This window comes from Lepisma saccharinum, chromosome 30 (genome assembly GCF_977018435.1).
Source record: "Lepisma saccharinum chromosome 30, izLepSacc3.1, whole genome shotgun sequence".
In the NCBI taxonomy this organism is placed as follows: Eukaryota; Metazoa; Arthropoda; class Insecta; order Zygentoma; family Lepismatidae; genus Lepisma; species Lepisma saccharinum.
The window spans coordinates 8,497,159-8,616,132 of record NC_139258.1 but is presented as its reverse complement, the minus strand read 5'-3'; the positions used below and the strand labels follow the sequence as shown (position 1 = coordinate 8,616,132).

General features: G+C 37.2%; 3 protein-coding genes across 5 annotated transcripts; 1 reads left to right on the top strand and 2 right to left on the bottom strand.

The window, feature by feature from the left end:
- The first annotated feature begins 1,819 nt into the window (after positions 1-1,819).
- On the top strand, positions 1,820-78,456 carry LOC145981782 (lysosomal acid phosphatase-like). 3 transcript variants are annotated; one of them, XM_083115197.1, is made up of 7 exons: positions 1,820-1,959; positions 24,867-24,965; positions 27,268-27,507; positions 41,447-41,632; positions 57,498-57,621; positions 60,827-61,041; positions 78,286-78,456. In XM_083115197.1, the coding sequence occupies exons 1-7, from the start codon at positions 1,843-1,845 to the stop codon at positions 78,433-78,435; spliced, it is 1,131 nt and encodes a 376-aa protein (XP_082971323.1). In that variant the 5' UTR covers positions 1,820-1,842; the 3' UTR covers positions 78,436-78,456. The 3 variants fall into 3 exon arrangements, with proteins under 3 accessions (XP_082971323.1, XP_082971325.1, XP_082971324.1); XM_083115199.1 differs by lacking the exon at positions 78,286-78,456 and adding an exon at positions 62,622-62,705; XM_083115198.1 differs by lacking the exon at positions 24,867-24,965.
- Positions 78,457-79,042: 586 nt separating this feature from the next.
- On the bottom strand, positions 79,043-80,887 carry LOC145981728 (glutamate receptor ionotropic, delta-2-like). Its single transcript, XM_083115137.1, has one exon. It carries the CDS (start codon positions 80,885-80,887, stop codon positions 79,043-79,045), a length of 1,845 nt encoding a protein of 614 aa, XP_082971263.1.
- Positions 80,888-104,169: 23,282 nt separating this feature from the next.
- LOC145981727 (uncharacterized) lies at positions 104,170-105,939 on the bottom strand. Its single transcript, XM_083115136.1, has one exon. It carries the CDS (start codon positions 105,937-105,939, stop codon positions 104,170-104,172), a length of 1,770 nt encoding a protein of 589 aa, XP_082971262.1.
- Between the last annotated feature and the right edge of the window lie 13,035 nt (positions 105,940-118,974).

Sequence of the window (118,974 nt, the reverse complement as noted above, 5' to 3'; positions counted from 1 at the left end):
TCGCTCTCTGTGGTACATATTTCACAAACAAATCATGGCATTAAAAAAGCCCACATTTGTTTTGTGTACCGGTAATATCATAACCTATACAAAGCAGATGAGAATTGAGAAAACGCTGAGTTAAAACATACCTGCAAAAAGTTTTCGGAGGTCGCAATTCTATAACAGCGTCCAAGGCCGAAACTAACCACCACTTTCTGTTGCGAATTGGCGCCGCAACCTTTATCCTTGACAAGAAACCAGTTGTAATAGCCTCTGCCAGGCTGCAGCACCCGCGAGCGCTGATAACTCCAAAACCCATATTTAAACCTTCGTCCATATTTAGACCTTCTCCTCTATTCTTGAGCAAAGAAAAAAATGTTCAAATTAACCACACAGCTTACACATGTGCTGTGATAAATCTACTTTTCTTCTACTACTAAGATTACAGCAAGAGAGGAGAAGGGCAATACGTTTGTAGCATGTTAAGGGGTCGATTCACAATCTTGCCATCGAACGTGACGTGTTCGAGTCCTAACGTGGGTGTGGATATTCTTTGAGTTTCCCTTATTCAACCAATCAAGGGCCCGTGAATTAGAACTTTGAAAATCATAATACAGTAAAACCTCGTTAAACCGGACTTCGCTTTATCCGGACAGGCAAGAGGAACGAAAAAAAAAGCAGAATGCAAGGTTTTAAATGTGGCCAGAAGTCAACAATCACATTCGTCATATTGCTCCGTAACATCCAAGAATACGTACATCCAACGTCCAAGGGAGAACTTCCCAAAGTAATGGCAGTCAACCACTGAAGAAATTCTGCTTCCCTCGGCATATTCTCGTAAAACTCTGGTCACTATAATACGCGGCCGTACAAACCTATGCTCTTTAAATACACCATAATAAACGTGTTTTGTTGCTATACACGGAGTTTTAATGCACTTTCTACTATTCTTTTAGGATATTTTAGTTAATCCGGACTTTCGTTAAACCGGTCAACTTATCTCCCCATTAGCCCGGATTAACGAGGTTTTACTGTATATCCTCTGACACAATTTGATAATGAAATCAACATGAGTTACATGGGCAGATCGTGTAGCATGTATGTAAAATAATAAAATATGTAGTGTGTTAGTATGAAGTATACTGGTGGTAGTATATTTGTGAAAAGAAAAAGCGAGGCTATGCAAAATCTTAGACTTGTGTTGTTCCTCTGATGAACTTTCGAATTTCTTAAGGAGGGAGAGAGAGAGAGAGAGAGAGAGAGAGAGAGAGAGAGAGAGAGAGAGAGAGATGGTGGGGGCGAGAATGTACTATGCATTTGTATTTTGCTTATTTTCTGTCTCATTTAGACCAATTGCTACTATGAAGATAAATGATGCTTAAATTGGATGAAGGGACACTAAGAAAGAGACATCTGTTCTCACGCCTGCATCAAGACAAGAAATCCATAAATAGATTCATCAAAATATATTTTCCCAATTTTCTGTCTGATTTCGTAGGATATTCATGCGTCCTTGCCAATGACTAATAACTCATTTCCGATTGAAAGAAAATGCTTAAAATGTGCTTTTACTGAGTAAGGTAGTTCTCACAGACCAAAGTCTGTTTCATTCAAAGTTTGAGGACGATTAGATAGATATCAACACAATATTCCTTCCACTGTTAGAGATAAGCGTGTTTTTTGATATTCAATTGTTTGCTTTATTGTCTGGCATCACTGAACTTGAGTGTTGCGTCATCTTATAACCTACCCTAAGCGATAAGATTCAATAGCACAATATTGAAACTAGAGATAACTTTTTGAAGAGGGGGATCTTTAGTACAAGTGACTCGCTGTAATTCCTACTCCGGTTCTGTGAAGATGGACAAATTGCTTTCTTTCCTAACGCTATTAGTTACACTACACTTGAGTGTTCAGTATGATATATTGGAAACTGATTTCACGAGCAGGGTGACACGGGTTCTACTAACTAACGTGGTAAGTTATTTACTTTCGACAAGTAAATGATGTGTGATAATTTCCGTGTGGTTTATTTATGTCCAGTGTGTGAATTACGTTTCTTTGCTTTTGGGGGGATGCCCACTCAGCGACATATTTGTGATTTCATTTCCGGGGGGGGGGGGAGGAATAGGTCTCCAAATTTGTATATGTTATCAGTAGGGCCAGGGACGTTATGTTATAACATTTCAATTGGTTTCGGATCTATTATCGGGGCGAGATCTTTACATATCTGATGTTACGCCACTTTTAAACTTCCTACACCACTCGTATACTTGCTGCAGGGACAAACACGAATCACCATACTTGCTGCCATCCTGCGGTGAATTTCAATTGGTTTCACACCTTCACTACTCAAAACCCGGATCACCGAACGCTGTTCTAATGCGGTGCATGTGGACAGTGGGGCGGCCATCTTGAAACTGCTCCTGTGCTGGCGCTTGTTTGACTAGACTCTTCTGCCACCTACTGAAGAAAGAGAATACTGTTAGAAACAATATTGCCAACTTTCATAGCAATACCACAACATTTGAAATTTATAATAAACTTTTAAGATTTTCATTTGATCCTCCCTCGTATATAATTTCGTAATTCTCTCGCACATAATCGGTTATTTCATATATTTTTTTGTTCGTAGCTTTAGCACAACGGATAGTTCATATTGTCGATGGCAGGATATGGAAATTACGGAGGAAGAAAAGTGCCGTCTTTTCTTAGTACAGAAAAAATAATACCCCATTTTTTTTATCCCGGACAATTGATAGCCATGCAAACATTATTGAGGCAAAATGTTCTCCCTCATTGTTGCACGGGAAGTAAAGAAGTTTCGTTCTCATTTCTTTGCCTTTTTCGCTTTTCACAAAAATCAGTCAAAAGTGAAAATAACATTCGGTACATTACAGCCCCTACTCTACTCCATCGGGTATTGGAGAAATTCGAGAGTACTGTTGTCCATATTTTTGGCTTTACTGGGAATATTTCTGCATTTTTCTGACATATTTGTAATTTTTCATGACATAATTACATACACATTTTACAGTTTTATAGGACATAAAGTCCCGGGCCCTACAGATAGCAAACTCTACTATTGGCTTCCAGTTCTAAGTACTTAGGACATTAAATCTTATAACATTTAGACGTAAATAAGAAACAGTATATTTAAAATCTAAGAAAACTCATACACAAAAATAGCTATTAAACTAGTAACACCGAGAAAGCTTGACCAAATATCTATCGCGCGTTCAACTCAATGGTTGTGTCCTAATTGCGAACAGTCCGAATTGCGAACATAAAAGTGAGGAAATACTTGCATGTGCTAATTGCGAACACATGTAACTCAGAAACCTGTTTTCAAAAACTATACTAATGTCCAAAATTAAAGCAACAAACGGAAATTCTTTCCCATGTGTCCATTTGACCACATAACACGATCAGGTGATAGTAATATTTATGATGTCATAGACAACTGGCTTAAGGTAGAAAATAAACTAACCTTAATGTGCCAGGATTGAGGGGTGCCCATTCCCCCCAAGGCCAATGACACATCCCCCCCAAAATCATGTCATGCCTTTTCCCCAAATCATATCATTCGCGCCCTTAAACCATATCTTAATCCCCACAAAATATTTCATTACGACAGTGTGTCTACCGAAAGTAAGTTTTTTTCCTTAGCTTTACTGAACATTATAATTGATCTGCCCCTCCTCCCTAAACAGGGGTGCCATCACTCAAGACCACCCCTAAAATCGTTCATCATAATCGAGGATATCGCGTGGATCCCACTTTAAACTGTCGGTTCAGTCCCGATTAGCCTTAGAGTGCATAAAGTAAACTTAAAACACCAAATCAATAAATCAATCAGTACCCTTAACATTGAAGAATATTAATTTAATTGGGTGTCAATACTTTCTTAAGATCCCGAGATATTTAGTCCTTTCCAGGTTTTCCTTTGGCACATTCGGGGTCGAAAACGTGTGGATGTCTTATCGCTAAATACAATCTCCAAAATGTAATGTTCGAACTCTCTCTCCACTACAGAAATCCCTTCACAATCTAAGATTTAACACTTTATCAAGAGCTTTCTATCTCCCCCTTTAAATTTCATACTCAATTCAACCACCAAAATTTCCATGCCAAATTTAGACTTACGTTAATATTGAAGAGTAGATATTGCCTTCTCCAAAAAATTAATTCTCAGTCTCCACACCAGAATTTCCGCAACAGTCTAAGACAATAGTAATACACAAGAATTGGATACCCCCTCAATTTAATGCTCAATCCCCCTCTAACTAAAGTACTCGCCATAATCTAAGACTTAGAGGTTGGATACTCCCCCCCCCAAACGTTTAATTCAGAATCCCCCTCCGAACCCACGTGTCAATTAAGGCCTCATATATAGGAGTTCGATACCCGCCCCCCTTCGATAATGCCCTAAACTCTTTCATTTTTTCATCTCATGGATTAAATATGGTGCATTTAAGGTGTAAAATTTTTACATATATTTTGGAAAAGATATAAATATTGAATTTTATATTATTTGAAGGGAAAAAATCCCACCCCCAAATCTCGATGGCGTAACCTGCGCCATAAACCCTCCCCTGTGGACACCCCTGACAGGGTTTATCAACAAAAAATCACGATACCAACAGGTTAAACTTGGCAAATTTATCAAGGAAAAAAAATCACACGAGGAAAGGATTTCTGTGTGTTGCTTTAATTTTGGACGCTAGTGTAGTAAGGGTAGTGACTCAGAGAGACAGTTGGTTTGACTAGCAACAATAGCCAACCTGATTGACTCATCATGATGAATGATTTTTTCTTTTTTTTTTTTTACGAAAAAGTGGCTAGGAGCACTAACAGGTATGAGGGGATTGATGGTATACATACATTTTTAAGTACAGTGCCATATGTTTAGAAATTTGAATTTAAAATTAATAATTATATTATTAAATGACGAAGCTCTTTTCAGTTAAGAAGTGTGCAGTATATTTATTTATTTATTTACTTGAGAAATCCTGAATACAGAGAGAATCCATTTTATATCAGGATATGAACAGAAAGAAAAATAGAAATTAACAAATGAGAAGCACGCACACATATGTAACAAGAATAAAATAATAAAAAAATAATAAAACAATAACTAGGGTATAACAAATATTAATTTCTCTTCAGCTGCTTGATGCACACCTTTTTGAAAGTCTGCTTAGATAGATGGAAGCCTGGAGGATCATTTAGTGTATTGTACCTTGTTTGTAGCCTATAGAGATATGACCTTTGTTCTAGGGATAGCCTTGAGGCTTTTGTGTAAAAGAAGTTGTTACATTTGCTACACTTATATTATTAAGTCATATATACTTCGCCAACGACTTTGATCATTTCGAATTTATATGTTAGTCCCTTAAAAAATTCGTTAAAAACACACAGGAAGTGGGAGAGAAAGTTGTAGTTCCAAAAACAGAAATTGTGTTCGCAATTAGGACACTGCCCTTCGAGGTTAATCCTGTTTAAGTAGCAAGCGCTCGCAATTAGGACGATACCAACTCAATGGCTGCGTGCGGTTAGAAATGTGATCTACATAACTCCAACGAATAAAGCTGACGGAATCAACCTTACTTGCCATGATGCTAGGTTTTCGTAGTTTATTTTGACAATGGAAACAGAGCAACAGCGTTACTCTGAGCTTTTTTTGTAAAAACCTCTGCACCCGACGACAATAAACAATTAAACAATGAGCTATGAAAAAAAAATAGAACTTCAGACACGAAGTAGGATGCAATTGTTTTAATGGTTGATTTTTCAGTGGTCTTTCCATGGTTAAGAAATTGTATACTACATAATTTCCTTTGGCGGGGGTAAAAAATGTGGGGTTAATATCTGGCATCCCCCCCGTTAATTCGCCCACTGTTTGTCTCAGAAATGTATTTGCAAACTACGTATATTGTTTTCATAGTTGCCGTCTTGAGGAGGCAATACACACACACCCACGCAATAAAAAATAGTTTAAGTTAATCTTACTTCCCAATATTTATATTGTAATGACCTGAACAATACATTGTAATTGTTTGTTACGTAGTTAAAATATTGTGTTTGTTTGTTTCCTAAGTTTGCAAATATTTATGATGTCATAGACAACTAGTGTCAGATAGAGAATAAACTAACCTTGACGTGTCAGGACCTGGCAACATTTAACAAACTGTTAGATTTATCAACAAGCGAAAAATACCATTGGAATGGGAGAATAGTGGTATAAAATGTCGAGAATAATGGTAATATGTGGTTTAAAGTTTTGCTGTTAAGAGATTTCATCTAAATATTAAACTGTTTGTAAAGGTGAAATAGTAAGTTTTGTTTTCCACGCCTCGTGATTACAAGGGGTCTTTTGGCAACGACAAGAGGAGCGAAGGGTAATTTCCTGAGGTGACTGAAAGGTACGTAACAATATGAAATAACTTTTGTCCTGAGATTGGCCAGGGTATGGGACCAGTGGCCACCCACCATCGTGAGGAAGTGCGGAAACTACGAATGAATAGTACAGCGTGTATCAAAAAGAATATACGTATTTCGCATGCATATATTTATTAAACTTTAAGACATATGAAGATGAAACTTGACACAGATACTTACGAACCTCTCAAGTTAAGATTACAGATGTTCAATATGTCCTCCAGCAGTGACACGAACAATATCACATCGATACTCAAATTCCTACCATACTCGGGCAAGCATGTCCTTCGTCACTGATGTTACGGCAGTACGGATCCGGTTCTTCAACTCTTCCAGGTTCTGTGGGAGTGGTGCTACATAAACATTGTCTTTAATGAAACCCCACAGGAAGAAGTCACAGGGTGTCAAATCCGGTGACCGTGGAGCCCAGCTGATACATGCTAAGTCGCCAGCTCCTTGACGACCAATCCAACGGTTCGGTAGAGTTTCATTCAGATAATCACGCACTTAGCGACTCCAGTGAGGGGTGCCCCGTCTTGTTTAAAAATGAAGTTGTCTTCGTGCAGCCTCGGAAACAACCAGTTTTGTAACATAGAGAGATACTGCTGACCGTTAACCGTGTTTCCATCAAAGAAGAATGGGCCGTAAACAGATGATCGGGATATCGCGCAAAACACATTCACTTTGGGCGAATCTCGTACATGTTCAATGAATGCATGTGGGTTCTGTAGGCCCCAAATGCGAACATTATGTTTGTTTACCTGACCACTGACATGAAACGCAGCTTCATCACTAAACACGATGCGTTGTGCGAAAGTGTTGTCATTGTTAATAGCATCAAGAATCTCGTTACAAAATACCACACGTTTGCGTTTGTCATCAGGACGCAGAGATTGTAACAGCTGTACCTTGTACGGCTTCATAACCAGCCGACGTCTCAAAACACGCCAAATTGTTGTTGTAGGAAGTTGTAACTCTCGACTGGCACGACGAGTTGATTTTGAAGGGCTACGTTGGAAAGCAATTTGAATTCGTGCAACATTTTGTTCAGGAACACGAGGGCGGCCAGGACTCTTTCCTTTACATACACATCCTGTATCTACAAACTGTCGATACCATCTGCGAATGTTCCACCCATTCGGAGGATCAATTTGGTACCTCAACCTGAAACGTCTTTGCACTGTAATCACAGAATTGCACTTCGCAAACTCGAGAACACAAAATGATTTCTGCTGCGGAGTAGCCATTTCAAACAACTGACGGTTACCAAGCAAAACAGAACACAACTGACATCTAGCGGCTATTATATAAACTAGACTATGTATTCGTTTCTCTAATAGCCGAGCCGGGGTGCAGCGATCGATGGTTTGGACAAAATAATACTTTGTAATACGTATATTCTTTTTGAAACACGCTGTATAACCCGATCATGGAAAACCTACAACTCAGAGGCGTCTCGTGAACGCATGCGGTGCATTCTGCGCATTGGTCAATTGTGGGAAAAGGACAGATTGCTCTGCGACGACATTCATGAGCATTTCTACATTCTAATTTCTTCATGTAGGAGAAGTATTTATTTTACACGAGAGCGCTGAACTAAGCTTATATTACATTTCTTGGATCTGAAGTGACGCATGCTTCAATTATGGGGAAAGCATTATTACCTTATTTCACTTCAGATACAAGAAATGTAATATAAGCTTAGTTCAGCGCTCTCGTGTAAAATAAATACTTCTCCTATATGAAGAAATTAGAATGTAGAAATGCCCATGAATGTCGTCGCAGAGCAATCTGTCCTTTTTCCCACAATTAACGCATGCGCAGCATGCGTTCACGAGATGCCTCTGCTACAACTACTACTAGAGGTTCGTCGTGCTGATCACATGTCACCGTAAGTGATTGGATGATCTCTCACCTCTCCTGAGGCATTTGAGGCTGAGACAAGAAGTCGGCAGGTACGGCATGGCTCTCAATGGCTGTTCCGTCACGAGTCAAGTCAAAGAAATTTGCCATTTGTAGTTTGAGTGATTTGTGAAATGCCATTATGTTAAAATTGCTGAATATTTCTTATTTGAGCCCATAAATAGTCACTCAGATGAATCTAAATTACTTAAATCGTTTAAAAGCTCTATTGATTGATTTAGGTTATTTCACTCTTCTGCCACTTTTGTCTAATCGCGAAGATGAGGATGAATGGTAATAAGATGGAATGGATGAAGGGACAATCACAAACATATGCAGACGACTCAACATGAGCCCTTCAAAGGATTACACGCCAAATCATCGCGAGTCTGTAATATTCAGTCTAGCGTGTACTGCATGGAAGGGAGGTTGACATTTGTGTGTCTTCGGAAAGGGTAAATGAGTATCTGAGATTTATATAGTTAAAGTTGAAGTCCTGATTCGAACGTCACTTTACTTCAAAGAAAATTGCGAAAGATCAGTTTCAATCTGACAACCATATGTCCAGTCCACGTGGAGCCCAGTATATCCTCCCCTCAAACCAGGGTTGTTAAATGTACAGGAATTTTAAATAAATTCAATTCCGGTCCAGGAGAGAAAAGCAGCAAGCGTTAATGTGTTCTGGACCGTAAAGAACGTTTATATCTGTAAAGTATTTCAATTCGGTCCAGGAACCTTTTCCCCGGATCAAATTAAATACGATCCAGGAATTTTTTTACAATGAAACAAAACGCAACTTGGACCGAATTTAAATTGCGCCAGAAAAATGTTCCGGTCCTGCAGCGGAACCCTATAGAACCCATTATAATTTATGGGTTCCAGACTTTTAACAACCCTAACTTGAAACTTTCCCGCCAATGGCGTCCTTTTAAGCAACTAACAGTACTTGTCAAGTCCACGTGGAGTAAATGCAATGTTGCCAATTCAGTTTCTTTAGAGATTTCATAACGTAAGGCTGCGGTTATCTTTGCTAGGTTGTGTTATTGTACACAATCAGGAGACTTTGGGAGTGTATCGTCATTGCAGTTCGTGTTGGATGTTTAAACACAGCAGGCAAAATAACAACGTGTCCGGTCGGCTTCCTCTTGTCAAAAATGCCGAACTGGCTTTCTAATCAGGACTTCAACTATACGCAATACAACACACAGTTGGCGCGTAAGGATGCATCTTAGGCTGGCTAGTATGAAGAAAAAATTGGATTGCAGTAGAGAGGCAGCACTTCGTTCCTACGCGTCAGCAAAAATTCGATGCGACTGGTGTTATGTTACATCCTGTCGAAGCGGGGTACGAGCGATTTTATTGTTGAGTCAGTAGAACGTGTCTGATCACGTTGAAGACATCGGAAGCGGTGGGGGAGGGGGGTCAATGGATTTGTCACGTTGTTTCTTGATGTATGCTAACCTAACACGTGCGTATGTTTGTGTGTGTGTGTGTGTGTGTGTGTGTGTGTGTGTGTGTGTGTGTGTGTGTGTGTGTGTGTGTGTGTGTGTGTGTGTGTGTGTGTGTGTGTCTGTGGAGGAAATGCGCGCGCAACCATTGCGTATGATGCAAACACATGAAGAAATGATTTAAAGATGGCGCCGAATTTTGCTGTAAATAACCTTAGCCGAAAGCTTAGCGGCTAAGATTATTGCTCTGTAAAACAAGAGGCGTCGAGGGTTCGATTCCTGATAGAGTAAATATTGATTGATTGATAGATTGAATTAGGTTTTTTTAAGTCCATTTTATGCACGGTAAAACAAATCAGGATTGGACCTACAGTTTAAAAGTGGTGATTCGGACCACTATGTCCCTCCACCGAGTATCGAACCTGGGACCCTTTGATTACAAGGCGACGATGTCAATATTGAATGGTCTCGATTAGCCTGTGTGTACATAAAGCCAACAAAATGGTTGAGTTCGAAAATCGAGTTGGGTTAGTGGTTAATGTTGTCACCTATCAATGAAGAGGTCGCGGGTTCGATTCTCTAGGTAGTTAAATTAGGCCAATTGTTTAGTCTCGCCATTATAGGTCCCCGATTAGTCCATCTGTGCATAAATAGTGTTTGAATAAAATCAATATGGCGGCCTTGGGTTAGTGGTTAATGTTGTCGCCTGGTAATGAAGAGGTCGCGGGTTCGATTTTCTAGGTAGTTAAATGAGGACAATTGTTTTGTCCCGCCATTATAGGTCCCGATTAGTCCATCTGTGCATAAATAGTATTTGAATAAAATCAATATGGCGGCCGCGTTTTGTGTTTAGCGGCGGCGGCGCGGCGCGGGGCGGAGCGGGGCGGCGCGGCGCGGGGGGTGTTTTTTATTCCGCGAGATGTTTTAACCAAGTGCTTGAGGGTTCGATTCCCAATGTTGGTGAAAATTGGATATTCAATTGTATTTGTTTAAAAGTTCCGATTAGCTTTTTGTGCACAAAGAGAAAATGAATTAATTGGAAATAGGATGTTTATGCTGTAATGAAAAGGTCCCCGGGTTCGATTCACAATGTCAAATTGGCTGATAATGACGTTGTTTTTAAAATAAAAAAAGAAGTGTGTTGAGTCCCCATTAGTATTTATGCAGGAACAGATATTAAAAACCAAAACAAAATGCCTTTTGATTACAACGCAAAGAATTTACCGCTAATGTATAAAGATAAATTAGAATCTGTTGTTTGCCGTGTGGGGCCCCAGTACCGATTAGCTTAAATGCATAAAGAGTAGGTAAAATAAGCAAGATGGCCGTCACTATTGTTTTGTGATCAAAGAGGAGTCACAGGTTCGATTCAATCAAAGGAGGCAACATTCTATGTTTCAATTCCATGTAAAAGTCTAAAGTTACGTTTCGATTAACCTCAATGCATAAAGAGGAATTAAACAAAAACAAGCAAAATGGCGACAGATGTGATAAAATAAAAATTGATTTAGTTTTTTTATAGTGACAAGAAAAAATAGCGAATCACTGTTAGAAATAGAATGAAAATAAAGATACTTGCCTTTGCGTGTCCAGCGCTGTGCAGAAAAGCTCTCATGCTTTATCTCCGACAAGTCCACAATACACATTTTTTTTATTGTATAGTTAATTATTAATGTTGTTATTAACACAGATTCTTACCAGTGTGAAGAAAAGCTCTCATGCTTTATCTCCGACAAGTCCACAATACACACTTTTTCATTATATAGTTAATTATTAATGTTGTTATTAACACCGATTTTTACCAGTGTGAAGAAAAGCTCTCATGCTTTATCTTCGACAAGTCCACAATAAACAATTTTTCATTATATAGTTAATTATTAATGTTGTTATTAACGATTGTTACCAGTAAAAATATAAACCATGAAAAAAAAGTAAAGTGTTCCCCTGTGCATAGCACCATGCCATGAAGGCATATAGGGGGTGTGGGGGTAACGCCCCACACTTTCTTGATCCGGTCGTGAGTAGGGGTGATGTGATCAGCATCACGCCCCTGACCGCCTTTACCCCCCAGGGTTTCCCCCAGGTACCCATGCTATTCGACGCTGGGTAGGCGCCGGGGCCGCTTCCACCGTTAGAAAAGTTCCCGGATTTGAACCGGCCGGGGATCGAACCCGGGACCTTGAGCATGGTAGTCAGACGCGTTACCGACTGAGCCACCGCGGCCACAAAAATATAAACCATGAGGATTTTTAAAGGGGTGATAAGTGAAAACAAGAGCCAAGACATATATTTTATCCCTGTTTATTACCAATATTTACAAAATTCAAAAGAGCCGCACACACACACATACATATGTAAAATGTTTATATTGTGTCACCAGTTTATCAGCATGTTATTTAACAAGTTTTTATTCTTCAAGTTTGTTCACTCACCCACATAAGGAATTGTGTCACTATCATATCCATTTTCTGCTGCAACCACTGAATTAAAGTGTTTCACTATTTTTTTCCACAAGCATGTTCTCGCAAAAAACAAACACTTCTTTGGAAAGTCTTTTTCCGTCGATGTTTTGTATAGACAAAGGCTCAGGTTTTGTACATCCATGTAGATGGGAAAGCACAAACTTCTCCTTATTACATGCATGGACAGGGGAAATATCTGTGCAACCAAAACATTGTTCGCGAAGGTCGAGAATGCAAGATTCCACACAGTTTCCAAAATATGATTTCAGATACGGCGACACTGTTTCACACATAACTTTCGCATGCTCGATGCACACAAATATTTTCATAAAATTCCGCCACGAACTTTCTGCGATGAACACTATCTCCAGGGAACCGTAAGCTGGTTTCTTCCTTATAATGATCTGACGGCGATTGTACAGTGTGGTTATCAGCAATTCATGTTGATCACTTAGTGGGTAGGAAACACGAGGCTGCTCACCTGGAATAGCGATGTAATTGTCGATTACTGGAAACAATTCCTGAAGAGCGTGCCACTCCTGCAACTGTAGTTCAACACCGGCCGCCCCGCTTCTGTGTAGCCTGACCACAGGTTGGAAATCCAGATGAGAGGAAAGTCCGATTGAGATAACCTTTGTTTTCGAAGCATTCAAATAGCAGACGTGATCAAATAATATCGACTGGCGTATAAGACTAGTTACTTGTTTTTGTTCTTCAGGTAAATGCTCATCGCTCTTTTTCTGAAGAACCCACTTGAAATTAGTGTACGGTTGAAATCTTTTTTTCAGCGGCATCGAAATAGAGGATTCTATGACTAAGAACTGCGAGATACTGCATGTCGCAGCGTGCAGGTATACATTTGAAGAAATGCGTGGGTGTGTTTTTGAGACGCATGCGCGCGTAGCAAACCAAGCATGTGCTAAACAAAAAAGGTGTAGGGGGCGGGGCGTTACAAAGATCAATGGTGAGAGAAAAATCAGCAGAATATCATAAACGTCATATTGAGGAAATATTGGATAACAAATATTAATTAATTTAATTAAAGCATCAACCGCATTGTCGATCTGAAATTAGGTTTATAGACAGGGGGCAAAATGGAAAATATCGACGATGTTCTAGTATTGGATTGTTTCTGTATTTCCATCGGTATAATCTTCCACCACATTTGAAGCATACTGTTTTATCCTCTTTTTGAATGTAAAATAATCCTGCTTCGGACAGAGCTTCTACAAACGGGAATTCTTTTGATTGCCAGTTTCTGAAAGAGGACAATCTAGCATTGAAAGATCCCATCTCTGGATATTGCGTCATTGTTCTGTAAAGACACAAAACAAGATAAATATTATAAGTAAGCTGTTGTAAACTGTAACGCTACAAAATTATTAATATACTATTAGGACTATATGTAACTTGTATAAAATTTCAAACAGTATTTACTGTCAATATTTTCTAGTATACGTACCAAGTATTATAAATTTAATTTACGAGTCAGCAAATAAGTTGTTATAATATTGTCGTTTTTTATCGGTACTGGGAATAAAATTTGAAATTTATGCATGGGTTTACCAGAGGCTCTATGGAATAAATACAGAAAACAGTAATGCCCACAGTACACAGACCCGTAACTTTGTATCTGATGAGTGTTGTACGTATAGAATTTGGAGTTACTTTCCAAAAATCGCAAATGGTTATGCACATGTGGAGGTTTTCCGTAACTATCAAAAAATTCCCCCCGGGAGTTACTGTCTATGTAAATTGCTACCCATTGCTTCCCGGGGCTATCTTTGGGATCTGTATTTACAATCAACGCTGCTGGTAGTTCCACATGTACAGGTAATTAATTAGCTGCGAAAACCCCAACATGATGATTGTCAAAGGCTCTATTTGATATTAACCCGTGAAGTAAATTTAAAGTCGACAGCATTGCTGGACACTAAATAGTAATATTGTGCAACTCACCTTTATATACTTCAAAGTAGACGGTACACGTCACAGTAGATTCCAGAACCAATTTGATCTGGACCACGAAGCTGTTTATCGTTGTTGAAACAATGGAGAGCTAGCTAACACAACGCTGATGCTCGGAATATGTAGGCGGGTTTTACAAACGCGCATGCGTACAGTGTTGATGCTACCTGGCATTTGATGTGCTGTTGTAAAGTGAATTTTGTACTATAACAAAATTGTCTGTATGTGTGTGTGTGTGTGTGTGTGTGTGTATATATATATATATATATATATATATATATATATATATATATATATACACACACACACACACATATTTATTTATTGATGAAGTATATATATATATATATATATATATATATATATAATACAATACAATATAATATATATATGTGTAATTTGAAGATACAACATATCAGTAAAATCTAACAACTAGAAAAATATTCATAACATTCGTCTTTTATATTATATGTAATTTAAAACATTCTTCACAGTTTGATAAATGGAGTGCTTGTGGAAACACCCGTTCTCTGCAATATTGGCTGGTCCATCAGGATGCGGAAAGTCATACTTTGTGAAGCATTTTCTCCAGTGTTTACCCCAAATGGTAAATGTAAAATTCAACAATATCTAACAGCCCCTTGCCGTTGAAGACTGCAGTGGGATATGACACTTGCAGCTGCGTCTGGTGTTATATCGAAAACAAGTAATGCGTATCCCTGGGGGTATTCCTCACGCGATATATTGTTTCCTTCATCCATATAGTGTATCCCTGTTCCAGAGAATAATGTGTGATATGCTGTTATGTACTTGTTGTTTTCAAAGTCTGGTTGAAGTGGTTTGCCGGGAATTTGGACTCCATCAACATATAAAGTAAAGAAGTTGTAATTGAAATGTTGAAAATTGAATGGGTTTGTAGACAGAGTGCCGTTGAATGCATCGTTGGTAACAAACCCCACAACTAATCGTTTCGGAAGACATCCAAGTATCACATTGTCAATTGTTTTTGAAACAATATCTTTTGGAATAGTTACAGCTTTAAGTTGTACTCTTGTTAGAGGGTATTTTGCTGTATTTTTTTGCAATATGCGATTGTGACTAAGTTTGATGGATGAACTGACCGATACTTTTCTCACATATAGTGTAGCATCCAGAATTTTCACTTTGCCTTCACTGTCATCTAATCCCATCAAGCAGAAAGTGTTTTTCGAAGGAATCAGTTTTATTCGCATTTCCACTCCATTGATCAAAAATTTCTCTTGATTGAAAATATCAGAATGCAAGTAACCAAACATATCAAATGTTGTACTCTGTTTTGTTAGTTGGTTACGTTTTGTAAAGCCTTTGTTGTCTTCCGAAACGTTATCAAAAGCGCCTGCTGTATCCTTGTACCACAATGCACTTTGGAGATGAGATGATTTTGCAGATATGTCATAGTTCAGTGCTTTTTCAAAATAAGACCTGTATGGGTGCATGTGAGATGGAAACGAGATGAGTTTGTTATTTAAGTAGATTTGTACTTCGCTGAACATTGCATTGAGAAAATCATTGACAGGCCCAATTGTTTTATCTGTGGGTAGCTATAACTGACCATTCGCTTTTACAATTCTGGCATCTATATTCAACATTGTGTGTGCTAAATCCATATAATCATCACCATGTCCAGGTATTACAAACTCGGTGGGGGCATTATCTGCCAGAGAACTAACAGGTTTGTATCCGATGGTGTGGTGTTCTAAGATGCTTGTCTGAGTAGGTTATACCGATAAAATATCCAATTCACTTTTAAAACACTCACATGATTTCTCCCTAATTAGCGCCATATCTAATCAAAAATATCTGATGTTATTTGAATTTTCTTACGGTTGCGTTTGGTTGTTTTCTTGGTGTTTGTATTGGCACTGGATCTCTTCTTTCTCTGAGCGGTTCTTCCATTTCGCTGTCCCGAAGCAGAGTGATTCCTTTTGAAATGTTTATGCCCATGATAACCTGAACCAATCATTTCCTTTAGCTTTATTTCAGCTTTTCTTTTAAGATTTGATCTGGCATCCGAAATTCTGGATTGTAGTGACTGTTTTAGGGGTGTTTTGTCTACAACATCACCTAACACATTTACCCCTGTTTTTAACATTTCTTTCCCTACAGCTTTCGCTCCTTTCTTGATAAGAGGCAAAGCTGACCGAAAAAGTCCTCCAAGAAAACTTCCAATGCCATGTCCTTTTTGATAGGCAGCACCGTAATATATGTTACCCACACCAGATCCAGCTTGTTGATGGTAGTATTGAAAATATGGGTCATTCATAATCAGAGCTTTCAGCACAACATCTAAAATGAAGTTTCAAACACACTAGTCCGAAGGAGAATGGGATGTGTGCACCAGTGCTGTCCCTTAAGTAAATTTCTATTTGTTCGAAATTATGTTTCTGCACTGGGATGTAATGTGGTGAATCGAAAATTTGCACACCATCACTTCCAAAAGTATGTTCCATAGGATTAATGTTTATAATACGTAATAGAGGGGCGACAGCATCTCCCACCATATGTGATTCCGCAATATCTGTGTAAATATACATCTGGGAAGGAATCTCTCTCACAACATTTGGAGGCGAGCGTCCAATTTTTACTTCTGATAGATCATCGGTCGGTTTGAAACCTAATATCCGTGCCAGCTGAGGTGACAATCGTACATTTATGTTTCTCTGCTTGGTAGATATATAAACAGTCACATGTTTGTACGCACGATGATTTCGGAGACTAAAATTTAATGTTTCAGAATATTTATTGATTTCTGCAACAATGCTGTTTATAGATGCGTAATAGCCTTCGGATATTCGAAGTTCGTTCCATTTGACATCATCCATAGATTTATATTGAATATAGTTGTTAAATCTTGTAATGTTTAGTATTGAATAAGGATAATGCACTTCTACCAATGCCATCTCCCATTTGTTGGTGTCCAACTCCACACGGTTCTGAAGCTTTGTGGTGTAATTAGTTAGAGTATTACTTGGGAAATATTTCATGGAACTGTTACTAGGCAAAGTAAGGTAGAAAGCGTTTGCTTTTCTCATGATGTGTTATGAAGGTTATTTGTACCACTGATGAGAATACCTACAAAAATTTATGCCTCTCTCTCTCTTTTTTTGACTCCAAAAACGATGCGCTAATCCAACTGTCAAATAATCTGGAGTAACCTTTCCAATGAACTAACAACTTTTTACTGGCTCCTTTACCTTTGGTCGCAAGGATTTTATCAATTTCATGCATATCCGGTAAGCGGACCAATTGCAACTCTTCCGTATAAAATGTTCCATCGATTTTATGTCCTTGTAGATCTTTTAATTCATACACTTGAGGATTTCTTTTCAAAATACGTTCCACCACAGATATTTATCTTGTCCAATTTTCCATGTAACCTTTGTCAAAGCGTTTTTTGGTTTTTGTTATTCTCACTGTATCTCCTATTTTGAATGGCATCTTCAATGACAATAGTGGAGATGAATCAGATTTGAGTTTTTTGTCATACATATTGTGCCATACTTTCAAAACCTTCTCAGGAGTAACATCTGCTGGTGCCATTTTAATACTCGAGTGAATTTTATGATTATAAGCTTTCAAAAGCTTTGGGAGTACATTAACATAACAGCTGGTTCTTTGCTTAGTAAAATACTTCCACATGCGTTCCTTTAAAGTTCTGTTGAATCTTTCAACAATACTAGCTTTAATATCAGGATTCTTTGTTGTAAAATAAATTACATTTTGTTTTTTGAGATATTCCTGCACAATACTGTTGGTAAACTCACGCCCTTTGTCAGTTTGTAATTTCAAAGGTTTTCTTTTGCTTTGTTTGAACATTTGCTGGAAAGCCTTTTTTATACATACACCAGTTTTATTTTTTACAGGGACAGCCCAAGCATGCCTGCTAAAAATATCGATAACTGTGAGTATATATCTGTACCCTTTGTTGTGATTCCGCAAACTTTGCATGTCATTCAAGTCAGCCTGCCATTGGTCATCGATATTATGCACAAAATAAAAGTTTCTCGGAAATCGACGCTTTACAGGTCTATGCAAAGTGTATGCAGTTTGCTTTGTCAACCAATGTTTGATTGTTGACAATGGTATGGATTTTTTTACAGCTTTTCATAGTGTTGAAGCTGTAGAATAGGATGCTGGATGAGATGGATTGTACCAGATATTCTCTAATATTTTTTCGCTCATGGTTTGTATCTTGACCAAACTGGAACAGTACGTTTACGTTTGTGCCCTGGAAATGATGATACAAAATAAATTGGTTCCTTTTCTTCTTCTTCTTTTTCTGCTTCTGTTAATTCTTGTGCCTCTTCTTGGTTAGCTCCGGACAGCGGAACATGGCGTCCGGGGTTGCCAAAAACAATCTGTTGAATAAACTCCTGTCTCCGGGGGTTTCCAATATATTCGTGAGGAATATTAGATAACGCCAGAGCTCTATTGAACAGTTGCCACCCAACAGGATTGCTTGTTTTTCGTGGTCGAATTATATCCGATACTAGATCGACAATATTTGAGCCTTCAATTTTATTATTGTTAATAAAAACTGTCCCATATTTATCCCAATCAATATTACTATTATGTAAAAGACGTTCATACAACTGTTCGGCTTTTCTACGATACATGCTAGGTGTACCAGCTAGAATTTCTTCTTTCATATCAGTCAACTTCTCAGTAGATTCTGTAATCGGTAGCGATACAGGTTCTCTTTGTTTTCGAGTAATAGACAGAAATTTTTGGAGCACAATGCTGTAACGATTCCATTTTTCATCATCCGAAAGACCTTTGAGATTCAAAATTACTTGCATATCCTGATCCAATTGCGATAAGGATGTAGACGGTGCAGACATAACAGGATGTCTCATGTTATCCATAAATTCTTGAGGTATTATAACCATTTTTTTGGCATGCTCCATGTTCAGATTTTTTTTTCACTTAAATAAACTTGATAACACACCTCCTATTAAAGGGGCTAATAACGCAGGTAGAAATCCTCCGTGTTGCACTAGTATCTGTTTCTTCTGCTTTGTAGAGTGTCCTTTGGCAGAGAGATTACGTATCACCTTCTTGTACCGGCTCAATCTTGTTTTCTGAGGTGTTGAAAGAGGAACATTCCCTTTTAGAACATTGTAACAACACTCACAGATTGAATTAACTAAGGAAGAATCAGCAGCTTGTAATATCGCTGTGCGAAGAGCTGGTTTAGCATCCGACAAAACTTGGAACACTTTAGCGTGTTTCACTCTTGGAGCCATGATGACAGAATAAACGACTAGTGATTATGCTTGCTTTTTTTGTAGTAATATATACATAATTGATATCATCGTCGGGAAATATCCGCGACCGAAAACGTACTTCTTCCGGAGTGTTCTGCTTCAGATCAAACAGCAAATATCCATGGGGTTCAGCGGTGGCATTGTAATATGCATCTTTTATAAAATTTGGATTCTCCGGGTAAACTTGTCTAGATAAATAATTAATTTGGGCTCTGTCTCTTGGATTTTTGAAGCATACAATATAATGACTATTTAAAGATATATCCCTATTCCCTTTTCCCTGATGGAATAGATTTTGAGTGATAAAGAAAAGACTAATATCACGATGATGACACCCTTTTGTGAATAAATCTGTGACTCTTCGATCGCATTCCCTCATCTGATCATCGATAATGATAAGATGAGGTCCAGAATTTGGAACAAATTGGTCAATATTAGGCATTCCTTCCCGAAATTGTACAAAACCAGGGAAATCATTGTATGCAGATTGCCATTCCCCGTAGCACACAAAAATATTGTTGAATTTTACATTTACCATTTGGGGTAAACACTGGAGAAAATGCTTCACAAAATATGACTTTCCGCATCCTGATGGACCAGCCAATATTGCAGAGAACGGGTGTTTCCACAAGCACTCCATTTATCAAACTGTGAAGAATGTTTTAAATTACATATAATATAAAAGTCGAATGTTATGAATATTTTTCTAGTTGTTAGATTTTACTGATATGTTGTATCTTCAAATTACACATATATATTATATTGTATTGTATTATATATATATATATATATATATATATATATATACTTCATCAATAAATAAATATATGTGTGTGTGTCTGTATATATATATATATATACACACACACACACACACACACACACACACACATACAGACAATTTTGTTATAGTACAAAATTCACTTTACAACAGCACATCAAATGCCAGGTAGCATTAACACTGTACGCATGCGCGTTTGTAAAACCCGCCTACATATTCCGAGCATCAGCGTTGTGTTAGCTAGCTCTCCATTGTTTCAACAACGATAAACAGCTTCGTGGTCCAGATCAAATTGGTTCTGGAATCTACTGTGACGTGTACCGTCTACTTTGAAGTATATAAAGGTGAGTTGCACAATATTACTATTTAGTGTCCAGCAATGCTGTCGACTTTAAATTTACTTCACGGGTTAATATCAAATAGAGCCTTTGACAATCATCATGTTGGGGTTTTCGCAGCTAATTAATTACCTGTACATGTGGAACTACCAGCAGCGTTGATTGTAAATACAGATCCCAAAGATAGCCCCGGGAAGCAATGGGTAGCAATTTACATAGACAGTAACTCCCGGGGGGAATTTTTTGATAGTTACGGAAAACCTCCACATGTGCATAACCATTTGCGATTTTTGGAAAGTAACTCCAAATTCTATACGTACAACACTCATCAGATACAAAGTTACGGGTCTGTGTACTGTGGGCATTACTGTTTTCTGTATTTATTCCATAGAGCCTCTGGTAAACCCATGCATAAATTTCAAATTTTATTCCCAGTACCGATAAAAAACGACAATATTATAACAACTTATTTGCTGACTCGTAAATTAAATTTATAATACTTGGTACGTATACTAGAAAATATTGACAGTAAATACTGTTTGAAATTTTATACAAGTTACATATAGTCCTAATAGTATATTAATAATTTTGTAGCGTTACAGTTTACAACAGCTTACTTATAATATTTATCTTGTTTTGTGTCTTTACAGAACAATGACGCAATATCCAGAGATGGGATCTTTCAATGCTAGATTGTCCTCTTTCAGAAACTGGCAATCAAAAGAATTCCCGTTTGTAGAAGCTCTGTCCGAAGCAGGATTATTTTACATTCAAAAAGAGGATAAAACAGTATGCTTCAAATGTGGTGGAGGATTATACCGATGGAAATACAGAAACAATCCAATACTAGAACATCGTCGATATTTTCCATTTTGCCCCCTGTCTATAAACCTAATTTCAGATCGACAATGCGGTTGATGCTTTAATTAAATTAATTAATATTTGTTATCCAATATTTCCTCAATATGACGTTTATGATATTCTGCTGATTTTTCTCTCACCATTGATCTTTGTAACGCCCCGCCCCCTACACCTTTTTTGTTTAGCACATGCTTGGTTTGCTACGCGCGCATGCGTCTCAAAAACACACCCACGCATTTCTTCAAATGTATACCTGCACGCTGCGACATGCAGTATCTCGCAGTTCTTAGTCATAGAATCCTCTATTTCGATGCCGCTGAAAAAAAGATTTCAACCGTACACTAATTTCAAGTGGGTTCTTCAGAAAAAGAGCGATGAGCATTTACCTGAAGAACAAAAACAAGTAACTAGTCTTATACGCCAGTCGATATTATTTGATCACGTCTGCTATTTGAATGCTTCGAAAACAAAGGTTATCTCAATCGGACTTTCCTCTCATCTGGATTTCCAACCTGTGGTCAGGCTACACAGAAGCGGGGCGGCCGGTGTTGAACTACAGTTGCAGGAGTGGCACGCTCTTCAGGAATTGTTTCCAGTAATCGACAATTACATCGCTATTCCAGGTGAGCAGCCTCGTGTTTCCTACCCACTAAGTGATCAACATGAATTGCTGATAACCACACTGTACAATCGCCGTCAGATCATTATAAGGAAGAAACCAGCTTACGGTTCCCTGGAGATAGTGTTCATCGCAGAAAGTTCGTGGCGGAATTTTATGAAAATATTTGTGTGCATCGAGCATGCGAAAGTTATGTGTGAAACAGTGTCGCCGTATCTGAAATCATATTTTGGAAACTGTGTGGAATCTTGCATTCTCGACCTTCGCGAACAATGTTTTGGTTGCACAGATATTTCCCCTGTCCATGCATGTAATAAGGAGAAGTTTGTGCTTTCCCATCTACATGGATGTACAAAACCTGAGCCTTTGTCTATACAAAACATCGACGGAAAAAGACTTTCCAAAGAAGTGTTTGTTTTTTGCGAGAACATGCTTGTGGAAAAAAATAGTGAAACACTTTAATTCAGTGGTTGCAGCAGAAAATGGATATGATAGTGACACAATTCCTTATGTGGGTGAGTGAACAAACTTGAAGAATAAAAACTTGTTAAATAACATGCTGATAAACTGGTGACACAATATAAACATTTTACATATGTATGTGTGTGTGTGCGGCTCTTTTGAATTTTGTAAATATTGGTAATAAACAGGGATAAAATATATGTCTTGGCTCTTGTTTTCACTTATCACCCCTTTAAAAATCCTCATGGTTTATATTTTTACTGGTAACAATCGTTAATAACAACATTAATAATTAACTATATAATGAAAAAGTGTGTATTGTGAATTTGTCGGAGATAAAGCATGAGAGCTTTTCTTCACACTGGTAAGAATCTGTGTTAATAACAACATTAATAATTAACTATACAATAAAAAAAATGTGTATTGTGGACTTGTCGGAGATAAAGCATGAGAGCTTTTCTGCACAGCGCTGGACACGCAAAGGCAAGTATCTTTATTTTCATTCTATTTCTAACAGTGATTCGCTATTTTTTCTTGTCACTATAAAAAAACTAAATCAATTTTTATTTTATCACATCTGTCGCCATTTTGCTTGTTTTTGTTTAATTCCTCTTTATGCATTGAGGTTAATCGAAACGTAACTTTAGACTTTTACATGGAATTGAAACATAGAATGTTGCCTCCTTTGATTGAATCGAACCTGTGACTCCTCTTTGATCACAAAACAATAGTGACGGCCATCTTGCTTATTTTACCTACTCTTTATGCATTTAAGCTAATCGGTACTGGGGCCCCACACGGCAAACAACAGATTCTAATTTATCTTTATACATTAGCGGTAAAGTCTTTGCGTTGTAATCAAAAGGCATTTTGTTTTGGTTTTTAATATCTGTTCCTGCATAAATACTAATGGGGACTCAACACACTTCTTTTTTTATTTTAAAAACAACATCATTATCAGCCAATTTGACATTGTGAATCGAACCCGGGGACCTTTTCATTACAGCATAAACATCCTATTTCCAATTAATTCATTTTCTCTTTGTGCACAAAAAGCTAATCGGAACTTTTAAACAAATACAATTGAATATCCAATTTTCACCAACATTGGGAATCGAACCCTCAACCACTTGGTTAAAACATCTCGCGGAATAAAAAAACACCCCCCGCGCCGCGCCGCCCCGCTCCGCCCCGCGCCGCGCCGCCGCCGCTAAACACAAAACGCGGCCGCCATATTGATTTTATTCAAATACTATTTATGCACAGATGGACTAATCGGGACCTATAATGGCGGGACAAAACAATTGTCCTCATTTAACTACCTAGAAAATCGAACCCGCGACCTCTTCATTACCAGGCGACAACATTAACCACTAACCCAAGGCCGCCATATTGATTTTATTCAAACACTATTTATGCACAGATGGACTAATCGGGGACCTATAATGGCGAGACTAAACAATTGGCCTAATTTAACTACCTAGAGAATCGAACCCGCGACCTCTTCATTGATAGGTGACAACATTAACCACTAACCCAACTCGATTTTCGAACTCAACCATTTTGTTGGCTTTATGTACACACAGGCTAATCGAGACCATTCAATATTGACATCGTCGCCTTGTAATCAAAGGGTCCCAGGTTCGATACTCGGTGGAGGGACATAGTGGTCCGAATCACCACTTTTAAACTGTAGGTCCAATCCTGATTAGTTTTACCGTGCATAAAATGGACTTAAAAAAACCTAATTCAATCTATCAATCAATCAATATTTACTCTACCAGGAATCGAACCCTCGACGCCTCTTGTTTTACAGAGCAATAATCTTAGCCGCTAAGCTTTCGGCTAAGGTTATTTACAGCAAAATTCGGCGCCATCTTTAAATCATTTCTTCATGTGTTTGCATCATACGCAATGGTTGCGCGCGCATTTCCTCCACAGACACACAGACACACACACACACACACACACACACACACACACAAACATACGCACGTGTTAGGTTAGCATACATCAAGAAACAACGTGACAAATCCATTGACCCCCCTCCCCCACCGCTTCCGATGTCTTCAACGTGATCAGACACGTTCTACTGACTCAACAATAAAATCGCTCGTACCCCGCTTCGACAGGATGTAACATAACACCAGTCGCATCGAATTTTTGCTGACGCGTAGGAACGAAGTGCTGCCTCTCTACTATTACTTAATTAAACAAAATGTCTTGTGGAAAGAGTAAATATGAAATCTGTGTCTAAATTTTACACTGATTGATTTGAAATTTTCCCTTTATGTAGCTTTATCGCCATGGGGATAGAACTCCTACCCATTCTTATCCTACAGATCCTTATGGGGATGTGTCCCAGTGGCCTGTAGACTGGGGGCAACTTACTAACGTAAGTACATACCTTGCAGTGCTTGAAGAAAATAAATAAACATTATCACATCACAACAACATTTCGATAGGTTTCTCAGTACCCTTGTAATTTAAGCTTAAAAAATTAAGAAGCCTTGGAAAAAAAACCCCAAAAAAACCCAGTGGAAACAGTACAGGAAAAGGTCTAAATATGGGCCCCCCTTTTTATGTTGTCATTTTCGGAGGAAAAAATAATATATCAAGCACCTGCCTTTAAAATGCATATATCTGAAATATATACTTAAATGTCTCCATCTTTTTTAACAAACAGCAATTTCCAAAAAATGGTAAAATGATGTATTTCAAAATTGTGCTCTAAATATGGGCTACTAGTGGCAATATCACAAAAAGAAATTAAAATTTTAAAAAACAGTCATTTATCGCTAAAACATTAAAAATTCATATTTATGAATAATCTCTTGTTTTGAAAATCACGCGGAATGGGAAAAATCAAAATTAAGAAAAACATCCAAATATTTGTTGAAAATGTGATCTCAGCAGTAGACCTCATGTCATAGGTCATATTTAAACCATCACGCTATTTTTCTTCTTCAATAAATTTTCGCTCTCTGTGGTACATATTTTACAAACAAATCATGGCATTATAAAAGCCCACGTTTGTTTTATGTACCGCTAATATCATAACCTATACAAACCAAATGAGAATTGAGAAAACGCTGAGTTAAAACATACCTGCAAAAAGTTTTCGGAGGTCGCAATTCTATAACAGCGTCCAAGGCCGAAACTAACCACCACTTTCTCTTGCGAATGGGCGCCGCAACCTTTGTCCTTGACAGATAACCAGTTCCCATAGCCTCTGACAGGCTGCAGCACCCGGCAGCACTGATAACTCCAAAACCCATATTTAAACCTTCGCCCATATTTAGACCTTCTCCTCTACTGTACTGATTGACTGTAACTTTGGTCGAATCAGTCCGTCGACCGCCCTCCCCCCCGCCTTCTCCGGAAATTTGTATCGTTCAAGTTACATAAAAAAGCAGAATGCTTGTAATTTGTATAGTTAGTAGCCGAAATAAAGTTTTGACGAAATCATTTTAACAGCAAAGTTAGTATAATACATATGAATACAAAGTTGTTTGATTTTGCACTAGATAGATCTTTGACATGTTTCTCTATAATTTATATAATTTTTCATAACTCGTACCATATTTTGTATTTCAATGAACAGATGTTAAGCATATATTCTATCCTATGTTTACCTGGAAAACGCTGTATGTAATTAAATTTGATTGTACTCAATATAAATATATGAAGGAAATAAATAATGAAAATATCCCTAAAGTGGAATATACACTCCTCACAAAAAGTTTGATATATTGTTACGTTAGACAATAGGTGATAGACACGGCATTGGAATGCAATAGCACATGGTTCCTGTGTAGTAGACATTCTCGTCTTCTCACAGGGTCTCCCCGATGGCGCAGTGGTAGCGTCGTCTTGTAATCAAAGGGTCCCGGGTTCGATACCCGGTGGAGTCTCATAGTGGTTCGGATCCCACTTTAAACTGTAGATGCAGTCCCGATTAGCCTTACTGTGCAAAAAGTGGACTTATAATACCAACTCTATCAATCAATCAATTGTCTTCTCACTGACATATGCCACGGTGTCTACCACCTATTGCCTAATATAACAATATTCCAAAGTTTTTTTAGGAGTGATCTTTATGAAATATATAATAAATGTTTCAAGAAAGTACATAATAAAAATATCACTGAAGTCCATTATATTACAAATGTTACCAATTGCCAGTAACAATAAAGTTTTCTATTTAAAAAAATAATATGTCTACTGATTTTCAATTTTTCTCTTGTTTACTGGTCATGTAATGGTTTTAAAATATTTTGCTTTTTATTAATCAAAAATATTGCTTTGTTAATGTACTTGCATGTTCTTCTCAATGCAACTCTATTTTAAACAATTTCGGTTTGCTTTAAACACTATTTATCATATGGGGCATCTCACCTTTAATTGTTAGGATAGATTGCAAACGCATCGTTTTAAGAAATGGCTCAAATTTGTAACAGGATTCATGGAAACAAGACTAAATTAAAGGTGGCTCAAAGTTATAATACCGGTAGACTGACAAAATATAGGTTTTTAAGCCAAGTGTTTCTTAGGTGTGGCAACTCCACTTGATGACTAATTCCTTATTAAATAACGGACTGAAAAATTTAAATATTGAATTCGCACGTTCAGTTCAGTTACCAGTTCGAAGCGACCACTTTTGCATTTACAAATACTTGTCTCACTCTTTCCCACAGACTGGGAAACAACAGGAGTACCAGTTGGGGCAGAACCTCAGGCGAAGGTACCCCGACCTCCTGGACAGCAGGTACTCTCCGGACGACATCTACGTCCTGAGCACAGACGTCGACAGAGCACACATGAGTGCCCAGTGCAGCTTGGCAGGGTTGTATCCACCAATAGGAGACCAGGTGTGGAACGATGACGTAAAATGGCAACCGATACCAGTTCATACCATTCCTGAGGACGAGGATTATGTAAGTTTTATAAGCTAAAGTGTGTCCCAATAAAAGCGACGGATTTAATATGCTTAAGAAAATGCTGTATATTTACAAAATGACAATTTTTTTTTACATCATTACAACGGGTAAATGTTCCGATTTAAACATGATTCCTCAAATTTTTTGATCAACTTGCGAAATGTACTCTCTCACTTTCACGTCCAAGGATTGCACGAAGCTTCCTAACACACACTGCATAACACTCGTCATTCTTGTAATGATATTTCTCTATCAAAACTCATTGTTTCTTTGTGTAACGCTCCATGTCAAACTTGGAATTCTTAAATCGGAACATTTACCCGTTGTAATGATGTAAAACTACTTGTCATTCATTTTTATAAATGTATTCTATTAAGCATATTAAATCCGTCACTCTTATTGGGACACCCTTTATTATGGTGATAATTTTCTATGAATAATTTTCAGAGAATTTATAATGAAGATTTTTCAAAGATCATAACTCTCTAAGCTTCCTCCTTCAGAATATAATCTAACTCCCTTCAGTTCTTTTTTGTTCACTATTAGTACACTTTCTTCATTCCGTTCGTCATCTCTTTTCTTTTTACCACCTAGCATTGGTATACGCAAGGGAAGAGCTGAAGGGGTAACCCCTCCAGCAGAAATTTTGAGAAAATCAAGATATTCAAATGAAACCAGTAAAGAGCCTATCGTTAAAATTGGCCCCGATTACAATTTTTCTTAACAACTTTTAAAGCAAAATATAAAAATTATATAATTGCCTGCGTTGAAGAAAACGTACCTTAAAGTGATTTCTTCGTTGCGTTTCTGCTGGCTAGAGCCCTACAACATCAACTTGCTAAGCGCAACGGAAAAACAACATTAAGTCCACGAAGGGTTGACTGCAAGCATAGAAAAGGGGCAAGCTAGAACAGAGAATCGCGTCTATCTTTGAAAGAACAAGCGCAGTCGAGAAGGAAGCACGTAAACATTATAAGCGGAATCGTGACTTCAGTTTTTCAAAACACTTCATAGAACGTGCAGAAAGCAACAAATAACATGAAATATTCAGGGCAGAAAGCAACAAATATATGAATATAATATTATACGCGCAAGGAATGAAGTGTGGTAGCCTCGCCTCGCGTGGTTAAATGATGCTCTCACATAAGTGTCATATTGCAGAACGACACTGCATCAGCCAATCGCAAACGGCACTGTTATCGCCGAGTTATAACATTATAAATACGCAGAATTTGAATTAACAAAATATGTTTGGTTAAACTCTTAGTAAACATAAACAAACCAATTGTTCTGGTTACTAAAAGGATTTTGTATTGGAGAAGAATAATTTGTTTATCGCTCATTCAAACAAATGTTTTGTAAACAGTAAACAGAATCTTTTGGTTATTCTAAACAAAGTTTTACCTTGCGTAAATTGGGCATATACGAGCATAAATGTACTACTTCAAGGGAAAAAAGAAAGCACGTAAGTTGCAAATATCCACAACTCTGGAGATATTACAAGAGTCAAATTAAAAACTTCAAAGGCAACACTAATCAAGTGAGCTTCAAAACGCCATTTTTTGTTATTTTAAAGATGGCGTCTCACACACTTGCACCAGTAAAGATGAGTGGTTTCTTGCCCTCTGTCAGCATAAATCTTACAAAAAAATTCCCAGCAAATAAAAATCCAATATCTCTGTGCATTCTTACCACGCCAGCAGGTTTACTAATGGAGGAGAAAGTTGGACAATGGCCTCAGTTCGCAGGCAGATGGGTGGAAAAGCCTTCGCAGTGGCTCATAGGTGACTCCACGTGGACCCCAAAGACTTATTCTTCTTAAGGTATACAGGCACTAACACAAATTGAAAATATATGTAGATCAGCAATAGGTCTGTGATAAAATGCAAACTTGTGCAACCCTAGAAATCTACTAGATAAGAAACAAAAACAAATGAAGGTTCTAATTTGACTCTCCTGTGTAGAATGCACAAAATAGCAAAACAGATACTAAATATGGCATTTACCTTATCTACAACTATGCCGCAGTCATCCTAGACGAAATGCTGTTTCGTTTTAACTACTTGCTTCTTACTGTCCAATCTTCAAATGTGCAAATGCTATTTGAGGCCGTCCATCTTAAGAACGCGGTGCTCGGTTGCGCCCCGCCAGGTAAGGCTGAAGAGGCAGCAACGTTAGCCACTCCCGATATCGCGTACTAGCTAAAACTGCCTTTTGGGGGCCATCATCTAAATACGGTTATCGATATACAGATTACGACTACTGCGCAAGTAGATCTGCAAGAAAGCATGTAAGTACTGTATATAAAACGATGACATTGAAAAATTTGGATTACTTACCTGATCTCGGCTACGGTTGGACTCATCTTGAATGGATGGACAGCTCTATCAATGCACTAGCAACGTTCGGGGCTCGTGACCAACTGTACGACCTCGAGAATTACGTTTTTTAAATTTTTAATCGATAGATTTGATTCTTGTTTTATGTAACATACAATTTGTTTCAGTGCTTGGAAACACAAATAACCGTGATACTTGATCCCAAACTCAAAATTTGTTTTACAATATCAAAAAAAAACGTGCAAATGCTAACGCCATCAAACTCAGCACTCTTAATCTAACAAAATCATCAAAAATTACTATCAGAGTCGAACATAATGACTAGATTCAGCATCCCTGCGTTGAAATCGAAAGCAAATACATGAGCAGATTGAAACCAGAAACTAATAACATTTGATTTGTATGAATGAGTAAATTCTTTATCTGCTTTATAGTGTTAGTTATTGAAATATTTAGCAGGGAAAAGTGTAACTGAATACTTGTATGCTATCATAGTTGTATTACATTTTTTGTGTCTTTGATTGTATAAGTTTCGATTAGTAGAACATCCACACATTGATCTTCACCCATGAATAAATAATTTCTAACACTTCTAATCTAATAATAATAATAATAAGTTATTATCAGTTTTACACCCGACATTCGTAAACTAAGAACGTAAAATTATTAACACAATTGGTAATTATCCGTTAAGGCCCGAACACCTCTCACTCGTTTATTTTGTTAATTTTAGCATTGATACTTACCTATTCTGCATTGTGGAAGATTCTTTAAGGTGAGGTTATGCCTTTTTCCATAAAATAGTGTCAACTTTTCATATTACGAGTCATTATTTGTCTTCCTTGTTCCGCTTGGGTAACAGACAATATGGCGTGCACTCGTCATGGATCATCGCGCGTCGTGCTTGTGTTTTGTCGATTTTGAGTGGGTATGCAGTGTTTCAACCTTCTTAACAGGAAAATACCTACCTTCGTGTTCATTATGTCATCACAAACCATTGACGGATAGCCCCACGAACCATTGACGGATAGCCCCAAAAACCATTCACGATAGTCCCACGCACCACTTCCAGCAAGGTTAGGTTAGGTTGGGTTAGGTTAGGTAAGCATAGTTAAAAAAAATTCTCGTAAAAAAAAGGCACGTTTGGAAACACTGGCGAGACCGCGTGACTTTCGACGCTCGCGCCATCTGCACGTACATAATGGAAACAACGGCATAATGTTACAGAAAATGCAAGTTCCTTGCATAACAAGTGATTATTTCTTGTTCTGCAGCATTCTATGGTGAAGTTTTCAGTTTCCGCGAAAGAAAATACCTCGAAGAACCTCGACAATGCTACAGAAACTGATTTCAGTAAGTAGTTTCTCCTGTAAATTTGAAGAAATCCGTTCGGACGATATCGGATATTTACCACACAATTAAATGTAATACTATTAATGCACAAATGACCCTATATAAAAGAAAACTACATTCAAGAATTATACATGCACACCTTGAAAAATATGAATTTCCCTCTATGTGGTTGCCGAGTGAAATGTGTCAAGTGACACACAAATGGCGTGATATTTTCACAGTTCTTTATTCGTAAAAATCTATTGTATAAACTGTCAAACAACACGTGCAACAGGAGGCAGCAACGCTAGCCACTCCTGATATCATGTACTAGTTAAACCTCTCCTATTTGGAGGCTACCATCTAAATGCGGGTATACGCACATTTCGATGTTTTATGTAACATAAAATTTGTTTCAAGGTGCGGAAACCAAACAACCGACATCTCAATAGTACCACATAAAACCACGCGGTGTTTCACTATAACACATCTCCGTGAGCAAAAATACAAGAGAAAATATAAATCCTGACAAGTCTTGCAAAATTTTCCACTTTCTAGGGAGGTACACATGGTCAAGGGAACCCGACGCTACTCCCACCATTGTCGGTGCGTCCCGATGGCCACTGAAGAGAGTCCTACCTATTTCCACGATGTCCGGTGATTGGTCAACAAGTCGCTTCCGACATCCCTCATTACCTCGGTCTGAGGGAGAGAAAAAATATAATTAGAGCTTCGAATAGTGGTTACAAAATTACAGAAGTAAACAATATTAGTTGCAATAAAAACTCTATGGTTTTATCATCCTCAACGTCGTAATTAACCAAAGAAGTAGAAAAGCGACGTATAACAACAAATAGGATAGGTTTCAAAACAAGAATCCACTCGATACCTCATTTTCGCTTGGAATACAATAGCTGTTTGGCTTTGTGATAATTTGCATTATGTTGCAAGCAGGCCCGTACCGGGGGAGGGGCAATGGGGGCCATGGTCCCCCCCCCCCGAGCCATGAATTTTTTAAATGTGAACCTATAAAAAGCTACGAAAATAACATCGACGATTTTTCAAACTTGTGAAAATTTCAATTTTGTCCTTGCATAAATTAATGTGTTCGTTGTGTAGAGAGGCAGTCTCCACAAGTCTGCAGTCTGTGATATTGGGTACTTTTAGTTTTTTAACCATTGATGCAAGGCTAACAGCAGTGGAGGCTATTGGAGGGAGCATGGGGGGGGGAATCGCTCACCCTGCCACTATTTCCTCTTTGACTCCTGCTCTAAGGCCTCTTAATGCTAAGCTTTGTCTACCCAGACCCGGAGTGGGCACATAGTGGTTCGGATCCCACTTTAATAATGTAGGTCCAGTCCCAATTAGTCTACCTGTGCATAAAAGGGAAAAGAAAAGTAAATTGTCCTTGCCCTCCCCTTGCAGTTTTGGCACCCAATCTCCGCTACTGACTACCAGGTGAAAATGTCTCTTATTTCTTTTTAGTTAATCATAGCCCACTACGATCGTTGAAATGTAGATTAACTCACATTTAGAATTATTTATTGTAATAATAATGGCTAATGCGTATAATTTAATTTGTAAATATTTTTTTTTCTAAACATAGAATTATCGTGGTTGTTCAATGGTTCTAGAGCATTCCCTGACATTCGCTACCAGACTCGGCGGCAAGCGGCCCGGCATCAGCACTTGTCTTTCCCGGTGAACGGGTCCGCGACAGTCGCTAGAGTCTGCTATTAACATTACAGTTTTCATATTGTGTACTAGCCTTGACTACAGAAGGTGTTGAAAATGATATCCCTCTGCTGCAACACATTCCTGGCATCTCCGAAGGAAATTGGCATTTACACGTGGAAGTTCGTCTACTGTAATTCTCGTACAATACTCTCTTTTAACTCACGGATAGTGTGCGGATTGTTTGTATACTTTATTTTTTAGATTTCCCAATTTTTCTTTCGAGACTTAATATAGTGGTCCTATGTGGAACGGGAACACCAGGATATTTCGTTGCAAAACGTCGTCGCACTTTTCCATAATTCCTCTTTCCGAAGTAACACACGACAAGATAAATCCTTTGTTGTAATGTAAACTTTTGTGGTGCCATATTAAGCCACAATCACAACTTCCGAGGGAGGATTATACTGGCGTCAGTCTACAACGTCAACAGAAAGGGAAAGAGAGCGAAGGCAGGGAGAGCGAAAAAAAACAGATTGTAGCGTGCGACTGTCGCGGACCCGTTCACCGGGAGAGACAAGCTCTAATGCCGGACCGCTTGCCGCCAAGTCTCGTAGCGAATGTCAGGGAATGCTCTGTATAAACACGAATCTGGTCCCTCCCTAACAAAATCTTGGTTGCAAGTTAAATACAGGTCATTGTATTGTATACCATAGGGCTTCAAGTGAACCGGAATTCAGTTCCTGCTGCAACATTTTATATTTATTTAATACACCATACAAAAGTTCATTCTTTATTACATTAATTCTTGTAAACAATAGCTGAAGAGGAAAACAGAGTTTTTGTACTAAACTTGCCTCCTGCTTGTGGGCGAACCGGACATTTACAAAAAATAATATATTTGTTTAAGATGTAAATCAGAATGTAATGACAGACGTGATAGATTTTGTGTTCAAGTATATTTACTTTGGATGCAATACTAATACCATTATACTAATAATAAAAACTAACTTTAAACCCGAAGGTTTATGGCTGCAGCAACACAAGCCTTCCATCTGTCCCTATCCTGGGTAAGATAAATCCAATCTTTTCCATCCTTACCGATTTCCTTTAGTACCATCAGGTTTTCCAGAATGCATCATGTAAATTCTTCTTTCTTCTCCCATTCGTGCCCACGTAAGTATTTTAATTTAATCATTCTAATAATATCTGGACATAAATAATAATAACAATAATATAATAATGAATACCATTGCTATCTTAACATGCATTCATAATCATCATCATCATTACTATTGTTACTCTTATCAGTAATAGCAATAATATACTCGTGTCTATTCATTTGTGATTGGCGTTCCGGCTATTGACTGAAAGCACTTAAGCGCCGATCATAGTGATTAATGCTGTTGTCTGCGATTCATTCCCAATATGGGCCAAATTTAGTTTGATCGCGATCTCATTTGAAACTGTTCCGTTCAGTTCCCAATTACACTACCCCTATAGATAGTAAAATTTTCGTATCCGCAAAACGTATTTCTTCAATTTTATAGGAGAAAGTACTTACCGAACTGATTTTTCGTACACTTTTGAAAGGCCGTGGAAGTGTTTTTTCCCATCGGTTAATTTATTTCGCCGGTAAATCATGTATTTTTGAAGATTAATGTCTCTCCAATGCACGAAAGCTGTTGCCTCTATGTCCTTCCACTATGTGAATCAAATGTTGCGTGCGTTCGATGATGTAACCCCCGGCTGTGTGTTTCCAACTACACAGTTGTTTTCCAAGAACATGACAATTTTGAAGATTATAACTCCATTAAGCCTTGTTTCCATGATTATGAAAAACTAAATATGCTGACCAAGGCAGTAATTTATTTTATTAAAAAACATAAACTAACGTAACGTTTCAACCTTCTAGCAAGGTCTTCTTCAGACTCTGTATCAAGTACAAAAGTAACCAGATACAGCAAGAAGGGTAATATATATACACAAACATTACTCCCTCCAGACTATTTAGAAAGTTGAAGTTAAACAAAGAATGGAAGAAGATGTTGGAAAGAGTGGAAAGGACAAGAGAAAAAGAGGAGAGGAGAAGGAAGAAAAATGAAGGGAAAAGAGCGTGAGATTAAAAAGTCCAACCACATTCTATATGGAAGTAATTGTGTTTAGCCTTTTAGGTGAAAGTAAAGTTGGAAAGTGAAAGTCATCTGCTAGAAAGTTCCAAACAACTTTCTAAATAGTCTGGAGGGAGTAATGTTTGTGTATATATATTACCCTTCTTGCTGTATCTGGTTACTTTTGTACTTGATACAGAGTCTGAAGAAGACCTTGCTAGAAGGTTGAAACGTTACGTTAGTTTATGTTTTTTAATAAAATAAATTACTGCCTTGGTCAGCATATTTAGTTTTTCATAATTTTGAAGATGACAATTTTAACTATGTTTGCCTAACCTATCCGAACCTAACCTAACCTTGCATAACATGGTTCGTGGGGCTATCCGTGTATGTTTCGTGGGGCTATTTATGAATGATTTGTGGGGCTATCCGTGCATGATTCGTTGGGTTTTCGAACCTGAAAAAAAATACAAAATCAGTAACACGAAAGTAGGTGTTTTTGGATGAAGAAGGTTGCAACACTGCATAACCACTAATCATGGACAACGCTAGTCAAGATTTCTCAGCCCTATTGCGTGTAACGCAAGCGAAAACGAACAAACAAGAATTACTCGATATGTCGAAAATTGAGATTATTTGCGTGAAAAAAACGAAATAGCAACTTCTAGAATCCTTTGGAATGCAGAATACGTAAGTACCAATATGAAAAAGAAGAAAATAAAGGAATTTCAGACGTTTCGGGGATACTTAACATTTAATGAAATGAACTTACAAATACCTCAAAATATGTTCTTGTAGAGAAACAAAGCAAATTTTTTTTAACAATTTACAAATTTAATTAACTACTTTTAAGTTTGAACTAACTCGACAATTTAGCGATACGAATCAGCAGTGATTCTTATAGATAAATCGGGAGGTCTATACGTTCAGACTCTGCAGTCAAAAGAAAGAAAAAAGGTTGCGATGAAATTGGGACGTCTTCTGTAGCCTTATTAGACACACCACATTGCGCCTTGTTGCGACAAGTTGAACATAAATAAGTATTCTACGGCAGTGAAGAGGGACCGTAATGTAATCAGAATCAAAATAACTAACATGCAACTTGCAAAAGACAGTAAAAAATAGTTACCACACGTTGTAAAACCCGAGTCAGCGCCTTCCACAGGAACCCACTTCCAGCTACCACCGACGCACAAGCAGACTGTTTGAACACGTGACTTGCTCACACGAAGCTTCGGTGGAAAGCTTCACTTATCGCACGTAAGTCAAACACCTTCTCGGTCAAGCTCCGCCCAAGGCCTATGACGCACTCCCTCCCAAAAGGTAGAACATTCTCCCCCACCCCCGTTTATGCCAAAATATTTACTCCAATTATTTTGGTCAGACAAAATATACGGAACAATATAATACAAACATATTTAAGCAATATACGTTTAATTTACGTACTTGAGGCTCACTTTCATGTTTGCTAACATAAAACGTACATAACTGCTCAGACTCACTGCCATTGTTAGTGTACTGATCCTTTTTCTTGTCTGCTTGACTAACCCAGAGGCGTCTCCTGAACGCATGCGTCAATTGTGGGAAAAAGGACAGCTTACTCTGCGACGACATTACTGAACATTTCTACATTCTAATTTCTTCATATAGGAGACGTATTTATTTTACACGAGAGCGCTCAACTAAGATTATATTACATTTCTTGGATCTGAAGTGACGCATGCGTCAATTGTGGGAAAATAATTATTACTTTCTTTCACTTCAGAAACATATTTTGTATAAATCATCAGACCATACTCTATTTACTGACGGCATTCTATAACCTGTCATAAATTCATGTGATCTGAATTTTTCATAATTATGCAATTTTGCAAGACGATCAGGTTTTTTTTCTAGTAAATTATTCAAAAGCCAAAAATATGAAACCGCTTGAACAACTTCGCCAGTTTATTTTCTATTGGATCTATGATATTCTTCGCCTGAGTGAATAAATTTGCTTACGCGGAGAGTTTATATATATATATATATATATATATATATATAAATACATACATACATACATACATTGGATATTTTGTATAAATCAGACCATAACACGAAAAAGTTGGTTAGCGAGAAACTTTTCGGTTTGTCGCGATACACATGCAGAACAAGCGAGGAAAGTGTTGACCATTGTTTGAAGTTATTTTTAGAATGCATTGTTACTCCACAGCACCGTTATTTATTCCGCAATCGTAGCTTGTTTATGCGGGCTGTCTCGAGTATCAAATTCATTGCGCGCCACCGAGGTTACAATTCAGTTGCAGGCAGGTGCCCCGGTTCGTAGGAAGTGCAGTGTGCTTTATTTTCCGTAAAAAATGTATCTTAATGTTTGTATTTGCATTTATTTAATTCTGTTTATGTAAAATATACAACATTCAACGAAAGAAGTAACAATAGTTGCGTCGTGTATTACACATATAATGCAAATGTAAAATGGTAAATAGTTACGTCGAAATATAAACATTTACAAGCAAATCTTGAGGTAACTATCGTTTTTTTTTGTTTTTTTTCCAAAATGCATCAAATACTTAGATTTTGATGATTTCCTGTACGATATTAAGGAAGTAAATTTGTCGCAATCATTAGCGATTAACAGCGACTCAATGCGGCTCCGTTTGTTGATCTGGCAACGCCGCACTCCACTTTACCCATACTGACTTTTAAGGTTGAGGCGCTCTATAGAGACAAACCTAAATGCACGGACATGAAATTAGGCGGGTGGCAGAAATTGGCGCTGTTGCCACGTCGGAGCACAACGCTGTGTGTTCGGAGGTTTAAGAGAATGAAAGATCTTGTTGTAGAGTTGGTCTTTGTAATCCACGTGATACAAACTGACAGTATTTGCTCGAAAGGCCAGGGATGACACAAAAGTGCCCCTGAGAGAGGTCGGTCTGACGCTCGAACTAGGCAACGCAGCTCGGTTGACAGTGCGCGGGAACCAGCGACTTTTGTCCCGCTCTCGGTTTGCTTTTCCTACATGTGGCACCAGCGCAATTCTGCCCAGCCGCCTATTTTCATGGCAGTTCCTGTAGTTCTCTTAGCATAAATAATACAAGCCCTGGTGAGGCCCCGAAAATTTCAGTGTATTTATACTTCTGTAATAAACTTTGCTTAATATCTTGTCACTACAGAAACTAAGGTACGTACCTTTCCAAGTGGCACGTGTCGTTTTGGTCTGTAAGCTCTCTAAGGCACACTGCTACTTATATTACACTAAGGAAGCTCTCAGACCGAAGTGACGTGCGACACGGAGAATTTACCGAAGCAACACGAGTCCATTCAATCTAAAGCAAAACATTCACCACGTATGCGCAAACAACAGATCGAGGCGACACGATGTACTACATAAAGGGAGAATTCACACCGAAGCGACAGGCGACAAGTGTCGCTTGGCGGTTTCAGCAATCGAACGTAGGCTTTTGCAGCCTCTCATGTAAATACGGTGTGCATTACAGTGGCGGCGATTGGATTTCGAAACTGGGGGGAGGAAGGTGCCAAAACTAGGGGGGAAGACAGTATATTTACTTTTGTAGATAATGTTTGGCATTGTGCGGTGGCAAAAATTCGAAAAGTGGGAAGTGGGGGGGAGTACTGTTGTCGATTGGCTCGTTCCCAACCAGCATGTGTCGCGTCGATGTGAAATCTCCCTAACAGTTTGATATCCGGTGGAGACACACAGTGGTTCGGATCCCACTTTAAACTGTAGGACCAGTCCCGATTAGCCTTTCTGTGCATAAAGTGGACTTAAGAACAAACTCAAAACAAGCAATTGCACTAACACGAGTAAATGTTGCTGAGGTAGTTTTGAAACCTAAGCGACACGTGCCACTTGATAACGAACCGTCAGAAATGAATGCAACCTTGCATGAATAGAATACTTTATTGGTCAATAGACAACATAATTGCAATAGACTTCGTCATAATGAGTAGATAAATGTTAATATAAAAATTACAAAAGAAAATAAAATTAAAAGTACATATTAAAATATTACACATTCAACAATACAATTTGCAAATTAAAAACATGTTTTATTTACAGCGAATGCAATTAAAAAATAGTACTCTATATTTGATTGCTACACAAGCCATGTCTAAAAACCCATTTTACAGCTCTGTAATGCATTATCAGTAGACATTTACATTTTACAGGCCATGACGGAAATGTTAATCAAATTCCGTGACACTATATAGTGTTTAGCAAACTGCTTGTTTTCCAAATTACGTATAGAAGTTGGTAGCAAATGGAATATTTTCATTCCATTATGTTTAAAATTTTGCTGAGTCTTGCATAATTTAGCGTACGGCATTTCTATATTCAGATTGTGCCTTGTATTATTGTTCGCGCCCGTGATCCAACAAGAAAACACTCTTCTTGTTTCGGACGCTGTTTGTAGCATTTCCAGGAAGGTTAATGATGCTGTAGTTAGGATAATACACGTAAACAAGACACTCAATTACATCGAACTGATGTATTCGTCGCAAAATATACATTACTTGCAGCCAACATGCAATACCTCTTACATCGCGTCGCTTCTCTCTTCACAGACTATTCGCACCTTTTTAACTAGGCACTATTGTCCAGAGAATATTCTGGCGGCCATCTTGGCTCCAAATGTACAAGGTACGGAACAATTATAGTCATGTACGTTAGATCGCAACCTAAAACTGGGGAGGTTTTCCTTTATGTACATTAAACTATGATAAATATTTATAGAGGGCACTGTCATAATACGGTATTCCTTAAAGAATTCCCTACATGACTCCATATCATGTACTCCTTTAATACAATGTATAGCCTTCTTTTGCCATTTAAGACTTCATTTGCACCTGTAGAGTTTCCCCATAGTAAATTACCATACAGTAAGTGTGAATGGAAAATAGCATAGTACACACTTACAAACCTTTTTAATTTCTGCAAGTTTCTTACATAGTTTCTGGGTATGAACTGACCAGTTTAATTTTGTATCTAAATATATGCCAAGCAATTTTACATAATCCTGATTATTTAATGTGCACAGTGAGTTATTTAGGTAGAAAAAGTGAGTTTCTGTTTTAAACCATAAAGAGTAAACATTTAACATTTCTTTACTTTTGACGTTAAGGTTAACAATACTATGAACATTTGTAATAAAAGTAGTATCATCAGCATAGTGTTATACGGTAGGCAATTAGGTAAGTCATTCATATAAACTAAAAACAAAAACGGACCGAATACTGATCCTTGGGGGGCACCAGACAAAACGTCTAGCTCATCAGATTTCTTATTATTAAATGTTACTATCTGTCGCCGATTAGTGAGATAAGACTTAAGAATACTGTAGTTTTTTAAACAAGGTTTCATGCGCAACTGTATCAAAGACCTTACGTAAATCTATCAAAGTAACACATCTATATGAGCCAGACTCGAAACCATTAATTATCTCATGTACATTAGCATCCATGAGTATTACCGTGCAAATTGTCCATCACCATGTTCGTGCACTTTATTTTACCCAATAAGAGCTTCAAGAATCAAAAGAAAACTCAAAACAAGCCGTTGACAACTTCTGCACCAGCATACATAAAAATCCATGGTTTAAGAACACATAGGATGTAAGAGAAAAATTAATGAAAATAGTCATGGACAATTTGCACGGTAATACTCATGGATCCGACTGTACGACCGTCTCTACCGCATTACCTAATAGTAGGTAGACCCGATCTGAATCCAAAGTGGGCTACATTAATAAGTGAATTCTGTTCAAAATAAGGGGTCAATTGCTTTTTTTACACAGTACTCTATAATTTTAGAAAATATAGTCAACGTCCTGATTCGAACGTCATTTTACTTCAAAGAAAGTTCCGAGAGATCAGTTGTCCTCTGACTACCATGTGTCAAGTCTACGTGGAGCCCAATAGATCCTTCCCTTAAACCTTTTCCGCCAATAGCGTGCGTTTTTAGGAATTGACAGTACTTGTCAGGTCCACGTGGAGTAAATGCAATGTTGCCAATTCGGTTTCTTTAGATATTTCTTAACGTCAGGTTGAGGTCATCTTTACTAGCTTGTGTTATTGTGTTGTGCTACACACACACAATATGAAGACCTTTGGAGTATAAAGTCGTTGCAGTTCGTGTTGCATGTCCAAACACTGCAGGTGAGAGCGACTACAGGGCTTCTCAGAAAAACAGGCGCTGGCTGGAAACCAGATACGCGTCCTGTCTGCTTCCTCTCGAGCTGTGTGAAGGATACCGAACTGGCGTTCGAATCAGGACTTGAACTTTACCATACTGACACGATCTGTTGCACGTGCAGCTTGAATGGAGCAGTTTTCTCAATGGCGTTCGTCGTGTCGCCTCAGTCTGTTGGTCGCTCATGCGCACTGAATGCTTTATTATAGACTGAAGGCACCCTTGTCGCTTTGGTTTGAAAGCTTCTTGAATCTCTTCTCTCCTTACAGCTTCTCCACTCCTCGAAGCCCTGCCCAGCGTACGAAGCCCTCCTTGACGCTTTCCTAAACTCTTCCGTGCTGGCAGACTTCGACGAGGCCCACGCCGACACCTACGAGTGGATCACCGCTCACTCGGGCGAAGTGGTTACATCCGCCACCACGGCTGACTTTTACTACAGCATATTCTTCATACAGGTAACCATGGTTTTCATGCGACGCTATTTTAAGGGCTGAATAATTATTCGGTAAGAATTAATATCCTTGTTTTCACTGCAAAGATTGATGAAATGATTGATTTGGTTTATTTTACGCCGCTTTCTTCAACTTTTGACTAATCGCGACGATGGGAATGAGTGATGATACGATGAAGGAATAGTCACAAACACATATGGACAGAACCAAAGCCCTACAAAGCTGTAGATCCAGGCGCCAGGACTACATTTTGCAGCCTAACGAGGCTATGGCGCCTAGTACAATCCTCTATGGGATTTGTGTTGTGTGCTATCAATGTGTGTTTGTGATTGTATCCATCTCATCTAATCACCATTCATCGCAATTAGCCAAAAGTGGTAGAAATGTGAAGTAGAATAAATCAAATCATTCATTCTTTTGATAGTGAAGTCATTCAGGACAACCTAAATAAGCTTCCTAAAGAATTATATGCATTCTATAATGCAAATATTATTTCTTGGGCTGAGCCGATACCACTTTGAACCAGGGTTGTTGAAGGTCCAGGAATTTCAAATAAATCCAATTCCGGTCCAGGAGAGAAAACCAGTAAGCGTAAATTGGTTCTGGACCGTAAGGAACCTTTTTATCTGTAAAATATTTAAATTCGGTCCAGGAACCTTTTTCAATTCAACAATACGCAACTTGGACCGAATTTAAATTATGCAAGGAAAAAAGTTTCCGGTCCTGCAGAATTTATGGATTCCTAATGAGTATAAAATACACTATTATAAACTCAAGAAAGTATGAACCCCCCTCAAGCAGATTTGGCTATACTTAAAACAAGCTCAACATGCCCATATGAGCTTTTTGCTCAAGTGTGGAACCCCGTCTAATCCAAGATTTTTGTAAAAATGCCCTCAAATATTTCCTGAGAAAGTATGAACCCCCCTCAAGCAGATTTGGCTATACTTAAAACAATGCCAAGTTCCCATATGATTTTATTGTTTATAGTGTGTTTTTCTGTCAAAATCCCAGGAATCTTGAATTGATATAAAGCTCATATCTATTGGGTTCTGAGACCCAGTGGAGTGTGGTGCATGGTTTTTATTGCCTTGTAATAAAGGCTCGGGTTTGAATCCTGGTAAAAATGTGAAGCCTCCCCTGATGGCAAAATGTTAATATTGTTGCCTTGTAATCGGGAGGCTCGGGTTTGAATCCTGATAAAATATGAGATTGAAATACATGTTGCAAAATAATATCTCCATACGTGAGATTTTGAGAATAATTATTCCTAGTTGATATACAACTCCCAGATCTGAAACCTGGTAAAAAGTGTTGTTCAACAGAGCAAAATTATTCTCTATTGGGAACCACCCGCTCAGCCATACAATAGGGGAAAAGCGGGCAAACATAATTAATTGTTTGCATGTTTTGCCGGCACGCAAGAGATATAATCTACACAGCTAGAAGGGAACATTAATGATTTTTCTGTGCGATTCACTGAAGAGGCCATTAATCTTTCTGTGCAACATGTAAAAATGTAACAAAGATTATTGAGATAAAGATACACATTTTCTGTGCAACATGTAAAAATGTAACAAAGATTATTGAGATAAAGATACATATCTTCTGGCATAGTGGCAATGAACTGTTTTTCATGCTGAAAGCAATTCTATTCTGATAATATGAGCCTAGGCAAAGACTTAGAAAATATTATGGCAGTTCAAAATCCAATTTTGTCTGTATTAAGGTCTCAGAACCCAGTAAAATGTGGGCATATTCCATATTGAGAAGTGTTAATATTGTTGCATTGTAATCAGGGGCTTTGGGTTCGAGTCCTGATATAAGATTGAAATATATACAACTGCCCACACATAAGATATTCACTGCTAGCTGATAATACAATTGAAATTTGTGTGTTGTATAACAGCATAATAGAAGCAAATATCTTCTAGAATTGCTCCGTGACTCTCTCATTTCTTACATCATAAACATATGATTTTTCCCCTATGAGAATAACACTACATATGGTGTCATCAGGTAATGTCTCATGGAATTCACAGATAATTTTAATATTTGTCCTGTCATTCACCACAACTTGTTTTCTTTTTGAGGTGTTGATTACAAACATGGGTCTCTGTGCTTTGAATTCATCTGGTGTGTAATACATGTCAGTACTGCCAGTAGTGACCCTTTTGAATGATGAAAATGCCTCATATAATTTGAGGAAATCATTCTTGGACATGTCTAAATTGTAATTTTCTCTAGGGAATACCTCATTTCTGCCATTTTTAAGATATATGTTCTTGATGTTGCAGTTATCAAATCTACTTGAATTTTTTTCCTGATTATTGTGTCTCCCAGTCTGAAACAGTACCACCACAAAATCAGGCATGTCATATTGTATACTGGAGAATGAATTTGTAGCATCAAACTCATAATAAGAACCAGTTGCGGGCTTCTGTACACATTGATATGTATAAAATTGCAGAGGAATCTGTGGATTTTTTATTATATCAGCTTTGTATTTAAGAGCATAACTGGCCTCATATTCAACAACAGGGATTCTTAGCTCCATAGTCTGAATAATGCATTTGCCCTCATCAGGTAAGGTATTAGGCAGAGCTTCCCCTGTAGGGTTTATTGCACTGTACCTCATCAAAGCATTATTATCATTGGCAGCTCTTCTAAATGTAATTCTTAAACCACCCTTCCACATAATATCTTTGTAATCTGAGAAGAATCCTGGCAACAGGCGCATGGGGAACAGCACTGTGTGATTTTTAGATAATATTTTCTCACCAGCCTCAAATCCACCTATTTTGTAGTAAGAAGCCTCGGTTTTGGATAATTTTAGTGTGGCCAAAGCTGTGGAGGTAATGCCGGGATAATCCACTCTGTTTATAACAACACCATGCTTTCTGATCTCAATTTCAGAGAACAGATGCGGCACAAAATTGTCCACCAATCTTATATTTGAATTTGCCGGATAATCTGTTCCATCCAGCTTTACAACATCAAATTTGATGTATAGATCTGCTCTGTGAGGGTGTATAAAGCCATCCCCTACATCAAGATCAACCTCAATCTCTGTGTTGGGTTGATTTAAATTTGCAAATGTCCTCCTGTTTGGGGGGAATGATTGTAGCTCATAACTCTCAATATTTTCCATTGTATGTATTTTTATTTAAATATTAATCTCTATGATAGCAGTTGTTGTGGCTCCAGCAAAATCAACTAATTCTTCTTTTTCATTAGTGACCATCAATTCAATGTTATCTATTCTATTATGGCACACAGGAAAATATAATGTTGGGGATGGAGTGTAGATGATGGGCTCCATAAATTCAGAATTAGGTTTAAATGTTGCAATGATGCCAGTTTGTTTGTGAGTGCCTATGCCATTTGATTTGGTGATCATACCCTCAGCCACATTACAGTGAATATTCAGAGTCTCTATGGCTAAGAATTTAGGTATATTAATAGCAGTGTGTTTGATGGCCGCTTCAAGTTTTGTGTTGTTCTCAAAGCCTAACAGCTCTCCTATAGTACCCAGATCCACTGTTTCTGTAGCAGATACAATCTCTTCTCTGTGAGTGACAGAATTTTGACTTAACACTATACCTCTGGGTAATTGAGCATTTAGAGTGGACAGATTATACTGCCCTGGAGTGATGACAATTTTTTGATCCCCTACTGCAATTGTATTGTTGTGGTGTGTAATATTAGGGATCAAGTACATGCCGTAAAATGCTCTGAGAGCTATTGTTTTGGGATACACTATATCATCATGTAATTTGAGTTTCAATATTGAATTTTGGCTGGTGAGATGGAATACCCCCATGATGTTTTAAATACCACAGGGCCTTTTGAAAATTTTCAATTGATGGTTTATTTATTTGAGACATATATCTGAGAACAGATAAGCACAAATGTCCGCAATTAACATCTTTGAAGTTTTGAACACGGGCATTATTGTAATAAAGATTAGGTGATTTTAAATATTTTATTAAATTTTCAGGTGGAACACCTCCAAATGAATCAAACACAAATGCCTCATTTTTTAAATATTTAAGATAACAGATCCAGTGAGTGCCCTGATTTTTGTACTTATCCAAATTAACAATGCCACACTCTTTGTTGAGTGGTTGTTCTGGTAAAGAATCAGACATGTACACACCTCTAAAATTTTTGATGCCCAGCGGCTTGATTAAAGCTTCAATATCTTGGTTTGTAAGCGTCTCTTGTTTTTTTAAACTTATTCATGGCTCTCTTAACACTTTTGCCTTGTTTCTCCATTGCCAGGTTATGGCGCCTCTGCTCATCTAATTCTGCCCTATTTTTCTTGGCATCTATTACTGTTTTTGCTATGGCAGCTGATCCCCCAGCCAAGCTCCCAACAGCCCCGAGAGCAGCCAAGATGGCAGGGATAGTAAATATGAATCCCCCCACATGTGATTTTTTCCTGGATTGTTGTAATTTTTTTAATTGGGGGGTACTAAGCAACAATTTCATACCATGGCCCTTTGCAAGACAAGAGCTTTTTTTCTTGCGCTGCTTTTTGGTTAAAAGACTATCAATAGTTTTAAGAGATTTGAGACCTGCATAAGGTATTTGATACATAACACCCTTGGCCTTCATCGTAGGTTTATTATATACATATTCACAGCCCCCACCCCAGTTTTTGTTTGGTGCTCATAGCTATGGTGGTTCCCAATGCTGCTATTTTTTCACTTAAAGAAGCATCTTTGCTTACAAATCTACCAAATGCAGCCTCTTCTAATTTCTTGTCTGCAACATGTCTCTTGTCAAGATCAGAATGTGTGTTGTATGCTATGTCATGGTCTCTACAAGCAGCATCTAGGGGATTTACACCAGGATCCCCTCTGTTTAATCTATGATCCAATTTTGTGCCTGGACCACAATACTGATAGCCTGGAATGTGTAGTTCAAATGGCAGCTTGTTTATAATGTCATTCACCAGGCCCCGACCCTCAGAAATATTCCAAAATTTGGGGGGTAAAGTATTAATAATTTTTATAAGATATCCAATCCCCTTAGTGTCATTCACTATAAAATTAGACAATTTTGTGCTTATCATGTCCATAATTCCAACCTTTTCATTGTAAAAATTGTTGTTGCCAGCATTTTCCTCCCCAGCTATCACAAATAACCTATCTACAAGTTTCCTGACATCATCAACCCACACAAATTCTTTAGGCAGGGTGTTGTATTGTTTGATTCCACTGCCAGTCTTAATTTGTGACCATATGGGCTTGATTAAATTATTGTATTTTGCCCCACTGCTAGACTTGACTCTTTTTTGTGTGGGATCATTGTTCTGGTATAGAGCATCTGATTTTATTAATATTTCTTTGTAATATTCATAATCTTGATCTGTATAGCTGCCAGGCCTTTTCCTGGTCATCAGTTCCCACAACCCAGGTGTGCCGGGGTACTTAACAAAAGCACCTTTTTCTCCGAGACGAGATTCTGAATAAACAATCAGATCATCCCCCATAAATGTTACTCTGAAATTGCCAATTCTATGTATGATGCTACCATCAAGCTCTGTGTCAGCATATAAGCCAAACACCTCATCTTTATTGTCTTTAGGTGTGGTTAAATATTTTTGAGCAAGAAGACCAAATTCAATAGGATCCTGTGTAGCTTCAATTCTTCGAGGAGCAATAGGACTAGGTGTATGAATACTGGAAAGTGGGGTGAATGGATAATCTAATATGTTCCTTGCAGCTACAGGTACAAGCTCTGTGATCAAATTTTGATTTTGCTCTGTAACAGTTTTGATATTTTTACCTCATTCACTAATAGCATCAATGATAGGCTGTTCTGTTTGTTTGTGTTGTTCATAAATTCCTCGGTTCTGTGATTTCCATCCCTTAAATCTTTTTACAGGATAATCTCTTAATTTAAGATCATCAATGATTGGTCATTTCATGTTTATTTATTTATATTTCAATGTCTAGAAAATTGTTGATTTTATTTCTGTATTTGCCACTATTGGGTGTTCTTGTCATATCAATAGTGACAAACCCATAACTGTCCTGGTTCCAGCACCTACTGCAAAACTTGGAAAAATCATTGTAGCTCAGGTCCCCACCTACATATTCATCATGTATGTGTTTGAGGTTGGTATGATCCTGATGAAACACACATATAAAATTGCTGTTGTCTCGGATCAGCTGCTTCGGAATTTTAGAAAAAGTCTGTGCCAGGTAGAAGCAATCAATGTTTTTGTGCCGCCCCTGTGTAAAGAAATTTCTAACCTTGTTTTGATTATCCAATATAATGTCATCAAACACAACAACAGAATTATCGAGACATTCATGAAGTGGCTTAACATCTGGTTCAAAAGTGGCAATATCTAATCCATCATATAGCTTCATCAGCTGCTGATATTTTAATTGTTCCAAGCTCTTAGAGAAGACATACAAGTGCCTGTTTTTCCAGTCTAACCAGTTGGGTGCCAATAAAAAATTATCAACCATTAGTGTAGTTTTACCACAAGCAGATGGCCCAACAATAAGACACCTAATATTATCAGGCAGCAAGTTGCCATTTCTCCTATTCTGTTGTTCAGGTTCTGGCAGCCTTTTTATAACATCCCAGGTGCTCATATTATCACTTTGTCTGCATCGATCCAGCTGTGTTCTGGAAGTCCTAGCCATTTGACAAATAACTTGTTGCCTTTTCTGCGGATGATTTTTTCTATAAGATATGTGTCAGGCTGTTTAGTTTTGCTGAGCTCTTGTTCATAGAATCTGCCTTTGACAATTTCTCCTCGATGATCTTTTATTATATATGTGTTAAGGGTCCCGGGTTTAACTTGAACCACTGTAAATAATTCAGTGCTCCAGTTTCTTGTAAAGCCTCTTTTGAATAAGTGCTTATATTTGCTGATTCTTACTTGATCACCCACCCTGTATTTGGCCTTTCTTGTTGTTGGCTGGTATCTAGGATAATAAACAGTGCTGATCAATTTTTGCTCATCAGATGAAGTTACTTCAGAGGGTTTCATGTTGATTGTGGAATGGACCGAGTTGTTATATTTATGTAGAAGTTCTGGAAGAATATTAATCCATTTATAATTACCTTGCAGTGTAAATTGTTTATACATAAGATTTTTTAAGGTTCTGTTGAATCTCTCTACAATTGAGGCCTTGAGATCACTGTAACTCGAGTAATGTTTTATTGCCTGGCTTTTAATAAATTGTTGAAACACTGAATTATAAAATTCTTTGCCATTATCTGTTTGCAAATAGCGCGGTGATCTTCCACTCTGATTGATGATTGTCCTGATGGCTTCTGTAACACATGTTCCAGTCTTGGATTTGAGTGGCACAGCCCAGGCAAATTTTGAAAATGTGTCTATCACAGTGAGTAGATACTTGTAACCCTTGTTGATTTTGTCTAAGTTTTTCAACTGTCCACTTGACAACTCAATCAAGTCGCTCTGCCATAAATCATCTATGCCCTTTGTGACTACTGGGAGTCTCTTAAAATTATGTCTGGCCTGTCTGTGTAATTCATCAACAATAATTTGTCTAGACATAATATGAAAACAAGAATATTGCAACTATAGGGTGTTCAGCAGCTGAGACTGCAGGATTTTCTAAATATAATTTATCCCCTATTTGTATTTTAAATTCCAGAGAACCATCATCTTCAGCATAGGCTGTTTCTAATGTATTGGGGTCTGTAAAATCCTCTAACTCTACACTGGTGATTTTTGGTTTGTTGTCAGCATTTGTTATTGATAAGGTGGGGTAGTGGTGTGCCTGTGGTTGAAGCCAATATTTGATTTTGATTGGTCTCAATGTGCCCCCAACAAAAAACTGGTAATAAAATTGAGCAGGGGACAGCATATATATTTTGCCACCTGGTGTAAATGGTGAATCATATTCTTTGTTGGGGATGCTGTACAATTCAAGAATTACTGTATGTTTTGGATTCTCGATTATGCCTGTTATTTCTTTATCTGCTGTAAGCAATCTGCTTGTTACAGATTCAAGGTGCTCATTGATGGTCCTAACACCATCATCATGGCCTGGCTTGATCTTTATGTCCACAATAAGTTTTTTGTATTGTTGCACAATCTCTTGAAGCTGGGTGGCAAAAACAGACAGAGCATTTGCTTGATTGAATTCCATGGTCCCTAGCTGTTGCTTGATATTAGCTACAATTTGTTGTAAATTTTCAACAACTGCCAATTTTGAATTTTGAGCAGTAAGATCATGGACCTGTCTTCTGATATCCTCAAACAGGGCATGCAGTGTTGAGGTTTTCAAGCTTTGTGATTTGGTGCTGGACACTAACAAGAGTATCTACAATACCGGGCAGGCGAGATTCTTGTACATTTGCCAAATCACTTTGCACTGCTGCTATTGTACCTTCAAGATGGGTTATGGTACTTTGAATTTTTCCAAAATCTTCATATGTTTCAAGTTGCAGCTTAATATTTGCTACACTCCGAGTTATTGCACTCAAAGCATCAGAAGATGGCAAAATGTTCATAAAATTTTCAAGTGTCTCAATTTTTTCTTTAACCTCGGCTATGGCATTGTGCAGAGGATCCAGATTAGGTATTTGGAGTGATTGAATCTGTTCTTTCAGAGTGGATATCACTAGATCAAAATCTTCTTGTGATTTTATGCTTTTGACAATTGTTTGGAGCTGTGTCTGGACATTATTTATCTGCTCTTCCAATTGTTGTTTCAATTGCTCAGAATTGGTGGCCTGGGTCTTAAATTTGGCTTGAAGAGCTGCTACAGCTTCTTCCAAACTTTGAAAATTATCCAATGTTGCCAGATCAGTATATTTCTGAAGCAATAATTTGAGTTCAGAATCAATTTTAAGAAGAGGGTCCATGCATTGTGATTGTAAATTTGTAATTTCTAATTGAAGACTGGCATTCAGTGTGGTTTGTAAAGCTTGTAAATCACTTCTTAATTTCTTGACTCTGACATCAAGCATCAGAATCTCATCACTGTGATCTTCATGTCTTGTATGGCCAAATATATCATTAGGCATTTTTGTTTTAGTGGTTATTTATTATAGAGTATCTGATTCTTAATTCTATAAAAAAGGGTATAAGCTTGTCATAGGATCCAGGGACCTCAATATATAAGCAGTCACCAGCAGAAACAGTATAAACAGTGCCAGAAATCATGTTTGAGTGCTTAATTCTATAAATATTTCTCCTTATTGAAATTTTAACATCACCCTCAGGGGTTGTAATAAATTGCAATTGCCCACCTACAGGTAATTGGTAATGATTTAAATTATTGTTAAATATGTACAATATTTTACCTGTTTCATCATCAACATCTGTAAGTATGCTGTTCAGATGAATAATTAACAAGCCACTCAGTTTAGATATTATATCAGAAGAGGGTTGTGGTGTTGGCAGCTCCATAATAGCCTGTTTTTTGAACCCAAATAAGTTCATAGGCATGTTTATTTATTTCAAATCATGCTCTGTAATTGGGCATTGATTCCCATTTTTCAAATCACAATGACCCCATGGTAAAGTATGTATGCCACATGATAAAATGCATCTCTTATCATCATGTGGGTCCAGGGCCACTTTTCTTACAATATTTGAAGTCAATAAGTGATCCACACTCTGAATTCTGGATTCTGATGTTTTGATTAAATTCTGGGATTTGAGGCAATTTTCGTAATCTTCAAATTCAAGCTCTTTGTCTACAGTCACTCTGCCAATGCCCTTGGCCTTTTTGGCAACAACACCACTACATGTTTCAAAAGTGTACATCTTGGCACTTAACCCAGCAAATACCACAATAACATCACCAAGTGTCTCATCTTTTAACTTGCCAGGCACCTTTTTGTTGTGGGGTTGAATTATTGTATGTTCACTGGTATCAAAATATTTAAACAATTCAGGCTGTGACATATCTTGATAAACATCTTCTGTTTTAATATCAAGAATAAAACTATCCGTGTCCATGTACATCAATTTTATATTATCACCATAAAAAGGTTTCAACACATCATAATACAATATTAACATATGTAATTTGGCCAATTCCAATATCACAGCCCCTACATAAATAGGTTTATCAAACTTAATCTTTGTTTTTTCATGTTGAAAAGTGCCATATTTTCATCATAAATTCTTCTGTAATTGAAATTAGGCTTTGCAACCAATTTTTTGCTCAGGCTGGGGTCAGTAATTATTTTAACATCGGTATGTTTTCTGACATTTTCAATAGTTTTGCCATATACAGAATTAACCATCAATTTAAACAAGCCCTTATCAAATTGGCTCTTTGCAGATGTTCGAAGCTCTGTATTTGTATCAATGTATGGTTTCAACCATTCTGAGTGCCTGAACCTCAAAACTTTTCCAATTTTGGTCACTTGAACATCATGTTTCATCAGGAACTGGAGGTTTTTGTAATATATGACATAATCCTGTTTCGGCTCTAGAGTCATCATGAGCTTCTTCTGTTTAGAGCCAGGTGAGCACTGAACCTCGGGAATTGGGGGCAGATCAGAAAATTTATTGTGCAAATCATCAGGAATTGTCAGATCAACCTCTAAGAAGAGGCCATAGTCACTGTCATCAAAATTCTTAAGATCTTCAATATTGAAATCTTCAACCCATTCAAGCCCTGCATATGGCAGTTTTTGCATCATGGCATGACCATAGAGGCTGTTTGCATCTACATACACTATATAATTTGATGGCCGTGCTGGATCATAATTGGGAATATGCTTGTTATTTGCTCTGGCATATCTCTGGGAACATTGCACCATCCCTCCTCTTATACATTTCTCCATAAACAGATACGTATCTTGATCTTGGATCAGATCCAATGGCTTTTTGGTGTTGAAAAACATTGCGGCCCATGCTAGGCCCGAAACACTGAAAAAATATATTGGATCTAGTTTATAATTTTGCATGGAAGATTTTCTGAATGCCTGCAATATATCAGCTAAGAGGGTGACATCAAGTTTTAAATAAGCCTTGTGATAATCACCAAATGTCTTGCAATTTAAATTGTTCCACATCAATTGGGCATGGTGATAATCTTCATCAGTGATTCCAGATCCTCTGATTTTGCTGTAAAACTCTTCTTGTGGTGGCAGAGAACACTCATCAAATTTAGAAAAATCTGTAACATAGTCATATGGATATACACCCTTCCGCCTAATTAATTTCAGGTCCTGATTTGGAAACAAAGCACATGTGATTTTGAATTGATCATCAGATAATTGATTTGCCAGTGTAGCCAGGCTAGCAGATAAAATTCTGTAAGAATCAAGAAATCTTATGTGAATAGGAACACTATTAACTTTAATTATTTTGCTAATAGATATATATTTCTCATCATTTTCAGCTAAAATATTTAAATTCTGCTTGTCAAACCCCTCGTACCTGATCAGATGATGGAAATCATAATTGGATGCTCCATGGCAAAATATGGGGACAAATCTTGGTCTCTTGATCTTAATATTACAGCTATTACACAGGGCCATTAAGAATTTACCATCTGTATGAGAATGGTGTTTCACCTTGATATTTGTATCTGAAAATTCAGAATCACATACCGGGCATTTTTCTGCATTGTTGAAATCTTCAATCTGTTTCTCTGTTAAAGGCAACATAGGCTTTGATTTTAATAAGATGTTAGATGCTATGTCACGGCACTCATTTTCTATTCTATGTGCAAATATTTTGATGGCATCTGGTCCCATGTATAAGTGTGGCTCACTAGCTACACCATCCCGTATAACCACATAACAAAAGCTGGAAGGTTCATGTAGCTGGTATGGTGTAATTGAAGATTCTTCGGGATCTGGATTGCAGAATGCAAGAGGTTTGAGGATTGATTCAAAATCACAGACAATATATGCTGGGTGTTCCAACAAGGCTTCAAACTTTTTGAATTTGCAATTTTCACTTGGATTAGGCATCACCATATGAACAGGTTTATGATTTTTACAGTATTTTAAATGCTCAATTAACTTATTTTTTGCAATTTCTGCACTCTCTTCACGAACCCCTTTTACCATTTTTTGACCATAAAATACAGTTAAACATCTTCTGCACAACTTGAATATTGTATTGGATTTTTCTAGTTGTGTTCTCACTAAAGCTTCAAGATTTTGTATCAGAGTGTAATGATATGTGCCATCCCCTTCAATTAAGAGCAGATCAATCGGAACAGCAGAATCATCATCAATTGTACTAATTCTGAGAGGTTCTATCAAGCAATTGCCAGTGGAACAAATAAATACATTAATAGATAATTGTTTGCCATTGATATTCCTGACCTTTTTTTCAAATTTATCAATATTCTGAACAGACATTGGATATTCTAAACCCTCCATTGCCTCATCAAAATCATGTTCATGTTGTTTATAATAAGTTATTCTCTCAGGATTCCTTGAAACTGGAAACAAAGCAGCTAAAATACACCACAAAAAGCATTTCTGGTCGGTATTTTCTATATTAACCACGGCTCTTTTGTTTTTAATATTTGCAGGTAATGGCACATAAGTGGAACCTTGTAATGGGCTGAATTCAGAAATATTAACATATAACTTGTGTGGAGAACCGCATAGGCTCCATCCAGACTCTTTTGCTGCAAATTCAGAGTGTTCAATATTCAATTGTTCCATCAACCTGCTTATTATTCTGTCCGAATTTGTATTTGAATAAACCGGTACAGTTTCTGTTATGTGGGGCTGTGTAAATTTTGTGCCATTTGGTTTCTTATATTGTGCAAACAATTTGAGGGACAGCTTATAAGAGCCATTTTGTGCATTAAGAATTGTTTGCACATCAGAATTTACACTGTTCAAAAAATTCTTAATGTCACATCTTGGCTCTGATACAAACCGATAATCTCTTAATTGGCCATTAAAACTGCTATGGATAGGTGGTGCATAGCGTGGCTGCTTTGCTGCTCTAGCATTAACAGGTGCTTCATGCTTCCTTTTCAGACCAGAAGTAGATGGTTGTGAGGGCAATGTTGATAACTGTGCAGAGCAAGTATCTTTATGTTTATATGTAAAGTATTGCATGTTATATTTTCTATGGCATTTAGGGCATATTTTTGTGGGAGTTCTGTATTTGTCCGGGTTACAAATCTTTTGATGCTTGGCCCAATTGGGGCTGGATATATTTTTATTGCATTGATTACAATATTTTTGACTTGGCATTTTTGTTGTTGTTTATTATATACAATTTCCTGGGTTTCAAATCAAAACTCTATGCTGGATAAAAAATATCAGCTGGGTTCAGCACTGTGCTTTGTATATTTTGTATGTGTGTGTGTGTATGTGTGTGTGTATGTGTATGTGTGTTAATATTTTTTGGCTTTGGTATTTATATAAAATTTCTTGGGGTCCAAATCAAAAACTCTATGCTTATCTTATGACAGGTTGTAAAGCCAATAGCCTACAAGTGGAAAAAAAGAATAAATATTCATTCACACTGACCTAGCACAAATGCCTGCACGGACATGCATGTCTAGAATGGCAATAACCTTGTTATGTATTGATTTTTGTATAATAGGCTGGGACAGATATAAGCCTGACCCTAAATATGAGTGGATTACAATAAACAAGCTGGATGTCAGGCAAAATATTGTTCAATATACCAGAAATATGATATTAAAACAAACAGGCCTGTAAGTATGAGAAGCACTGTAACAACACATCTGTTCTTCTCAACTACTCTCACAATAGTGGCTGATGCAATTGTTTGCACGCAAAGCTTCATTACTTGGGAAGCAAAAATCAATACATAACACAGTGCCAGGTCATTGCCATTCTAGAGGGGCTCTGCATATAGATAAAAAAATTGAACCTGGCATCCAATTAAACTTAAACCTGAAGTAAATATGTATATGTAGGTATGGGTTTTAGCTTAATTTCAGGTATAGCCAAAAAATATCAATTTTTGACAAGTTTATGGACAAAAATCCGGCTGATGCAATTTTTGTAAGTATAGCCAAATCTGCTTGAGGGGGGTTCATACTTTCTCAGGAAATATTTGAGGGCATTTTTACAAAAATCTTGGATTAGACGGGGTTCCACACTTGAGCAAAAAGCTCATATGGGCATGTTGAGCTTGTTTTAAGTTTAGCCAAATCTGCTTGAGGAGGGTTCATACTTTCTTGAGTTTATAATAGGGATACCCATTAGAATTTATGGATTCCTTTGTTTTTGACTACTCTGGTTTGAACCTATGCCGATACTTAAAAATTTCAATAATTAAAACTTGTTCAAAATATTTATCAATATTAGTGTTGAAATATTCTTCTCCAATTATATTGCATCAATTTACCAAGAAATTTGCTTTAAAATAGTTAAGAATTGCTTCTGAATATTAAAACACATGTTATGTAAGTAAAAATATATTCTTTCGTGCAAAAGTTTTGGAAAATTAAAAGAAAGTTTGAACTTTGCATAATTTCCACGGTAATTACACTCCACGAAAATGTCGCCCGGTATTTTTCAGCACTCCGTGAAAGACCAATATGTGGAAAAAGTATCAGTAGATGAATTCCAAGCGATACTTTCCGATATCGTTACCACTCTGCAACGGTATTGGCTCAGGCCTAATTATTTCAGAAAACGAATTAAAAAACAACAACTCTGAGTGCATATTTTTTTCAAACAATCGTTTATCCCATGAATATAGTCTTGATGAATCCTCCGCTTCTAGCAATTATTCACAAAGTTAAAAAAACTAACAACTGTTAAAATTTACCGACGTTTTTAGCAATAAATCCGTCAAGGCAAGTTAATGAACAATCAGTTCATTAAACAAGTAGTCTATTAAGTAAAGAGAAATGGTGTAAATCATGCATATCTCTAAATATTATTAAATGAGAATTGTGTATGTTACTGCTGTGACTTCTGACAAGGAATTTGAGTAGCCTCGACACAATGATATGCAATACCTAAGTTTCATGTGACGTCAGAATGCGCACATGTTTGCGGCCAATTTTATTTGTCGTTTGCAAGCAAATATCCACCACGTAACGTTCGTTACATCTGCACCAACAGCACGTTTGTTGTAAATCACGAATGTTTGTATTACAGTATCTTCCGCCCACCCGCTTGAATTCCGAATGCTTACAAGAACTGGGCTCAATCATGGCTGCTCAAATCCACAATGCAAAAGTGTATGACGTAGGTGAAACACGCCTGTAGCAAAATATCCCACTCTCCAACAATAAACACATGTATCTTTCTTTCTTCTTCTTCTTTATTTTTATGGCTCACACAGCGTTTGCAGCTTCTAGCCAAAGTTGCTCAGTTCAGGTTCTATTGTTAATATCTATGTTCCAAACTGTTGTTGAATATCATTCACTTTCTTCGAAACACTAATGTCTTCCTGTTCTTATGGTATAACAGTTTTGTGAGGTTATTAATTTAAATTGTAGTGCGAATCATCGTGGTTGTTTAAATAGTAAACCTATGTTTTCTAGCGAAACTATAAAGAATGCAAATAACTGCAGTGCGAGGTTCAGATATTAGTGTATCCATTATTCAAATATTAACAAATGACTGATAGTCAACCACTACATCTCTCTATTTACACGTACAATGGGGATCCATAAGTATTACCGTGCAAATCACCATGTTCGTGCACTTTATTTGACTCAATAAGAATTTCAAGAATTAAAAGAAAACTCAAAGCAAGATGTTGACAACTTCTGCACGAGCATACATAAAAAGAGAAAATTTCATGAAAATAGTCATGGACAATTTGCTGTACAATAAAGCTGAAATGTTCTAACGGAACTTGAATTTGGTTCTCTGGAAGTTGTAATCGAACAATGTGTATTCAGTAATTTAATATCACTTTCTTTTTAATTGAAAGGAGTTGTACAATTTCACACTTCCTGAGTGGGCAAATAGCATTTACCCTCAACCCCTAAAGGAGATAAGAGAATTTGCATTCACCATAGACGCCTACTCACCAGCTATGCAAAGGCTCAAATCAGGTGAGTGTTCATTTATTTGTTCATTTAGAATCAGAATCTTTTCATCGTTGCAAACTTTCATTAATAGTGCATTATTATTATTATTGATTGATTAAGTTGGTGTTTTAAATCCACTTTATTCACGGTAAGGGGTAAAACGTCGATAGCGTCCCAACGGATTTCTTCATTTTTACACAAGAAACTGCGGTAGCAGTTTCATAGATCGGAGACACATTAAAATCGGATATTTTGTGTTTCGCATGGTTCGAAATTACCACTTGTGTATTGCGGAACATAGTTGAAGGTGCCATTATGCTTTTTACACGAAAACAAACGAAATTTTTTACATTCCTAGTGCTTTTTTTAATTCCTTTCTTCGCTTCTGGAACACACAATATGGCGAGCACATCTTGACGCACGTTATGGGCATGCAGTGTTTCAACCTTCTGCACCGAAAAATACCTACTATCGTGTTAGTCACCGGTGGAAATTATACATTATGCACGGGTAGCTTACGTATAGCCCGGGTAGCTGATGGATAGTACCACGGACCATACACGGATAGCCCCACAAACCATTCACGGATAGCCCCACGAACCATTATGCACGGTAGCTGACCGATAGCCCCACGAACCATTCACGGATAGCACCACGAACCATTTCCGATAAGGTTAGGTTAGGTTTGGTTACGTTAGGCAAGCATAGTAAAAAAAAAGGGGGGTTGAAGCACTGACAGGGGCTTGCGTCATCAAACGTACGCAGCATCCGGTTGTCGTAGGGCAAGCAAATGAAAGCAATAACAATTGTGCGTCGGTGGGATATTTCTCTTGAAAAATACATGATTTCCCGGTCAAATATACTCCACGATGAAAGAAAATACCTCGACGGACGTTGTAAACCTTGGAGAAACTCATTTCCGTAAGTAGTTTCTTATGTAAAATTGAAGAAATGTGTCTCTGATGCATGAAACTGTTAACGAAACGACTTTCCGAAATGAGTTTCTGTAGCATTTAGAAGTTCTTGCTGGTATTTTCTTTCATCGAGAAAAACCGATGTTGTCGGTATATGCTAAATTGAACGAAAGGAGTGCTAATGGAACCTAACCTAACAGGCCTAACCTAACCTCGTAGGCATACCTCGGCCCCGTGATGGTTCGTGGGGCTAACATCAATGGTTTGTGGGGCTACCAGTGGATGGTGTTTGGGGCTAACATTAATGGTTTGTGGGACTAACGTTAATGGTTTGTGGGGCTAACGTCAATGGTTTTTGGGGCTCACGTCAATGGTATATAATTAGTCTTTATGTCAAAAATTGAACTTTTTTTCATGAAAAAGCAAAATAGCACCTTGAAGAATGACGAAATAAATGAGTGAGAGGTGTTGGGACGCTATCGAAGTTTTACCCAGTAAGGCTTATTGGGACTGGAGCTACAGTTTAAAGTGGGATCCGAACCACTATGTGCCTCCACCGGTATCGAACCGGGGACCACTTGATTACAAGGTGACGACGTTACCACTGCGCTATCGGGGAGGCCTATATTATTATTATTATTATTATTATTATTATTATTATTATTATCATTACAAGTATCTTGGGCGCATAACTCACAATACACATACGTTCATTTTCCAGCTTGATTGCCATACATCACCGGCCCCCGTGGCGGAGTGGTTAGCACATCGCGCTAAGACGCCAAGAGTCCTGGGTTCGAATCCTGGCCTGGGCATAGATGTTTGTGAGTGTCCATTGATCAATTTCAACACTCATCCCCATCTTCGCAAATTAGCCAAAAGTGGCACAAAAGGCGAAGTAAAATTAAGCAAATCGATAAATCAATCAAATGCCATACATGTCAAGCCTCTCCATCATTGGACGTTGCTTTTTTTTAAAGCTAATTACAATCATAGTCTCCTTTCTTCCAGAGGGGTCCTACAAGTGTGTTAGAAGATCGTAGACATGCGGGTGGAAGGCATTCATGAAATGAGAGTGATTTTGGTTTTGAAAAAGAAAATAGATAATACATACAGTCACGGACACTGCTAACCCATTGAAAGTAAATTAATTTGATACAACACAGAAGTGTCCGTGACTCTACAACGTTGCACACTAAAACGTATTTGTGCAATCATTTTCTTATATTGTGGCTTAATGTGCATACATCCAATGCTTGTAACGATTAATACTATTACTCATTAAGCCTTCCCGATGGTGCAGTTCTAATGTCGTCGCCTTGTAATAAAGGGGTTAAGGGTTTGACACCCGGTGGAGGCACATAGTGGTTTGGTTCCCACTTTAAACTGTAGGTCCAGTCTCAATTAGCCTTAATGTGCATAAAGTGGAATTATAAACAAACTACAAAAATTACTAATTAAAAATAAGTAGCAAGTTTGCCAAGTTATATGCTGTTACATATAAAACACACACTCTTGTTAAAATCATGAAAATTCTCCGAGCTGCTGAGTATTATACAGGGTAATTCAAAATGAATGGTGCAATGTTACACAGTTATTATGACGTTACTATTTATGATAGTATCAATATAAAGAAGGACTCTGGAAGTTTTATTCCCAATTAGAGGGCTTATTCTGCTTAGCCGATGCTCCACCAGGATCGCGAGTGTCGCAAAATGGCTAATGATCAGTAGGAGGCGTATTGTGTGTTGGAACTATCGAGAACTGATTCGATCAAAATGGTGCAAAGACATTTCCCATGCTTTTCGGTAGTAATGCATATGTTTTACCCTTCCGAAAGAGTTGCCAAAGTTACAACTGCGAATTGTTAGTGACTTCGAAACCGTTGAAAATGACTTGCTGTCTCGTGCATAGCAAGTACTTGATTATCGTTTGGATCTTTTCCACGTTCCACGTGGTTCCCATGTTGAATCTTTATAATGTGAGTAAAATTTCGAGAGTGCTTCTTTATATCGATGCCTTGTTTGATTTTCTATCATAAATAGTAACATCCTAATAACTGTGTAAAGTTGCACCATTCATTTTGAATTACCCTGTATTTGCTGATTTCAGAAAGCAGAAAATAGCGACGAGGAGACTAGGAGTTGACAACGGAATGACAACTCGGTCTAAAGGTCTGATTTGTCATAGATTTTAGTTCACTTAATTTTTAATACTAAAAAATTTGTTCATGATTTTCGAAACATGTTTCCAACAATGAATTACACTTACTTAGTTCTCAAGTATTAACATTAACAAGTATTTCTGTCCTTCAGGACCGTTGCTCGGAGACATGGCGGCCCACATCAAGCAGAAGGCTGAAGGAACGCTTTCCCCAGACAGGAAAATGTTCATGTACTCTGCCCACGATGACATCATTGTGAACTTTCTGAGGACGTTGGGGTACTTGCACCCCTTCGTCCCACAGTACGCCGCCTTGCTTACGGTTGAACTTCTGAGTGACTTGGAAACAGGAGATCTATTTGTTCAGGTAAGACTTCTTCGCACGCAGACTGTTGGTTGATTGATTTGTTTTTCTTGTTTCTGTCAGTTTTGGCTAATTGCGAAGATGAGGATCAATGATCACAGGAAATAGGTGGAGGGACAATCACAAACACGTATGGACAGGACACAGTACAAACCCAATAGAGAATTGTACTGACCATGGGTTAAGACGCCAGAGCTCCGTTAGTCTGCAAATGCAGTCCAAGGTGTACTACGCATAAGAGAATGTTTACATTTGGCTGTGTCCATGGGCGCCGCCAGAAATTTTGGCAGGGGGACCAAACTCTGGGAAAAGCAGATAAGTTTCATTTACTAAACACTAAACAACTAAACCCATTTGACAATAACACAAAATGCTAACGAAGTCGTCTGCCTAAAGGCTGGTTTACATTGGTCGAGTGAGCGGGAGAGTTACTGGAACGAGTTACTGGCCTGTCTGCTTGACTCGACCCTTCTATGGCGAGTAGCTGTTTACAAACTTACTACTAGACTCCAGCAAAGTGGGATAGTAGCTGCAGCTGTTTGGTGCTCTTTTCACAGATTGAATCACGGCCAGCTCTATTAAGACCGGAATCCTGAAATGTGGCAACGCTGGCTCGCCGACCTAAACATCAAGCTACATAACATGGGCGCGAATAACGAAATTGATGTTGACTCTTAAAGAAACAAGGGAATCTGTGTAAAATGTTTTTCCTTTTCCAAATCCGAACAGAAGATTGACATTACGATATAAGTGGAAAACATACATGAACAATAGAAATAGAAATTTGCCATTAAATAACTGGAAAGAAACAGAAAATACAAGGCCAACTTTGCATTTCATTCGCAGTAAGGAACTTTCCAATAATGAAAACCTCAATATGCTGACCAAGGCAGAAATGTATTTTATTATAAAACATAAACTAAACGTAACGTTTCAACCTTCTAGCAAGGTCTTCTTCAGACTCTGCACCAAGAATATATGTAAGAAGGTTACTAACCAGGACGATATACAAGGTAGAATCAAAAAGTAAGGTAACAAGTTTCTTTCCACAGAAACCTTTATGTCGTGGTTGCCTAAACTGTGACAGGGTATACATGACACTGCACACTAACATTCCACATAGTCACCATATTTGTCTAAGCACGTGTTCCAGCGGGTGACCACTGCATCAATGAAGAAGAAATAGTTTCTTTCTTTCATTTTTTGTTACTACGTATAATCGACACTAATTCCATGGACACTCATATTGACGTACAGTTCTACAAACTTCATGTGTCGGACTTTGAGTATCTAATTCATGGCAGGCTCGTAGCACTGTAGCCAGCCCCCTTGACATTAGGTAAAACTATTTTATATTTTAATTTCTTTGAGGTCAAGAGTGAAATGTAGACAGCATATATTATTTTGTTCACAAGTTCGCGAGGGATAAATTCACAGAACATGAACAGCGGCTATTAGATTTGTTCATCTTGTTTGTGAGCAGAAATCTAAGTACCGGCAAGTGTTTAAAAGATTCTCTAGACTTTAGAAAGTTCTTTCATAGGGGAGCTTATTTATCTGTAACTTCCCTGCCCCTGTTGCAGCCTATCGTTTGACATATATCTGTGACTATAACGTCATCATCCACATTCCTTCCACGGCTGCGTCAAATACCAACAGATCCATAGTTTTGTGAACGAAGAGGAGTTTCATTGCTTCGGCCAGGGTACGGTAGGCACTATGCTTGAAGTTAATATTGTACATTTCTACTTGTATGATTTAAATACCTGTATCATAAAAAACAGTGGGACTTCCCGATGGCGCAGCGGTAGCCTCGTCGCCTTGTAATCAAGGTGTTCCAGGTTCGATACCCGGTGGAGGCACATGGCACAGTGGTTCGGATCCCACTTTAAACTGTAGGTCCAGTCCCGATTAGCCTTACTGTGCATAAAGTGGCCTTAAAACACCAAATAAATCAATCATCAAAAATAGTACTCCCTCTGTCCCATAATAATTGTCCGATAGGCAAACTGTGACATTGGTGTATACAGAAGAAGAAAATGAAACACGGGAATGAGTCATACAACGTTATTACTCAAGGATCAGTACAAATTGGCCGATCAAATATCCAAAAGAACATAAATAAAAAGTCACCATTTTGGCATACCGGACTATAATTATGGGACAGAGGGAGAAGTGTGTGTGTATTGAGCGATGGTGTGAGTAGCAGTCAATTAGCACTTCAATAGATGTTTTAGAAAATATAGAAAAAACTGTAGTATTTCCATGATATTTCTAAATTTTATGTTTTATAATAACATAATCCCCCCAATTTACCTTCATTTAATACTGTTAAACTTTTGAAAACTGGAATTGATAAGCCGTGAGCCCCCCCTGATAACCCGTGAGCGCCCCCTGAAGATTAATTCTGGCTACGGGCCTGATTCATGGTTGATTAAAAGGAAAAGAAGAAGAAGCAAACACGCAAGACGCTACCACAACACAGACGCTAAACTCTCCTCAGAAAGTATTTGCATTGATCAAGTGGTTGTGACAACATTTGAAACCATGACAATCTGCATATTATGTTTGTAATGATAATTGTGTCAATATCTGCCGGACCATGTGGCCAAGTGGTTAACAGAGCGCGCTACAACGCCATGGGTTCCGGGTTCGAGTCCCGGGTAAGGCATGGGTATTTGTGTTTGTCCAGATGATGAACTGATAAGAATTGGAAAATGTAAAAAGTGAGAAAAAGTGTGAATGGTGAGGGATACCTTCGTGTAGGGGGTATTTCCTTTATATATATATATATATATATATATATATATATATATATATATATATATATATATATATATAAGTAGTGTGATTTGTGGTACAACCAGCACGAGAAATGATGAACCCCTCTCAGGCAGATTTGGCTACACTTAAAACTTGCTCAACATGCCCATATGAGCTTTTTGCTCAAGTGTGGAACCCTGTCTAATCCAAGATTTTTGTAAAAATGCCCTCGGGAACTTCCTGTGAAATGATGAGCCCCCTCAGATTGATTTGTCCACACTTACAAAAGGCACTTCTGTCAGATTGTTGTCCATAAGCTTGTTAAAAATATGCCCCTCTTGATATTTTTTTTTGGCTACACTTAAAACTAAGCTACACACACACACACCCACTCACATACACACCCACACCCACCCCTCACAGACACACACACACACACCCACACCCACACACACACACACACACACATATTTACTTCCGGTTTATGTTCAATTGGATACCAGGTTCAATTTGTTTATCTAATATTAAAACAATGTAATATGCAAAGATCTTTTAGAATTGCTCTGTGACTCTCTCATTTCTTACATCATAAACATATGATTTTTCACCTATGAGAATAACACTACATATGGTGTCATCGGGGAGTGTATCGTGGAATTCACAGATAATTTTAATGTTTGTCCTGTCATTAACCACAACTTGTTTCCTTTTTGAAGTGTTGATTACAAACATGGGTCTCTGTGCTTTGAATTCATCTGGTGTGTAATACATGTCAGTATTGCCAGTAGTAACCCTTTTGTATGCTGTAAATGCTTCATATAATTTAAGGAAATCATCCTTGGACATGTCTAAATTACAATTTTCTCTATGAAATACCTCATTTCTGCCATTTTTAAGATATATGTTCTTGATGTTGCAGTTATCAAATCTACTTGAATTTTTTTCCTGATTATTGTGTCTTCCAATCTGAAACAGTACCACCACAAAATCCGGCATGTCATATTGTATACTGGAGAATGAATTTGTAGCATCAAACTCATAATAAGTACCAGTGGCAGGCTTCTGTACACATTGATATGTATAAAATTGTAAAGGAACCTGTGGATTTTTTATTATATCTGCTTTGTATTTAAGAGCATAACTGGCTTCATATTCAACAACTGGGATTCTTAGCTCCATAGTCTGAATAATGCATTTGCCTTCATCAGGTAGGGTATTAGGCAGAGCTTCCCCTGTAGAGTTTAATGTACTGTACCTCATCAAAGCATTATTATCATTGGCAGCTCTTCTAAATGTGATTCTTAAACCACCCTTCCACATAATATCTTTGTAATCTGAGAAGAATCCTGGCAACAGGCGCATAGGAAACAGCACTGTGTGGCTCTTGGATAATATTTTATCACCAGCCTCAAATCCACCTATTTTGTAGTAAGAAGCCTCGGTTTTGGACAATTTTAGTGTGGCCAAAGCTGTGGAGGTAATGCCGGGATAATCCACTCTGTTTATAACAACACCATGCTTTCTGATCTCAATTTCAGAGAACAGATGCGGCACAAAATTGTCCACCAATCTTATATTTGAATTTGCCGGATAATCTGCACCATCGAGCTTTACAACATCAAATTTGATGTATAGATCTGCTCTGTGGGGGTGTATAAAGCCATCCCCTACATCAAGATCAACCTCAATCTCTGTGTTGGGTTGATTTAAATTTGCAAATGTCCTCCTGTTTGGGGGGAATGATTGTAGCTCATAACTCTCAATATTTTCCATTTTTTTTGTATGTATTTTTATTTAAATATTAATCTCTATGATTGCAGTTGTTGTGGCTCCAGCAAAATCAACTAATTCTTCTTTTTCATTAGTGACCATCAATTCAATGTTATCTATTCTATTATGGCACACAGGAAAATATAATGTTGGGGATGGAGTGTAGATGATTGGCTCCATAAATTCAGAATTAGGTTTAAATGTTGCAATGATGCCAGTTTGTTTGTGAGTGCCTATGCCATTTGATTTGGTGATCATACCCTCAGCCACATTACAGTGAATATTCAGAGTCTCTATGGCTAAGAATTTAGGTATATTAATAGCAGTGTGTTTGATGGCTGGTTCAAGTTTTGTGTTGTTCTCAAAGCCTAACAGCTCTCCTATAGTACCCAGATCCACTGTTTCTGTAGCAGATACAATCTCTACTCTGTGAGTGACAGAATTTTGAGTTAATACTATACCTCTGGGTAATTGAGCATTTAGAGTGGACAGATTATATTGCCCTGGAGTGATGACAATTTTTTGATCCCCTACTGCAATTTTGTTGTTGTGGTGTGTAATATTAGGGATCAAGTACATGCCATAAAATGCTCTGAGAGCTATTGTTTTGGGATACACTATATCATCATGTAATTTGAGTTTCAATATTGAATTTTGGCTGGTGAGATGGAATACCCCCATGATGTTTTAAATACCACAAGGCCTTTTGAAAATTTTCAATTGATGGTTTATTTATTTGAGACATATATCTAAGAACAGATAAACACAAATGTCCACAATTAACATCTTTGAAGTTTTGAACACGGGCATTATTGTAATAAAGATTAGCTGATTTTAGATATTTTATTAAATTTTCAGGTGGAACACCTCCAAATGAATCAAACACAAATGCCTCATTTTTTAAATATTTAAGATAACAAATCCAGTGAGTGCCCTGATTTTTGTACTTATCCAAATTAACAATGCCACACTCTTTGTTGAGTGGTTGTTCTGGTAAAGAATCAGACATGTACACACCTCTAAAATGTTTGATGCCCAGTGGCTTGATTAAAGCTTCAATATCTTGGTTTGTAAGCGGCTCTTGTTTTTTTTAAACTTATTAATAGCTCTCTTAACACCTTTGCCTTGTTTCTCCATGGCCAGGTTATGGCGCTTCAATTCATCTAATTCTGCCCTATTCTTCTTGGCATCTATTACTGTTTTTGCTATGGCAGCTGATCCCCCAGCCAAGCTCCCAACAGCCCCAAGTGCTGCTAAGATGGCCGAGATAGTAAATGTGAAACCCCCCACATGTGATTTTTTTCTGGATTGTTGTAATTTTTTTAATTGGGGGGTACTAAGTAATAATTTCATACCATGGCCCTTGGCAATACAAGAGCTTTTTTTCTTGCGCTGCTTTTTGGTTAAAAGGCTATCAATAGTTTTAAGAGATTTAAGACCTGCATAAGGTATTTGATACATAACACCCTTGGCCTTCATTGTAGGTTTATTATATACATATTCACAGCCCCCATCCCAGTTTTTGTTTGGTGTTCATAGCTATGGTGGTCCCCAATGCTGCTATTCTCTCACTCAAAGAAGCATCTTTGCTTACAAATCTACCAAATGCAGCCTCTTCTAATTTTTTGTCTGCAACATGTCTCTTGTCAAGATCAGTATGTGTGTTGTATGCTATGTCATGGTCTCTACAAGCAGCATCTAGGGGATTAAAACCAGGATCACCTCTGTTTAATCTATGGTCCAATTTTGTGCCTGGACCACAATACTGATAGCCTGGAATGTGTAGTTCAAATGGCAGCTTGTTTATAATGTCATTAACCAACCCCCGGCCCTCAGAAATATTCCAAAATTTAGGTGGTAGAGTATTAATAATTTTTATAAGATATCCAATCCCCTTAGTGTCATTCACTATAAAATTAGAAAATTTTGTGCTTATCATGTCCATAATTCCAACTTTTTCATTGTAAAAATTGTGGTTGCCAGCATTTTCCTCCCCAGCTATCACCAATAACCTATCTACAAATTTCCTGACATCATCAACCCACACACATTCTTTAGGCAGGGTGTTGTATTGTTTGATTCCACTGCCTGTCTTAATTTGTGACCATATGGGCTTGATTAAATTGTTGTATTTTGCTCCACTGCTAGACTTGACTCTTTTTTGTGTGGGATCATTGTTCTGGTATAGAGCATCTGATTTTATTAATATTTCGTTGTAGTGCTCATAATCTTGATCTGTATAGTTGCCAGGCCTTTTCCTAGTCATCAGTTCCCACAACCCAGGTGTGCCGGGATATTTAACAAAATAACCTTTTTCTCCAAGATGAGATTCTGAATATACAATGAGATCATCTCCCATAAATGTTACTCTGAAATTGCCAATTCTATGTATGATGCTACCATCACGCTCTGTGTCATCATATAAGCCAAAGACCTCATCTTTGTTGTCTTTAGGTGTGCTTAAATATTTTTGAGCAAGAAGACCCAATTCAATAGGATCCTGAGTAGCTTCAATTCTTCGAGGAGCAACAGGACTAGGTGTATGAATACTGGAAAGTGGGGTGATTGGATAATCTAATATGTTCCTTGCAGCTACAGGTACAAGCTCTGTGATCAAATTTTGATTTTGCTCTGTAACAGTTTTGATATTTTTACCTAATTCACTAATAGGATCAATAATAGGCTGTTCTGTTTGTTTGTGTTGTTCATAAATTCCTCGGTTCTGTGATTTCCATCCCTTAAATCTTTTTACAAGATAATCTCTTAATTTAAGATCATCAATGATTGGCCTTTTCATGGTTATTTATATATGTTTCAATGTCTAGAAAATTGTTGATTTTATTTCTGTATTTGCCACTATTGGGTTTTCTTGTCATATCAATTGTGACAAACCCATAACTGTCCTGGTTCCAGCACCTACTGCAAAACTTGGAAAAATCATTGTAGCTCAAGTCCCCACCTACATATTCATCATGTATGTGTTTGAGGTTGGTATGATCTTGATGAAACACACATATAAAATTGCTGTTGTCTCGGATCAGCTGCTTCGGTATTTTTGAAAAAGTCTGTGCCAGGTAGAAGCAATCAATGTTTTTGTGTCGGCCCTGTGTAAAGAAATTTCTAACCTTGTTTTGATTATCCAGTATAATGTCATCAAACACAACAACAGAATTATCGAGACATTCATGAAGTGGCTTAACATCTGATTCAAAAGTGGCAATATCCAGTCCATCATATAGCTTCATCAGCTGCTGATATTTTAATTGTTCCAAGCTCTTAGAGAAAACATACAAGTGCCTGTTTTTCCAGTCTAACCAGTTGGGTGCCAATAAAAAATTATCAATCATTAGTGTAGTTTTACCACAAGCTGATGGCCCAACAATAAGACATCTAATATTTTCAGGCAGCAACTTGCCATTTCTCTTAATCTGCTGTTCAGGTTCTGGCAGCCTCTTTATAACATCCAAGGTGCTCATATTATCACTTTGTCTGCATCGATCCAGCTGTGTTCTGGAAGTCCTAGCCATTTGACAAATAACTTGTTGCCTTTTCTGCGGATGATTTTTTCTATGAGATATGTGTCACGCTGCTTAGTTTTGTTGAGTTCTTCTTCATAGAACCGGCCTTTGAGAATTTCTCCTCGGTGGTCTTTTATTATATATGTGTTAAGGGTCCCAGGTTTAACTTGAACCACTGTAAATAATTCAGTGCTCCAGTTTCTTGTAAAGCCTCTTTTGAATAAGTGCTTATATTTGCTGATTCTTACTTGATCACCCACCTTGTATTTGGCCTTTCTTGTTGTTGGCTGGTATCTAGGATAATAAACAGTTCTGATCAATTTTTGCTCATCAGATGAAGTTACTTCAGAGGGTTTCATGTTGATTGTGGAATGAACCGAGTTGTTATATTTATGTAGAAGTTCTGGAAGAATATTAAGCCATTTATAATTACCTTGAAGTGTAAATTGTTTATACATAAGATTTTTTAGGGTTTTGTTGAATCTCTCTACAATTGAGGCCTTGAGATCACTGTAACTCGAATAATGTTGTATTGACTGACTTTTAATAAATTGTTGGAACACAGAATTATAAAATTCTTTGCCATTATCTGTTTGCAAATAGCGCGGTGATCTTCCACTCTGATTGATGCTTGTCCTGATGGCTTCTGTAACACATTTTCCAGTCTTGGATTTGAGTGGCACAGCCCAGGCAAATTTTGAAAATGTGTCTATTACAGTAAGTAGATACTTGTAGCCCTTGTTGATTTTGTCTAAGTTTTTCAGCTGTCCACTTGCCATCTCAATCAAGTCGCTCTGCCATAAATCATCTATGCCTTTTGTGACTACTGGCAGTCTCTTATAATTATGTCTGGCTTGTCTGTGTAATTCATCAACAATAATTTGTCTAGACATAATATGAAAACAAGAATATTGCAGCTATGGGGTGTTCAGCAGCTGATACTGCAGGATTTTCTAAATATAATTTGTCTCCTATTTGTATATTAAATTCCAGAGATCCATCATCTTCAGCATAAGATGTTTCTAATGTATTGGGATCTGTAAAATCCTCTAACTCTACACTGGTGATTTTTGCTTTGTTGTCAGCATTTGTTATTGATAAGGTGGGGTAGTGATGTGCCTGTGGTTGAAGCCAATATTTGATCTTGATTGGTCTCAGTGTGCCCCCAACAAAAAACTGGTAATAAAATTGTGCAGGGGACAGCATATATATCTTGCCACCTGGTGTAAATGGTGAATCATATTCTTTGTTGGGGATGCTGTACAATTCAAGAATTATTGTATGTTTTGGATTCTCAATTATGCCGGTTATTTCTTTTTCTGCTGTAAGCAATCTGCTTGTTACAGATTCAAGGTGCTCATTGATGGTCCTAACAACATCATCATGGCCTGGCTTGATCATTATGTCCACAACAAGTTTCTTGTATTGTTGCACAATCTCTTGAAGCTGGGTGGCAAAAACAGACAGAGCATTTGCTTGATTGGATTCCATGGTCCCTAGCTGTTGCTTGATATTAGCTACAATTTGTTGCAAATTTTCAATAACTGCCAATTTTGAATTTTGAGCAGTAAGATCATGGACCTGTCTTCTGATATCCTCAAACAGGGCATGCAGTTCATTAATATGTTGATTAGTTGGTAGAGTGGCCACTGTTTGAGTGAGTTGTTTGATCTCTGTCTGGATATTCTTGATATCTTCTGATTTCAATATGCGATTCACTGCCCTCTTTATATTTTTAAGTTCCTGTGATGTAGGCAGATTTGATACAGTATTTTGCAAAGATTCAAGTGCCAATTTCACATTATTTAATTCAGAAGCATCAGCCACATTTTGCATAGCATTTTGGAGCAGGGCTATATCAGCCTGAGTGGGTGTTGATTGTTGTAAAATTTCAAGTTTTGTTTGGATATCATCGATCAAGTAATGAAAATGAGATAGCTCAGATTCAGTGTTGAGGTTTTCAAGCTTTGTGATCTGTTGCTGGACACTGACAAGTGTGTCTACAATACCAGGCAGGCGGGATTCTTGTACATTTGTCAAATCACTTTGCACTGCTGCTATTGTACCCTCAAGATGGGTTATGGTACTTTGAATTTTTCCAAAATCTTCATATGTTTCAAGTTGCAGCTTAATGTTGGCAACACTCCGAGTTATTGCACTCAAAGCATCAGAAGATGGCAAGTTGTTCATAAAATTTTCAAGTGTCTCAATTTTTTCTTTAACCTCGGCTATGGCATTGTTCAAGGGGTCCAGATTAGGTATCTGGAGTGATTGAATCTGTTCCTTTAGAGTGGAAATCACTAGATCAAAATCTTCTTGTGATTTTATGCTTTTGACAATTGTTTGGAGCTGTGTCTGGACATTATTTATCTGCTCTTCCAATTGCTGTTTCAATTGCTCAGAGTTGGTGGCCTGGGTCTTAAATTTGGCTTGAAGATCTGCTACAGCTTCTTCTAAACTTTGAAAATTATCCAATGTTGCCAGGTCAGTATATTTCTGAAGCAGCACTTTGAGTTCAGAATCAATTTTAAGAAGAGGGTCCATGCATTGTGATTGTAAATTTGTAATTTCTAGTTGAAGACTGGCATTGAGTGTGGTTTGTAAAGCTTGTAAATCACTTCTTAATTTCTTGACTCTGACATCAAGCATCAGAATCTCATCACTGTGATCTTCATGTCTTGTATGGCCAAATATATCATTAGGCATTTTTGTTTTAGTGGTTATTTATTATTGAATATCTAATTCTTAATTCTATAAAAGAAAGGTATAAGCTTGTCATAGGATCCAGGGACCTCAATATATAAGCAGTCACCAGCAGAAACAGTATATACAGTGCCAGAAATCATGTTTGAGTGCTTAATTCTATAAATATTTCTCCCTACTGAAATCTTGACATTACCCTCAGGGGTTGTAATAAATTACAATTCACCACCTACAGGTAATTGGTAATGATTTAAATTATTGTTAAATATGTACAATGTTTTACCTGTTTCATCATCAACATCTGTAAGTATGCTGTTCAGATGAATAATTAACAAAGCACTTAGTTTAGATATCATATCAGAAGAGGGTTGTGGTGTTGGCAGGTCCATAATAGCCTGTTTTTTGAACCCAAATAAGTTCATAGGCATGTTTATTTATTTCAAATCATGCTCTGTAATTGGGCATTGATTAACACTTTTCAAATCACAATGACCCCATGGTAGAGTATGTATGCCACATGATAAAATGCATCTCTTATCATCATGTGGGTCCAGAGCCACTTTTCTTACAATATTTGTAGTCAACAAGTGATCCACACTCTGAATTCTATTTTCTGATGTTCTGATTGTGCTACATGATTTGAGGCAATTTTTGTAATCTTCAAATTCAAGCTCTTTGTCAACAGTCACTCTGCCAATGCCCTTGGCTTTTTTTGCAACAGCGCCACTACATGTTTCAAAACTGTACATCTTGGCTCTTAACCCAGCAAATGCCACAATAACATCACCAAGTGTCTCATCTTTTAACTTGCCAGGCACCTTTTTGTTGTGGTGTTTAATTTTTGAATGTTCAGTGGTATCAAAATATTTAAACAATTCAGGCTGTGCTATATCTTGATAAACATCTTCTGTTTGAATATCAAGAACAAAACTATCTGTGTCCATGTACATCAGTTTTACACGATCCTTATAAAAAGGCTTCAACACATTATAAAACAATTTTAACATGTGTAATTTGGCCAATTCCAATATCACAGCCCCTACATAAATAGGCTCATCAAACTTAATCTTTGTTTTTTTCATGTTGAAAAGTGCCATATTCTCATCATAAATTCTTCTGTAATTGAAGTTGGGCTTTGCTATCAATTTTTTGCTCCGGCTGGGGTCAGTAATTATTTTAACATCAATATGTTTTCTGACATTTTCTATTGTTTTGCCATACACAGAATTGACCATCAATTTAAACAAGGTCTTATCAAATTGGCTCATTGCAGATGTTCGAAGCTCTGTGTTTGTATCAATATATGGTTTCAACCATCTTGAGTGCCTGAACCTCAAAACTTTTCCAACTTTGGTCACTTGGACACCATGATTTATTAGGAACTGAAGGTTTTTGTAATATATGACATAATCCTGTTTCGGCTCTAGAGTCATCATCAATTTCTTCTGTTTAGAGCCAGGTGAACACTTAACCTCAGGAATTGGGGGCAGATCAAAAAATGTGTTGTGTAAATCATCAGGAATTGTCAGATCAACTTCTAAGAACAGGCCGTAGTCACTGTCATCAAAATCCTGAAGATCTTCAATATTGAAATCTTCGACCCACTCAAGCCCTGCATATGGCAGTTTTTTTCATCATAGCATAACCATAGAGGCTGTTGGCATCTACATACAGTATATAATTTGATGGCAGTGCTGGATCACAATCAGGAATATATTTGTTATTTGCTCTGGCATATCTCTGAGAACATTGCACCTTGCCTCCTCTTATACATTGTTCCATAAACAGATACATATCTTGATCCTGGATCAGATCCAATTGCATTTTAGTGTTTAAAAACATTGCAGACCATGCTAGGCCCGGAGCACTGTAAAAATACATTGGATCCAGCTTATAATTTTGCATGGAAGATTTTCTGAATGCCTGCAGTATATCAGCTAAGAGGGTCACATCAAGTTTTAAATAAGCCTTGTGATAATCACCAAATGTCTGGCATTTTAAATTGTTCCACATCAACTGGGCATGGTGATAATCTTCATCAGTGATTCCAGATCCTCTGATTTTGCTGTAAAACTCTTGTTGTGGTGGCAGAGAACACTCATCAAATTTAGAAAAATCTGTAACATAATCATATGGATATACACCCTTCCGCCTAATTAATTTCAGGTCCTGATTTGGAAACGAAGCACATGTGATTTTGAATTGATCATCAGAAAATTGAGTGGCCAGTGTAGCCAGGCTAGCCGATAAAATTCTGTATGAATCAAGAAATCTTAAGTGAATTGAAACACCATTAACTTTAATTATCTTGCTAATAGCAATATATTTTTCACTATTTTCAGCTAAAATATTTAAATTCTGCTTGTCAAACCCCTCGTACCTGATCAAATGATGAAAATCATAATTGGATGCACCATGGCAAAATATGGGAACAAATTTTGGTCTCTGGATCTTAATATTACAGCTATTACACAGGGCCATTAAGAATTTACCATCTGTATGAGAATGGTGTTTCACCTTGATATTTGTATCTGAAAATTCAGAATCACATACCGGGCATTTTTCTGCATTGTTGAAATCTTCAATCTGTTTCTCTGTTAAAGGCAACATAGGCTTTGATTTTAATAAGATGTTAGATGCTATGTCACGGCACTCATTTTCTATTCTATGTGCAAATATTTTGATGGCATCTGGTCCCATGTATAAGTGTGGCTCACTAGCTACACCATCCCGTATAACCACATAACAAAAGCTGGAAGGTTCATGTAGCTGGTATGGTGTAATTGAAGATTCTTCGGGATCTGGATTGCAGAATGCAAGAGGTTTGAGGATTGATTCAAAATCACAGACAATATATGCTGGGTGTTCCAACAAGGCTTCAAACTTTTTGAATTTGCAATTTTCACTTGGATTAGGCATCACCATATGAACAGGTTTATGATTTTTACAGTATTTTAAATGCTCAATTAACTTATTTTTTGCAATTTCTGCACTCTCTTCACGAACCCCTTTTACCATTTTTTGACCATAAAATACAGTTAAACATCTTCTGCACAACTTGAATATTGTATTGGATTTTTCTAGTTGTGTTCTCACTAAAGCTTCAAGATTTTGTATCAGAGTGTAATGATATGTGCCATCCTCTTCAATTAAGAGCAGATCAATCGGAACAGCAGAATCATCATCAAATGTACTGATTCTGAGAGGTGCTATCAAGCAATTGCCACGGCCAGTGGAACAAGTAAATACATTAATAGATAATTGTTTACCATTGATATTCCTGGCCTTTTTTTTCAAATTTATCAATATTCTGAACAGACATTGGATATTCTAAACCCTCCATTGCCTCATCAAAATCATTTTCATGTTGTTTATAATAAGTTATTCTATCAGGATTCCTTGAAACTGGATACAAAGCAGCTAAAATACACCACAAAAAGCATTTCTCATCATTATTTTTTATATTAACCACGGCTTGTTTGTTTTTCATATTGGCAGGTAATGGCAAATATGTAGGTCCTTGTAATGGGCTCAATTCAGAAATATTAACATAGAGCTTGTGTGGAGATCCGCATAGGCTCCATCCAGACTCTTTTGCAGCAAATTCAGAGTGTTTAATAACCAATTGATCTATCAAACTGCTTATTATTTTGTCTGAATTTGTATTTGAATATACAGGTACAGTTTCTGTTATGTGGGGCTGTGTAAATTTTGTGCCATTTGGCTTCTTATATTGTGTAAACAATTTGAGGGACAGCTTATAAGAGCCATTTTGTGCATTTAGAATTGCCTGCACATCAGGATTTAAACTGTTCAAAAAATTCTTAATACCACATCTTGGCTCTGATACAAACCGGTAATCCCTTAATTGGCCAGCAAAACTGCTATGGATGGGTTCATAGCGTGGCTGCTTTGCTGGTCCAGCATTAACAGGTGTTTCATGCTTCCTTTTCAGACCAGATGTAGATGGTTGTGGGGTCAATGTTGATGACTGTGCAGAGCAAGTACCTTTATGTTTATATGTGAAATATTCCAGATTATATTTTCTATGGCATTTAGGGCATATTTTTGTGGGAGTTCTGCATTTGTCTGGATTACAATTCCTTTGATGCCTGGCCCAATTGGGGCTGGTTATATTCTTTTTGCATTGATTACAATATTTTTGATTTGGCATTTTTGTTGTTGTTTATTATATAAGATTTCCTGGGGTTCAAATCAAAATTCTATGCTTAATAAAAATATCAGTTGGGTTCAGCAGTGTGATTTGTGTGTGTGTGTGTGTGTGTGTGTGTGTTAATATTTTTGGCTTTGCTATTTATATAAAATTTCTTGGGGTCCAAATCAAAACTTTATACTTAATAAACCTATGACAGGTTGTCAAAAATTCTGTATATTAAATCAAATAGATTTGTAATTCAATTTATACAAATCTGCAATATTCTTGTGTTTAAAAAATATGAGCAGCACTGCAACAACACACCCTTACTCTTCAACAACTCTCACAATACTGGCTGATATGCAATGGAAAATCTCTTTATATAGCCTAAGCACAGACCGCATTGAAAACATCTGAAACAATAAGCCAATCAGAATATAACACATCATCACATTATGTCATAACCAACCAATCAGAAAACAACACATGTCTAATAATTTGTTGCACAACATGATGCAATAGAAATAAACCAGAAATAGGTCACAAGTGGGCCGGAAGTGGACCGGAAGTAGGCAAACCGGAAGTGGACCGGAAGTGAACAGGAAGTGAACCGGAAGTGGACCGGAAGTGGACCGGAAGTGGACCGGAAGTAAATATGTGTGTGTGTGTGAGGGTGGCTTAGTTTTAGGTGTGGGCAAAAAAAAATATCAAGAGGGGCATATTTTTAACAAGCTTATGGACAACAATATGACAGAAGTGCCTTTTGTAAGTGTGGACAAATCAATCTGAGGGGGCTCATCATTTCACAGGAAGTTCCCGAGGGCATTTTTACAAAAACCTTGGATTAGACAGGGCTCCACACTTGAGCAAAAAGCTCATATGGGCATGTTGAGCAAGTTTTAAGTGTAGCCAAATCTGCCTGAGAGGGGTTCATCATTTCTCGAGCTGGTTGTACCACAAATCACACTACTTATATATATAAAGTGGTTAGCACATCGCACAGCGACGCCAAGGGTTCCGGGTTCGAATCCCGCTCGGGCTTGGTTGTTTGTGAATATCCATTCATCAGTTTCATCATTTCATCACTCATCCCCATCTTTGCAAATTAGCCAAGAGGCTCAGAGCGGGAAGTAAAATAAACTAAATCAATCAATCAATCATGTTAATAACTTTAGTTATACAGTTGATAACTATACAATAGGAAAAACTCAGAGAAATGGGTCTATTTAACCAAGTACAGTTTTTAATGGAATTACCTACTAAAATAAAAAATCAGGAGAAAGTGGATGTCAAATGCCCCTTCTTGCCTTTATGTGGCGGCGCCTACGGGTGTGTCTAGAAAGGATTACCCATTACAATCGAAACAGAAAATATTCTGCGTCGCTAAATTAATTCTCGAAGCTTTCCTGGCGACGAATATTGAACAGGTTTTCTCGGGCAATCAGCCAGTTGATTTCCGGAAAGGCTTCCGAGCTTTCTGGAGCTAACGTCACTCATCTTCAGGGAATGAAGTGCAGAGATAAGTCAGGGTGACGTTATGTTTATTTGGTGTGGGAGGGGTCCGGTGTAGGTGGCGGGCCAATCAGGTGGCGTTTCTCCGACGTCCGCGCTCCCAGTCGACTATCGCTAACCAGGCTGGAACCAGTTTGAGTCCCGTGTCCCTGTTGAGGTTGACCTTTTCTTCTGTGTATGGCTATTGCTTCTTTGATGAGACGGTCCCTGTTTGCAAGCAGAATGATAAAAACGAAACAGGAATGGAATGTTTACCAAATAGTGGGCATAAGGTGCCTGAAAAACTGTCTGGTTTTGATATTTATATGGCAAAAGGTATAACTCTATAGGCCTTCCGCCAATTGGGGAGACGACAGTGTGACGGCTGTGTCAGCGAGAAACAAACCACGAACCACCACGCTCCGGCCACATTTACCCACCTCACCCATTGATTTGAGGCTGGGTCAACCCAAGAGCTGGAAAAACTCCGACCTTAGATCATCCACCCCGAGAATCGAACCCGTCTCTTCCGTGATGCAGCCCGACACCTTACCGACTAGACCCTGCACCCCTTTATCCTTATAAACTATAGAAACAAAATACAGTTATTATTATTATTTTTGTACAACGTAGTCGTTGAAAAATGTTTTTCTATCCTTGTTCATTTTCTTCTGACTTTTAGTCTTTGCTCCATATTATTTTATGCAAATATCATCAACTTATGTACAGTCATGGACAGTTCTGGGTTCTAATGAATCCATTGACTTTCAATGGGATCATTACAACCCAGCAGTGTCCGTGACTGTACGTCGTAACCAACTTTACTGTTATTATTTTTTTCTGCAGGTTTTGTACAAAAATGGCCTCGAAGCAGATGTACAGGAAATATCTGTCCTAGGGTGTGACGTCATGTGTCCTTTGAATCAATTTTTAGAAGTGACAGCATCACAGATTCCGGAGAATTGGGAACAAGAGTGCAACCTTGTTCAATGCTAAAACTAGATGCAAAATTAAATTCTGGAAATTATAACGAAAGTATAATTTTCACTAAATATATGTATTTTTTTTAGAAGAGATTGAGTATAAATACATATTGTTTGTATGGTTCAAGAACCTGTGTCTTGAAGTAATAATTTTCTTTTTCACTCTGCGTGGCTAGTTTACAAGGTTATATATTCTAATATTTTTTATTGGGTTTTATTTATGCAAGAACAACCAATGCTGACAAGATATAGCTTACAATTGCATGTTAGAAACACAACGCATACCAATCATTGCTTCTTCCGAATTAAGATAAATATTTCATTGGCTTGATGAATATTGTACTCCATAGGTGTGTTTAAAGTACGTCACGAACTATTGCATTGTGGTTTCGAATAGCCATGATTGAGGCCAGTTCTTGTAAGCGGTTGGCGGGATATACTAACATAGACATTCGTGATTTATAACAAACGTGCAGTTGGTGCATGTGTAACGAATGCTACGTGGTGTATATTTTCTTGAAAACAACAAATAAAATTGGCCGCAAACATGGCGGCTGTGCACATCCTCACGTCCCATGTAACCCTCCTATAGCATGAAAGAGTTTCAAACAGTGTGCACACTATTTGTTTTCAACTCTCTTTATAAACACTTCAATTGTTAGTGTATATAATGACAACACTAATCCAATACCCATTAGAGCAAATGACACTCGTATATGTTCAATTATTAAGGGCTTTGGTTGAGAACTCACTTCAGTATCACGCAGTATATCAAATTTCTTGGGTCTGTTTTGCCTAAATATCTCTCTGTCCCATTGAAAAATTATACCACTGCTTTGAAGTCTCCTCAAAAAATAATTGAATTTCGCAATTAATGGAAATCTTCTCTCGGTCATTAAACTGACATAAAACGATATTTCCTCCTGCATAAGATGCAACTGAAGCAGCGCTTTCTCATCCAGGTAATCGGCATTACACAGGTATCCTGAAACGGTCTTATCCACCATTATCCCAATTCCTACCGTTTTCACGAGATCGTTCAGCACCTGACCGTCATTCTCGTCCAAGATCCTTGATACCATCTTTCGAACATTTTCATCTTCGATGGTTTTCAAAAGTTCCATGTAACCTCGTTCGACGGTTCCCCATTGGAGTCCCGAATTCACGAACAATTCGATGGTATCTATTGGTTTATCCGAAACAGGAATTGTCAGATGCGATACAATTTTGCAGTTAAATCCAGTAATCAATAGCATAGAAACAAGCGAAGTGGACAGTAGCAGATGTCTTATGGGTGTGACAGGAGATTCTTCTACACCAATACCCACTAACAGACTTACACAGTGCAGAAATGCATACGTTTTAGCTGTGTAGGGACTTATTACTGCTTCAGGAAATGCCTTGTGGTACAGTATAGCAAAGCAGTGCAGACAGAGAGAACTGACTATGACAAAAGCTATGATAAGACTCCAGGTGAGAAGATCGTAAGATTCGAGTAAGGACCACAAGCTGATGTTGTATTTAGGCTTTGGAGTGAGCAACGTGAAAGATGATGGAACAAATGGTATTGTCAATTCGAACAGAGGATGTATGATATGTGTTGAAAACATACCAGGAATGCCAGCACTGTACCGTCCGTACAAAACAGATCCTATGAATCCAACGAAGGTGCCATTTTCCAACCGATATCCATACTCACCTTCAGAAATGTCGAAATCCCAAGTAAAGTTATGCATGTTTGAAAACGCAATTGCTATTCTGAAGTCAGTCCCATCAAGGGTGTCATTTTGGAAGATTATGTATGGGTCGTGGTGAAGTACACTCATCTTCAAAGCAACGCCATTCAGATTCTTCAATTTGTCTGCAAAGAAGTTAGAATCACCAAGGAGAGTGGTTCCGTTCCAATACGCAATTGTTCTAATTTCCGCGGGTTCTAAATTGTATCCTATACGATGAGACAGAATTTCATAAACCAATCCTTTGTCCGAATGTAGAGTCTTGTTTGCCAAAGGTTTCACGACGAGTGTGTTTGGGGATCTTCTGAGAAATGAACGATCAATGCAACCTCCCCCCAAATGAGAACATGAATTCGTTACAATAAGATATCTATGTTCTCTTCTTTGTTCAGATTCTACCATCACCTTGTTAATGGTACGAGTAATATTTAAGACAAGCTCTGAGAAAATTAAGAACGATTTACATCCTAGATTCATTGTCTGTAGCAGGAACTCTTCAGCGTCTTCATCTTCAAATGACGTGTAGATGCTGTGAATTGTCGGGGTACAGCAATCTGTCAAATTTCTTACACAATTTTCTAAATATGAACCTTCCTCTTGTATTATCACGATGCACTTCTCTTCCACAAGGAATTGATTCAAGATGTTTATCATTAGGGTCAGCAAAGTTCTTTGATTGTCTAGATTTATATAGTGACTAACTTCAGCTAATACTGATATGAGCGACATTTGGTATACCAGGACTTCTGTTATCATCATCACTCGTTTATTACTATCCTGAAAATAAAGTAATATATTTTCAAATATTACACGTGATATAAATTCAAGCAGTGAAACTTTGAATGTCAAAAAAAGTCATAAGCACCAGAAAGAAATAACGAAGAAAGCAGTCTTACTTCTTCAAGTAAATTCTTCAACAAATAAAATACAAATCAGTTAAAAAATATTCATAACAATCATGTAGTGTTATTGTATCAATTGCAGATATACACAAATAGATACTGAAATTACAAAATAACTCAAATTCGTCAGTATTTGACGCTAGAGAAATTTTGAAATAAATTATTCATTTACTCTTGATATGATTTTCAGGATATTATGAGGAAATATACACGTCCATGGGTTAAAAATTAATTTAGCCCTTCATTATTTTACCAGGACACTGACTATACGTGGCGAACTAAAGTAACTTACTCTTCCTGTTTCCAAATCGAATCCAAGAAAGTCACATGTCTAAGCCAATGAGAGGAACACCTGATCAACAATCGTTCGCATTCTGCATTGGTATACTTTCTTCCTCGAACATCGTTCCCCACATGTTCTTCGGAAACTTGTCAATACAAAAACGTCCTCAACCCTCTGACATAAGAGATAATTTAGATGGCTTCTCATTAAGCACGTGGCATGCTTAAAACGACGTGTTAAACAGTACACCCGTGACAAGTAATTATTTGAGAACATCTGGGTTCCTTAATTACATTCGAATTTGAAGAAAGGACTTCTCTGTTAGCAAGTGCATGTCACAGGTAAGCGAGTGAGTTTTCTAATCATAATTATACTGATATTTAGGTTATGGAACAAGAATGACAGTAAAAATTGAAATTGTGTTAAGAACTGCAGAACAACCTTCCAACAATATTGATCCTCAATTGTCATTTATAGAAGTTTTATGACAAGCAAGGTGATAAAAGTATCCTTAGGTTACGGATGTGCCCCTCTGTTTGTCCGTCTATACGTGTCAATTAGTGATACAATCAAAATTTGTTGAACTGATAGACCTCTAGAAATGCAGTCCTAATAATTATGAGTTTAACGCGATATGAATTATTTTGATTTACACCTCTGTCTAGCTGTGGGGTTAAAACAACTCTTGCATGGATGGACTTGTTTCTACCGTATCAACCCATTTCCTGGGGCTTAACTGTCAGCGCCTTCCTAACTTGTTCAATTATTTTGAAAGCTATAAAAGTTCTTGAGAGTGTAAACATTAATGTGCATTCAGCCTCCTTGAAGAATTTATCCATTCTTCTTGGAATCTCAATCAATCTTCCTCCTCAAAGTACCTTAGTTCTAAGTTCCAAGGCTCCTGGTTATTTGTGGATGCTTATATCTCTCGTTTTCAGCACCGGATACCTTGGATCCCTCTATGGCTTCACATCAACACAGTGGAAGATCTGATAAAGTCAGAATTGCAGTTCGGTGGATATTCTTAACACTTAAAGTCATACGAAGGGTCAGTCGAACATATTAAAGCTATCATAAGAGAGAATTGGATTCTTGAAAGCAGAGGTAGCCAGAAAATGTTTAAACGAAGAGCAATTTGGGATTATTACCTCCGAGTCTGCACTGGACCTTATCACAAACTACTTCGGCCGTTTAGATCCCTTTGGTAAACCGATTGCTCACATACTAAAGAAAGAATTTCTTGTGCTTTCCGAAGTGTTCCTTCTGAGACAAGGAAGTCCTTACCTCAGCTCTTTCCACTTCATTGTGAATTCTTGATTTGAATCAGGCCTGTTGGATAAGTGGAAGAAATACTCCTTGGTTTGTTCAGACAACAATCTTCCTCCAAGATAAAGTTGAATAGTCAAGGCGAAGAATATGACACGTCTCTGTCGGTGGAGCATTTCTATTATTTCTATTCCACTTATTACTTACTTTAGTAACTCATGTTATTGTAGTAATAAGATGCTTCCTAAGACAAAGGAAACTGCACCATCACTCAGCCAATAGGCGATAATAATAGCCGATTCATTTTTAATTCTTTAGGTTGACCTTGAGTTTTTAAGCACACATATTGCACAGAGAGGCTAATCGGAATTAGACCTACAGTTTAAGGACTGATCTTCACCGGGCATCGAACCCGAGACACCTTGATTACAAGGTGACGACGTAACCATTGTAATTCTTTGGAGATTTACTTTTGGTATATCATGCAATTCAGTGCTCGCCTTGCACTGAGGTCAGTATTGGTTTTATAAATGTTGTGTACATGTTTCATGTGTTTCTATTAATGAGATTTCGAAATACATTCTAAGCATTGAAACAATTTCATATTATTGAAAAACTTACATTTTAATTTAGGTGTATATCAGAACTGAAGATGAAGGTCCCTTATCAGATAAGGAAAAATTACAAATATAATAATCTGCGAAAGATATCTACATTTATTACGCATACTAATACAGACGTGCGTACATATCAACTACATTATATATCTTTAATAGTATTATTCTCATGCCTTATTTGTCATAGTGGCGGTTAGAATCACACTGAAACTGATCGAATACGGCATATTGTTGCAGAAAACTTCACAATAACTCATCAGAAATGTCAAAACCTCATATTCATAAATAATGTACGTACATCCATTCTAAATTATTTTAGAAATATGTAGTGAGATTCCTTGCAGATGAATAAAATAAATTGTAAAATGTTAGGTTAGAAACTTAACGTACGATATGATTGAATTTCGAATACTAGAATATAGAATGAAAGGCACTAATCGAAACCAAACACCTGTAATGTCAGGTGTCATAAGGCAGTTCAAGATGGTCGACACTATTGTATCTCGTTTTTGTTCCTAATCTTTCCAGAGTGGTTTCTTACGGGTTGACATAATAAATAAATAGAACAGATTACTCCCAGAGGAGAGGAAATTACTTATTTTCAAGATCTGCTAGTTTATTGACAATCATATGATTTAGACCAAAGCAAATATAATTGAATCAATAAGTAACCAGACACTTTAAATATTAGCAAATGCACATGAGCCATTCCATGTGAAAATGGAGAAACAAGGTTGTTTTTATGCAGAGTATCCATTATTACATATTAAAGAATGATAATTTGAACTTATTAAAACAAACATTAGTTTCATGGCTTGTAAATATCATGTCTATTATCTTTTATGGTAGAAGTGGGGTTTTACATGAGTGTTTCCACTTAATGTAGTTTCATTATGATATACAGAGTATTATAAAATAAGGAAATTAAATTCTAATTAACGTTGTAATTGTCTCATTTATTGTTTCTATATCTTAACCTCTGAAGTATTCTGCTTTATTTCTGAAATGAACCTTAGTTTGATGAATATATTTATGATATTTTATTTAGTCCTTGCATTGTTCCATAATCCTAGAACGTAAAAATGTTCATGGTGTCACACACATCACAGGCAAAAAATGTTTATTAAACCAGTAACTAGAGTCGTTTTCACGTTCAGAAGACACAACGACGCTTATGGAGAAACCGCACAGTGTTGCCAATACAGCGCTAGCTCATGTTGCCGGGAAATGATGACCTTCTTCACAATGAAGGTGTTACATATTTTGTATATATAATGATAATTATATGTAATTATTAATATTAATATTATACTGTGAACGTTACAGTTACCCTTTTTACTATGATCCATTGCGATCACTACACACGCGAGTGTAATGCACGAATATGACACTTCAGAAATCACTTAAAAAAGTAAAAATCACTGAGAGCTCACACAACTGAAAACACTTTTTCGGGAGAGGGAAAAAGTCTAAACAGACCAAAGTAGATCTCTCACTCTTAACCCTGGCACATGGGTTAAATTCAAGTTGCAACCCAAACAAACAAATGAGTTATGGCCCACGTGAACTGTTAAGACGTGAATGACTCAAGCAAGGCATGTCATATTTCTATCTTGAAGCCCCATATTTTGTCACGTGTCGGAAAGCCTTTCAAAGGTTAATATGGTGTCTATGAATTTATGTGTACGTTGGAAACTGAAAGGTGATCTTCATTTCAGTATTAATGTCGACAGTAATGTAAACGAAAACAACGTGTATTTGCGACAGCACTAATGTTGCTCACAACAGCAGCATTGGAAATAATTGTCAATTATTAAATTTAAGTAATTTCAATTCTATTATAACAAACTGCATGAAGTTCATATTTTTACTGAATGGAAATAAAATAACAACTCGAAAACTTGGTGGTGACAGCCGGAATGCAGCGGTGAGTCGGCTCAAGATGTCCAGACAACGTCTCCTTACTTCGCGCGCGGTTCGGGTTAAAAAGAAACTCCAAATGCATGGAAGTAATATTTCTTGGAACCTTTGAGTGGTTATAAAAAATAATTTCATTATTTTCTCCACAACTTTGTCGCTGGAAGTTTTTACTTGGAATTACAGAACAAAAAATGGCCAGCGACGACATTTTCTACTGCACGAATATAAAAAATCTCCACATACTTTATTTGAATATTTTTTAATGCGAATATGCTTTAAAGTATTGATAAATTCTAAGTACCACCATCACCTATGACAATTAAAAAACAGTGTCAATTTTTTTAATAATGAATGCTTCAATTTTACGGCATGTTTCAACGTTAGGAATGAAAACAATGTAAAAATTGTGTTTTCACGGAAAATTTGCGTTTTTAATTTATCTAAAATTATGTAAGCAAGTTAACAGTTTTTTGTGTTCACCATCGTATTCTCTACAAAATTTCCTGCAAAACTGCAGGTACCGATTTTACTTAAGCTAAATTTGTAAATCCAGAAATTTCACAACAGCGCGCTCGTATTTCCCATAAGAAAAGCATTGCCCATAAGAGCCCATTGTGTCTTCTGAACGTGAAAACGACTCTAGTAATATTTTTATAAACTGAAAGCATCTAACTGCCGAGTAAAAAAGCACTGTGGAAATAATATAAAATTATCTTAGCAAACCCATCTATTTCACAGAGTTTTCTGAAAGACTGGGAAACGTCCTGAAGTCTAGTCTCAGAAGAGTCACACCAGTCAAAAAGTTGAGATGGTGGAGGAATATTCTGAAATTAAATAACTTTCAAGGAAAATAAAATTACTTGATGTTATAAGAGTTACATATTTTAAGGTGATCAGAAAGTAATTGAAAAATGAATATAAATTTGTCTGAATATAATTTCGAGAATGAAGTTAATGAAACTAAACATCAATCCAAATGCAAGCAGAAGAAATGCGCCCACTAAATCGTGAACGCTGAGTACAACAAGTTTCTTGTCTCTCCTGAAACTGACGAGTCTCTCTGCTCTGTCCCTTACTCCTAATACTGTATCTTTCCTCCATTTGCTGAGTAACCCTGCTTCATTACAACTTAAAATCAACTTGTCGAAGGAATTGACGAAAGGAGAGTTACGCCTCATGAGGAAAACTGTAGGATAATGAACGATTTTCTCTGGGAGGATGTATATGAAGGGCTTGCCATAGGAGTCATACAGGAACATCTGGTACAGATAATATTCCGCTGCTGCTGGCTCGAAAACAAAAGCAATTCCCTTATCGAGTAATTATCTGTTCAGCAATTCTTGAGAATTGTTTACTGATATCCAATTCCTTACAATCGTTTTCGTGACGTCACTATTCCAGTTTGAGAACATGTAGCGTATGTATTCAAACCCTCCATAAGGAATATCTGAATTGACTAAACCTTCCATTGTTGAAACGAATGGAAACCTTTTCGGCTGGGTAAGAAATCCAAAGAGACATGCCTGATAAGCAACGCTAAGAACAAGAGCGCAAGAGGTCCAAAAGATAAACGTGGTGTTCATGATCAGTGTTCCAGGAATTTCTGTAACCGACACACCGAGAACAACAGAGAAGTTGAAGAGAAAGGGGGAGTTTAGTGCAAAGTTGCTTCTCTCTGTGTAGGTAACACGAGTTATCTTCATTAGGAAACTGAAGCACAAATATGACAGTGCAAAGAGAATCCAAGGTAGAATTTGGAATGGGAACAAGACACTCATCCATTTTGGATAGAATCGTGGATAAGGCATCACCCAGACAACTTCATAACTTCTTCTGGTGAGAATTGGGTCAAAGTCAAAGTAATATTGACTGATCGGAATTGCGGCTTCAAAGTGGCCTTCATACCCATCAGAAAATAACAGTGATATAGAACCCGTGTATGTGCCATTTGGCAGCCTAGAAAAGGCCCTTTTGTCGATTGACGAATTGAAAGAGAAGGTGGTATGTAAACTGAAGTTCATGTGCTGTTCAAATGCGTTGAGGATCATCACGTTCTCTCCCCCCAACTTTGACTTACCACCATCAGAGTTATTATGTACAACGACATATGGATTCATAGGTCGAAGAACAAAGTATATTGGGTAACCATGCAAATTTCTCAGTTTATCGGGATAAAAGTCTGAACCAACTAGGAATTCTTCGAAGCGCCATTCACCAACTTTAACTATTGTCTTTCCAGATCTGCAATCAGTTCCATCGAATGGAAAATAAGTGTACACGTGTACTCTATCTCTCTGAAGACCATTGGTTGGTTCCCTAACTTCCAATGAGGACGAAGCAACAGCAACTATATTATAAACACTCTCTCTGTGCATTACTTCGAAAAACCTCTGTATGTCATTTGAAGTGTAGTTCCTTGTTATGATGGCCACCAAAATCTTAGCTCGGGAATTCCAAACAAAATATGACTTTACCCATTGAATGAAGCTGTTAACATTGTTCCAATCTTCAAGTACAAACAGATAATCTATGGTGTATTTCACATACACATAACCAGGGACAGAAGTGGCCACATTATTTCTATCATCAACAGAAATATTTTGTTCCTTTTCAGCTCTCAATATCATATGCGGCCATGGTTGATCCTTAAATAAGAATCCTGTGGAATATGCTGATCCTTCTTCAGTCACGACAACTGAAGTTGAAGTAAGAAAATGCATCCTCAAAATCTCCTTTACACAATCAAGAAGGTGGCTATCCATCTCGTTGAGTTGATCAATAAAATGGTTTCTACCTTCATGTATTCCCACAAACGCCAAACTTAAGAAAATTATCATAGCATAAATCATCTTCGAATTTTCACTGCAAGAAAAACAATCTAGTTAAATGTTGTAATTACAATTTTGAAAAATACAAGAGAAAGTTAAGATTCGGCATTATAACTAAATGTATTTTAACAGGCACACTTGTATTAACGGACCACTTAGGATAACTATTTAACAATGACCTAGGTACAGTAGTAGATGTTTGGTATGATACTTATGTTAACAGTTCAAAATTATTGGAAGTCTAATTTAATTTTTTCAATTAGACTTGTGTTATGATTATCTGTTATGATTCGTATCAGAAATTTCTATCAACGACGAACCAAGAAATCAAACATTACACGCATTCTTGTATCAATTGATATATTTGAAGCGAATACGTTACGTTTGTTGCATCTATCTTTCTTGTGTGTAGTCTAAGATCAGGGAGTGCTCGTTGCTATGTGAAGTACGTATGCATTACGTCATCTGGGAGGATCGGGTTTGACGGTGCTCGTTGTTATGTGCAGTAAGTTTGGTGCTGGGTACATTTAGCTACTAACACGTCGCAGAAATCGGAACAAACAGGTTGTTGATTTTGAAGCGTTTGATTTATTTTTATTGTATTTTTGTACTTGTAGATTGCAATCATGTCTAATTGTGCTGTAGCATGCTATGAAAACTATAACCAGAAAACTAAAGGAACTGACATAATATATCATAGATTTCCACTACGAAAGATATGCAATAAGGAGACGTGCCCTAAACAAGCTAAAGACTCTGCTGCCAGAAAAGAGAAAAATATATAGACGAAGGTATATGCACAAACTGCAAGCAATGGTTCGTTGTTGGAAAACATATTCAATCGTTTACAAAGGAGAAACACACGTCTGCATAATGAAGCAAATAATTTAAAGATTACAAACAACCTCTATCAACCTGCTTTAACTGAATAAAAAAGTTCAAAATCTACAACGTAACCTAACCGACAGTACCACAACGAAAGTCATCAATATCTTGAAAATGTGTTCAACTAGTGCGAAGTACGTAGTGAGCCTAACTGATTTGTTATGTACATTTTATGTAAATCGGATTTATAATTATTAACAATTTCATTTAACACAGACCGATGTTGATTGTGATTTGTATGTTCACATTATTGTGAAAAACGTTGTCGGAAATGGGCATTTCGAAGATCGCGTATTGACTTTCACGCTATTGGAAATGAAATTCACTTAGTACATCTTCAATTCGAGTTACATAGCGTTGTATGCACGATGGTAAATATTGCATGAGTGAATATTACACCCATCATTGAATTTTTTGCAACTTTTTTCAATTTTGGTATTTCACAAATATATTGTGAATAATTTTGTACCCTTGTACTCAATATAAACCAATGGATGTTACATTATTTCTTTGTAGTACATTTCTGTCAAAAAGAGGAAGATCTAAGATTAGTGTAAGGCAAGTTACTTCGTTAATGTACAAATGTGTGTCGCATATCAGCCTTGGAGTATATTTTCCGGTTATACAACTCAGACACACATGGAAATGGAAATGGAAAATCTGCGGACAAAGTCCTTTAACGAATAATGATTCGTAAAGTTGCACGGTCAATCATTGTGAGTTCATGTAACTTTTCTTCTTTATTGTTCAATTAAACTAAGATATTTTCATGGATATTCTCAAAGCGTTTCATTTACCGTGTGATCATAAATCTATTTCCATAGGCTTGAATTAGTAGGTTAAGACATTTATGTTTGATGTTCCTCGCACTCATCAAGTATTTCGAGTAGGTTAACTTAGTTAAATTAGTACTTGTACACTTTGGCTCGTCTTATGCACGCGTTTGTATGTAAAGTTCTTAATACGAAGAAATACTTTTTAGAACTATGACAACGATAACTTGCAGCCAAATTTGAACCAGAGAAATTAAAAATATCTGTAAATTACAAACTGGAATTGCATTTTCAAAGTCTGAAACTACTATCTTACAAACTATTTCATCATTCTTCCTCCACATAAAACTTTCCAAAACATTTTTGCATGTGGAACTTTGATCCATATGTAAATTATTGTACAGTAAATAAATATATGAAGAAGGTTGGGAATTCTTTCGAATTTAGAGTAAGTTTCAAATGCAGAGTAAAATTTCATCTAGATTGTATATTGCTTCTTTCACTTGATAATTTCAAAAATAAAGTTACATTATGGAGAATAGTAAAGATTGGATTTTAAGAATATCAGTATAATTTTAATACTTTCTGATGTTATGTAAAATTTGAAATGTTCCTGGAAATGATCGCAACGTTCCGAATGAATAAGAAGGAACTATTCAGTCAGAAAACTAAATATTAGGCTTTTGTACTGCGTTGTGTTAAATGTTGTAAATAGATTATACCGGACTACTATCGGATTAAAAATTATGGATATTCAAGTTTGGACTCCAATTAAAAGTTAATCAGTAGAACCACATAAAAACGAGTTACATCAAAATTCAGCTTATTCAATTCTGTGTCAATCTATAGTTACCAATTTATTTTTGATTATGCCTTCTATTTTTATCATCGTGAGAACAAAATAGGATTATTTATTAGTTTGCCAAACTATCGCTCTCATTGAGATTCTATAAATGAAGAACGGGTGTTTTTTTTATTTATAGATTATATATTATATAATTTATTTTTTTATTATCCAAACTCTAATATCCATAATTTATAATCCGATAGTACTCCTGTGACGTTCTGTGAGGCCCGTAGTACCTCGGATTCCTCTGTCGATCTCCTTGGCGTAGTGGTTTGCACATCGCGCTTCGACGCCAGGGGTCCCGGATTCTAATCCAATCGGGTAAGACATTGATTTGTCCTTAATGAGAAAATTGAGAATTTAATAAATGTGATAGTATATGTGAAAACAAATATAGATTGATTGATTTGCTTCATTTTAATTCGCTTCTTGTGCCACTTTTGGCTAATTTGCGAAGATAGGGATGAGTGATGAAATGATGAATGAACACTCACAAACATCCATGCCCAGGCCAGGATTCGAACCCAGACCTCTGGCGTTGAAGTACGATGTGCTAACCACTACGCCAAGGAGGCCGGCTTGTGGAAACAAAGAAAGAGATCGAAGGGGGGGGGGAGTATCCCTTATGGGTTTTCCTTTCATATTTCAAAAAGAGAGAAAAGCAAAAATAAACCAAATCTGTCAATCAATTCTTTCTTTGTAACTCTCTCACTATGCAATTCTTTTTTAGCATGCAACGTTTCTTATTAAAATCATAATACGATTTATGAAATGTTGAAATCTGAAATTCTAATGAGAACACGGACAACCTTCTTTGTAATATACCGATCAGGTTTCAGAAACATGAATTTTAAAATACGTTTGCATGTGCAATTTTCCGTTAGCCGCTTGCTTCGGCCAAGCCCCAAACGAACATAACCGAAGGGGCTCCGAGCATAACCGATCCTCCCACATGACGTCACGCCCTCGTGCATGATCGGCAATTTTCGGATGGAGCTACCTTATATATTAAGTTACCTTGGTCTAAGATGACCAGATATCCTATATGAGCCGGGACATTTCCTTCATTTTATTATTATCTTTCCAGATATTCTTTGAACGTAAAACAGTATGCCAAATTGTTCCTGTTTGTGACATTGACTTACGATCTGTATACGATGTGTATATTAAGCAGTACGTAATGCCAGAAATATTGGGAAAATTGAAGAATGCAAAATCATCTATCGATTGTTGACTGAAAATCATTTCACATTTCAGTGTCAACAATGTGTCATACTGCAATGTCCTTCAAATATTGGAATTTCCTCTCTGTTATCCTTGAACTAATGCCCCCACTGAATGAGTGTTGTACAAGGATCGTTTGTGGAGAAGACAAGAACGCTCCTTTAGTTCATACTTGGATTTATAAGGTGAACTTTAATCACAAGTATGTCAACCTTTACAAAATGTTATTTGAAAAAAAGTATGTATTGAATAAGATCCAATCAGCAGGAAAATATCGATGAATGAATTCTAATTCTAAATGACTGCATTGTTGGAGTGCAGTGTATACCACTATATTATGTATATATAGTATTTATTTATTTAGTTTTCAAACATAAATATTTATTACGAACAAATTTCTATATTAAAATGTGTACATATCGTCGTCTAGTTTTCCTTCAGTAAAATATGAAAATGTCTAGTTTTGTTATTTTAAAAATAATGTCACTTTAGTGTAGTCTCAAAGAAATGACTTGCTAGATTCGGTTAGGCTCCAAAGGTTTTGCATATCGCAACAAATTTCTAGCACTTCAACAAACCTACAAATGTACTGATAGCTAAGAAGCTACAAACATTCAACTCCATAACAAGAGAGAGATGTAAAATGGCTGAAACGTCAGAATAAAAACAACTATATTCATAATGAATCCTGTCTTATTTTGTGTGAATATGACATTAACCATAAACAATTACAAATAAAAAGGACACGAACCCTGATGTCTCTGACTGCAATGTTGTAACTAAATTGTTGAACTAAGGAAAATGCTTAAAACAACTCAGTTAGAATAATACAATAGTTGCACTAACAAAATCATCTTATGCATTTTTCTTTACATGGCAAGTGTTATTTGCTATCACTTTGCAATGCGTATTACATTACACAGAAATATTTAGGGGCAAGACAAAACTAATGTTGATAGAACAATAATATGGGTTTTAAATTTTCCGCAAATCAACTTCCTTGTAGAGATGTTAGTAGCTTATATCCCAGCCAAGGACAATTAGTGCACTGGTGTTAATTAATTTGCATATAATTAAGAACTCATTTGTATAATTTGCATATCATTAGAATAATTTTATTTATGTATTTGCATATTTCTAGCTCTTATGAATTTTTAATTTTATGAAAAATATGTATAGAGAAGGTAGTTTGTGTTACTAAATATTATGCATACGGATTTATGTTAATTACTGCAAAGTATGTTATGTATGAAACGATAATAATTAATGTTTATAGTATTGAAAATAAGATTTTACGGTGTATGAAACGCTATGAATGTTGGTAATGGTAAGGGTCCAATGACGATTTTGGACGGTCCCGGTACTCGAACCCTCGATATGTAACGCTCATAATTATAGTGTACTAAGGAATAATGGTATTATGGTATGAAAGAAGTTGATCCGAGACGCTAGACAGAAGACTGTGAACCGCGGTGAGGGTAGACAGAGGAATTTGGGGTGTTTGCGGTCAAGGTCAAATGACGCCAGAACAAAGAAAGAACCCGATTGACCAATCAGAATCGGATTTTCCAAGGTCAACTAGAACGCAAGAATAGGAGAAAGGTATGCAACGCCGTTGGGCAGGGGAGGGATTGAACCAAACAACGAAGGATTTCTGGGACTGCGCGGTCAAGGTCAAATTTCTGAAGCTATGCGTCGCTTGCAGAACCGGTTTTAGCGAATTAATATTCCACGCAGGGTTGTCTCCAGGGCACTGAAGGCTGAAGCATGGGGATTAGGGTAGAATGATTACTCGTTACAATATGTTTCTCAAAGTAACCCATGGTTACACAGAACATAAGAAAAAAGGATTTTGGATATCCAATTAGATTGGAGCGAGAATTTTACCCTGAACAAGGAGAAGGAAGCGTAGGGGTTTTATCCGATTCTCGGATTTGAGTCCCGGCGAGGCCATGTGTGTGTTTTAATGTCCGCAGCAGACATGTGACGTTAATATAACCTTAGTATATATATATATATATATATATATATATATATATATATATATATATATATATATATATGTATTCGATGTGCATATTAAAATAGTGCCCACATTTGTTGGCGCCTTTTGGAAGTTGTTGATCATACTCACAAACTATGTAAAAAAATTGATAGTGAATTGTTGTTCAAGGGTCCCGGGTTCGAATCCCGGTCGGGTATGGTTGTTTGTGAATGTCCATTTTCATCCATTTCATCATTTCATCACTCATCCCCATCTTCGCAAATTAGCCAAGAGGCACAAAACGCGAAGTAAAATAAACTAAATCAATCAATCAATCAAGTGAATTGTTGTTATTATCACTTACGAGTTGGCAACAGTGATCTGCAGTAGCGTTATCAGATTGAACGTTGAATTCGTTTTGGTGCGAGCTATTGTTGAAGTAGGTTTTAGTTGATACGTCTACGAGCATGGCGAGTTCCAGAAGGTAAGTTATTTTCTCATTGTTTTTAAACAGGTGTACCTATTATTTGTTAGGGACATTTTAAACTACTATGATCTATGTTTGTTATTATAAAGTAAAAGGTTCTTTGAACTTCATAGCATAGTAACAGTAAGGGTTTAATTTTTACTGCCCACTTTTGTTGACACTGGGCACAAGAGGGTGGGTGAACTTCCACAGCAGTTTTCGTAGCTATTTTTCTTTTAACGTTGAGCAGTAGGCCTATATTTCACATGAATTGTAGTTTACATAACAAAATTGATTCCTAAAGGAACATAGAATATTTACTACATCGCATTTATAATATATATATGTTTTGTTATACAGCCATCGGATTTTTTTCTAAATGGAAGGGCATAAAAGGTAGGCTTGGAAATACTGTCAATTAATGTCTCCTTACCGTTCCTTCTTTTCAAGTTGAATTATTATTTTTTTATATCTAATGGTATCAGATAAATACAAGCATTTATTTCTCTTTCCAGGCTAAATGTTGAAGAAATCGCAGGTGTTGTTGAAGGGGATGACGTACTTCATGCGGATGTGTATATTCAACCACCTGAAAATGCATTGGCCAGCGATGAGGATAGCGCTTCTGAAGAAGATTTTGATATCAGACATTTATCTGGTAATCAGGCGCCTAAGTTATCGCTGAAAGAATAACTCAAGACGGAATTGCAGAGATTCGGATTGGAGGGGATGAAGGTTCTGCTCCTCTTGAAGAACGTGAAACCCATCCAATTTCAAGAAAATGTAATAAGCCAGAATTGCCAGTTTCACGTAAATAGACATCCTCTGACGTACCGTACAAGTCTGAACGAGAGTGGTCAAGGCCGAACTGGTTGCAAAATGACTATAGTCCCACAGATCTGTTTGAAATGTTTTTCGATGATGAAGTTTTGCAACACATTGTTGACTGTACAAATGGTTATATTCTTGGGCGTGGGAATCATTAATTTCGTGTTTCAATAGACGACATTCGATTGCTTGTGGCAGTATTGTTTTGGAGTGGCTATTGCACAGTGTCTCGTAAACGAATGTACTGGGAAGTTGCTGAAGACATACATCATGAAGGAATTTCGAAGGCATTTACTCGAAACAGTTTTGAAGATATTTTACGATTTTGCCACGTATGTGATAATACAAAGCTAGACAAAACTGACAAGTTCTGCAAAGTTCGACTATTGTTGTTGTTGAATTAATGTTGGCTACGTTTCTTTAATAATGATGCACATCTTTCCATAGATGAATCCATGGTGCCGTATTATGGACATCATCCCACAAAACAACATATTCATTGAAAAACTATACGTTTCGGGTACAAGGTATGGTGTCTTGCGAATCGTTTAGGATATCTAATTCAAACAGAACCATACCAGGGGGCCTCAACAGGTAATACTATTCCTGAACTTAGAGTAGTTGGTTCTGTTGTTACGGAACTGGTCAACAAATTCCACCTGAAACTGCATATTGCCTGTACATGGACAATTTCTTTACGTCCCTCAGACTGTTTGATTCCTTACTTCAAAAAGGACATAATGCAGTTGTTACAATCCGAGGAAATCGAGTTGTAAATGCTCCTCTTATTAATTCCAAAGTGTTCAAGAAGGAAATCCGTGGTTCGTATAACCAGGTCGGGCACAAAATCTGCAATAACTTTGGTGCAATACAATGACAACAACGTTGTAACTGTAGCATCGACGATCTGTGGTGTGCATCCAATGGGGAAAAGTAAACGATGGTGTCGAGCAGAAAAGCAGCATATTTTTATAGATCTGTCAGCTTGCATTGCGAGGTACAAAACTTACATGGGTGGAATAGACCAAATGGAACAGAACATATCTACTTAGAGTAGCACAATTCGAAATCGAAAATGGTACTGGCAACTCATTGCTTATTTTTAAAATGCTACCATGAATAATGCTTGGCAGCTGTACAGATTAACACCCATTGGACACCAGCAGGGCCTAGATCTTCTCGCATTCACCCGCTTTGTAGTTCAGAATTATTTGGCTAGGTACACACAAGAGCGTCCAAGGCAGTCACGAGTATCCACAACTGGGAAGAAACGAGTTGACGAAAATATTCGACTAGATGGCGCTCTTCACATCTTAGAAACCAACAAAACACAAATACGATGTGGAGAGTGCAAGAAGAAAACTAGGAAAAAGTGCAGAAAGTGCAACGTGGGATGTCACATCAAATGTTTTGAACAGTTTCACAGTCACAAATAAACTTTTGAAAAATCGAAGAGACCTTTGTAAATCCAGAAATTTGCATTATAAATTTCCTTGAAGCTCATGTAAACGAAATATTTTGGGAGTGATTTACTAAGAAAAAAATTCTACCATTATATATACACAAGGAGATATTATGTAAATTCTAGTATACTTCAGTGCATAAAATGTTGAACAGACCAACTGTACCTTAATAAATTTAGAACCTTTGCATTATAAATTACTTTAAAGCTCTTGTAGAAGAGTGACTTATTATAATTGCTCTTTCATTAAATATCAGGAGATCCATTAGTGTTCCGTGCCCACATTTGTGGGCCCCCTTCACTCTTTCACAAGCAAAGATATCTTATTGAAACTGAAGTTAAGCATAATGTATCACCCTCACTAACCTTATATTCAAGTACAAAACAGATATTTGAAAAAATAATAATACGTACTAATGGTAAGCAGTACGTAATGCCAGAAATATTGGGAAAATGGAAGCATAAAAAAATCATCTAGCAATTGTTGAGTAAAAATTATTTCACATTTCAGTTTCAACAATGTGTCATATTCCAATTATCTTCAAATATTGTAGTTTCCTCTCTGTTGAGGAACTGTGAACTAATGCCCCCACACAATGAGTGTTCTCGTACAAGGATCGTTTGTGGAGAACGCTCTTTCGGTACAAACATGGATTAAGAAGGTGAACTTTACTCACAAAAACAATAAGTTGCTGACCAAGACAGTTTATTAAGATAAAAACACTTAACACGTAACGTTTCAACCCTGTATCTGGGTCTTCCTCAGACGAAGAACTAAACTAAAATGATGAAATAAACTACACACAGAAAGATTATATACACATAGGAGGGTCAGTAGCCACAGAACAACAAATAAAGTTGACAGTTCTTATCTAGGCAGATTTCTCCAAAGGAATTAAACATATCACCTCCTGACAGTTGTTGACTAATGGGTCTACTACACTGACAGGTGATTGACAGGTCAACACGTGTTAAGTGTTTTTATCTTAATAAACTGCCTTGGTCAGCAATTTTTGTTTTTAATAAGGAAACAAGGCTTAATTATATTTAATCACAAGTGTGTAAACCTTTCATTTAAAAATGTTATTTGAAAATAAGTATGTATTGAATAAGATGCAATCATAAGGAAAATATCGAAGATTGACTTCTAATTCTAAAGGACTGCTTTGTTGGAGTGCAGTGTATAACACTATATTATGTAAGTTATTTACTAGTATTTATTTATTTAGTTTTCAAACATAAGTATTTATGACGAACCAGCTTCTATATGTGTACATATCGTCGTCCCGTTTTTCCTTCAGTAAAATATGAAAATGTCTCGTTTTGTTGTCACTAATGTCACTTTAGTGCAGTCTCAAAGAAATGACCTGCTAGATTCAGTTAGGCTCCATAGGTTTTGCAAATCGCAACAAATTTCTAGCACTGCAACAAACCCACAAAGGTACTGATAGCTAAGTAGCTACAAATATTCAATTCCATAACAAGAGAGAGATGTAAAATGTCTGAAACGTCAGAATGAAAACAACTATATATTGATAATGAGTCCTGTCTTATTTAGTGTGGATGAGACATCAACATTAAACAATTACAAAGAAATAACACACGAACCTTGCTGTTCCTGACTGTAACTAAATTGTTGGACTAAGGAAAATGCTTAAAACAATTCAGTTAGATTAATACATTAGTTGCAGTAAGAAATTCAACTCATGCATTTTTCCTTAGATGGAAAATGTTATTTCCTATCACTTTGAAATGCATATTACATTACACAAAATTATTAAGTGGCGAGACAAAACTAATGGCGATAAAGCAATAAAAAGGATTACATTTCTTCCGCAAAACAACTTCCTTGTAGAGAAGTTTTATTCTAATGAAGGGAGTCGCCAATGTACAGAAAATGATAGCTAGAGTGATATTGAACATTAATGAAATTGGATAAAAAGTTTATATTGTCTCTTGAGACGAATGAAATGGAAATATATGAGTATGGAAAATGTAATGTAATTTGTAGGCTCTCCTATCTAAATGGGAATGTTCATGACATATTTTGGTGTCATTTCGAAATAATCAAATTGATATGTCTAACTTTACATATATATATACAGCACATCATGTGCCGACCTCCGTGGAGAGGTAGATATCACGAAGCCAGAGGTTCGAATCCTGACCAGGGCATGGGTGCACTTTGTGAGTGTCTCTTCACTCATCCTCATCGTCGCGATTAGCCAAAAGTTGTAGAAAAGCGAAGCTAAATAGCATAGCGTAACGGTAGTCTTTCTTTCAACGGCCCCTTTTAACGGTGAAAATGCCCATTTTTCATGTCCTTTGCAACCCATTTCCACGTCGCATTTTTTGCAACAATTGTTTGATTCATGATAGCATTGTCAAGCTACATTATTTCTCACAGATCAACAACACACAGATGAATCAACTCACTGTTAGAAAATGTGCCTCAAACAAGGCACAGAAGAAGATTCAGTCCAGATAGAATTACGTATATATTGGCATACTCAATGCACAAATAGCTAAATCATGGTTGTTTTAACTAAATGTTTAGAGGTATAATAATAAACAATTCTTTAGAGTTTACCATGCTTGTTGATGACCATGGAAACGTACGTTGCTAGGGAACTTAAATAAAGTTTATTTTCACTCCAAGAACAACTGTAAGTGAATTATGCTGTATTTTTCGAATTTCAAAAAGGAAGCATCAGAATTTATTACAGTGGCAAGGTAGGAATTTGCGAAGAATGAAAGAAAACAATTATTTTTCAATTATCTTTAAAAATGTAAAAGAAGCAAATGTTGCTCTTCAAATTTGGTGTCGCTATTGAAATTGTTAATGTAAAACGTCTAGCTATCTTGAAACTGACAGTATTTACCATGATTATTATTATTAAGAAAATAGAGAATATTTAGAGTATTTGTACAATGTTAGAGCACGTGCACACATAAAGTTGCGTTCCAACCTTTTCAAATAACGGACCGTACTTATTCGTTACCCTTCCTTCAATAACACATGCTGAATTCTTCAAAGACATTAGGAGCATGGAGAAACCCAAAAAGTGACCAAAGGTCACACCAGCGACCACACAAGACGAGTGAGAGTCATAGTTATATAGCAGGACGATTTAGAAGATTACGAGGAACCAAAACCGGATAGTGTTGGTTGTGCCCTTGGATGTATTTAAAGGAGGTTCCAACGGGTCCAACACCCCCCTCCCCCTTCGGTTCAGTAAAATTACCAGATTTGTCTGTTCTATCCGCTATGCGCAGAGACTGGTTCTTAAAAATTTCTTCAGACTTATTTTGTTATAAATTAGAAGCGTATAGAATGGGATACGGATGAGAGAGAAATTAATTCCACACACCAGATGGGACTGGAAAGTAAATGTCTGCAATTTCCTCATAGTTTCGGAATTTCTGTGGAAAATACTCAAAAAACTTGACATTTCACAAATTCTATAATGCCACATGTAATTTCTGCCCGAAGCAGCTGCTTGTGAACTTATAGCGCGAACATTATAATTTCATTAGAAGTTCCCGATATGGTTTGTTATCATTCAAGATTTAAGTATTCCACAGGTTCTAATTTTTTGATAATTTGAAATTTCCCAACTGTCGAAAGTCGATAAACCATTTTCCAAACTTTAGATCGGAATGGGAAACTTGTCCCTGTTGGAGATTGTAACTGCATCTGGGTTAGTTTCAGCTATTAGTACTTCTACTCTCTCTGGGTTGAGTGGGTGTGGATTTAGTAGAAAAATAGTTGGTGAAGCATATGATGGTGCCGATGTAATGGGTGGTAGAATTAAGGGATGAGATAGATTGATAATTTCAGAGAAGTGTCCAAAAGCAATTTTTGTACATTTTAACCCTGGCCATTGCCCATTTCTGTGGAATTTCTGCGATATTCAGACTGTCAAATCAGTTATATTTTTTCCCACTCGAGTCTTCTCAAGGGAGCAGCCCCCTTTGGTTAGCACATCGTGGGTACCGGGTTCGAAACCCGAAATGAGCATAGGCATTTGTGGGTGTCCATTCATCAATTTCATCATGTCATCGTTATCCCGATCTTCGGAAATTAGTCAAAAGTGGCACAAAAGACAAAGTAAAATCATGCAAATCAATCAATCAATCTTCTCAAAGTAATTTGGTTGTAAAAAATGCAGTGCAAGATAGGTAGGGAAGAACTGTAAGGTTCTCAAGTTGTTTGACACAAGATGTACCGAAAATGATCAATGCTCAGTAGGGTGACTTGTGAAATCGTATGCACTAATAATAGAAACTTTATTGTTGTCCATTTCTGGACGATTTTGAAATAGAAATGAACCGAATTTTCTCTGAACACAGTCAACATTGAAAAATTGCAACAACTTATTCCAATATGAAATGTCCATTCCTCATTCATTGGAACAGTGTGTCAAAATGTTTAATGCCCTGGTTGATATTTTTTACATTTTCAAATCTGAATGAAAAATGTGGTGTGGCAAATAGTAATTGAAAAGGCATGTCCAGGGTTTGCATCGTAGGCAGTAGAAAATTGTGACAAGCTCTTGTACTCAAATATGCACAAATTGTTGGTGATCTTGCCTACACTGCCAGTTTCATCTTCAACACCGAGAGGATGTGTTTAACATTTAGGAGGATGAAATAATGACCTCGCAATTCAACGGGAGATCCTTGACTAATGGACTCTGCACTGTTAAGTGTGCATACATACGAATATTATAATAACACCGTTGTTGTTATTTTTAATTTTGTAGCAAGGAGGAAAAGACTAATTCTAGCATTGTAATTCTTTTTTAAAGAGAAGCTGGGATTAGCTTCTTCAAAAGCATTTTCTTCTCATTTTATGTAGAAAAGTTAGAAGTTCGTAGATAGACTTAATTTAATAAATGTGTGACCTTTCATGTGGTGGCATAATGGATTTTGATAGCCAGATTATACCTAGGGACTTTATACGCTATACTTCCAGGATTCTCAGAGACAATCCCGGAATGGTATCATTTGTCCCGGTGTTAAGAATAGTTTCTGGGGGTTGCACAAAAGCCCTGGTATCGGGTGGGAAAGAAGAAATCATTAAGACTCCTACTATCCTAAACTTTTTTTATATTTAAATGAGTGGACGTAATTTTTAAATGCTTATTTTTCAAAATAATCTAACTCTACATTGAACCAATCTCTCTATAATACAAGAGTTAACGAGATACAGACGGTAATGCAAACATCTTTGACTTCACGATCGCGCCTCCGCCTGCTAGTGGTGCTAGAGGCGGGACAAAACTAATGTCGATAGAACAATAAAGAGGATTACATTTTTCTCGCAAGTCAACTTACTTGTAGAGAAGTTTTATTCTGATGAAGGGAATCGCCAATGTACAGAAAATGATAGCTAAAGTGATATTGAACATCAATGAAATTGGATTAGAAGTTTATATTGTTTTCTTGAAACGAAGAAAATGGAAATATATGAGTATAGAAAACTCAATGTAATTTGTAGTCTCTCCTATGTAAATGGGAATGTTCTTAACATGGATCAGGCTACCTAACATAAGACGGAATATTTTGGTCTCATTTCGAAATAATCAAATTGATATATGTAATTTTACAAATATACAGCACGTTGTGAGGAAGGTATCACGACGCCAAGGGTCCCGGGTTCGAATCCCGCTCGGGCTTGGTTGTTTGTGAATGTCCGTTCATCAGTTTCATCATTTCATCACTCATCCCCATCTTTGCAAATTAGCCAAGAGGCACAAACGCGAAGTAAAATAAACTAAATCAATCAATCAATCATGTTAATAACTTTAATTGTACAGTTGATAAGTATACAATAGGAAAAACTCAGAAAAATGGGTCTATCTAACCAAGTACAGTTCTTAATGGACTTAGCTATTAAACAAAAAAGCAACAAAAATATGAGGAAAGAGTGGATGGCAAATGCCCTTCCTTGCCTTTATGTTGCGGCGCCTACGGGTGTGTCTAGAAAGGGTTACCCCTTACACTCGAAACAGAAAATATTCTGCGTAACTAAAATAATTCTTGAAGCTTTCCTGGCGGCGAATATTGAAGAGGTTTTCTCGGGCAATCAGCCAGGTGATTTCCGGAAAGGCTTCCGAGCATTCGAGAGTTAACGTCACTCATCTTCAGGGAATGAAGTGCAGAGAAAAGGCAGGGTGACGTTATGTGTATTTGGTGTGGGTGGGGTCCGGTGTAGGTGGCGGGCCAATCAGGTGGTGTTTCTCCGACGTCCGCGCTCCCAGTCGACTATCGCTAACCAGGCTGGGTCCAGTTTGAGTCCCGTGTCCCTGTTGAGGTTGTCCTTTTCTTCCGTGTATGGCTATTGCTTCTTTGATGAGATGGTCCCTGTTTGCAAGCAGAATGATAAAAACGAAATATAAATGGAATAGTTGTATGGAATGTTTACCAAATAGTGGGCATAAGGTGCCTGAAAAACTGTCTGGTTTTGATATTTATAGGGCAAAAGGTATAACTCTATAGGCCTTCCGCCAATTGGGGAGACGACAGTGTGACGGCTGTGTCGGCGAGAAACCAACCACGAACCACCACGCTGCGGCCACCTTTACCACCCTCCCTCATTGATTTGAGGCTGGGTCAACCCAAGAGCCGGAAAAACCCCGATCTTAGATCATCCACCCCGAGAATCGTGAGGCAGCCGGACACCTTACCGACTAGACCACCGCACCCTTATATCCTTATCCACTATAGAAACAAAATACTGTTATTATTTTTGTACATCGTAGGCGATGAAAAATGATTTTCTATCCTTGTTCATTTCCTTCTGAGTTTTAGTCTTTGCTCCAAATTATTTTATGCAAATATCATCAACTTATGTACAGTCACGGACAGTTCTGGGTTGTAGTGAATCCATTAACTTTCAATGAAATGATTACAACTCAGCAGTGTCCGTGACTGTACGTCGTAACCAACTTCACTGTTATTATTTTTTTCTGCAGGTTCTGTACAAAAATGGCCTCGAAGCAGATGTACTGGAAATATCTGTCCTAGGGTGTGACGTCATATGCCCTTTGAATCAGTTTTTAGAAGTGACAGCATCACAGATTCCGGAAAATTGGGAACAAGAGTGCAACCTTGTTCAATGCTAAAACTAGATGCAAAATTAAAATCTGGAAATTATAACGAAAGTATAATTTTTACTAAATATATGTATTTTTTTTTAGAAGAGATAAAGTATATATACTTGATGTTTGTATGGTTCAAAAACCTGTGTCTTGAAGTAATAATTTTCTTTTTCACTCTGGGTGGCTAGTTTACAAGGTTATATATTCTAATATTTTTTATTGGGTTTTATTTATGCAAGAACAACCAATGCTGACAAGATATAGCTTACAATTGCATGCTAGAAACACAACGTATACCAATCATTGCACCTTCAGAATTAAGATAAATATTTCATTGGCTTGATGAAAATAAGTACTCCATACGTGTGTTTCAAGTACATCACAAACTATTGCATTGTGGCATCTAGCAGCCATGATTGAGGCCAGTTCTTGTAAGCGGTTGGCGGGAGATACTAACGTAGACATTCGTGATTTATAACAAACGTGCAGTTGGTGCATATGTAACGACATGTTATGTATAAAACGACACAAAAAATGCGCCGCAAGCATGGCGACTGTGCGCAACCTGACGTCCCATGAAACCCACCTATAGTATTAGAGAATTTCAAACAGTGTGCGCACTATTTGTTTACAACTCTCTTTATAAACACTTCAATTGTTAGTGTAAATAATGACAACAGTAATCCAATACCCATTAGAGCAAATGACACTCGTACATGTTCAATTATTAAGGGCTTTGGTTGAGAACTCACTTCAGTATCACGCAGTATATCAAATTTCTTGGGTCTGTTTTGCCTAAATATCTCTCTGTCCCATTGAAAAATTATACCACCACTTTGAAGTCTTCTCAGAAAATCATTGAATTTCGCAATTAATGGAAATCTTCTCTCGGTCATTAGACTGACATACAACGATATTTCCTCCTGCATAAGATGCAACTTAAGCAGCGCTTTCTCATCCAGGTAATCGGCATTACACAGATATCCTGAAACGGTCTTATCCGCCATTATCCCAATTCCTACCGTTTTCACGAGATCGTTCAGCACCTGACCGTCAGTCTCGTCCAAGATCCTCGATACCATCTTTCGAACATTTTCATCTTCGATGGTTTTCAAAAGTTCCATGTAACCTCGTTCAACGGTTCCCCATTGAAGTCCCGATTTCACGAACTCTTCGATGGTGTCTATTGGTTTATCCGAAACAGGAATTGTCAGATGCGATACAATTTTGCAGTTAAATCCAGTAATCAATAGCATAGAAACAAGCGAAGTGGACAGTAGCAGATGTCTTATGGGTGTGACAGGAGATTCTTCTACACCAAGACCCACTAACAGACTTACACAGTGCAGAAAAGCATACGTTTTAGCTGTGTAGGGACTTATTACTGCTTCAAGAAATGCCTTGTGGTACAGTATAGCAAACCAGTGCAGACAGAGAGAACTGACTATAACAAATGCTATGATAAGACTCCAGGTGACAAGATCGTAAGATTCGAGTATGGACCACAAGCTTATGTTGTATTTAGGCTTTGGAGTGAGCAACGTGAAAGATGATGGAACAAATGGTATTGTCAATTCGAACAGAGGATGTAGGATATGTGTTGAAAATATACCAATAATGCCAGCACTGTACCGTCCGTACAAAACAGATCCTATGAATCCAACGAAGATGCCATTTTCCAACCGATATCCATACTCACCTTCAGAAATGTCGAAATCCCAAGTAAAGTTATGCATGTTTGAAAACGCAGTTGCTATTCTGAAGTCAGTCCCATCAAGGGTGTCATTTTGGAAGATTATGTATGGATCGCAGTGAAGTACACTCATCTTCAAAGCAACGCCATTCAGATTCTTCAATTTGTCTGCAAAGAAGTTAGAATCACCAAGGAGAGTGGTTCCGTTCCAATACGCAATTGTTCTAATTTCCGCGGGTTCTAAATTGTATCCTATACGATGAGACAGAATTTCATAAACCAACCCTTTGTCCGAATGTAGAGTCTTGTTTGCCAAAGGTTTCACGACGAGTGTGTTTGGGGATCTTCTAAGAAACGAACGATCAATGCAAACTCCCCCCAAATGAGAACTTGAATTCATTACAATAAGATATCTATGTTCTCTTCTTTGTTCAGATTCTACCATCACCTTGTTAATGGTACGAGTAATATTTAAGACAAGCTCTGAGAAAATTAAGAAGGTTTTACATCCTAGATTCATTGTCTGTAGCAGGAACTCTTCAGCGTCTTCATCTTCAAGTGACGTGTAGATGCTGTGAATTGTAGGGGTAAAGCAATCTGTCAAATTTCTGACACAATTTTCTAAATATGAACCTTCCTCTTGTATTATCACGATGAACTTCTCTTCCACAAAGAATTTATTCAAGATGTTTGTCATTAGGGTCTGCAAAGTTCTTTGATTGTCTTGATTTATATAGTGACTAACTTCAGCTAATATTGTTATGAGCGACATTTGGTATACCAGGACTTCTGTTATCATCACTCGTTAATTACTATCCTGAAAATAAAGTAATATATTTTCAAATATTACACGTGATATAAATTCAAGCAGTGAAACTTTGAATGTCAAATACGTCATTAGCACCAGAAAGAAATAACGAAGAAAGCAGTCCTACTTCTTCAAGTAAATTCTTCAACAAATAAGAAACAAATCAGTTAAAATAATATTCATAACCATATTGTAGTGTTATTGTATCAATTGTAGATATACACAAATAGATACTGAAATTACAAAATAACTCAAATTCGTAAGTATTTGACGCTAGAGAAATTTTGAAAAAATTTATTCATTTACTCTTGATATGATTTTCAGGATATTATGAGGAAATATACACGTCCGTCTGTTAAAAATTCATTTAGCCCTTCAATATTTTACCAGGACACTGACTATAAGTGGCGAAGAAAGTAACTTACTCTTCCTGTTTCCAAATCGAATCCAAGAAAGTCACAGGTCTAAGCCAATGAGAGGAACACCTGATCAACAATCGTTCGCATTCTGCATTGGTATACTTTCTTCCTCGAACATTGTTCCCCACATGTACTTCGGAGACTGGTCAATACAAAAACGTCCACAGCCGTCTGACATAAGAGGTAATTTAGATGGCTTCTCATTAAGCACGTGGAATGCTTAAAACGACGTGTTAAACAGTACACCTGTGACAAGTAATTATTTGAGAACATCTGGGTTCCTTAATTACATTCCAATTTGAAGAAAGGACTTCTCTGTTATCAAGTGCATGTCACAGGTAAGCGAGTGAGTTTTCTAATCATAATTATACTGATATTTAGGTTATGGAACAAGAATGACAGTAAAAATTGAAATTGTGTTAAGAAGTGCAGAACAACCTTCCAACAATATTAGTAGTGGTATTGGCTATAGGATGAGGACAGAAAAAGTACGAATCCCCTCAAGCAGATTTGGCTACACTTAAAACAGGCTCAACATGCCCATATGAGCTTTTTGCTCAAGTGTGGAATCTTGTCTAATCCAAGATTTTTGTAAAAATGCCCTCGGGAATTTCCCGAGAAAGTACGAACCCCCCTCAGATTGATTTGCCTACACTTAAAACAGGCACTTCTGTGAGATTGTTGTCCATAAATTTGTTAAAAATATGCCCCTCTTCATATTTTTTTTGCCCACACCTAAAACTACGCAAACGTATTAACGCACACCCACACCCACCCACACCCACCCACACATATTTACTTCCGGTCCACTTCCGGTCCACTTCCGGTCCACTTCCGGTCCACTTCCGGTTCACTTCCGGTCCACTTCCGGTCCACTTCCGGTTCACTTCCGGTTCACTTCCGGTTTGCCTACTTCCGGTCCACTTGTGGCCAAGTTGTGGCCTATTTCTGATATTTTTATCCAGCATAGAGATTAGATTTGACCCCCAAGAAATTGTATATAAATACCAAAGCCAAAAATATTAAGTGTATACACACATACACACGTACACACACACACACAGCACAGTGTTGAACCCAGCTGATATTTTTATCCAGCATAGAGATTAGATTTGACCCCCAAGAAATTGTATATAAATACCAAAGCCAAAAATATTAAGTGTATACACACATACACACGTACACACACACACAGCACAGTGTTGAACCCAACTGATATTTTTATCCAGCATAGAGATTAGATTTGACCCCCAAGAAATTGTATATAAATACCAAAGCCAAAAATATTAAGTGTATACACACATACACACGTACACACACACACAAATCACACAGCTGAACTTAACTGATATTTTTTATTCAGTATAAAGTTTTGAATTGAAACCCAGGAAATTGTATATAATAAACAACAGCAAAAATGCCGAATCAAAAATATTGTAATCAGTGCAATAAAAATATATCCAGCTCCAATTGGGCCAAGCACCAAAAGATTTGTAACCCAGACAAATACAGAACTCCCACAATAATTTCCCCCAAATGCCATAGAGAATATAACATGGAATATTTCACATATAAACATAAAGATACTTGCTCTGCACAATCATCAACACAACCATCTACTTCTGGTCTGAAAAGAAGGCACGAAGCACCTGTTAATGCCAGAGCAGCAAAGCAGCCACGCTATGAACCTATCCGTAGCAGTTTTAACGGCCAATTAAGGGATCACCGGTTTGTATCAGAGCCAAGATGTGGCATTGAGAATTTCTTGAACAGTGTAAATCCTGATGTGCAGGCAATTCTAAATGCACAAAATGGCTCTTATAAGTTGTCCCTTAAATTGTTTGTACAATATAAGAAACCAAATGACACAAAATTTACACAGCCCCACATAACAGAAACTGTACCGGTATATTCAAACGCAAATTCAGACAAAATAATAAGCAGATTGATGGATCAATTGAATATGAAACACTCTGAATTTGCAGCAAAAGAGTCAGGATGGAGCCTGTGCGGCTCTCCACACAAGTTATATGTTAATATTTCTGAATTCAGCCCATTAAAAGGTTCCACTTATGTGCCATTACCTGCCAATATCAAAAACAAAAGAGCCGTGGTCAATATAAAAAATAATGACGCGAAATGCTTTTTGTGGTGTATATTAGCTGCTTTGTTTCCAGTTTCAAGGCATCCTGAGAGAATAAATTATTACAAACAACATGAGCACGATTTTGACGATGCAATGGAGGGTTTAGAATATCCAATGTCTGTTCAGAATATTGATAAATTTGAAAAAAGGGCCAGGCATATCAATGGCAAACAATTATCTATTAATGTATTTATTTGTTCCACTGGCAATTGCCCGATAGCACCTCTCAGAATCAGTACACTTGATGATGATTCTGCTATTCCGATTGATCTGCTCTTAATTGAAGGGAATGATACATACCATTATACTCTGATACACAGTCTTGAAGCTTTAGTCAGAAAACAACAAGGCAAATCCAATACAATATTCAAGTCGTGCAGAAGATGTTTAACTGAATTTGATGGTAGAAAAATGGTGAATGGGGTTCGGGAAGTGAATGCAGAAATTGCTAAAAACAAGTTAATTGAGCATCTGAAATACTGTGGCAACCATAAACCTGTTCATATGGTGATGCCCAATCCAAGTGAAAATTGCAAATTCAAAAAGTATGAAGCCTCGTTGGAACACCCAGCATATATTGTCTGTGATTTCGAATCGAACGTCAAACCTTATGCATTCTGCAATCCAGATCCTGAAGAATCTTCAAGTACACCATACCAACAACATGAACCTTCCAGTTTTTGTTATACAGTTATACGGGATGGTGTAGCTAGTGAGCCACACTTATACATGGGACCAGATGCCATTAAAGAATTTGCACTTAGAATAGAAAATGAGTGCCGTGACATAGCATCTAACATCTTATTAAAATCAAAGCCCATGTTGCCTTTAACAGAGGAAGAGATTGAAGATTTCAACAATGCAGAAAAATGCCCGGTATGTGATTCTGAATTTTCAGATACAAATATCAAGGTGAAACACCATTCTCATACAGATGGTAAATTCTTAATGGTCCTGTGTAATAGCTGCAATATTCAGATCAAGAGACCAAGATTTGTCCCCATATTTTGCCATGGAGCATCCAATTATGATTTCCATCATCTGATCAGGTACGAGGGGTTTGACAAGCAGAATTTAAACATTTTAGCTGAAAATGATGAGAAATATATATCTATTAGCAAGATAATTAAAGTTGATGGTGTTCCTATTCACATAAGATTTCTTGATTCTTACAGATTTTTATCTGCTAGCCTGGCTACACTGGCCACTCAATTACCTGATGATCACTTGAAAATCACACGTGCTTTGTTTCCAAATCAGGACCTGAAATTAATTAGGCGGAAGGGTGTATATCCATATGACTATGTCACAGATTTTTCTAAATTTGATGAGTGTTCCCTGCCACCACAAGAAGAGTTTTACAGCAGAATCAGAGGATCTGGAATCACTGATGAAGATTATCACCATGCTCAGTTGATGTGGAACAATTTAAAATGCAAGACATTTGGTGATTATCACATGGCATATTTGAAACTTGATGTCACCCTCTTAGCTGATATATTGCAGGCATTCAGAAAATCTTCCATGCAAAATTATAAACTGGACCCAATATATTTTTACAGTGCCCCGGGCCTAGCATGGGCCGCAATGTTTTTCAACACTAAAATGCAATTGGATCTGATCCACGATCAAGATAAGTATCTGTTTATGGAGAAATGTATAAGAGGGGGGATGGTGCAATGTTCCCAGAGATATGCCAGAGCAAATAACAAGCATATTCCCGATTATGATCCAGCACGGCCATCAAATTATATACTGTATGTGGATGCAAACAGCCTCTATGGTCACGCCATGATGAAAAAACTGCCATATGCAGGGCTTGAGTGGGTTGAAGATTACAATATTGAAGATCTTCAGGACTTTGATGACAGTGACTATGGTCTATTCTTAGAGGTTGATCTGAAAATTCCTGATGATTTACACAACACATTTTCTGATCTGCCCCCAATTCCCGAGGTTCAGTCCTCACCTGGCTCTAAACAGAAGAAGCTCATGATGACCCTGGAGCCAAAACAGGATTATGTCATATATTACAAAAACCTCCAGTTCCTGATGAAACATGGTGTCCAAGTAACCAAAGTTGGCAAAGTTTTGAGGTTCAGGCACTCAGAATGGTTGAAACCATACATTGATACAAACACGGAGCTTCGAACATCTGCAAAGAGCCAATTTGATAAGGCCTTGTTTAAATTGATGGTGAATTCTGTCTATGGCAAAACAATTGAAAATGTCAGAAAACATACCGATGTTAAAATAATTACTGACCCCAGCCGGAGCAAAAAATTGGTTGCAAAGCCCAACTTCAATTATAGAAGAATTTATGATGAGCACATGGCACTTTTCAACATGAAGAAAACAAAGATCAAATTTGATAAACCTATTTATGTAGGGGCTGGGATATTGGAATTGTCCAAATTACATATGTTAACATTGTATTATGATGTGTTGAAACCTTTTTATGGTGATCGTGTAAAACTGATGTACATGGATACGGATAGTTTTATTCTTGATATTCAAACAGAAGATGTTTATCAAGATATGTCACAGCCTGAATTGTTTCAATACTTTGATACCAGTGAACATACAAAGATTCAACCCCACAACAAAAAGGTGCCTGGCAAGTTAAAAGATGAGACATGTGGTGATGTTATTGTGAAATTTGCTGGGTTAAGTGCCAAGATGTACACTTTTGAGACATGTAGTGGCACTGTTGCCAAAAAGGCCAAGGGTATTGGCAAAGTAACTGTTGAAAAAGATCTTCAATTTGAAGATTATGAAAATTGCCTCAAATCCCAGAATTCAATCAAAACATCAGAAAATAGAATTCAGAGTGAGGATCACTTATTGACTTCAAATATTGTAAGAAAAGTGGCCCTGGACCCACATGATGATAAGAGATGTATTTTATCATGTGGCATACATACTTTACCATGGGGTCATTGTGATTTGAGAAGTGGCAAACAATGCCCAATTACAGAGCATGATTTGAAATAAATAAACATGCCAATGAACTTATTTGGGTTCAAAAAACAGGCTATTATGGAGCTGCCGACACCACAACCCTCTCCTGATATGCTGTCTAAACTGAGTGGCTTGTTAATTATTCATCTGAACAGCATACTTACAGATGTTGATGAAGAAACAGGCAAAACATTGTACATATTTAACAATAATTTAAATCATTACCAATTACCTGTAGGTGGTCAATTACAATTTATTACAACCCCTGAGGGTGATGTCAAGATTTCAGTAGGGAGAAATATTTATAGAATTAAGCATTCAAACATGATTTCTGGCACTGTATATACTGTTTCTGCTGGTGACTGCTTATATATTGAGGTCCCTGGATCTTATGACAAGCTTATACCCTTTTTTATAGAATTAAGAATCAGATACTCTATAATAAATAACCATTAAAACAAAAATGCCTAATGATATATTTGGCCATACAAGACATGAAGATCACAGTGATGAGATTCTTATGCTTGATGTCAGAGTCAAGAAATTAAGAAGTGATTTACAAGCTTTACAAACCACACTCAATGCCAGTCTTCAATTAGAAATTACAAATTTGCAATCACAATGCATGGACCCTCTTCTTAAAATTGATTCCGAACTCAAAGTGCTGCTTCAGAAATATACTGATCTTGCAACATTAGATAATTTTCAAAGTTTAGAAGAAGCTGTAGCAGCTCTTCAAGCCAAATTTAAGACCCAGGCCACCAACTCCGAGCAATTGAAACAACAATTGGAAGAGCAAATAAATAATGTCCAAGCACAGCTCCAAACAATTGTCAAAAGCATAAAATCACAAGAAGATTTTGATCTAGTGATTTCCACTCTAAAAGAACAGATTCAGTCACTCCAGATACCTAATCTGGATCCTCTGCACAATGCCATAGCCGAGGTTAAAGAAAAAATTGAGACACTTGAAAATTTTATGAACAATTTGCCATCTTCTGATGCTTTGAATGCAATAACTCGGAGTGTAGCAAATATTAAGCTGCAACTTGAAACATATGAAGATTTTGGAAAAATTCAAAGTACCATAACCCATCTTGAAGGTACAATAGCAGCAGTGCAAAGTGATTTGGCAAATGTACAAGAAACTCGCCTGCCTGGGATTGTAGATACACTTGTCAGTGTCCAGCAACAAATCACAAAGCTTGAAAACCTCAACACTGAATCTGAACTATCTCATTTTCATCACTTGATAGATGATATCCAAACAAAACTTGAAATTTTACAACAATCCACACCCACTCAGGCAGATATAGCCCTGCTCCAAAATGCTATGCAAAATGTGGCTGATGCTTCTGAATTAAACAATGTGAAATTGGCACTTGAATTTTTGCAAAATACAGTATCAAATCTTCCTACATCACAGGAACTTAAAAATATTAAGAGAGCTGTGAATAGGATATTGAAATCAGAAGATATCAAGAATATCCAAGCAGAGATCAAACATCTCACTCAGACAGTGGCCACTCTTCCAACCAATCAACATATTAATGAACTGCATGCCCTGTTTGAGGATATCAGAAGACAGGTCCATGATCTTACTGCTCAAAATTCAAAATTGGCAGTTGTTGAAAATTTACAACAAATTGTAGCTAATATCAAGCAACAGCTAGGGACCATGGAATCCAATCAAGCAAATGCTCTGTCTGTTTTTGCCACCCAGCTACAAGAGATTGTGCAACAATACAAGAAACTTATTGTGGACATAAAAATCAAGCCAGGCCACGATGATGTTGTTAGGACCATCAATGAGCATCTTGAATCTGTAACAAGCAGATTGCTTACAGCAGAAAAAGAAATAACTGGCATAATCGAGAATCCAAAACATACAGTAATTCTTGAATTGTACAGCATCCCCAACAAAGAATATGATTCTCCATTTACGCCAGGTGGCAAAATATATATGCTGTCCCCTGCCCAATTTTATTACCAGTTTTTTGTTGGGGGCACATTGAGACCAATCAAGATCAAATATTGGCATCAGCCACAGGCACACCACTACCCCACCTTATCAATAACAAATGCTGACAACAAACAAAAAATCACCAGTGTAGAGTTAGAGGATTTTACAGATCCCAATACATTAGAAACATCTTATGCTGAAGATGATGGCTCTTTGGAATTTAATATACAAATAGGAGACAAATTATATTTAGAAAATCCTGCAGTATCAGCTGCTGAATACCCCATAGTTGCAATATTCCTGTTTTCATATTATGTCTAGAGAAATTATAGTTGATGAATTACACAGACAAGCCAGACATAATTATAAGAGACTCCCAGTAGTCACAAAGGGCATAGATGATTTATGGCAAAGCGACTTGATTGAGTTGGCAAGTGGGCAGTTGAAAAACTTAGACAAAATCAACAAGGGCTACAAGTATCTACTCACTGTAATAGATACATTTTCAAAATTTGCCTGGGCTGTGCCACTCAAATCCAAGACTGGAAAATGTGTTACAGAAGCCATCAGGACAATCATCAATCATTCAGGAAGATCACCGCGCTATTTGCAAACAGATAATGGCAAAGAATTTTATAATTCAGTGTTTCAACAATTTATTAAAAGCCAGGCAATAAAACATTACTCGAGTTACAGTGATCTCAAAGCCTCAATTGTAGAGAGATTCAACAGAACCCTAAAAAATCTTATGTATAAACAATTTACACTTCAAGGTAATTATAAATGGATTAATATTCTTCCAGAACTTCTACATAAATATAACAACTCGGTCCATTCCACAATCAACATGAAACCCTCTGAAGTAACTTCATCTGATGAGCAAAAATTGATCAGGACTGTTTATTATCCTAGATACCAGCCAACAACAAGAAGGGCCAAATACAGGGTGGGTGATCAAGTAAGAATCAGCAAATATAAGCACTTATTCAAGAGAGGCTTTACAAGAAACTGGAGCACCGAATTATTTACAGTGGTTCAAGTTAAACCCGGAACCCTTAACACATATATAATAAAAGATCATCGAGGAGAAATTCTCAAAGGCAGATTCTATGAACAAGAACTCAGCAAAACTAAACAGCCTGACACATATCTCATAGAAAAAATCATCCGCAGAAAAGGCAACAAGTTATTTGTCAAATGGCTGGGTCATCCGGAAAACAGCTGGATCGATGCAGACAAAGTGATAATATGAACACCTGGGATGTTATAAAAAGGCTGCCAGAACCTGAACAACAGAATAAGAGAAATGGCAACTTGCTGCCTGATAATATTAGGTGTCTTATTGTTGGGCCATCAGCTTGTGGTAAAACTACACTAATAGTTGATAATTTTTTATTGGCACCCAACTGGTTAGACTGGAAAAACAGGCACTTGTATGTTTTCTCTAAGAGCTTGGAACAATTAAAATATCAGCAGCTGATGAAGCTATATGATGGATTGGATATTGCTACTTTTGAACCAGATGTTAAGCCACTCCATGAATGTCTCGATAATTCTGTTGTTGTGTTTGATGACATTATATTGGATAATCAAAACAAGGTTAGAAATTTCTTTACACAGGGGCGGCACAAAAACATTGATTGCTTCTACCTGGCACAGACTTTTTCTAAAATTCCAAAGCAGCTGATCCGAGACAACAGCAATTTTATATGTGTTTTTTATCAAGATCATACCAACCTCAAACACATACATGATGAATATGTAGGTGGGGACTTGAGCTACAATGATTTTTCTAAATTTTGCAGCAAGTGCTGGAACCAGGACAGTTATGGGTTTGTCACAATTGATATGACAAGAACACCCAGTAGCGGCAAATACAGAAGTAAAATCAACGATTTTCTAGACGTAGAGACGTATATAAACAACCATGAAACGACCAATCATTGATGATCTTAAGTTAAGAGATTATCTTGTAAAAAGATTCAAGGGATGGAAATCAGAGAACCGAGGAATCTATGAAAAACACAAACAAACAGAACAGCCTGTAATTGATGCTATTAATAATTTAGGTAAGAATATCAAAACTGTTACAGAGCAAAATCAAGATTTGATCACAGAGCTTGTACCTGTAGCTGCAAGGAACATATTAGATTATCCATTCACCCCACTTTCCAGTATTCATACACCTAGTCCTGTTGCTCCTAGAAGAATTGAAGCTACACAGGATCCTATTGAATTGGGTCTTCTTGCTCAAAAATATTTAACCACACCTAAAGACAACAAAGATGAGGTCTTTGGCTTATATGCTGACACAGAGCTTGACGGTAGCATCATTCATAGAATTGGCAATTTCAGAGTAACATTTATGGGAGATGATCTGATTGTATATTCAGAATCTCGTCTCGGAGAAAAAGGTGCTTTTGTTAAATATCCCGGCACACCTGGGTTGTGGGAACTGATGACTAGGAAAAGGCCTGGCAGCTATACAGAGCAAGATTATGAGTATTACAAAGAAATATTAATAAAATCAGATGCTCTATACCAGAACAATGATCCCACACAAAAAAGGGTTAAGTCTAGCAGTGGGGCAAAATACAATAATTTAATCAAGCCCATATGGTCACAGATCAAGACTGGCAGTGGAATCAAACAATACAACACCCTGCCTAAAGAATTTGTGTGGGTTGATGATGTCAGGAAACTTGTGGATAGGTTATTGGTGATAGCTGGGGAGGAAAATGCTGGGAACCACAATTTTTACAATGAAAAAGTTGGAATTATGGACATGATAAGCACAAAATTGTCTAATTTTATAGTGAATGACCCTAAGGGGATTGGATATCTCATAAAAATTATTAATACTCTACCACCTAAATTTTGGAATATTTCTGAGGGTCGGGGACTGGTTAATGACATTATAAACAAGCTGCCATTTGAACTACATATTCCAGGCTATCAGTATTGTGGTCCAGGCACAAAATTGGATCATAGATTAAACAGAGGGGATCCTGGTGTAAATCCCCTAGATGCTGCTTGTAGAGACCATGACATAGCATACAACACACATTCTGATCTTGACAAGAGACATGTTGCAGACAAGAAATTAGAAGAGGCTGCATTTGGCAGATTTGTAAGCAAAGATGCTTCTTTGGGTGAAAAAATAGCAGCATTGGGGACCACCATAGCTATGAGCACCAAACAAAAACTGGGGTGGGGGTTGTGAATATGTATATAATAAACCTACAATGAAGGCCAAGGGTGTTATGTATCAAATACCTTATGCAGGTCTTAAATCTCTTAAAACTATTGATAGTCTTTTGACCAAAAAGCAGCGCAAGAAAAAAAGCTCTTGTCTTGCAAAGGGCCATGGTATGAAATTGTTGCTTAGTACCCCCCAATTAAAAAAATTACAGCAATCAAGAAAAAAATCACATGTGGGGGGTTTCATATTTACCATCCCTGCCATCTTAGCTGCTCTCGGGGCTGTTGGGAGCTTGGCTGGGGGATCAGCTGCCATAGCAAAAACAGTAATAGATGCCAAGAAAAATAGGGCAGAATTAGATGAGCAGAAGCGCCATAACCTGGCCATGGAGAAACAAGGCAAAGGTGTTAAGAGAGCCATGAATAAGTTTAAAAAAAACAAGAGCCGCTTACAAACCAAGATATTGAAGCTTTAATCAAGCCACTGGGCATCAAAAATTTTAGGGGTGTGTACATGTCTGATTCTTTACCGGAACAACCACTCAACAAAGAGTGTGGCATTGTTAATTTGGATGAGTACAAAAATCAGGGCACTCACTGGATCTGTTATCTTAAATATTTAAAAAATGAGGCATTTGTGTTTGATTCATTTGGAGGTGTTCCACCTGAAAATTTAATAAAATATCTAAAATCAGCTAATCTTTATTACAATAATGCCCGTGTTCAAAACTTTAAAGATGTTAATTGCGGACATTTGTGTTTATCTGTTCTCGGATATATGTCTCAAATAAATAAACCATCAATTGAATATTTTCAAAAGGCCCTGTGGTATCTGAAACATCATGGGGGTATTCCATCTCACCAGCCAAAATTCAATATTGAAACTCAAATTGCATGATGACATAGTGTATCCCAAAACAATAGCTCTCAGAGCATTTTATGGCATGTACTTGATCCCTAATATTACACACCACAACAACAAAATTGCAGTAGGGGATCAAAAAATTGTCATCACTCCAGGGCAATATAATCTGTCCACTCTAAATGCTCAATTACCCAGAGGTGTAGTATTAAGTCAAAATTCTGTCACTCACAGAGTAGAGATGGTATCTGCTACAGAAACAGTGGATCTGGGTACTATAGGAGAGCTGTTAGGCTTTGAGAACAACACAAAACTTGAAGCAGCCATCAAACACACTGCTATTAATATACCTAAATTCTTAGCCATAGAGACTCTGAATATTCACTGTAATGTGGCTGAGGGTATGATCACCAAATCAAATGGCATAGGCACTCACAAACAAACCGGCATCATTGCAACATTCAAACCTAATTCCGAATTCATGGAGCCAATCATCTACAATCCATCCCCAACATTATATTTTCCTGTGTGCCATAATAGAATAGATTACATTGAATTGATGGTCACTAATGAAAAAGAAGAATTAGTTGATTTTGCTGGAGCCACAACAACTGCTATCATAGAGATTAACATTTAAATAAAAATACATACAATGGAAAATATTGAGAGTTATGAGCTACAATCATTCCCCCCAAACAGGAGGACCTTTGCAAATTTAAATCAACCCAACACAGAGATTGAGGTTGATCTTGATGTAGGGGATGGATTTATACACCCCCACAGAGCAGATCTATACATCAAATTTGATGTTGTAAAGCTCGATGGAACAGATTATCCGGCAAATTCAAATATAAGATTGGTGGACAATTTTGTGCCGCATCTGTTCTCTGAAATTGAGATCAGAAAGCATGGCGTTGTTATAAACAGAGTGGATTATCCCGGCATTACCTCCACAGCTTTGGCCACATTAAAATTATCCAAAACCGAGGCTTCTTACTACAAAATAGGTGGATTTGAGGCTGGTGATAAGATATTATCTAAAAACCATACAGTGCTGTTCCCCATGCGCCTGTTGCCAGGATTCTTCTCGGATTACAAAGATATTATGTGGAAGGGCGGGTTAAGAATTACATTTAGAAGAGCTGCAAATGATAATAATGCATTGATGAGGTACAGCACATTAAACCCTACAGGAGAAGCTCTGCCTAATACCTTACCTGATGAAGGCAAATGCATTATTCAGACTATGGAGTTAAGAATCCCAGTTGTTGAATATGAAGCCAGTTATGCTCTTAAATACAAAGCAGATATAATAAAAAATCCACAGATTCCTCTGCAATTTTACACATATCAATGTGTACAGAAGCCCGCA

Excerpts from the sequence above, each read along its gene's own strand:
- LOC145981782 (XM_083115197.1), top strand. The coding sequence starts at position 1,843 with ATGGACAAATTGCTTTCTTTCCTAACGCTATTAGTTACACTACACTTG. Across the intron at positions 27,508-41,446 it reads TTCCTGAGGACGAGGATTAT|CTTCTCCACTCCTCGAAGCC; the intron begins GTAAGTTTTATA and ends CTCTCCTTACAG. Across the intron at positions 57,622-60,826 it reads TATGCAAAGGCTCAAATCAG|GACCGTTGCTCGGAGACATG; the intron begins GTGAGTGTTCAT and ends TCTGTCCTTCAG.
- LOC145981728 (XM_083115137.1), bottom strand. The coding sequence starts at position 80,887 with ATGTCGCTCATATCAGTATTAGCTGAAGTTAGTCACTATATAAATCTA.
- LOC145981727 (XM_083115136.1), bottom strand. The coding sequence starts at position 105,939 with ATGACAAACATCTTGAATAAATTCTTTGTGGAAGAGAAGTTCATCGTG.